The sequence below is a fragment of the Aquarana catesbeiana genome, linkage group LG02 (assembly GCF_042186555.1).
Source record: "Aquarana catesbeiana isolate 2022-GZ linkage group LG02, ASM4218655v1, whole genome shotgun sequence".
Taxonomy (NCBI): domain Eukaryota; kingdom Metazoa; phylum Chordata; class Amphibia; order Anura; family Ranidae; genus Aquarana; species Aquarana catesbeiana.
The window spans coordinates 30,065,829-30,176,265 of NC_133325.1; the positions used below are offsets into that span (position 1 = coordinate 30,065,829).

The 110,437-nt window shown below is 44.7% G+C and overlaps 1 protein-coding gene across 3 annotated transcripts; it reads left to right on the forward strand.

Annotated features, from left to right (window-relative positions):
• The first annotated feature begins 6,430 nt into the window (after positions 1-6,430).
• Positions 6,431-108,847, forward strand: LOC141126755 (ecto-ADP-ribosyltransferase 5-like). Of its 3 annotated transcripts, XM_073612732.1 has the most exons (6): positions 6,460-6,493; positions 13,690-13,752; positions 22,874-23,092; positions 50,657-51,332; positions 67,017-67,049; positions 107,718-108,847. In XM_073612732.1, the coding sequence occupies exons 4-6, from the start codon at positions 50,657-50,659 to the stop codon at positions 107,735-107,737; spliced, it is 729 nt and encodes a 242-aa protein (XP_073468833.1). In that variant the 5' UTR covers positions 6,460-6,493; positions 13,690-13,752; positions 22,874-23,092; the 3' UTR covers positions 107,738-108,847. The 3 variants fall into 3 exon arrangements, with proteins under 3 accessions (XP_073468831.1, XP_073468833.1, XP_073468832.1); XM_073612730.1 differs by lacking the exon at positions 22,874-23,092 and having other exon boundaries at positions 6,431-6,493; XM_073612731.1 differs by lacking the exons at positions 6,460-6,493; positions 22,874-23,092 and adding an exon at positions 8,351-9,413.
• Positions 108,848-110,437: the final 1,590 nt, after the last annotated feature.

A 110,437-nucleotide genomic window follows, 5' to 3' on the forward strand; every position in this document is an offset into this window, starting at 1 on the left:
ATTACCTATTTGGGCATAAAAATAGGCAAGGAACCTTCCTCTCTATACTATCTCAACTATCCTCCCCTAATCTCTAAAATTGTGGGCGAATTGGAGGCTTGGTCTGACCTGCCGTTATCACTCTTTGGAAGATGTGCGCTTTTCAAAATGGTCAGCTTTGCCCGCCTCTTATACCCCCTACAAACTTTACCTTTGCTATTAAAACATGAAGATATACAGATTCTAAATAAGGCAATTACAAACTTTTTATGGAAAAAGGGTAAACCAAGAATAGCTTTGACCAAACTTTTTCTCCTGAAGAGTGAGGGCAGAGCCAATCTCCCAAACATTAGAGTGTATAACCTAGCATGTTTACTGAGAACAGGATTGGACTGGAGCTTACAATCGTCTAAATACTCCAACTATGATCTAGAGTCAGCCATGGTGCGTCCATTAAATTTAGCCCCCCTCCTGCATAGCTCGCTACAGAAAACTCCAAGGCATATCAAACAAAATTTGCTTCTCAGAGACGTGATAATTGCCAGGAGGGAGGTGAATTTTCTTCCAATCCAAGGCAACCCAATGTTCCCACTTGGACTCCAATACGAACCATTCCGCAAATGGAGGGATAAAGGGCTAACCAATGCATATTACCTCTACCAGGGTGCGAACAATACACTCAAACCATTCCCACTCATTGCAGAAGAATTCAGTCTACCTTCTCACCACTTTCTGCATATTATGCTGCAATACACGGATTTCATCCACAAAACTTGCCCGAAGAAAATCGTAAGATTCCAACCCTCATTCATGGATAAGCTAATTGCAGAAAATTGTCACTCTATATCAGACATATATCGCACTTTAAACGGGAAATCGAGAAACCCTTGCACAGCACCTCTATGCCATCCTGGTTAACGGATCTTCCGGGTCAAGCAGACATAGCCAACATTCTAATGGGCTACAAGATAACCAGAAGCATTACTCCATGCGAATCCTGGAGGGGAACTCAGTTCAAACTAATGCATAGGGCCTACTACCCATTTTCAATGTCTCATCCCTCCATCATGGGACCTACCTGCCCATGGTGCTCAATTCACAAACCATCTCTACTTCACCGCCTCTGGCTTTGTCCACAGATAGACACTTACCGGTCTACAATCCTCCAGTTCATACAAAGAGTTACTACCTTCCTACCTGAAAAGGACCCTATGCTTTTATTGTTCGGTTTCCTGCCACACAGAAAAGATCTCCCAGTGACTTCTAACGTAATTCCACAAGGTCATCATTAATGGATACTTCTCACGCTGCTTATAGCGCGCAAAAACATCATTGGATATCTACTGCACTTGCAACCTTTTCCGAAACAATATGAAATCTCAAAGCCCTGCTTTGCCAAGAAAGATTGGATACAGCGACACATCGTATACAGTCCAATAAAATATTTGATAAGAGATGGTCATCCTTCACCGAATATTGCCTGTCATCTTCAGAAAAAAAAAAATTTACTAGAAACCATCCCCCTTCTCATTCATCGAAAAGGGTCAAAGACCTAGTAATAACCACCTTCATACTTAACCATATTCACCCTCCTACTACTCCAAATGTCTGGGGACATCGCACCAAACCCCGGCCCTCCCACACCCAATTCCCAACGCCAAGATTGGCCATCTACCTCCTCCCACAGTAGTCGTAACTTCAACCTTCTCATCCCAAATCCCCTGATTCCACAAGTCGGCCCCCCTCTTTCATGTGCCCTCTGGAATGCCCGCTCAATCTTCAACAAACTAGATTCTGTCAATGACCTTTTTCTCTCCAAATCCCTTGATCTATTTGCTATATCCAAAACCTGGCTCCAGGAATTCGACACTACATCTCCAGCTGCCCTGTCCCTTAGTGGTCTCCTCTGGACTCACTCCACCAGACCCAGTGGACGAAAAGGAGGTGGTGTCGGACTTCTTCTCTCCCCACAATGCACCTTCCAGGTACTTCCCACACCTCCCTCTCTTTCCCCCTGCTCTTTCGAAATGCACTGCATTCATCTTTTCTCTCCAGCTTGTGTGAGGGTCGCAGTCATTTATCGGCCTCCTGGACCAGTGTCACGCTTTCTGGATGACTTCTCTGCATGGCTACCCTATTTTCTCTCATCCGAAGTGCCTGCCATCATCCTAGGTGACTTTAACATTCCAATCAATGTTAATAGTGCTACCACTTCTAAACTACTCAACCTAACTTCCTCTTTTAACCTAACACAATGGACACAAACCACCACTCACTCCAACATCAACACTCTCAACCTCGTATTCTCCCATTGCTGAACTCCCTGCAATCTCTCTAACACCCCCTTTCCTCTCTCTGATCACAACCTTATATGTAATGCGTGTACACACGGTCGGACTTTTCAGCAACAAAAGTCCGACAGCCTGTCCGACATACTTTCGACTGACTTATGGCCGACTTCTGACGGACTTTCTAACGAATAGACTTGCCTATAAACGATCTCACAAAAGTCTGACAGATGCGTACGTGATGACGTGCACCGGACTAAAATAAGGAACTTGATAGCCAGTAGCCAATAGCTGCCCTAGCGTCGTTTTTTGTCCGTCGGACTAGCATACAGATGAGCGGATTTCTGGGTCCAGCGGAGTTACGGCGTAAAGATTTGAAGCACGTTCCAAATCTAAAGTCTGTCAGACTGGAAAAGTCTGCTGAAGGTCCGATGAAGCCCACACATGATCGGATTGTCCGCCGGACTCGGTCTGTCGGACCATTCCGGTCGAAAAGTCTGACCGTGTGTACGCTGCATAACACATACTCCTTGTCTCCTACCTCCCATGCTGCCAACCCACAAACCACTACCCGTAGGAACCTTCGCAACCTCAACCCTTCCCTTCTTCACTCTGCTACTGATGGCCTTTATGACAAAATCGCACCCCTGTCCTGCCCAGACCTGCCCAGACCACTTCCATCTACAACACCACATTGTCATCCTCCCTAGACCTACTTGCTCCTCTTTCTACACGCAGAACCAGGCCCCATCTGCCACAACCCTGGCAAACAGACGACACCAGAAGTCTCAAGAGACATAGCCGTGCTCTTGAGCGAGCATTGCGTAAATCTAGATCTCTGCAAGACTTTACCCTCTGCAAATCTACCCTTCTTAAATACAACTCCTGCCTCCACACTGCTAAACAAACCTATTACAACACTCTCATCAAAACCCTCTCATCCAAACCTTGTCAACTCTTTTCTACCCTTAATTCCTTACTTCAGCCCCCACTGCACCCACCCACCAACTTGCTTACCGCTCAACAGATTTCCAACCATTTCAATAGCAAAATTGACACAATTCACAAGGAGATATCCAGCATTCAAATTCCTCCCCTACCCAACATATCAGGTCCAACACCAAACTCAATAGTCCCCTCCTTTTGCCCAGTTACCACAGATGAAGTTGATAAACTCCTCTCCATGGCCCACCTCGCTATCTGTCCCCTCTCAATTACTGTGCCCACCTTCCCACTCTATCCTCAACTCCCTAACCCACATTTTCAACCTCTCCCTCTCCTCCGACTGGCACCTTTCCTTCCCCGCTCAAACATGCACTGGTTACCCCCATGCTCAAAAAACCCTCACAAGACCCCACCTGTTTGAATAACTTAAGACCCATCTCCCTGCTCTCGTTTGCCTCCAAGCTCATCGAATGCCTTGTCCATGACCAAATGAGTCACTACCTCATGGACAACAACCTTCTCGGCCCCCTGCAGTCTGGCTTCTGCCCACAACATTCTACTGAAACTGCCCTACTAAAACTCACCAATGACCTACTAACTACTAAAACCAATGGCCACTACTCCATACTTTTAGACCTCTCTGCTGCCTTTGACACAGTTGACCACCTGCTCCTCCTCAGCAAATTACACTCCCTTGGCCTCCGTGATTCTGCATTATCCTGGTTCTCCTCCTACCTGTCTCAGCGCACTTTCAGTGTCACTTACAACTCCATCTTCTCCCCTTCCTCTTTCTGTTGGGGTACCCCAAGGCTCTGTCCTTGAGCCTCTCCTATTCTCACTCTATACCTCTTCCCTGAGCCAGTTGATAACCTCCCATGGCTTCCAATACCACCTCTATGCCGATGACACCCAGATCTATCTCTCCACTCCTTAACTCACCCCCTCGATCTCCTCACGGATCTCAAACTTACTGAATGACATATCGGTATGGATGTCACACCACTTTCTCAAACCTAATCTTTCTAAAACTGAGCTTGTTATATTTCTTCCTTCACGGTCCCCCCCTGTGACTTCATTATTATCAGCAATACAACCATTGGTCCCTCCACACATGCCAGGGTCCTGGGTGTAATCCTTGACTCTGACCTCTCCTTCAGCCCCCATATCCAATCACTGGCTAAATCCTGCCGCCTTAACCTCCGCAACATCTCCAGAATTCGACCCTTCCTGACTAATGACACCACAAAGCAACTTATTCACTCCTTGATTATTTCCTACCTTGACTACTGCAACTCTCTCCTTAATGGCCTACCCTTCAGCAGGCTACCCCCCCTTCAGTCTATTATGAATGCTGCTGCTAGACTAATACACCTCACTAATCGATCCGTGACTGCCGCCCCTCTCTGCCAATCTCTTTACTGGCTTCCTCTACCCCACCGTGTAAAATTCAAAATGCTAACCATAACATACAAGGCCATTTACAACATCGCCCCCATCTACATCACCAACCTCATCTGCAGATATCGCCCAAATCGTCCCCTCCGCTCCTCCCAGGACCTCCTGCTCTCTAGCTCCCTTGTTACCTCCTCCCATGCTCGCCTTCAGGACTTCTCCAGAGCCTCTCCCATCCTTTGGAATTCCCTGCCCCAGTATGTCCGATCAGCCCCTACCCTGTCCACCTTTAGGAGATCCCTGAAAACTCATTTATTCAGGGAGGCCTATCCCACACCCACATAACAACTGTCCCCGAGCCACCTCTATCAAATCATTCTCTGCAGCTATTACCTTTTGTACCACCACCTCCTCCCTTTAGAATGTATTCTCTATGAGCAGGGCCCAACTGTACCTTTTGTATTGAACTGTACTGTAATTGTTGTCTCCCTATTCATTGTAAAGTGCTGCGTAAACTGTTGATGCTATATAAATCACATATAACAATAATAATAATGGTTGACCTCCCATCTGATGGTGCCTTCATCCTTCCATGTTCAACGCCACTTTGCAGAGCAAGCAGCTTGACACCAATGATCTTTTATATGTCGTTTAAGGTGGCGTTCTGAAGAGGTTATTCTTACCATGGGCCACCAATGTAAGGGGGCACTCTTCACACTTACCATTACTGTTATGCCCCGTACACACGGTCGGTCTTTGTTCGGACATTCCGACAACAAAATCCTAGGATTTTTTCCGACGGATGTTGGCTCAAACTTGTCTTGCATACACACGGTCACACAAAGTTGTCGGAAAATCTGATCGTTCTGAACGCAGTGATGTAAAACACGTACGTTGGGACTATAAACGGGGCAGTGGCCAATAGATTTCATCTCTTTATTTATTCTGAGCATGCGCGGCACTTTGTCCGTCGGATTTGTGTACACACGATCGGAATTTCCGACAACGGATTTTGTTGTCGGAAAATTTTATATCCTGCTCTCAAACTTTGTGTGTCGGAAAATCCGATGGAAAATGTATGATGGAGCCTACACACGGTCGGAATTTCCGACAACAAGGTCCTATCACACATTTTCCGTCGGAAAATCCGACCGTGTGTACGGGGCATAAGAGTGTCTTTCTGACCATAACTGTAAAGAAGATAATCCCACCACTGACCACCAGTGTAAAGGGGGGTGTACTTTTCCCACTGACCACTACTGTAAAGGGGGCAGTCTAAAGACCACTGTAAAAGAAGCATTCTTCCCACTGACCACCACTATAAAGGAAGTATTCTTTCCATTGACCGCACTATAAGAGGGGAATTCTTGCTCATGGGTTCCATGAGACCAGAAAATTGTTTTAAGGGTCTCTCTGAGTAAAAAAGGTTGGAAAAGTTTGCCTTAGAGGGTCCAGGATTTACATGATTGTGTAATTCCTAAGAATTCTAAGCAACCATTCCGGTAAGTAATTGGTGACTTTGATTTTTGAACAAAGATGGCACCATCCTGCTGGAGTAAAAAAAAAGAAGCCAACAAAGGCATTGTCAAGGGAGTACTGTGACAGGTAAAACATACTGGAAAGTTTTACACGGAAATATAATTCAATTTGCCACATATCTCTAAGGCTGGTATTACTATATGTCTTATTTAAACACACTGATTAATGCACTCTGAGAAATCTAAATGTGTGCTACAAAAGGAAGAAAGTCACAGAGGTATAAGGACAAACTGATAAAAGGTTAATAATCATTGTTAATAATGATAAATAAAACTGAAAGTATTGCCATTCTGTATATATATATATATATCTTACAGGAGGCATATTGGGCACACAAGACCTGCAGACAGGTAAGAATCAACTTCACCTTATTCCTCTCCTCATCCTAAAGAATCTTTATCTACAATGGAAATATTTTGTTCTCAGCAATGTCAGCCTTTTTGTCTTATAGGCTAGGTTCAAATCCTTTGCATGTGCGGTTCAGTGAGGCACCATTTTACAAAAGGGGTACATTTTTATGTCACATGGTATTTGTGCAGCAATTTTTCAAATGCAATTTTACACACTAACGCAAAAATACACTTTAATTAACTTAAATGCACACAAACACAATATACCATATATACTCGAGTATAAGTCGATCCGAGTATAAGTCGAGGCCCTAATTTACCACAAAAAAATGGGAAAAACTTAGTGACCCGAGTATAAGACGAGGGTGAGAAATGCACAGCTACTGTAAGTGGAAACAATGCCCATTTGCAGCCTCACTGTGCCCATTTGCATGCCTCACTGTGCCCATTTGCAGCCATAGGTCCCCCGAACTTCAAACTGGTTAAGGGTTCCTAGATGCCCCCCTAGCTGCAGCCAAAATTTTGGGTCTCTGAACCCAAAGGGTCCCTAAATGACATTGCTGCAGATGGACACAGTTGACTGACTTTGGATCCCCGTATCTCGGGGCCACTTAGTGCTAGGAGCCCCATATTTGGTGTGCAAACCCAGTGGAACTAGCACCATAAAATATCCAATCGGTTCAGAAAATGTCAAGCACTTCTGCAGCAGAGAATGACATTTTCTGAACCGGCTTTGGGGCCCCGTATCTCGGGGCCACTTGGTGCTAGGAACCCCAGCTTTGGATATGTTATGGCACCAGTTCCACTGGGTTTGCACACCAAATTTGGGGTTCCTAGCACCTGAGATACGAGGCCCCAAAGTCGGACTGGAAAATTTTTTGCTGCAGAAAATTGCTTAACTCGAGTATAAGTCGAGGGGGGCACTTTCAGCACAAAAAAATGTGCTGAAAAACTCGACTTATACTCAAGTATATACGGTAATACCCAATTTTTTGATAAAATATGGTGCTGCACCCAGTAAATAGCTACCAAACATGGCATACTTTAAAATTGCGCACGTTTGTGAAAGGGCGCCAAACTTTGGTATTTAAAAATCACCATAGGCAACGCTTTATAAGCCTTTACATGTTACCTGTTTAGAGTTACAGAGGAGTTACAGAGGAGGCCTAGTGCTAGAATTGTTGCTCTTACTCTGACGTTCATGGCAATACATATGAGTATGAGACCAAGGCGTGCGTTGCCTTTGTACACGAGCATGGGGAGACGGGGATGCTTTTTTATTTATTTATTTTATTGACAGATGTTTTTGTGCACTTGTACATTGTGGCAGATGTTGATCGTCCACCGGCAGACACTGACAGATGTTGACGTTGCAATGGGACATTATTGCAGATGTTTTTGTGCACTGGTACACTGTGACAGATATTAATGTGACACTGGTACAGTGTGAGAGATGTTTTGTGTACTGGTACAGTATTGATGTGACATTGGTACACTGTAACAGATGTTTTATGCACTGGTACAGTTGTTGATGGGACACTGGTACACTGTGATAAATATTGATGGGACACTGGTACACTGTGACAGATGTTTTTTGTGCACTGGTACAGATGTTGATGGTACATTTGGACAAGGACAGATGGTGCTTTGTGTATTGTGTGGGATAGCTGCACTGACTGATCTGTGTGTAGCTGAACAGTAAAATCATCAGTTACACAGAGCTGTCACAGAGGCTACAGTACCCCCCCCCTGAACTGAGCTCTCACTGAGCTCAGCGAGTTGAGCTGACACAGAGACACGTGTCTATGTTTATATTGTGTGATGGTTGATTGGCTGAGGGCCAATCATAGCGCCCATGTCCCGATCTATAATGTGCTGTGTCTAAGGGATACAGCCATCACAGAATTGCGCCGCTGCACCACCTCGGTTCTGATAGGATGTATGCGTACATCCAGTCACAGCGGCAAAATTCCCGCCCAGCCGCCTATGTACAGTGGCCGGGTGGGAAGCGGTTAAAGTGCATCTAAAGCCAAACCTTTTGTTGTTGTTGTTGTGGAAGGATGGAGTGTGGAAGGGTTAGACCCTCTAGTTGAGGAAAGTAGAAGACCTGTAAGGTTAGCCTATTGGTATTGCTATCTTTTCTCTGTGTTCTGGTGACCATTGTCATTGCAACTGAGAGTGAAGGAAATTAAAAAAAATAAATTAATGTAGCCGCCCAAGAGTGTGGCTTCAAAATCATCACTAGATGGTATAGAACTCCCACCCTATTACATAAATTTTCTTCCCAGATTTCTGATAGATGTTGGAGATGCAAACAAGAGGAAGGCTTGATGCTACATATTTGGTGGTCTTGCCCTCTAATTCAGAGTTTCTGGAAAACAGTACATGAAACCACTACCTCAATCACTTCAGAAAACCTAAGATTTAATCCAGCACAATACCTTCTACATTACAACTCGATCCCCAAAAAACAATATCTGAAAACGTTATCTATGTTTATGATAAGTGCAGCAAGACACTGTATTCCCTGTCACTGGCATTCGAACATCATCCCATCAAAAAAAAAAAAAAAAAAAAAGAATGATTCTGGAGAATAAACAACATAGAAAGATTAGAAGAACTCATAAGCATATCACAGGAAAAAATAACCAATTTTGCTTCAACATGGTACAACTGGATAGAATTTAAAAAGTCCCAGGCCTATAAAGCAGTTATTATTAATAACTGAATCCAAATATTGTAAATAAACCTCATAGGAATGCTGAAGAAATTAATACAACAATCACACTTTAATCACTGTACCCACCCCTCCCCTATATATATATCTCCTAGATTTCCCTTAGCCAAGATGGCAGCGGCAGCACCCAAGAGCCGGTTGAAAAATCGGCTCCGGTAAAGACACCGCTGGATTTGTGGACAGGTAAGAGTCCTAATATTAAAAGTCAGCAGCTACAGTATTTTTCTGAAGGAGCCTGGAGCTCCACTGTAAGCCTTGGGTTTTTTACAGCATGTCTAAAGTCTCATTCACACTAGCGGTTGGGGGTGTGTTAAAACCCCACGGTTGAGCAGTGGTTTTACCGCCCCCTTCCAACTGCTACCGCCTTAGCTGCAGAGGCAGTGGCCAGGGGTGTACACATGCCGTAGCCGCAATACTTTGCTTCGCAGTCACGGCAGGAATGATACCCTATGTTGCTTTATACCCCTGCCAAGTGAACTGGGCTTTGCACTATTGCTAGTTCAAGGGTTAAAGCAGGTTTGGCTGCCTGTCAAATGCTCTCTGAAAAGTGATCCAAATGTATATATATATATATATTTTTTTTTTCTCCCCAATGTGTTTCTCTCCATGTTCATAACTAACACATCCATATAGAAATGTTTGAATAATTGCTAAATATATGCATAAAATCAACATCTTGATTATACCTATAATCATATTGTTACCATAATCAAATGTAAATTGTACTACAACCCCACTGTTATTCTAAATATGCATACGTATCTATGACAATATTATGTTGTATTATGTTTTTTTTCTGTTCAATCAATAAAAACTTTGTGAGACAAAAAAAAAATGAGCTGTTCCCATAATAAGGGAAATTTTCCATTGGGAGCATTGACCATTGACTATGGGGGGAATTTTCCTCATTTCAAGGAGTTGTTCACATTAGCCGTTGGGGGGTGCAAAATCCTGCACTTTTACCTTTGGCTAACCTCTACCTCTCGACCAGTGGTGTACACATGCTGTAGCCGTGATGCTTTTCTTTATGGTCGTGGCAGGAATTATACCCCCTGTCACTTTAGGCTGGTGCTACATTACCTATTCAAGTAAATAGGGCCACTCTGCAAGCTCCCCACAACTGCATGCAATACACAAGTTACTGTGGCAATCAAGGGGCTAAAGCTGGTGGTAATGAGGCTTCCTCACAATGCCTCCTTACTGCCTGTCAAATGCTCTTTGAAGAACGATCCAAACACGGATTACTCTTCAGAGACTAAGGTTTATGTAAAGGAGCCATAAGAGAGATTTCCATTCACTGCGACAGGAAGTGAAAGGAAATCTCTCCAGTGGAACACACTGGGCTGGCAGTACCCCCTTATCGGTGACCCCGCACAGCATGCATGTCTAATGAGAAACACAGAGACTGTACATAGATTACTGAAAGCTATTTGTAGAGTAAAGGGGTTTCAAATAGTAACACTCATTAAAAAGTGTTCCTTTATTCCCATATCTAAAAATAAACATTTCCCTCCATACCTAAGGAAATAAAATTAGGAATAACATGTAGGAGGAAAGATATATTTTGAGTGTATCTAAACCCAAAACCAAAAATAAATAGCATTGCAGCTTAGATCCTTAGATGTGGTAGCTGCATTTGTTTTTTATTTTTGAACATTTTTTCTTTTATTTTAACCTGATAATCCTGCCATTAACTCACTTCCTGTACTAGGGTGACAACCATATTGAGCAGCGTAGGGCATGGAATGTATTAGGACTGCATAACACCCTCCTCTCCTCTACATAACAGTGGGAGGTGGTTTGTAGTCCACAGAGCTAGCAGGGAACAATGCTAAATGATAACAGTCCAGAGACAGAGAGTACAGGAAGTACTAGAAGTATTGTGGCAGGATGAATAAGTTACCTGTTGAACAGATACTGTATAAAAAAAAAAAAAAACACATTTAATGGTATATTTACCAAACCAACAGGAAGCCAATAAGAATAATGTATCAGTAGAATCTACAGTACATTCACTTTAAGTAATGTGTTTAATCTTGAAAGCAGAGACATTTATAAATCACTGTTTACTAAGGATGAGCTCCGGTGTGTTCGCACAGCCCATGTGCAGAGCCCGCCAGGAAGTCTGCAGCCGTGCATCGGGACAATGTCTCACTGCCTGTGATTAGCGCAGCACAGTGCCAACTTCCTGGCGGGCTCTGCACGTGGGCTTTGCGAACACGCCAGAGCTCATCCTTACTGTTTTCATATGCATTCAATACATGCATTTGTATTCACGTGTGGGCACGGTGGCGAGGATGCTTATAATATTTTTATTTTATTTTTTTTTAATTTATTTTACACCAAATGTTTTACATTTTTATTTTTATTTTTTTCATTTAACTTTATTGTTTTCTCCTAACAAGCTCCTATGAGATAGAATTGGGCAGTTGACCAGTCCTCTCAATGGAAACATAAGGGGCCTATTGGACACCGAATGTCTATCCTGCCCTCTGCTTCAGTTGACTAAGCACACGAGCATAGGTGTGCACAGTAGGGATCAACCAATATAATTTTTTTGGTGCCGATACAATACTGATATTTCGGCAACCTCTCAGTCCGATAGCCAATATTGTCTGCCGATATTCTGTACATTAAAAAAAAAAAAAATTAGGTTTTTTTTTTATCACTGTTATTGTACTTTTTTTTTTTAAATATTGTCACATAACTTGTGACAGTAATAGGCAGTGACAGGTCCTCTCTATGGAGGGATGGGGGCTATAAGACCCCAAACCCCTCCTCTGTATTTGAAAGTATTCAAAACGTCAAGATCAGCGTTTTTGAATACTTTCTATTTTTTAAAACTGTCTCTTTAAGGCCCCATTCACAATAACGCGTTTTTTGATGCATTTTGCATTTTGCAGAAATGCACGGGAATTTTTTAACATGGGTTCCTATGGAACATGTTCACATCAATGCTTTTTTGTATCTCCGCGTTTTTGGAAAGGGTCGGGGACTTTTTCTCATGCAAAATGCAGCGTTTTGCATGTAATGGTTTTCAATGGACAAGCATCAAAAACGCAAGTGCACCTTTTTTGCAGCGTTTTTGATGCGTTTTTGGTGCGTTTTTGCCGTTTTTTTTTTTATTTTTTTATTTATTTTTTTTTTTGAAATTTTTTTGTAAGACTGTAAAAAAAAATGAAAAAAAAAAAAAAAAAACGCAAAACGCAAATCGCGGCAAAAACGCGGCAAAAACGCCGCTAAAACGCGGCAAAAACGCGGCTCAAAAACGCGGCAAGCATGAAAAAAAAACCTCCAAAAACGCTCAAAAGCAACATGCATAGGTGTGAATCGAGCCTTAAGATGCCAGTAATCGGGGAAGTGATGTCATGACATCGCTTCTGGGTTACTAGATCGGAGACCCGAACAAAGCATCGGCTTTGTTCGGGACTTCGGCCAGCTGGCAGAAGTGCCGGCTGGTTGCTCGGGCCTCCCGGTGGGATGGGAGAACCCGGGCGATCGGCAGAAGGGAGCGCGGGGGGGATGTCCCTTCCCTCCATTTGTAATAACAGCCGAGAGGCTGCTGAGACACATTCCTAAACCTTGTGGACGGCCTTCCCAGAAGAGTTGAAGGTGTTATAGCTGCAAAGGACCCACTCAGTATTTAACCCTCTGGACTAAGACTGGATGCCATTAAAGTGCATGTGCATGTAAAGGGCAGGCGTCCCAATACTTTTGGTAATATAGTTTATCTGTGTGTGCGCTGGTGTATATATACTGACGTGTTGGTAGAGCAGTGGATGGTGTCAGTAGTTTTTACTTGTACTATTTTTTTTATTATGGAGCTTTGATGAAATATTAGGGGTTTAAAAAGGGGGAATCTATGTCACACAGGGTGATTAGGGTGTGCCCAGGCACACCTAGCACTCCCTGTGAGTACGCCTATACACAGGAGATTTCTATCCAGCACTGAACCGGAACTACTGAACACTTCCAGTTCACATTTCTAATGTCATCCTGACATTAGTTTTTGTAGTCCCAGGCTCCATGGGGAGCAGGGAAGCCCAGGGACCACAGAGGTTAGTACTGGGATTTTTTGCATTTTTTTCCCCAATCTAAGTGCTGCTGATCTTCTCTGGGCTCTCTCAATCACTTTCTGTCAACAGGCACCTGCTCCCACATCAGCTGCATTGTTCTGGACTGGATTCCTGGTGGTGACAAAGATGGACCATGCCTCAGCCCAGTCTCCACCATGGGTGCATGTGACAGGGTGACAATGCAGGAGTAATTTTGGGAGACAGTTGTCACCCCATAGGAGGAAGTGGCTGAACAAGGACCTTTATGACAGGATCACAAAGATATTTTAATAAGAAATACAGATTTTAAAAGATTGAAAATGCCTTTTGAAATTACCTTAACATGTCAAAGCTTATATGAGGTTTTGGTGATTTGGTTTACATCTACATTATTGTCTTTACAGATAAAGATGCTGCTGGCATGGGAAAAAACACTGTGCATTTTGCACCTGTTCATATCTATACAGGTAAACCTTATACCCCAAAATGTTTAGTCCTTTCTTATAAATGTATACATTATTACACATGGGGTCAGGTCACAGAGATTGGAGGCCTGGTGGCTGGAGGGTGAAGGAATATTACATAACACTGAACCACCAACGGAAAAAAGAACTGCTTTTCATGATCTAACGCTAGCGTGATGGCCTTCAATAATCACTAGAGAAGAGCTTGGGTGTCCTCTAAGCCCATCTCTAACCAAACTCAGAACTCCAAACGTGCAATTTTTGTACACAAATGAGTTGCGGGTCAACAAATGACACAGTCCGCAGTTCATTAGACTACAATATTTATTTATTTTTTTTTTAATTTATTTCAGGTACTTATATAGCACCGTCAATTTACGCAGCGCTTTACATATACATTGTACATTCACATCATTCCCTACCCTCAAGGAGCTTACAATCTAAGGTCCCTAACTCACATTCATACATACTAGGGACAATTTAGACAGGATCCAATTAACCTACCAATAAAGCAGAAGTTTGGAGTTTGGGTAAGAGATGAGTTCAGAGCAGGACTAAACTCTTCTAATTACCACTATACTATTCTTCAGCTCACCAGCAACTATATTGTGCATGAATAAGGCACACATACTTGGTATTAGAGTCCCAGGCACATTCATCACAGGGAGTGATTCTGGCCTCTGGATGTTAATCATGATCACTTTATTTAAGGTTTTGTAGTTTTACTGCACATATGAATGGAGAACAGGAAGAAGGGTGAAGGAAGCACAGGGTAACTATGGGCTTTTACTAAAAACCAGTGCACCCAGAACGAAGATGCCAAAAGGTGCCCCCCTCCAATGTAAGAGCATTATGTGTCAGCAAAACTTCCCTCCCTCCCCCCTGTAAAAAAATTGAGCAATAATCTGCATACTTACACCTAAACATAAATTCCCTTTGCAAGCCAAAATTCTTGCAAAACAAAAAATTACCCCCCCCCCGCTGAAATCTCGAACTCAGCACAAATATTTGCCCCCCATTGCCCCTCCCAGCTAATATCCCCCCCCCATCCCCCCTCCTAAAAGAAATCTTATGCCACTGCCGCTCCCCAAATGCCTCCTCCCAGCACAAGACCTTTTCTCCTCCCCCCTGAATACTTCCTTCTTGCACATACCCCCCCCAAACCCCCCTCATAGAAACAATCTGCTTCTCCTCAAATACTTCCACCCAGTGCAGTGCTCCAATGTCTCAAACACACAGACCTCAGATGCAGCGTGGCAGTGTTTGTGGGATGTCTTTCCTCCCAGGTTCCTCCTCATCTTGACACGTCACCATCCACTCCTTGTCGTGGCCCTGTTCAAAACGCAGTCCTTGATTTTCTGAATATCTTTCTACACTTTCTGGATCCCTCTTCACAGGGCTATGCTCCTTTCTAGTGGTATCTTACTTTTAGTACTCAAGGTAGGACAGCAACGGAAAGGTTATAGTGCTACTTTCCCACTCATCCAGTCACTTACCACCTCCTTTGTAGAGGACAACTGCAGTCTCCTTCCTCTAGGCCTTAGTAGAACTTTATGGCAGCCAGTATCTTCAAGGGTTCCTCCAGATCCTTAGGCCCAAAGGCCTGGGAACAAATCAAGGGTTACAATTGCACAGGGCAAAAACCAACGAGGGAAGATCCTAGGTTGGCAAGGACAAAACCGGGACAGACTTCCTTCGGGGACAGTGTCCTCAATCTGGGGACTGTCCCCAGAGGAAGTCTGTCCCCGGTTTTGTCCCCGCTTTGCAGGGCCAGGACATCTGGTCACCCTAGTTTATATTTGCCTGTGCTGTGAAATGTCGATCCAGTGCGGCGGTGCACATCCCCACCCTCCGTTAAGTCCCAATGTATTATACAGAGCGGGGATCTCCTGCCAGACGAAGTCCCGCCTCTGTTGGATCATGGTGAGATTATTATCTAATGTTTGAAACTACTGCTATCTAAGAAGTAAATCTATGTGGTGATGGGATATTAAAGTCTTTGTGTTTTGAAGAGCACTGAAGTTGTCTTATTTTTGATTCACCCAATTCCCTCGAAGAGCACAGAAGTTTTTAAAATACTTGGTTCACTTAGTTCTATTTTTCACTTTGAGTCATTTCATCAATTTTTTTTATTCATTTTTATGCACTTGCTTTTGCAGGAGTGGACTTTATGTCCTTACATTTTTGTAATGTGTATTTTTGCACTGTGAATATTCTTATAGATTAGCGCACCTGTTTCTTTTAATTAAATACTAATTACCCTCAGCCGAGAGCAACAAAGCAGTGTAAATACACCCTATAATATATCTAAACATAAGTACAGATGAGAAAATGAAATAAAAAGTAGCGCATAAATGGTGCCAAAAGTCTTCAATCAAAAAAAAAACAACTGAAAAAAACAAATGTCCACAAATAATAAACATAACAGTGAAAAAACTTGTAAGTCTCTCAGTATAAGTGAATAAAATCCTGTCGGTGAGTGGGAAACAAATGACATGGAATGTCCCACTGAAAACCATGCGTGGATGCAGGGAGACAGAAGTTAAAACGCAGGTGAATCAGCCAACCATCCCCAAGTTGTATCTCTCAACAACATGCGACTTGGTAAAGATGGTGTGTAAGAAACTCTTACCAGATATGATGGACTCCCTTGTCAGCGACAGGGAGTCACTCGAGCGGGTTGCCTCTCAGGGCCAGTGAACAGACATCACAGCTCTGCGAACCTTCTGGGTCAAACTCTGCGCGGATCTCCCGGGGTCGCCAGGTGGGTCCTCCCAAAGGATGGCCAAGGTGCGGATCAGAGGGAACAATGTGTCACGTACAAAGGCTGGAGTGAAGGCTGGTTGAATCTCTGAGTAAGTATGTGGAGAAAAAATAAACATTTTTATTGCTAAAAACGCCAGATAACAATAAAATGTGATCACAGAGTATAAAATCAAAAATGGGCAACAAGGGAGGCGCATGCGCGGCGCGAACCGAGGAGGAAGCAAGGGCTGAGAGCTCCGTGAGCCGCGGAGACTAACGGCACTTCCCCGGGGCGATCAACACACACAATCTACCTAACTTTCCCCCGCACCCCCGGCGGAACACTCAGCGCATGACGGGCACCAGAAATCGCCGTGAAAAACCGGCCCAAAGATCCCTAACGACATACTTGCTGAGAGAGAAGGAGAGAAGCATGCAGGCCCAAGATGGCGCCCGAAAGACACAGACTCCTGCAGCGGCTCCCTCACCACCGCACTCCCAGGGAGACAGTGAGTACTCATTTCAACTTACTAAAGCTGATCTGGATGAGAGCCTGACGCTAATGTATGACAAGATCGCCCAGAAATTTCAATCTGAGCTCCACAAGTCTACCAACACGCTGTCCCTGGAGATTGCGGCCCTGGGTAGCAGAACTGATTTACTTGAGACAAAACACGATGAGCTCTCCTTAGTGTATTCTGACCTTAGGAAGGAACATGAGTCCCTATCTGAAACGGTCCTGCAGCTACAAGCCCACATTGAGGACCTAGACAATAGAAACCGCCGCAACAATCTCAGGGTACGCGGAGTGCCTGAGTCTGTCACAGATCTACTACCCACAATACAAAAGATTTTCCAATCCCTCTTACCAAACTCCCCACTTTCAGCCTTCTCCTGCGATAGGATCCACAGGGCCCTTCGCCCCCCCCCTCCCCCAGAAAAAACACCAAGAGACATAGTACTCTGTCTTAAGGACTTCCTGATCAAAGAGGAAATACTTAGAGCCTCGCGGAACAGCCCAAGTATTCGTCTGGAAGGTACCCAGATTCAAATCTACCCTGACATCTCCCCTACCACCCTGGATAAACGCAGAAGGATGAAGGAAGTTACTTCGGTTCTCCAGGCTGCCAGTATTCGCTATCGCTGGGGTTTCCCATTCAAGCTCCAGGTGCCCCACAACGGCACAACATACACCGTAACCTCACCAATGGAGGGAAAGGAATTGCTTGTGAAGTTGGGCCTCCAGGATGCGGCTTCCTTGCCCAGACTACCCTCCACTCCACGTCACTCAGCTATTTGGGTGACCCCTCCACCTAGAAGAGACCGCCGCGATCAACGCCGTGACTGACATCGAGGCACACTTTTTTCCCTTTTTTTTTTTTTTTTTTCTTCCCCTACCCCTGTTTTTCTCTTTGTCTCTCAATCCCACCAGGGTATCGAGAATGGAACATCTCCCGTCATGCTTAGAGAACATTGGACTCTCCCGGCTCACTACGGACTCCCGGATGCATCCGCATGATTGTCCCCACACTCCTTATTAATGAGAACTGACTGGCTTCTCGTCTGGTTAGTGATGTCGAAGCTGGTTGATTCCCCACAGGTAAATTCCTCAGCAGAATATATGTCTGCACGGATGACACGAACATTACCGCTCAGAGTGTCGGACCCTAAGGTCCGAATAGACATTTTTTTTTGGGTCCATGGGATGTTTTTCCCCATGACCCCCCGGAGCTTTGTTTGGCCTTTTTTGGGCCTAGTTTTCAGGCCTCTAGTTTTTCTATTTCTCTGTGGTTATGATTATATGTTTTTATTTTCTTTTTATGTTTTTCAAATCTACTGGCTTTACTTTAGTGATGTATGTGCTACCAACTCAGGGGTTCGATACGTGCAGCCTCATTGGACTGTACGTCTAAGATATGCAATGCCTCTGAGGAGGCCGGGTTGTTGTATGATGGCTCCCTCTTGGCCTGGACCCCTTACTGACCCTAGCGAATTTACTATAAATAACCATGGGTATTAATATAATTTCCCATAACGTTAAAGGTTTTAATACCCCACAGAAGAGAAGAAAAGCATTTAAAATGTATAAATCTCTTGGGGCGGATATAATTTTGCTCCAGGAGACTCACTTCTCTAGAGATAATCACCCATCACACTTTGACAAATCCTTTAATCAAAGCTATTTCACCACTCATGGGTCCAGGTCTAGAGGGGCGGCCATCTTTATCAAAAATTCTGTGATGTTTCAGGCTCAAAAGATTTATAAAGATCCCAACAGTCGTTTCGTGATAGCTCAGGGTACCATTCAAAACAAACTTCTAACTATAGCCTCAGTGTATGCCCCAAACACCTCACAGGCAACATTTTTCAAGGAATTCTTCCTAACATTAGATAAGTTCCACTCCCCTCATATACTAATCGGAGGGGACTTTAACTTGGTTGCCCACTCAGGACTTGATAGAAGCCGAACATGTCCAACGTCCCAGGCCTTTCCCAAATCCCTTCAACACTCCCTAAAATCCTCCCAACTTATAGATATATGGAGAGCCCACAATGTCGGCTCTAGGGAATATACGTTCTACTCCCACCCCCATGACAGTTACTCACGTTTAGATTATATTTTTGGCACCCCCTCTCTGACAATGAACTCAACTACTGCTAACATTCATGTGTGCCCATGGTCGGATCACCACCTTGTATCCACCCATATCTCATGCTTGGGCCTCCCACATATAGCCAGGTCCTGGCGCCTCAATGACACACTACTCACAGATCCTGTGATTGTGGCTCAGTTGGAGGAACGTCTCAACGAATATTTCAGGCTCAATAATGTAGAGAACATTTCCCCTACCTCTCTGTGGGCAGCCCATAAGGCTGTGATGAGGGGCCATCTTATAGAGATTTCCACGACCCAAAAAAGACAGAAACAACAAGACACCCACAAACTTACCTTAGAACTGGAACAACTTTATCATAGACACACACAGACCCCTACACAGGAATTGCTCCTTCAAATCACAGAAAAAAGAAGGGCTCTAGATGATATACTATCAGATCAGATAGAAAAGTCTCTTAGATGGTCTAAAGCCCGCTTCCTTCTTTACAGTAACTCTGCTTCCACGCTGTTTGCGCGAAAGCTTAAACAATCTACCCAACCGACCCATCTCTATAAACTAAAGGATCGCCATGGCAACCTAACCTCTCATCCAAAACATGTTCTGCAGATCTTCTCCACCTTCTACCAAAAACTGTTTTCTGGCCCAGACTCCTCACGCCCTCCACCTGTGCAATCATGGCTGGATTCCCTCTCGCTCCCTCGACTTTCAGAGGAGCAATTGGACATCCTAAATGCCCCTTGCTCGTCGGAGGAGGTGGCCTCTATTATCTCCTCTCTCAAACCCTCTAAAGCCCCAGGCCCGGATGGCTTCTCTCCTGTTTATTACAAAAAGTTCGCTGAATCCCTACTCCCCACACTCACAAATATGTTTAATCAAATACTCAAAGGACAATGTTTCCCTGAGGAAATGCTATTGGCCAACATGTCCCTTATTCCCAAGCCTGGCAAAGATCATACCCTACCCCAAAATTTCCGCCCCATTTCGGTTATTAATAACGATCTCAAAATATTCGGGAGGATCCTGGCTGACAGATTGGCCAAAGTTATTACAACCTTGATATCGCCCGATCAAACCGGATTTATCCCATCGAGACAGATTACAGATAATATATGTTTGGCCACTAATATTTTGCAGGACGCCCATATGAATTCTAACTCAGTATTGCTTTTAAGTTTAGATATAAACAAAGCATTTGATAGTGTCCTCTGGACATATTTGGATACAGTGTTGGCCAGATTTGGGTTTAGTGGGGCATTTTTACATGGCTTTAAGGCCCTTTACCATAACCCAAAAACCCGAATTAAACTTCCAGGATGCTACTCAGATTATTTCTCTCTGGGGTGTGGCACTAGACAGGGGTGTCCTTTATCCCCGCTTCTGTTCGCGTTGGCTATGGAGCCCCTGTCTGGATCCATCTCTAATGACCCAAACATCAGGGGCTACAGTAAGGGAGATCAGGAATTTAAACTTAGCCTGTACGCAGATGATGTACTACTGTTCATCTCAGACCCCTTACTTTCCCTCCCTAACCTTATGTCCTCCCTTGACTCTTTCCATAAACTATCAGGCCTGAGCGTTAACCCCTCCAAATGTTCGGCTCTACCAATTCACCTTCCGCAACCCCTATTGACCACCCTTACAGAAAAATTTAAATTCTCATGGAACCATATCTCTCTACAATACCTAGGAGTTAAATTGGCCCCCTCTTTAAAACAGTTATACTCATTGAACTACCCTCCAGCTTTTTCCAATGTCAAATACCTGTTAAATCAATGGTCCTCCTATCACATATCATTCCTGGGGAGAATCCAAGCAGTAAAAATGAATATCCTCCCTAAACTCCTATTTCTCTTCAGATCCCTACCTCTATATGTCTCGCGATCAATTCTTCAGAAGGTTCAGATAGACCTGCTCAGATTTATATGGCAGAACAAAAAGCCGCGAGTGGGACGGGCACTGATGTATAGAGCCCAGGGGAGGGGGGGTCTGGGTTGCCCGGATCTATGGAAATACTTCCTGGCATCTCGGCTTACCCAAATGGCACAGTGGCATTCCTTCCCGACCCCGGTGCCATGGCTACAATTTGAGCGGATCTCAATAACTCCATACTACCTCCCTGGCCTTCTCTGGTCCCGTTCAGTCTCTCCTAAAGATATTACCCCATTGAACAATATTGTTGGTCAATCACTTTATCTATGGTCCCTTTACTGTAAAAAGTTCAGGTTGCATTCTGACGTCCCCCTCTTGTCCTCTTTTTTGGGAGAACCCTCTTTTCCCCCAGCTTTTTCCTCCAATCTGCCATATCTTAGATGGATTGCATTGGGCTTGGTGGACCTCGCTTCTCTGCTACAGAACGCCTCTTTCTGCTCCTACACCCACTTGCAGCAGACCTATGGGATGGGTAGATCCGAGTTCCACCAATACTTGCAAATTCGACACTTCTACTCGACTCTTTTGAGGGGTGGGGTGGAGATGTCGAAAACCCCTTTTGAACATCTGTGTGGAGAGGCGGCGAGAGATAGGGGGACAATCTCCGTACTTTATCGATACCTCAATGACTACAACGCCCCTCGAAAGTCGTTGGCGATGGTGGCTTGGGAGATGGAGTTGGCCCAAGAGATCCCTGATGGAGATTGGCAAGACATGCTAGATAACATGCACAAATGTACACGTTCTATGTCAATAAAGGAAACAGTGCTTAAGCTTCACACTAGATGGTACTACACTCCAGAGCGTCTTCATAGAATATATCCCCTGGTCGATGGCACATGTTTCAGAGGATGCCAGGACGGGGGAACGCTGTTGCATACGTTCTGGAGTTGTAAAGCCTTGGACACTGTTTGGCACAAAACTACATCCCTCATCAGACTTCTCTCCGGAATATCACTTACCTTGACATGTCAGATGTGTTTACTATTTGCGGAGCTTCCAGGTGTTCCCCACCCCTTACAAAAATTAATCCACACACTCTTCAGTGCAATTCAATGGGCAATAGCATTGAACTGGAAACGCCCCCAGGTATCCTGGTCACAGGTGATTTCTCGCATGGAGTCTATCAGGTCTATGGAGAGAATACATCATACTCTCCTAGATTCCATGCCTATATTTGACCGAAAATGGAACATCTGGACAGCTCATCTATTGAGCAACAGACTGGAGGATCCCTCTGATGCTTCAGCTGACCCTCTATAAAATGAGGGTTAGCTTTAATTGTTGAGAACACACTGAAGGGACACCCTAGGGCCTTCACAACATATTAGATCCTTACAAAAATAGGCACATTGTGTCTTACTCCCTGACTGTAAACCTATTTTATTAGAAGTATACATAGATCACAATTGTATGATTTCGGTTTTCCCATTTCTTCATTACTTGTATGTCTTTTTATTTTCCTTTTTATTTTATTATTTTACTACTATTGTTTTATGGGCTCACTTTGTACGCTTGTATGAGCTATGATCTGCACTGTGTGTGATACTTCATTTATCTGTTAAATGCTTCCGTACCATTATGATTCATGTCTCTACAGTGCCTGTACACCCAAATGTTATATTTTCCTACAATAAAAACGTTTGAAAACAAAAAATGGGCAACAAGGAGGATGCTTGGGCGCTTCCAGCATCCTCCTTGTTGCCCATTTTTGATTTTATACTCTGTGATCACATTTTATTGTTATCTGGCGTTTTTAGCAATAAAAATCCTATTTTTGCTCATCTACACTATGTGGAGCTTGTTTATTTTTTCTCCACATACTTACTCAGAGATTCAACCAGCCTTCACTCCAGCCTTTGTACGTGACGCATTGTTCCCTCTGATCCGCACCTTGGCCATCCTTTGGGAGGACCCACCTGGCGACCCCGGGAGATCCGCGCAGAGTTTGACCCAGAAGGTTCGCAGAGCTGTGATGTCTGTTCACTGGCCCTGAGAGGCAACCCGCTCGAGTGACTCCCTGTCGCTGACAAGGGAGTCCATCATATCTGGTAAGAGTTTCTTACACACCACCTTTACCAAGTCGCATGTTGTTGAGAGATACAACTTGGGGATGATTGGCTGATTCACCTGCGTTTTAACTTCTGTCTCCCTGCATCCACGCATGGTCTTCAGTGGGACATTCCATGTCATTTGTTTCCCACTCACCGACAGGATTTTATTCACTTATACTGAGAGACTTACAAGTTTTTTCACTGTTATGTTTATTATTTGTGGACATTTGTTTTTTTCAGTAGTTTTTTTTTGATTGAAGACTTTTGGCACCATTTATGCGCTACTTTTTATTTCATTTTCACATGTTTCTTTGGTTGTTGTCACCTTGTAAGTAGCTGCTCCGCACCATATATTTTTTCAATTTAGCGCAGTGTACACTTTTATTATATAAGTACAGATGAAACTGGGCCCCACCCACATCCGAGGGTGACACCGCTTTTCCGTAACAAACCTAAAAAAAACATACTTAGCAATTCCTATCAATATTTGCATAATGTAAATGATGGCTAACTCAGGCTGGCACTCTCTCACGCCACCTGGTGGTCAGCATATCCAGTCCATTATTAAATTTTAAGTGAGAACTTACCCCTTTTGCCACAGCTTATTCTACCTAACTGACTAAAAACCTAAGTAGTTTTGGAGCCCCAAAGTCCATCAATCCTTCACTCAGGGTGGAGCAACATTTCCCAACAGTTTCCATTCTTCATAGGATAAACTCCGGGGACAGAGTGCATGGCTGTAGTCAAATAGCAATTGGCCATGTGATGGTGCAAGGGACCACACTTCCTGAAAGCGAAGTCCATTCATAGATCCCCTTGCATGTGAAATCTCAGCCTGTCGACACAACAGCCGGGGACTGAGAAAAGATTTCCTCCTTGGTGGAAGAAACCAACACGCTGAACATCACATCAACATGTTACTTTTCAGGTGGAAGGACACTGGCGATTCCAGAACACTTGCCAGTATGACTCAAGTAGGCACTCCATGCAACTGCCGGCAGAACACAGTCCCAGCAGTACAGCCAAACAGCAGTGTCCCCACTAACAACATTTCTGTGAAGAAGGTGGAGTTGCTCCCAGCATAGGGTCCTGACTACACAGAACACACATTTGTAATCCATATGGTTTTGATGAATGTGTACAGTTCAACAACATTCTACCAATAGTACTTGGGATCCAGTAACCGTAGGATTTCCCCTCTTGTGTTCACAGTGGTAATATGATACCAAATGTCTTTCTTATTAGGCCTGCGGATGACAACAGAATCGGGATTGATTTGATGACCATAGTCCCAGGTTTGTAGAACCAAAGTCAATCTTTCAGCCATTCTGGGTGACAACTTGTTAAACTTCAGGTGTAGAGGAATTTTAAGAAAGCTCCGCACGGCCTCATGCACCCACTGTGTTCTCTCTTCCTTAATCTCCTCCTCTAGTTGAGCGGGTATATATGGATACAAGTAGCCATACTCCTCAGCCTCTTTCTTGATAACTACGCACTGTGATTTAGACAACCAGGGCAGTGTTCTAGGGTCTCCATACCCAGTTAAGACTCGTGCATCCGGTGCACGTTGGATTGGATAGCCAGCAATGACATCGGGTTTGCAATCAAACTTAGTCACGTAGGTTGGTTTGGTTGGCACAGCTTTAGGGACCCATTTTACTCAGCGATCCTCCTCAAAGGATTTAGTAATACACATAGTTTGAGCTGGCAGACAGTTCAATCTTAATGCTGGCAGCTGGCCCAGAAGGAATTTCATCCTTCTCCAGGTCACATAATTGCTCCTCTTCACTATCACTCCACTTTCAAGTCCATGACAACTTGTCTGAAAACAATTCAGAGATCACATCGGAGGAGATATCCGAATCGGAAATAGTGGAGCACTCTTCGACCGGGAGTAGGTTGCTCTTGGAGCTAGTAGCGACTGGTGCAACAACCTTGTCTCCCCCACTGGCCACAGGTACTACCGCCCTCACTGGAACACTACTTTTACCCGTATCATGCTTACTGACTCTGGCGTCTTTTTCCCTGGTGGTACCATCATCACGGAGCGCAGGTGGGCCCGTCCATGGCCTTGAGGGATAACCAGAGCGTGGGGCCCAGGAGCAGCCACAGAGATGAGAGGAGCAGCTTCTCGCACAAGCTGGGTGATAGCAGGGGCACTCTCCATGCTGTTCCCAGCCAGGACAGAGACATTCTTGTCCCAATCCGCTTGTAGGGCCCACGGAGGTTGGGCTGGCCAGTCTACCTCAAGCACAGGTTCCCTGCAGCATCCACAGACAATCCAAGGCCGCAGGTGTGTGGCCAAGCTGGAACACTTCACGCAAATCAGTCCCAAAGCCTCATAGCCTCCAGCCGTATACAGGGCAAGACTACCCTTAGGTGTATACCGCACTCTGGTGTCGGTCAGGATACCCTTGGACCCGCTCAGGCCAGGGACAACACCCAGAACATACACCTTCCAATCTGCCATCGTACTTCCAAACTGTGCCATCTTCTCCACCCAACAACCAGGCACATGCGGCAGTACTTTCTTATCCTCCTCTGCAGAGCAGTAGCTCCTCCCCCTGCCTGAGGATTGGTCCACACGCTCTCTGGAAACTTCAGCGCCCACCATTCCTTCTGTGCGGTGCACCAAAACTTTATAGGAGTCAATTTTAACCCTTGCAGTGCTGACATAAAGTGTCAAAAGACCAGGCTGACACTCTCCCATAAGCAATGAGACATGTTGGTTCTTTCCCACATTGTTGGTATGCACAATAACACAGTCTATACAAAGAAAAGATTTTACTTGCCACCTTCCCACAGAGCCAGATGAAATCCTGATGTAAGCTGTAGCCAGTTGCTATTGGCTACTGCTGCAGGATTAATGCATTTGCCCCACTTTGGGCGCCAAATGTAGCAAGGTCCTGCACCTCCAAAGACCTAGTGGTGACCTCCAGAGTCAGGAATAGCTGACATCCGTCTTTGTAGATATTTGTACTTAACTATTGGTAACACAAAATAGTTCTTTTCACACTATACAGTCTCTCACTGTAGATCTTCACTCACTGAGCTCCTAGTCTCTCATTAGACTCTCAGACCCAATCGCCTTTGGGCCCCTTGAGCTCTTCCACTTCCATAACTCAGTATCTTCCCTTAAGCGTCACCCCTGCTGACCCACTAGGTCCCTGGCTCGGCACCCACTGATGCTCCTTAAGTGTCACCTTTGCTGTCCCGCTGGGTCCCTGGCTTGGCACTTGCTAAAGTTTTCCCACTTCTTCACCGTCCCCGACTGGTGAGAATACTGCTCTGGTACTTGCTCCAGCTTACTCACAGTGGTCTTCCCCACTACCTCCGACCTCAAATGGTTCCCCGTCCGGCTGAACCGTTATGCTTGGTTGGACTCCAATCCTGCAGTCCCAACCCTGCACTGCTTTTCTTGCTTCTGGATAGGCCCTCAGACAGCCTAGCAGCCAGATGTCCCTGAGATAGGCCTCAGGATTCTGGCCCAGCAGCCTGGGGCAGCATAACACACGTCCACCCAGACAGCCATCCAGGTGGCACAGAACCCCGATCACCTGACTCCACCCAAATAAATAGGCTCTCCCAGCAGGCCAAGGGGCTTAAAGAAACCCCTGCCCATTTCCTGAAACACCCCATCCGTTCATAACTGGACCTTGCTAAGCCCTTGTCTATCTAATGTCACCAACATAACGCCACCTAGTGACAGAAGAGAGAAGGTGTAGCAAGTCTAGAACTAGAGAGGAATCAGTGGATCTACTAACAATTAACTAGGGCAACTACTGCCTGGCAAACTAAATTTATTAGCAACCCTGCCTAAATACCAGGGTGCTACAATACATTTTGGTGCTGCAAAATAAAAAAAAATCATGCTGGCACCTATTTGCGTGTTTCACAAGCATAGAACAGTTTATTTTAAAAAAACTGTGACGTGTGAGAACATGCACAAAAGCATGTGCGCTCGGATGCACCTCCTGGTGTGAACGAGCCCTCAGATGGGTTTGCCCTGGGATTGTGCACAGTTCTTAGGTGTGCCTTAACTGAAAAAAGGTTGAAAAACACTGGTTTAGAGATGAAGAGTCTTGTAGTATCTTGATTATAGAGTACAGAGGAAGGAGAGCCGAGAAGGTTCATATAACGGAAAATTGAATATCAAATACCGCAATTTTCCTTTTCTGATGAGCTCCATGTCAGCCTATCACTGGGTATACCCCGCCCATACCCCTACACATTTATAAATTTGACTCCCTCCCTCGGGCCAGCGTTCCATAACTCGATTTCTGCACCTGGGTGGGAGTCTGTGCTGACATGGAGCTAGTCAGGAAAGGAAAATTGTGGTAAGTATTTGATATTAAATTATCTGTTTTCCTGACAGCTCCATGCCAGCCTACCACTGGGAATTAGCTAGTTCACCAGGGTGGGATAATGCGGAAACAAAATAGGGTTAATTATGGCCTAACGAGATAACCGTCTTGCCAAAATTAACAGTTGTCAAAAATGAAGGATCTATGTGATAATGAGAAAAAAAGGTGTGTATGGATGACCACATTGCCACCTTGCATATTAACTCGATTGAGACTCTACAGGCTGTTGTCCAGGAGGTTGAGACGCTTCTTGCGCAGTGCGCCGTTATTCATTCAATCCAAGAAACAATCACTCTGCTTGAAGCTCTGGCCTCCTTGCGTGAACCTCAAAGTCGGGGTAGTATGGATATAAGTTTTCAGTGTCTCCCTGAATCCAAAAGACCAACTTTTTGTTCATCTTCCAGATGAAAAGTAGGCAACATGATTTCTTGACCTAAATGGAATCTTGAGGCCACTTTTGGAATAGAATCCAGCATTGGGAGCAGAATAACTATCTGCCAGGAAGGACTTATAGGGTTCCTAATACTCTAGATCTGCCAACTCAGAAAGCAGTCTAGCTGAGGCTACTGCTACTAGGAAAGCTGTCTTTAAAGCAAAGTTCCACCCATGTTTTCTACTCTGCATCATCCTCTTCGATCCAGCAAGTTAGAACAACATTGGCTTTTTTTTTTAACCACCTCAATACAGGGCACTTTCACCCCCTTCCTGCCCAAGCCATTTTTCAGTTTTCAGCGCTGTCGCACTTTGAATGACAATTGCGCGGTCATGTTACACTGTACCCTAATGAAATTTTTATAATTTTTTCCCCACAAATAGAGCTTTCTTTTGGTGGTATTTGATCACCTCTGCGGTTTTTATTTATTGCGCTATAAACAAAAGAAGAGGGACAATTTTGAAAAAACACAATATTTTTTACTTTTTGCTATAATAAATATCCAATTTTTTTTTTTTTTTTTAACAAATTTTTTCCTAAGTTTAGGCCGATACGTATTCTTCTACATATTTTTGGTAAAAAAAAATTGCGCTAAGCGTATATTGATTGGTTTGCGCAAAAGTTATAGCGTCTACAAAATAGGGGATAGATTTATAGCATTTTTATTATTTATTTATTTTTTACTAGTAATGGCGGCGATCTGCAATTTTTATTGTGACTGCGATATTGCGGCGGACATATCGGACACTTTTGACACATTTTTGGGACCATTCACATTTATACAGCGATCAATGCTATAAAATTGCATTGATTACTGTGTAAATGTGACTGGCAGGGAAGGGTTAACACTAGGGGGCGCTCGAGGGGTTGATGTATTACCTAAGGAGGTGATTCTAACTGTGGGGGGAGGGGACTGACTGGGGGAGGTGACCGATCGCTGTCCCTATGTACAAGGGACACGCCATCGGTCTCCTCTCCTCTCTGACAGGACGTGGATCTGTGTTTACATGCACAGATCCACGCTCCTGCTCTGTTACCCGGCAATCGCGGGTGCCCGGCGGACATCGCGGCCGCCGGGCACGCGCACCGGGTCCCGAGCGACGCAGCGGGCACGCGCGCGCGCCGGCGGCGGCGCGCGCGCGCCCCCTAGTGGCTCGGAAGGCGAGGACGTCATATGACGTCCTCCCAGAACAATAGAAGCCTCGTCCAGCCGTCATATGACGGTGGGCGGTGGCTTAGCGGTTAAAGCTTTCTTTTGCGTGTACACACGATCGGACTTTACGGCATACTTGGTCCGGCGTACCGGATTTCGTCGGACAATTCGATTGTGTGTGGGCTCCAGCGGACTTTGTTTTCTCAAAAGTTTGACGGACTTAGATTTGAAACATGTTTCAAATCTGTCCGACGGACTCGAGTCCGGTCGAAAAGTCCGCTAGTCTGTATGCTAGTCCGACGGACAAAAACCGACGCTAGGGCAGCTATTAGCTACTGGCTATGAACTTCCTTGTTTTAGTCCGGTCGTACGTCATCACGTACGAATCCGTCGGACTTTGGTTGATTGTGTGTAGGCAAATCCGTTCATTCAGAAAGTCTGTCGTAAAGTCCGTCGAAAAGTACCGTACCGTACCGTGTGTACGCGGCATTTACCTTCTTTTCAGGGTGTATTATTTTTTCTTCCTGTACAGGGCGCTGTGGCAATGTATACTGTATCCTGTGGTGCCCTGGCTCCTGGGAGATGTGTGTCATCATTCCCAGGAGTCAACAATGGGGCGGGACCTTTCTCCGATGCCGCCGCTGTGATGGCAACCGGAGATACATAGGTTTTATGCAAATGCATGAGATCTGAAGGTGCATGCTGGGTAACCAGCAGCACCTTATCCCGAACGACTACACTAGAGGGCTTCACATGCACACAATTAAGATGGGAGTGCACAGCCAAAGAATTATAAAGGTTTGTTTTATAAAAAAATACTGTTTTATTACAGTGACTTTGCATATAGTTAGCTTTTTAAAAAGTGATAAAAACAACCCAGCTCTCTCTTTTTTTATATAAATAATAATAGCGGAAACTCGATCCTGGGTTTTTGGAGCAGACAGGTAGTTGAGTATTATTGTGAGGTTCAATGCCTATGAGGTGAGGGGGGAAAAGAAAGGAATGCCAGCCTGAGAGAGGGAGTCAAATTTTTGAGTTAGGTCCTTTAAGTGGGGGTATGGGCTGAGCATACCCAGTGATAGGCTGACATGGAGCTGTGGAAAAGTAAAAAAAAAAAAAAAACTTGTAATGAAGAGCTGAGAAGGTTCTTGTAGGTACCTTGATTATTATTATTATTATACAGGATTTATATAGCGCCAACAGTTTACGCAGCGCTTTACAATATAAAAGGGAGACAATACAGTTATAATACAATAAAATACAAAAGGATTAAGAGGGCCCTGCTCAGAAGAGTTTACAATCTAATAATCTAGACATGTGCAGAATTAAAAAAAATTGTTTAGTTTCGGATGGATTTGTTAAGCTAAACACTTAATTTAGTTACATTCATTATGTTAGAATAATTTGTTTTCTTAATTTGTTTAGTTTTCATTTAGTTTTTTTGTTTGATTCAATTCAAATTTTTTGTCCACATTCAATTTGAGTTTGATTTGAACCAAAATCTATTCAAATTGAATATCTGAAAATGAATTAGGTACTACTTGTTTATAGACTTTTTAAATACTGTATTTGTGATTTTATCAGATAAAAATACATTTTTACAACATGAAAGCCTCCATTATGGGCCCAATAGAATATGTAACATGAAATTATAGGTAAGTTATCATCATTATATCACATGTCTGAAAAATTAAACTAAACAGACATTAGATGGCGCTGCAAATCCTCATACCCCCACTAAAAATACAATACAGTGGCAGCTGGTGCTCCTTTTTGGTGGGGGTTGCAAACAAATACACCCCCCCCACCCCGGATGGTCAGAACTTCCACCCCCCCAGTCGCTCGCTTGTCCGTCCGCCCACCAGCCCCGCACTTACCCCATCTAGGTCGCAGGCAGCTTTGGATCCTCCTCCTCAGCGGCTTCATGGCAGCTTACCCTGTGTCTCCTCCTCCATGGTGGCTTTCTCCTTGGCTAATATGGTCGCTTCTCCATGGGTGACGATTGGAAGGTGAATGTATAACAAGATTTTTTTTTCTGTAGCAAGAGAACCATGAGATATGTGTGGAGGTGTCATTAACCATTTCAGCTCTGCATGCCGATCATCATAGATGTGAGGAATTGAGTTTTAGTGAGTCATTGAGTTCCCATTGAGGGAGTGGTGGTCACGAGCACTGCATGAAGAAGGAAATTATTTGAATATATGGGGACACTATGGGCGATTCATAATACGCACTGCTGTGGAAGATTTTTTGGACTTTCATGTGCTTCTGCTTTTTACTCTCTTATAAAAGGTTGTTAATTGGGTATAGTTTAATCTAATTGTATTCATATTGGAGGTATGAGGATTTTCAGCGCCACCTAATGTCTATTTATTTGATCTTTTTTTTTCAGACACTGATTTAATTTACTTGATTTTTAAAGGGACAGCAGCACTACACATTATTTTTGTTTAATATTAATTTTTTGTGTCTAATACAGTATTTACACATAGTAATTGTTTTTTTTTTTAAACATTATCTTTTTACACACTTGAGGCTGGGTTCACACTGTTATGCGGAGCGGCTCACAGCAGGGATCTGGCGCATCCCCATTCACCGTTTCAGGTCCGAATTTATGGCTGAATTCGGACCTGAAATGGATAATAGAGACCTGGCGACAATCTCCTGCTATGCCAATTTGGGAAACCCACATCCAATTCGCACTAGTGTGAACCCAGCCTAAGTGTTGCACAGTGCAGGTACTGTGTTATTCAGGCTTATAATATAATTTATCATCATTAGAATTGTTTAAAATTGTTGAACTACAAGAGTATCAACATGTGCTGGACCCCCAAACAGCTTGATGCCATTCATGACATACCACTAAATTCTTCTATTGGAAATTATGGTGACAACTTTATGCATTGTATAAAAATGTAATTACTATTACTAACAATTAACAATTACAAGAATGTTATGCCTTCACTTGTGCACATCATCCACTGCTGCCAGAATAGGGTTGGGGGGGGGACAAGGAGCATTAAAATAAGTATGCTATACATATACAATTCCATTTAATAATATCCTTTGAGTTACATACTGGAAATGGTAATGATTGGATATGAACTGTACAATAGGTTCCTATTTAATATGTGGTGCTATTTATGTACAGTAGATCCATTCCACTGCATGCAAAAATACAAAATTCCTATACCTTAAGTCTAGGTTCACGTCTATGTGGTTGTGATTGATGCGTTTTTCAAGCACGTTCTGCAGTGCATTTTGTGTTTTTAAACCCGTGTTTTTTCATGCATTTTTCATGAATTTTGCATTTTTTTCCCCCTTTAAAAACACTGTATATAGCTGGTTGCTAAGGCACAAGCTGGGAAGTCAGCCGCTGTGTCCTTAACAACCAATGAGTCATCAGCTGCCAACTGGGTTCCCTGCTGAATGTAAAAAAAAAATATTTGCTGGCTAAAAAAAATTGTGAAAAAAATGCCATGGGGTCCACCCCCCCCCCCCCAAATCCACACCAGGCCCTTCAGGTCTGGTATGGATTTGGAGGGGAACCCCATGCCAAAATTAAATTTAAAAAAGGCACCGGACCCCCCCATCCATACAAGACCCTTATCTGAGCATACAGGCCGGCTTATCAGAATCTGAAAGCCCTCTTTAACAAGGAGGCCCCCAGATCCCACCCCCCCATGTGAATGAGTATGTGGTTTATTGTATCAAAAAAATTCACCAAAAAAGTGTCCCCAAAAAAAAAAAAAAGCAAATAGTTTTTGACAATTCCTTTATTAACCACTTGCAGCCCGCCATATAGCAAAATGACGTCGGCAAAGTGGTTGCGATATCCTGACCTAACGTCATCAGGATATCAAGCTGACAGACGCGAGTAGAGGAGAGCCGATTGGCTACTTATCCTGACAGTAGGGGTCTGTGCTGATTGTTTATCAGCGCAGCCCCCCCTCGGATGTCCGCCCGGGACCATCAGGATGTAGCCAGGACCACCAGGAATTGCCACCACATTGGACCACCAGGTATGCCACCCTAGACCAGCAGGGAAATGCCAGGCAGTGCCCAGGCAGCTGCCAATCAGTGCCAATGAAAAATGCCTGCCAGTGCCACCAGTGATGCCTATCAGTGAAATCTACCAGTTCCAGCCATCAGTGCCCATCAGTGCCGCTTTTCAGTGCCCATCAGTGCCCAGCAGTGCCGTCTATCAGTGCTACCCATAATTACCCATCAGTGAAGCCTTTCAGTGCCCATCAGTGTCACCTATCAGTGCCCATCAGTGCCCACCAGTGCCACCTATGAGTGCCCATCAGTGCCGCCTATCAGTGCCACATCATCAGTGCCATCTCATTGGTGCCACATCATCAGTGCAGCCTTATCAGTGCCCATCAGTGCAGCTTATCAGTGCCCATCAGTGAAGGAGAAAACTTACTTATTTACAAAATTTTATAACAAAAACAAAGAAAGCATTTTTTTTTCAAAATGTTCTGTTTTTTTTATTCGTTTAGCAAAAAATAAAAAACGCAGAGGTGATAAAATACCACCAAAATTATAAAAATTTAATTTGGGTACAGTATAGAATGACCGCGCAATTGTCATTTAAAAAGTGACAGTGCTGAAAGCTGAAAATTGGCCTGGGCAGGAAGGTGTATTGAAGTGGTTAAAAATAAAAAATAATGTCCCCCGATGTAGATTTTTTTTTTTCGAAAGAATCTGTTGAAGAAATAGACATACAGATGAATATCGTGACCAACGGGAGAAACCCAGCGTTGCCCAAGATGGTACATTTTTAACATAGGTAGAAGACATAAAGCATGAAACCGGTGACAGTAACTAGTAAACCACAATACAGAACTAGATGGATCATTCTGATAACAAGAAAACTACATTGTGAGGGGGGGGGGAGCTAGGAGGGGAGAGAAGGAAGGAGAGAAAGAAAATTAAGGAAGGGGAGGGGGGGCAACCTGCAACACTTTTACTAAGGTGTATAATTAGAAAAAAACTAGTTTGTCAAGCAAAGGTAGAGAGTTGATCCTGTAAGTCAGATATTTGCTGGTTAAGAGTGCAACAGTCACGAAAACATACCCGGTAGGAGTTTGGGGGGTATAGAGAGTGAAATAAAGCTCAGGGAGTGACATTGTTGTCCTTTTGCGACAGGAGGTTCTTGTAGTAAATGAAAGGGCTATAAAGAGACTTGGGTGACTCTGGGTGTATTGTTGCGTTCATAAAAGCCACCCATTGTGAGAAGAAGCGCTGCTTTGAGACCGGGTGGTTGAAATCCGTGGTCATTTTTTTGCTTGTGGAGTTGCAGCAGTAGCTCTTGTTTGACGAGTGATATTGTTGGACAGGATGGAGAAGTCCAATTTTTTAGAATTGCTCTCCTTGCCGCAAAGAGGCTGATGAGGATCCACTCTTTATGATAATGATCAGCATTGGAAGACCAAGTCAGAAGTTGTTTGTCCCAGTAACCAAAGATCAGAAGCAGGGGGTCTTTAGGGAGATGCAGCAGGGTAATACCCTGTATGAAGGATATGATTTGTTCCCAGAAAGAGGAGATGAATGAACATGACCAGAAGCGGTGTGTTAAAGTAGGTTTTGGTTGGTTGCAGAGAGGGCAAAGGAAAGACTGGGGGTTGCTTTTGTCCATGAGTAAGGGTATAAAAGCGCGGTGCAGTATTTTCCTCTGAGTTTCCCTCCAGGATACACAAGGTATCAATTGGAGTACTTTCTTGTATCCCTGCAACAGTTTGTCAATCAGCTCTGAATCAGGAAAGTCTTTGCCCCAGTGCACAACAGTGGAGGATGTGATGGAAGGGGTGATCCTGCATAGCAGAAGTTTGTAAATGCCGGAGATGGTATTGGAACCTGTATGTAGCAATCTGTCTGTGATGGATGATTGAAATCTTTTGTCTCCCCCCCTACAAGAGGAGCGGATAAGGTTGACACATTGCCAGAAGTAGAATATGTGAGAATTTGGTAGAGCGAACTTCCAAGCTATGTCTGAGAATGCATGTGGTAGACCTGTATACATATCACAGGGGGAGGAAACATTTTTGAGACCGTTCCTTGACCATAAAGTGTAGATTTGGTGGTCCATACCCTGAGAAAAGCTCGAGTTTCCTTGGATAGGTGAGTTCCCGGATAAGAAAGGGGATAATTTTTCACGTTTTCGTACTGCTCTCCATGCGATGACTGTGTCACGTAGGAGAAGGTTATGTTGTAACTCTGGACGTACAGATTTCCATTGGCAGTGTAGTAAAGCCACCAAAGAGTAGGTGTGAGCCATTGCGGATTCGAGAGGAAAGTTGGAGATCAAGATGCCTGTTGTATCCAGTCTAGGCCTATTCTTAATAAACAAGCTAGGTTATAAATTCTAATATTTGGTAAACCAATGCCTCCCCTGGCCCTGGGGAGATGTAGCTTAGTCAGTGCTATGCATGGCCTCTTTTGTCTCCAGATACATTTGGAGGTGGCTTTATTCAAAAGCTGGATGTCTCTATGTTTTAAGAGTAAAGGTATGGTTTGGAGTGGGTAGAGGAGCCGTGCGAAACTAACCATTTTAAACAAATGTCATCTCCCCAGGAGCGAGAGAGGCAGATCCATCCAGTTTTCCAGTTCTTGGATGATTTTGTTTATTAGAGGTGGATAGTTTAAGATATACAGAGAAGGGATTTTACCAATCTTAACACCCAGATAGGTAATGTGAGATTTGGCTATGGTGAAGGGTGAGAGGGATGCCCAGGGAGGGTTGGAGATGGGGCCTAAAGGGAGAATTTCTTTTTTATTGTAATTGATACGTAGACCCAAGCATAGTCTAAAGTCATCAAAGATTTGTTTAATGGTGAACATGTCGGAGGTGGGTTTGCCTGTGAATATGAGTATTTCATCTGCAAAAAGAGCTGATCTCAGCTCATGTTCACCTAAGTGGATTCCATGCAAAGATGCCTCAGTATTTAGGAATCTAGAAAGGGGTTCCAGTGCCAAGTTGAAAAGTAAAGGTGATAAGGGGCAGCCTTGCCTCGTTCCTTTAAATAGCCGGAATTCTTCAGAGAGGAGACCTGCTACGAGATGATTGAATGGACCCGTGAGGCCCAGCCTTGACAGGACTAAAGAGAGCCAGTCGAAGCTGATGTTGTCAAAAGCTTTCTCCGCGTCCAGAGTGATAATGGCAAGATCCCCCTCCCGGTGTTTTATTGCATGATCTAAAACCAGCAGTACCTTGCGGATGTTTAGCAAAGCCGTTCTCCTTTTTACAAATCCTGACTTCGCTGGATGGATTAAGGAAGGGATGATATTGGCAAGTCTGGTGGCAATTATTTTTGAAAGGATCTTGACATCCAAATTTAATAGGGAGATAGGTCTGTATGAACCCGGGTCTAGAGGGTCTTTCCATTTTTTCGAGATTAATTTTTAATTTTATAATTGCTTGGTTACAGAAGGTAGGTACTGCCCACCTTTTCAAATGTCATTGTAGACGTTGAGGAGGACGGGTTCAAAGGTCTTGTGGAGAGTCTTGTAAAACTCCCCTGAGAAACCATCGGGACCTGGGGCTTTGCCAAGGGCAAGTTGGTTTATAGCAGTAAAAATTTCCGAGGTGGATATTGGCTAATTAAGAGTCTCTAGCTGGGATGGAGTGACTGATGGCAATTTAATCTTGTCAAGGAATTTATGGGCTAAGCTGTGGTCTATGGGGTCCGGTCAGGGCCACCATCAGGGGGGTACAGCCGATACACATGTACCGGGCCCGAGTGTCTGCAGGGGCCCGGGGCTCGGTGGCAACCAGGAAGTGTGCAGGAGAGAGGAGCCGAAGGAGATATAGTGCAGGTCTGCAGCAGAGATGCGGTCGTAGGCTAAGCATAGTAAGCTGGCACGGCTGGGACTCGGGAGATGGTATGAGGGAGGGACTTAACAGCCTTTCAGTTGCTCATTGACTGAGGAGGCAGCAGGAGGCGGGCTGCTCCACCTCCTGCTGCCTCCTTAGCCAATAGGTACACAGAGTGCAGTGTCCATCACTGAAGAGCCTTGTGCTTCCTGTCTTGGTGGAAGGGGCAAAATTCCTCTGTAAAGAAGCTGCTGCAGAGATCGAGGTAAGTGAAAAAAAAAAAAGTGTTTTTTCCTGAAGCTGCTAGAAGACATGTACAGTGCGCAGCCTGTGCTCCACTGTTAATATCAATCACTGTATTGCCAGCCCTATTGCTGTCCTTTTGGCAGAGTGAAGGTGAAAGTAACATTACACATGTGCAGCATAAGTGTCAGCTTATGTCACCATGTTAAAAGGACAGCACTATGGGTAGCATTACAGTGATTGTTATTAGTCCAGGTTCACTAAACTAGCCAATGCTCTGAAAAGCAATCCATGCGGATTGCTTTTCAGGCCCCTTTCACATGAGTGGTCCGATCGGGTCCTCCTGTCCGTTTTTTAGGCAACCTGATCGGACCACCCATTGTTCTCTATGGATCGGCAGATTTAAATGGAAATGTATCCATTTACACCTGCCTGCCTCTGATCTGGCAAAAAGAAAAGATGGAAGGGCCCCCATTTCCCTCCATCTGGCCGGAACAGAGGGCAGTTGGGTGTAAACAGACAGCATGAGCAGACACAGGTCTGTCAGTTGCCCGCTCAGCTCAGCAAGGGATCCACGGACAGATCCCCTGCTGAGAAAAACTGGATCGGCCCTTGTGAAGATTGCAGCTAGAATGCAGATAAGGCTGGCCATAGATGGTTTGAATTCTGTTTAGCAGAGACTGGCTGAGATTCAAACTATGTATGGACATGCTGAATGTACCCAAGTTAATCGATCGATCAACTTGAGTATGACCAGCCTGTCAGATTTTACCTACAATTATCGCTAGCAGCTCTTGTAGTCATTAGCAATAATTACTGTGTTCTCCTGGCAGGGGCGGTTTTCCCACCCCACATTGGGAGAATAGAATGGCTCCACAGCAGGGGTTCCCCCATCAACATTTTATATGTGTATATATATATATATATATATATATATATATATATATATATAATCAATATAATTTGGACATTATAAGGCAACAATTGCAAGCTATTTACCCACAGTGAAATCCCCCCACTTCCTGTTCTGGTGACACTAAGACAGGAAGTGAGGGGAAATCTCATGCAATGATATTTTTTTTTCCGTTTTGGCTAAATTATGGAAGAGTTAAAACCACATTCTTTTTTTTTACCATCTGTGTCCCATTGTGAGGTCACGTAGGTGCAACAGTTAGTGAGAGAGAAATGCCCTTGGAGACAGTTGCCACCAGAACTGGAGTCCCAGGATGAGGAGAAGGGACTGGAGGAGGAGGAGGATGTGGGATGAAGGAGAAGGGACTGGAGGAGGAGGAGGATGTGGGATGAAGGAGAAGGGACTGGAGGAGGAGGAGGATGTGGGATGAAGGAGAAGGGACTGGAGGAGGAGGACGATGTGGTGACGAAGAGAAGGGACTGGAGGAAGAGGAGGATGTGGGATGAATGAGAAGGGACTGGACGAGGAGGAGGATGTGGGATGAAGGAGAAGGGACTGGAGGAAGAGGAGGATGTGGGATGAAGGAGATGGGACTAGAGGAGGAGGAGAAGGACATGTGATCAGGTAGATGAGACTGAAAGAGGAGGATATGGGATGGGACTTGGGGGGACTGCCAGTGGGCGGGCCCTGGGGAATGTTGATGGTCAGGTCTGGGGGTGAGGGGGGGGGGGCAGGCCTAAAACTGTGTAAGGGGCCCCAAAATTTCTGATGACGGCCCTGGGTCCAGTGCATAAAGGGAGGAGTAAAATAATTGCATGAGTCTATTGACTTCTTGTGGTGTCTTTTTGATGGTGCCAGATGGGTCCTGTAGGGTTGTGATATGCATGGGTTTGTATGGACCTTTGCACAATCTAGCCAGGAGCTTACCTGATTTATTACCAAATCTGTATAGATTTGCGTTGGCATGAGCTCGTTTAGTCAGTTCTAAAATGTCCGCCCAGGTGTCAAAGTAATTTTTGGCTTTGCAACAAACCCCTATTTTCGGGAGAGTCTTGGGCAGAGAGGGCTAGTTGAGCTTGATTAAGGTGGGAGCTTGCTGACTTGTAATGAGATAGGGTATTTTTCTTATAGGAAGCAGCATAGCATATGACTCTCCCCCTTAGATAAGCTTTTCCAGCATCCCAGTAAAGATTGGAGTTATCAGAGTGGGAGGAGTTGGCAGATGCAACTCCCTCCAAGCCTTATCCATGTATGCCTGAAAGTCAGCATTATTGTGGAGATATGATGGGAAGTGCCACAGTCGAGGGTTGGATTTAGAAATCATATCGTTCATGGAAATTGATACTGGGGCATGATCTGATATAGCTATCTCGTGGATCTCAGTCTCCGAGATCAGATGAATCACATTATCAGTGCCGAAAATGTAGTCAATTCTAGTAAACACCTTGTGAGGGATAGAGTAGAAGGTGTATTCTCTGTCCACCGGGTGGAAGAGCCGCCATAAATCAGTAAAGTGAAGGGAGTCCATGGTGGAGGCAAGAGGGGTTTGGTCTGGGTTTGTTACTGTCTTCGGTGATTGTTTAGGGGAGGATCTGTCCTCCGTCATGTGTAAGGTGGAGTTAAAGTCACCTCCGACAATGTGGGGAGTGAGGGGGAGTTGCATGAGGCTGATGGATAGGTCTCCAAGAAACTGTTTCCCAGGGTTATTGGGTGCGTAAACGTTTGAGATCACAAGATTCCTGTCTCCTATTTGAACATGAATCATGAGGAATCTCCATTGGTTATCCGCATCGCTCGTAATTACTTTGCATGAAAGATTTTTATAGATCAGGATGATGACCCCTGCTTTGTGGCCAACCACATCAGATCCTAACACAGATCCCACCCATTTGCATGCGGTGGTAGTCAGAGTGTATCAGATGGGTTTCCTGAAGCAGGGCTATATCAGTTTTGAGTCTCTTAAGATGTCTTAATATCTTGAATCTCTTAAAGGGTGGTCCCTTTACATTCCATGGGGTAATTCTCATGGGGGGGTGTGTAGCGTGTGGAGATTAGGGATGGGCTATCTGTTCAAGTCGAACATGAGTTTGACTCGAACATTGGCTGTTTACCCGTTTGCCGAACAACGAACAATTTGTGGTGTTTGCAGCAAATTCAAAAAGCCACAGAACACCCTTTAAAATTCTATGGGAGAAATCTAAAGTGCTAATTTTAAAGGTTAATATGCAAGTTATTGTCATAAAAAGTGTTTGGGGACCTGGGTCCTGCCCCAGGGGACATGTATCAATACAAAAAAAGTTTTAAAAACGGCCATTTTTTCGGGAGCAGTGATTTTAATAATGCTTAAAGTGAAACAATAAAAGTGAATTATTCCTTTAAATTTTGTACCTGGGGGTGTCTATAGTATGCCTGTAAAGTAGCGCATGTTTCCCGTGTTTATAACAGTCTGAGAGAAAAATGACATTTCTAAAGGAAAATTGAATTGTCGGTCCCGGCAATACACATAAAAGTTATTGAAAGTCATTAAAATTTTTTAAAAAAATGGCGTGGGGTTCCCCCAAAAATCTACACCAGACCTTATCCGAGCATGCAACCTGGCAGGCTGCAGGAAAAGAGGGGGGGACGAGAGAGCGCCCCCCCCTCCTGAACCGTACCAAGCCACATGCCCTCAACATGGGGAGGATGTCCCCATGTTGATGGGAACAAAGGCCTCATTCTCACAACCCTTGCCCGGTGGTTGTGGGGGCCTGCGAGCAGGGGGCTTATCGGAATCTGGAAGCCCCCTTTGACAAAGGGGACACCCAGATCCTGGCCCCCCCTATGTGAATTGGTAAGGGGTACATTGTACCCCTACCATTTCACAAAAGAAAATGTCAAAATGTTAAAAAACCACAGGAGACGGCTTGGGACAAGTCCTTTATTAAAAATAAAAAATAAAAAAGAGATTGCAGCGATGTAATCCAATAAATCCACGCTTCTACTCCAGCGATGTAATCCAATTCTCGATCTCCAGCGATGGATGATCTCCAGCGAGGAACACGCACAGGGTCCTGCCTCCACCGGAGGCACCCCGCCAATGACACGGCGCTAGCTTGACAGCTCTTATGTAGCTCTTAAGTTTAGTGTATAGTAGCAAGTTATATGCGTAATATAGGAATAATAAAAAAAAAAGAATAAACATAACTGAGGGGATGCGATAGTGGACACGGAGTAGTATCAAAGTCTAAACATAACTAGATATTACCAGAGTGTTGAAAGCATAAGCACCATATGCAAAGAGTCAGCGAGGATCCTAGCGATTGTGTGATCCGGAGGCGTATAGTGCTTACATGGACTGCATTGATCCAGGGGTCTGGGCATCGACGTTGCCTTGGATTGAAAGTTGGGTTGTGCATCTTGGTGTAGAGAATGCATGAACTTTTCTGCTTCTGATGGGTCTTGGAAGGAGAGTTGGTCTCCATTGGGTGCCTTGAGGCGAAGGGTAGCTGGGAAAGCCAGAGTGAATTTTAACTGTTGTTGGTGAGGCACTGAGCAGACGTGCTGGAAAGCTTTTCTTTTCTTGGAGACATTGATCAAATAGTCGGCGAAGATCCGAATTTTAATGCCATCAATTTGAAGGCTTCTGGCTTGTTGGTATTTCTGTAAAATGGCTGCTTTATCTGCGTAGTTCAGGTACTTGGCAATAATTGTACATGGAGAAGAACGTAGTTCAGGTACTTGGCAATAATTGTACATGGAGAAGAACGTACACCCCCAGGCGATGTGCTCATTCGACCGCACTTGGTTCAGGCAGACCTAGGGCTTCGGGAATGCGACAGGAGCAAAAATTTGCTTTCCTTTGCTGTGGCTTGTAATAATTCTGGCACTCCTACAAATTGCAGATTGCTGCATCTCGATCTGTTCTCCAGATCTTCCAATCTCTGTTAGAAATATTGATTTGTCTTATCCTGGGCTTCCTCAGTAGCCTCTGCCTTGTAGAGCTCTTCCTCATTGTCTGCTACAGAGGCTGAGATGGTGGGGGCTAAAATTGCAGCCACGGCTTGAGCAATGCGCTCACACTCACTAGTTTCCCGCTGATGTGATGGAGGGAGTGAGCCACCACTTACCTCCATGTCAGGCGCGTCCGCCACGCTGGAATGCAAGGCCGCATCTCGGGCCTCGATTTGGCAATGTGCCGGTGGTACTCGTGGGACGCTTTTTTCCACAAAGCGATCAGGGGATTAAGAGGAAGGTCTGTGGGCAGTCTGCTGTTGGCGATGGGTGTCAGGGCCGGCTTTATAGGCAGAAGAATGGACCGGGTAGCGGGAGCTGAGGAGAATTACTGCTTCTCCATGCGGCGCTGGAACCGGAAGTCCGATGTAGATTTAATGTCAATCACGACGCCTGCTGCACCGTTAAACCTGAAGAAAAAAACAGCACTCGTCAAAGGCTAACCGCTGACTGTCCTCTGTCTGACAGATCTTAAATAGGTAAGGGGTGGGGCCACCCAGTGACATCACATGGTGGCTCCTCCCCCTTGTGACATCACGGACCCAGCATGCAATAATGCCTGAAAAATGCAAATCAACCACAACCGCATAGATGTGAACCTAGACCCTTTCCAAAAACACACTGAAAACGGAAAATTGTATACTCACCTTTCCGTAATTTTCCTTTCCTGTCGCATCTCATGGCAGCATACACTTATGGGTTGTGGCTCCGCCCCCGCAACCTGATAGGACCGCGTAGCTATTAAAGTCTGAGAGAGCCCCTGCCCCAGCATTCTCCATGTATATATACCTCACCTCAGATGGGTGGGCATTTGTATGCTGCCATGAGATGCGACAGGAAAGGAAAATTACGGAAAGGTGGGTATACAATTTTCCGTTTTCCTGTCGCATCATGGCAGCATACACCTATGGGGAATAACTCGCAAACTGGGTGGGTATGAGCAAAAGATAAGTTTTATTTAGAAGGTATTGAGGAGTTAGCCTGAATAATTGCTCTCCCAAATTCTACCGTGGACAATCTAGCGGAGTCCACTTTATAATGAGAAATAAAGGTGGTTTTTGAAGACCACGTGGCTGCTTTGCAGATGGTTTCGGCTGATACCCTGCAGTAGGCCAACCAGGAGGTCGCCATTGCCCTTGTGGAGTGTGCCCTTAAGCCCTCAGGTACTCGTGCGTTGTTAGATGCGTAAGCTCTCTTAATGATCTTCACCAACCATGCTGCGATGGTGCGAGAGGTTGCTGCTTGTCCTGTTCTGAAAACATGAGGAATGACTAGTAGGTCCTCTGTCTTCCTCAGATCGCTGGTTGCCAAGAGGTAGGCCTGGATATTAGTCTTTATGTCAAGCGGATGTGGATCACCCTGTTCTGTGAAGAGGGTGGGGAGACATAGCTCTTGGTTAAAGTGGAAAGATGATGACACCTTCGGGATGAAGCGATCCAATGGTTTTAAGACTACTTTGTCTGGATAGAACATTAGGTATGGTTCCCTAGCCTGTAAGGCCTGAATTTCCGATACCCTTTTAGCTGATGTAATTGCTATTAGGAAAGTGACTTTGAGAGTTAGGTCCCACAGGGAAACATTCTCTAACGGAAAAAATGGCTCATGGGATAAGGCTTCCAACACTACTGAAAGATCCCATGTCGGGAAGGAAGGTTTTCTAGGTGGCCTCAACTTTAGGCAAGCCTTCTGAAATTGGATGATGAGAGGTTCTTGAGCCCATTTCACTCCTGTCATAGCGGATAGGGCTGATACATGTACCTTCAGGGTACTAGACCTAAGACCTTTATCTAGACCTAGCTGGAGAAACTCGAGGATCTGAGCAACTGATGGAGATGCCGGGTTCCAGGATTGCCGTTGTGCGATTAAGAGAAAACTCTCCCAGATCCTTTTATAGGTTTTATTGGTCGTGGATTTTCTGGCCTGAAGGAGAATGTCTATCACTTTCTGGGAGCAACCTTGGACTAAGAACCTAGTCCTTTCAATCTCCATGCTGTTAGATGCAGCCTCTCCGGAAATGGGTGAAGGAGTTGCCCCTGCGACAGTATATCCGCTGTCATTGGGAGTGTCAATGGTTCTGCTGTGCTCAATTGGAGGAGCGCGTAAACCATGGTCGTCTCGGCCAAAATGGGAGGACTGCTAACACTGTGGCTTTCGACCTCTTGAGTCTGAGTAAGAATCTCAGTATGAGTGGAGTTGGCGGAAAGATGTACCCCAAACGGAAGTTCCAGTCGTGCTGTAGGCAATCCGTGCCTTCTGCCGATGGGAAAGGAATTCTGGCTAGATACCTCTGGCATTTCGTGTTGACCGGTGTTGCCGCCAGATCTATGTCCGGTATCCCCCAGGTTTGGGTTATGAGGGTAAAGGCTTGGTGACTTAAGGCCCACTCGTTGTTTGATACAAAGGTCCGACTTAGAGAGTCGGCTAGTTGATTTTGGACTCCTGGGACATACGTTGCCGTTAATCCCGACAGGTTCAGCTGTGCCCACTCGAAGACTGGACGGACTTCCTGCATCATGGAGCGACTCCTGGTGCTCCCCTGCCTGTTGATATAGGCAACTGCCACCCTGTTGTCCAATTTTAGCAAGACTTCTTTTCCCCTGAGGAGGGGGCTGAAGGCTAACAGAGCTTGGAATGCTGCTTTCATCTCCAATATATTTGAAACCACATTCTGTGTTTTGAATGTCCAAAGGCCCTGGACTGCGTGATGGCGGTAGTGTGTCCCACAGCCCTTCAGGCTGGCGTCTGAAGTGATTACTTCTTGAGGAAGAGGGACTATATGCCTGCATCTCTTCTGGTCTACCACCAGAGTGATTATTTTATTTCTTTCTGGATTATGATTGGCTGAGACAATGATACCCCGTTCCATTGTTTTAACAGTGATGCTTGCAGAGGTCTGGTGTTCCATTGGGCCCATTGTACCATTGGGATGGTTGCTGAGAATGACCCCAGTATGCTGAGGTACTCCCGGGCTGGTAGTGTGGTAGAGGCTAATAACTTTCTTGCCTTCTGAATGAGACTGGGAATTTTTTCCTGTGGAAGTTCTACCGTGTTGAGACGGGTGTCTAGTTCCGCCCCCAGGAATATCATTCTCTGAGTGGGCTGCAGATTGCTTTTCCCCCAGTTTATGATCCAGCCGAAGTTTTGTAGGGTGGTAACCAGAATGGATCGATGCAGTAGAAGGGAATCCTGATTGTCTGCTGGCAAAAGGATGTCGTCCAGGTAATGATGGACTCTCAATCCTTGTTCTCTTAGTAAGGCTATTACTGGCAGTAAGATTTTTGTGAATGTCCTTGGAGCAGTGGAGATCCCGAACGGGAGACTTCGGAATTGAAAATGATAAAGAGGCCTACCGCAAAGCGGAGAAACTTTTGGAATGAGATGTGAATGGGGACGTGCAGATAGGCGTCCTGTAAATCGACGGAAAGCATCCAATCCCCAATATTCATGGCCCGAAGAATTGACTGGAGGCTCTCCATTTTGAATGTCTCGACTAAGATTGAGCGATTGAGATTCTTTAGATCTAAGACAGGGCGGAGATCCCCTGATTTTTTCTTCACCAGAAACAACGGGGAGTAGAGTCCCGTTGACCTTTGGGATATTGGAACTTCCACTATGGCTTCCTTTTGTAACAGGTCTTGAACGTATCTTGTCAGTAGCATCCTTTTTTGGTCTCTGGTTACAAAGAATTGGTCTCTTGGAGCCCGTGTCTTGAATTTCCATTTGTGCCCGAACTGGACAGTGTCTATCGTCCATGGGTCCTTTAATGTATCCGCCCAGACCTGCTTGAAACTCATGAGTCTGGCCCCCACTGTAGCTGGTTGGGCGGACGCACCTTCAAAAAGACTTTTGTTCCCCTGTGGTAGGGGTCTTAGACTTTTGGAGCTTGAGGAATGATGATTGGGATTCTTCCAGTTCCTCCTATACTCTTTCCCAGGCCTGTAGGATCTTGCCTCTCTGTATTTATCTGGTAGATTTCTTCTAGAAACTGGTGGTCTCTGCTGTCTGGGCCTCCTATCTGAAGGAATGAGTCCCGATTTTCCTCTGGTGACTTTAGAAATAGCCGAGTCCAGTTTTTCTCCAAAGAGGTTTACGCCATCAAAGGGTATTTTACACCAGTTGGACTTTGAGGAGGGATATGCCGACCAGGGTTTTAACCAAAGCGCCCTTCTGGCCATTACTGAGCTTAACATTGCTCTTGAAGTGGTTTTAATTATATCCACAGAGGCTTCTGCGACAAAGTCGCCTGCGAGGCTAAGTTCTTGGAGGGCTGAGATAACTTTCTCTTGTTCCACTCCTTCTGACACCAGCTTCTCAGCCATCGTGGACCAGCTTGAGATAGCCTTGCCTACAGCAGCCAATGCTATTGCTGGCCTGCAAGCGCCACCTGCCGAGAGGTAGGTTCTCTTAAGATCCAGATCAATCTTTCTATCCAGGACATCTTTGAATGTGACTGAATCCTCTATTGGAAGTGTTACGTGCCTAGCGAGGCGCATTAGAGAGGAGTCGACCACTGGAGGAGATATTAGTGAGTTGACGTTAGGCTCTTTAAGTGGATAGAGTTTTGCTAATCTGTTGCTGAGACCAGATTTTTTCCCTGGCTTTTGCCACTCATCCTTAATTAGATCCTCAAGTTCATCAATGAACGGGAAGTTCTCTGGGTCTTTTTTAAGATTTGGAAAATATTTCCTCACTTTTTGAGGAGTTTCTTTTTCCTCCACCCAGTCGATCGCCTCCTTTACTGACTTCACGAATGGATCGATCAGTGAAAAGTCAAAGCCGGTGGATGCCTCTAGATCATCAGTGTCAGAGAGAGGGTCTGACGTCTTTGATGATGATGGAGCAGTGGATGAGGTATTTTGTATGGGTCTGCTGGCCTCTGGCCCTGCGACTTGTGGTGATGGTTCGTTTAGTTCCCTTGCCTCTGTTTCTCTGTCCTTAGTTGCCTCGATGAAGCACGTGCGACAGGCTAGTTTGTCTGGAAGTGCTGTAGCACTGCAAATCCAGCAGGAGTTCCCGGGTGGACGGGAAGACTGGGTGACAGGAGATTTCCTGCGCGCAGGGGATTTCTTGTGGTGGGAGCGACTATGCCTTGATCTTGATTGGCTTCTCCTGCGACTTGATCTGCTCCTCCTGCGACTTGAGCGGCTTCTGCGACTTGAGCGACTTCTGCCGCGCTCTGAGCGACTCTGCCTGTGGCTTGAGCGGCTCCTTCTTGAAGGCTCCCAACATCTTGAATGTGACGATCTGGAAGACCTGGTGGGGCTGTTCAATTTAAACAGCATTAGTGAGGGCTCTCTTTTTTTCGCTTTCTTCATACTTACCCATCATCCCCTCTTACCTAGTAGGCTGGCGATGGTCTACCTGGGCAACGGTCTCCATGAAAAGGTGATGAATCAACCTATAACATATAGGTGTCTTAGCATGCATGGGATAGCAGTTAGTAAGCAAGCAAAGAAAAAAACAGAGATCTTACCTGGGCGTGGAGATAGTAAGAGAGAGGCAGGGTAGTACAGCTGGGTAGAGTAGCAAAGAGATCCGGTCAAAATTCCTCCTTACAGGCTCAGGAGAGAAGAGACAAGAAAATGCTGACATTTACAGCATTTTCAAACTTGCCGCCATCGCGGCAGTGATGACGTCACGCTTGCGCATGCGCAGATGCGCTCCGAGGCCTCCGACGCCATTTTGGAAGCTGGAAAGTGGGATGCCCTGACTAGATACCGCTGTCTGCGCATGCGCGAAGAGCTGAGACACTCGGCGCTAGGCACAGAGAGCGGAGGGGAGACAAGCTGGAGCTATGGAGACAGACAGGAGGGGAAGTTACCCACAGGTGCACTGAGAGGAGCTGGAGACCGCTGCGATCCATAAACCTATTTAAGGTTTGTAATGCATAGTAACATACCCCTGAGACCATCAGAGTGGGGTTCCCTCCATTAAGCTCATTTAGAGGCTGTACAGGATAGGACTTCCACCCAGGAGAGGCTAGAACCTGGCTGGGGCAAATGCTGGTAAGGGATGCATGTTTCGGTCCTTGACAGGTGAGGAAAAAAAGAAGAATGCCGGGGCAGGGGCTCTCTCAGACTTTAATAGCTACGCGGTCCTATCAGGTTGCGGGGGCGGAGCCACAATCCATAGGTGTATGCTGCCATGATGCGACAGGAAAACCGCATAGATGTGAATGCGTACCATAGGAAACTGTAGTGCAATTCTGCAAACTGCAAAATGCACCAAAAATGCGCATAGGTTTGAACGTAGGGTCAATCCATCTTACTATGAAGTAGACATGAAGTAGACATGTGCAGAACCAAAAAAATTGTTTTGTTTTGTTTCGTTTCAATCCATTATTTACATAAATTTGTTTAGTTAAATTTTTTAATCTGTTTAATTCGTTTTCGGAAATTGTTCCGTTTATTCGTATTCAAATTGATTAAAATTTTCAAATTCAGATTGCTTCGAAAAGTTTTCGAATCAATTTTGAATATAATAGAATGGAAGAGAATAGAATAGAACAAAAAAAATAGAATTACATAGATTATAACCATCTTCTGAAATTCAAACAGAATAGAAAATAATAGAATTAAAAAAAAACAATATCCATTTTCCAAGAATCAATTTGAATTTGAATAGAATAGAAAAAACACACTAGTATAGAAAAAAACAGAATAAAATAGAATAGAATGAGTATAACCATCTTACTATTCTAATCTATTCTATTCTATTCTATTCAAATTTGAATTGATTCTATTAGAATTTTGGGAAATGGTTATATTCTTTCTATTCTATTATATTCTGTTGTTTTTTTTATTTTATTTTATTTTATTTCTCTATTTGTTTATTTTATTCTTTTCTTTCTATTATTTTATTTTCTATTCTATTCTTTTCTATTCAAATTTATTCTAGTCGAAATTCAAATTTCGGAAGATTGTTGTATTCTTTCTATTTTATTCCATTCTATTCTGTTGTTTTTTTATATACAATTCTATTATTTTCTATTCTATTTAACCACTTGCCGCCCACCATATAGCAGAATGATGGCGGCAAAGTGGTTTCAATATCCTGACTGGGCGTCATATAACGTCCTCAGGATATTAAGCCGCTGTACGCCCCCGGGGGTGCGCATCGCGGCAATCGTTGTTGTGGTGTGTCAGTCTGACACACCGCAACTCTGATCTAGGTAAAGAGTCTCTGACAGAGACTCTTTACCACGTGATCAGCCATGTCCAATCACAGCTGATAACAATGTAAATAGGAAGAGCCGGTGATCAGCGTTTCCTCACTCGTGTCTGACAGACTCGAGTAGAGGAGAGCCGATTGGCTGCTCTCCTGACGGGGGGGTCTGTGCTGATTGTTTATAAGCACAGCCCCCCCTCGGCTCCCGCCCAGGACCACCATCATGCCGCCCAGGACCACCAGGATGGCCATCCACACTGGACCACCAGGTATGCCCCCCTAGACCCCCAGGAAAATACTAATCTGTGCCCAGGTAGCTGCCAATCAATGCCCAGGCAGCTGCCAATCAGTGCCCACTCACAATGCCTACCACTGCCAGTGCCACCAGGGATGCCTATCAGTGCCTCATATCAGTGCCGCATATCAGTGACCATCAGTGCCACGTATCAATGCCCATCAGTGCCCATCAGCGCCGCCTATCAGTGTCCATCAGTGCCCATCAGTGTCGCCTATCAGTGCCCATCAGTGCCCACCAGTGCCACCCATGAGTGCCAATCAGTGCCACCCATCAGTGCCGCCTACCAGTGGCCATCAGTGTCGCATACAGTATCAGTGCCCATCGTCAGTGCCCGTCAGTGCCCGCTCATTGGTGCCACCTCATCGGTGCCACCTTATCAGTGCCTGTCAGTGCCGCCTTATCAGTGCCCATCAGTGAAAGAGAAAACATACTTATTTACAAAATTTTATAACAGAAACAAAAGCAAAACTTTTATTTTTTTCAAAATTTTCGCTCTTTTTTTATTTGTTTAGCAAAAAATAAAAACCACAGAGGTGATCAAATACCACCAAAAGAAATCTCTATTTGTGGGAACAAAATGATAAAAATTTAGTTTGGGTACAGTGATGGATGACCGCGCAATTGTCATTCAAACTGCGACAGCACTGAAAGCTGAAAATTGGTCTGGGCAGTAAGGTGTATAAGTGCCCTGTATTGAAGTGGTTGAATTCAAATTTTATTCTATTTGAATTTTGGGAAATGGTTATATTCTTTCTTTTCTATTCTATTATAGTCTATTCTATTCTTTTTTTTTTCTTATGTATTTAAATTTTTTCTATTTGGAATTAGAATTTCAGAAGATGGTTGTATTCTTTCTATGTTATTCTATTCTATTCTATTTGTTTCTATTATATTATATATATTATATTATAGTCTAGTCTATTCTGTTCTTTTACTTTCTATTTTATTTTGTTCTGTTTTACTCTATTATATTCTATTCTTTTATTTTCTGTTATATTCTTTTCTATTCTATTCTTTTTTTTTTTTTCTATTCTATTCCTTTATTTTCTATTCTATTTTATTCTCTTTGGAAATTTGAAAACTCTACGAATTTGAACACTATTTGAATTTCATCTGAATTTTTTTTTTTTTAGTTTTTTCGGATTCTTAATAAGTGTTTTTCCAAACAATTTTTTTCACAGATGAGCCATCAAGCGGTGGTTTTGGACATGATACCGAATACATTTGATGACCAGTACATTGGCTGTGCAAAAGAGATGGAGAGTGTGATGCCGAAAATTCTTGAGGAGGAACTGAAATACAACCAGCAGTTTGCAGAAATGTGGAAACTTGCAAGTCTGGCCTGGTATAAGAAACGTATACCCCTTCCAAGCAAGTTTGGCATAGCAGTTGTATTGTACACAATGGAAAAGCCATACCTTATACACAAAGAGCTGAATGCAAATGTCTCAAACATGGGAGTATCTAGAGATGTTTACATGAAAAATTTCCATTTTAAAGCTCTTCACTTTTACCTGACCCGAGCCTTACAGGTGCTGAGAACAGGCTGTGCCAACAAGACTCAGGTCTACAGAGGGACAAGGATCGGTGATGTAGATGTAGCTTTAAGAATGCGTTTTGGTCAGTTTGCATCTTCCTCTACCAATATAACAATTGCTGAAGGGTTTGGGAGGAACCCCTTTTTCAACATATTAACTTGCTATGGTGTGGACATAGCTGACTTATCAGAATATGAGGAACAAGAATATCTCATTCCCGTTGCAGAAACATTTAACATGGTAAACCAGAATGAAAACACGTATAAGTTGGAGAGCACCGGAAAACTCTGCAGCTATTTCAACTGTGCTTACTTAGGAGGTGAGGACCACATTTCACCGAACGTCTGTCTGTTCATGTGCCTTCTATTTTTCTAAATGGTTCCAAATCTGTGGCTGCTGAGCGGCAGAATAAAAATAGAAATGGGTGTGGTGGAGTGAACTAGGACAATACTTGTTTGCTCTGAAGGTGAAGCTAAAGATATTTTTTTTTTTCTGTTTTGGATGGAGCGGGGAAAGGCTAAAACCACCTCCAGGTTTTATTTGCTGGGCTTGTAGGAGAAGTATCACAGCCAGATTATTCGTTTTGGAGTCCAAGTGTATTTATTACATAAACATCCAAGTATACAAAACCAACATATCTTGGGGGCTGTAAAATATATAGATCTGGACAGGGCTGCTGTTAGAGATCACGGGGCCCCGTACAGTCTTCCTGCTGGGGCCCCATCCCCAAATTCTTACCTTACATTTTTTTAAAGGACTTTTTTTATTTATGTATTTATTTATTTTTTGTGATTGCTGGGGGCGATGCCCATGCACCCCCTATGGACGGGCTGTCACTGGATCTGACACAGAGCCATAGGGGACCTGCTATCCTGTGTTCATTTAAATAATGTCCATTAGCACACCATGGGGAGTCTGGGGACTGTATCTTTTATTCAGGCATGCTGGCTGTCACTGTGTGTCGCTTACCCGTGCATCGCCACCCGCTGCTGGGATTGCTGATCTGCGCCCTCTCGGTCACCTCACACAAGCCTCTCCCTCACTCCATGGCACCTGCTGAGGGAGCGGAGGCACAAAGAATCACTCTTCCAGGTAGGGCATAGCATAGGCAGTGGGAAGCCAGCCAGATCTATAACATGCAGCAGGACATGCGGCTGCACTTAATGTACCTACGCCTGAAAATGAAAAAAAAGTTCCTGCTCTGCTCCAGCCTCCTGGACCCCTCTATTGACCTTATGGGGCCCAGAGAAATTAAATTTGAGCCCTGGGTAATAAGTAGAAGTGGGAGTGTGGTCTACTAAAATCAATTTTTTATTGTATGCAGAAATGAACAATGAAGTTGCCCGGGCCCCCCTGTCTTGCTGATGTTGTCTGGGCCCGGTACAACAGGGCCGGCTGTATTGCCTTATCAGCGGCCCTGGATCTGGATACCGTGTTTCCCAGAAAATAAGACCTAACCTGAAAATAAGACCTTCTGTTATTTTGCAGGAGGTCTGCAATATAAGCCCTACCCCAAAAATAAGCCCTATTTTAAAATGCTTGTAAAATCCTTTAATCCACTCTATTACAGTATTATATTATGTACAATGTGTGTGTTTCTGTAATATTATTGTGCCAAATACCTTTGGTACAGCGTCGCTTGGTGCTCAGCTGACCTCCCGCTGCTCTTCTAGCTGTCAACGGGGGATCTGCCCCCCCTGCAGTGCTCGGAGTGGGAAAGAGAGCTCCAGTGGGTCACGGAAGTGCTGAACGGCGCTGTACAGAAGGTATTTAGCACAATTATATTACAGAAACACACACATTGTACATTATATAGTACTGTGATAGAGTAGATTAGAGGATTTTACAAGCATTTTAACTCAGTTCACACTGAGAATTCCTGACAGGCAGAAAAGGAGTGGGGGAGAGAAGACAGCACATTACATGGTAAGACCTACCCCGAAAATAAGCCCTACTATGTCTTTTGTTGCCAAAATTAATATAAGACACAGGCTTATTTTCGGGGAAACATGGTAGGAAGGAATGGATGCTGCAAGATGATTGGATTCAGAGGTAAAATAAATTAAGGTACAGTATAAACTGGGCTTCATAGTAGAGATCTTTACGATGAAGCTCAATCTTTGGATGAAATGTGTCAGAAAACGAGGTCCCAGGCAGAGTTTCATGTTTTCACACACCAAAGTAAACAAACTTGACACTGTAGCACTAGGCGGTTAGGCCCCTTTCACACTGCCATGACTTGAAAGTCGCGCAATTTTGCCCCGATTTTGCAGCTGTGATTTTGCTACAATTTTTGCTGTGATTTCAGGGAATGCCTGTGTAAACTTGAGGTAATGGACCTCAACTCGCATCAAAGTCAGACCAAAGTAGTACAGGGACTACTTTGAAGTCGGTGCGACTTGAAGTCGCACAAATATGAATGGTTATCATGGGGTATGACTTTGTCATGCAACTCTGATGTCCAAAGTTGCAGGAAAAGCCACACAAGTGTGAAAGGGGCCTTAACCCAAACAAATAAGAAGAACAGCAGTGCACAATCTGAGTGTAGTATGTTAAGAGAGTTATTGTGGTGAAAAGACAAATGGCAACTCACATGTAGACAGTTAAAATCAGGCTCATCACATAGTAAGGGCTTCCGATGGACAGTCTCACAACAGCAGGGAACCCCAGACCAACATAGGAGTATTGGGTGGATACACCTGCAGGACCAAGAGAACACACGGGGGGGGGATCAAACTAAGTGCAGCATTAATAGTACTGAGAAATACTTGTAAATTAACAACTCACGTGGAAAGAAGAAATAGCACTTTTTGTATGTAATCCATGAGCAGTCAGCTCATGCATTTGGAGAGCCTCTGGGATGGGGAAGTGGAAACCAACAAGATGGGGGAGAACTTCTTGTGGGATGCAGAGTAGACCGGAAGTGATGTCATCTGGATGTTGGGTGGAGTAGCTATGTATTTCAAGGGCGCCAAAGCCTCTTTCTCAAGCTAATCCACTTCTTCATCTAAGCTGTCATCCAGCCTAAAGTCTGAGTATTCCTATTCTCCTATTGCATTCGTCTGAGGTTCCCTGCTGTTGGGAGACTATCCCTTACTATGTGATGAGCCTGATTTTAACTATCACAATGTGAGCTGCCATTTGGCTTTTCATCACAATAAATCTGTTAACATACTACACTCAGATTGTGCACTGCTGTTCTTCTTTTCTCTTTGCCTAGAGATACTTCAGTCTCTTCAAAGCTGCTGCATCTGGTGCATTGAGATCAGTGGAAAGTTACCCTGAACAATCCAGTTGGACTCTATGAACTTTTTGCTGTTCTGCATAGATCTTTATGTACACACAACACTTGTTGCACCATATACCCCATTACTACTGTGCTGAGAACCCAAACAGCTGTGAAGGATGACCATTCTAATGTTGGGTCTCTATCCAAGGCTGGTGATAAGTGGTAAGCTATGCCAATGCTACCCTCTTCAGGCTGGGGAATCTTAAAAAAAAGCATACAGTATACTACATTATACTTCATATACAGCTTTGAAGCATGGGGGTTGGCCTCTGTGACTATTGTACATTGGTCCTTCCCCCCTCATATGGAAGGGGCTATAGATGGGTTCTTTATTTTAGAGGAGAGAAAATACACAGACTAGCTTTGCTCTGAAGAAAAGGGCTTATCCCTTGAAACGCGCCAGCTGGCAAATCTGATTGATGCCAGGGTTGTGGGAGTTTAATCTCTAACTTAGGACCACCTAGCCACTTTTTTTTAACACTGCTGTTCTAGCCTTCAGCTATTCTGAGCATGCACTTGCCTGGTTTTCATTCATTAACCAGTTCTGGACCAGCCGCCGCAGTTAGTTGTAGCTATACATTGCGCGTGCAGCCGCTGGGGGGGCATGTGCACGCCCCCTCGACGGCCGCGACGATTGGATTTGATCCAGGACCGGTCAATCCCCAGGCCCAGGCCTGCGAATGAAATCCTTCCCCTACATGTGTAAGTGTAAACACAGCAGGGGAAGTGATGTCATCTCTCCTCGTGGAAGTCTTTTCGTTCCAGAGAGAGGAGAGAAGACATCTCAGAGTAAGTACACCAACACTAAACTGACACCAGTTCACATAGATACACTTACCACCCCCCGATCACCCCCCCCCAGTTAACCCCTTCACCCCCTATCACTGTGTCACCCAGTGCAGTGTTCAAAATTTTTGTTGATCACTGTACTGATGTCATTGGTGACAAAAATCAGCGTTAGGGTACTTAGTGTAGACCCAGATAGGTCTAGGGACCCCCCTAACCCCCCTTAATAAAGGTTTAACCCCTTAATCACCCCCTGTCGCCAGTGATCAGTGTATTAGTGTCACGGGTGACGCTGATTAGCTAGTTTATTTTTTATAATGTCAGGGCATATATTACCTAAATAAAGATTTAACCCCCTGATCACACGGCGGGTGATATCAGTTAGGTTTTAGTGTCAGATAGGGTCTGCGTCACCCAAGGCAGCATCAGATTAGTGCCAGTAGCGCTAATACCCACGCACGCAGCATATACCTCCCTTAGTAGTATAGTGTCTGAACGGATCAATATCTGATCTAATCAGAACTATATTAGCGTCCCCAGCAGTTTAGGGTTCCCAAAAATGCAGTTAGCGGGATCAGCCCAAATACCTGCTAGCACCTGCATTTAGCCCCTCCGCCCAGCCCAGCCCAGCCCACCCAAGTGCAGTACAAATTGATCACTGTCACTTACAAAACACAACACACATAACTGCAGCATTCGCAGAGTCAGGCCTGATTCCTGCGATCGGTAACAGTTTTTTTTGTATTGTTTGAAGCAGTCGCTGAAAGTCAGGTGCTCTTTTTCCTGTGAGTCTCACTACTGTACCAGTAAATTTAGAGACCAAAATGTCAAATCGAAGGTACACTAGTGAAGAGGCCTACACATTTCTGAGCATGACAGATAGTGAAGAGGAAGTCACTCTTCTGTCAGATTCAGGCTCAGAATACGAACCATATAGACAGCAGTGGCACCCTGACAGATAGCTCTGACGACACAGTTGTGGTCCCTGCCAAGGTCAGGCATACCAGACTCCAAACTTCTTCTTCTGCTGTTGAGGTGCAAGAACCGCAGGGCTCTCGTATGGAGCAGAGAAGTACTAGCGCCACTATTCCTTCTGGTGAACTGGCAAGCACCAGCGGCCTAGTACACCCTGGTCGTACATCCAGCACTGCAGTAACACTTGGTGATGTGGCGAGTCCCATCAGTGCAGTTCAAGCTGGCAAAGTGGCAAGCACGAGTAGTGTCCCGCTGCCAACAAGAAGACAAAGACAGGCCCGTCGAGCCCATAGTGCCCTTCCTGCTGCATTTGCCAATCCTAATTGGGCGCCCACCACTTCTGCAGCATAGGTACTTCCCCCATTCACTGGCCAACCCGGAATTCAGGTGGAAACAGTTGATTTTACGTCACTTGATTTTTATTTGCTGTTTTTCATAGAAGATCTCTATAGATCTATCATGGACCAAAGCAATTTGTATGCTGGTCAATTTATCGCCGCTAATCCCCAGTTAACCCTTGCCAGAGATTGGAGACCTATTACGGTCTCCAAATTTAAGACCTTCCTGGGAACTATCCCTCCTCATGGGCATAACTAAAAAGAGTGAGTTGCGGTCACATTGATCTACTGACCCAATTCACCATATGCCCTTGTTCTCTGCCTCCATGACCAGGACACGATACGAGCAGATCTTGCGGTTCATGCACTTCAATCATAATGAACTCTGTCGTCCTCGGGGTGACCCTGGATACGATCGGCTCTACAAAATTCAGCCCCTCGTAAACCACTTCAACCAACAGTTTGCAGCCTTGCTTACTCCCGATCAAGTTGTCTGCATTGATGAGTCCCTGATTAAGTTTTCTGGCCGCTTGCCTTTCAAACAGTATCTTCCCAGCAAGCGTGCCAGATACGGGGTCAAGATGTATAAGCTCTGTGACAGGCAACAGGCTATACATATAATTTTATGGTTTACGAGGGAAAAAGTAGTCTTGTAGAGTCGGAGAACTGCCCAGATTACATAGGGAGCGCTATTAAGATTGTGTGGTACCACTTGTACATGGACAATTATTACACGAGCATGCCACTTTTTAGTCACATTTTTGATTATGGATTATGGCTTCCCCCAACTGCTTGTAGAATCCTCACTTAGATGGGGGAAGAGAGCCTGCTTGAAGTGTATTAATTTGTTAGCAGTGAAGTAGAGGGATTCACTGAATGTTTTCGTTCTGTCTTCCCTTCACGCAGATACGACAGTCCAAATTTCTACGGTGACTGGTGTTGTGGAGAAACCTCTCTGTGTCCACGAATACAACCTTAATATGGGAGGGGTGGACCTCAACGACCAGTTGTTGGCAAAAAAGTGTCTGTATACTTATTTCAATTGACTCTGCTGAACGCTTTTGTGCTATACAAAGCTTCAGGACGAACTGGATCCTTCCTCAAATTCCAGGAAGAGATCGTCACAGCCCTTCTGTTTCCAGACGGTGCTATGGACCACCTTCCCAACGCAAATGCAGTGAGCCGGCTGCATGAGAGGCATTTTCCGTATATCCTCCCTGGTACCCCTATCTAAAGAACACCCCAAAGAAGATGTTGTGTCTGCAGAAAATGGGGATTTAGGCGTGACACCCGCTTTTATTGTCCCTTCTGTCTTGACCAACCTGGTCTTTGCATCAGTGACTGTTTCAAACGCTACCACACACTAGCTTAGTATTAGCGTAGCGTACAGCACTACACAGTCCTAAGGCACATTAACACATGGCCATCACATTTTGAGAGACCCTAATCTGCAACATTCAGTTTACAGTTTTTATAAATGTGAAAAAAGTGAAAAAAACACACAAAAACACAAAAAAAATATAAAATAAAAAAGCCAAAAATAGTTGTGGTTTTATTTTTCTTCTCTCTCTCTATTGTTCTCTCTCTTATGCTCGCTCTCTACTGTCCGCTCTATTGTTCGCTCACTTTTGTTCTATATCTGTTGTTCTCTCTCTGTTTTATTTTTACTATGTTTTATTGTATTTGCTTTGCAGGTATGGTATGTTATACTGTAATGTTACTTTGTTTTATTGTTAACCATCATTTGCTTGGCAGGTACGCCAGTCAGCTGCAGCACAGGTTTATTTATTCTGACAGCAACAGCGTTTGCTCCCACGATACATAAAGCTGTGACTCCAGCGCTGTCGGAGGTGATTTCACCAACACTTTAAAAAAAAGAGCATATATGCCGAAGCATGGGGGCAGGGGTGGAGGAGCGATTTGCTCCTAACATTAGGGGCGGATTGCCCCCATTCTTCGGCATATATTTTTTAGGCACAGGTTGCAATGTTTTATTTTTACTATGTTTTATTGTATTTGCTTTGCAGGTATGGTATGCCTTACTGTTATACTGTAATGTTGCTTTGTTTTATTGTTATCATTTGCTCAGCAGGTATGCCATTCAGCTGCAGCACTGATTTATTTATCTTGACAGCAACAGCGTTTGCTCCCACGATACGCAAATCAGCGACTCCAGCACTGTGGGAGGTGATTTCACCACCACAGTTAAAAAAAAAATGGTGCATGTATGCCCATCATTAGAAGTGGGTGGATGAAGGGCGGTATTCTAATGGTGGGCATACCCACCGATCAATCTCTTTTTTTCGTTCAGCCCACAGGCTGCATGAAAAAAAGAACATTACAATGTATGCACAACAAGGACCAGCGACATACTGGTATTTTGCTGAACTTTAAGTGGTTATACCAGAATTATGTCTGCAGGTATAGGTATCATCTTGGTATCATTCTTTTCAGCCTGCAGTCAGCTTTCATGTAAAAGCAATCCTAGTGGCTAATTAGCCTCTAGACTGCTTTTACAAGCAGTGGGAGGGAATGCCCCCCATCCCACCATCTTCCATGGTTTTCTCTGGCTCTCCTGTCCCAACAGGGAATAAAAGAAAAATAACTTTTGCGCTAACCAAACAAATTTAAAAAATAAAATAAAATATTAGGTGCAGCTGCTAGTGTTAGTCAAAAAAATACAAAAGACCCTAATACAGTACATATATAGTGACAAGCGCACATCTTAACACAGTGTATTTTATACAGTGTGTGTAATCCTTAGTGGTTTGAACACTATAGGTGTGATATTGAATAAATATCCAAAATAATTTATGTGAAAAAACTTGTTTAAAGAAATTACTATAGTTCCTCTGTATATTAAATTAACGTGCTCCAAACACTATTGTGAAAATAAAATAAAATGAAATATATTAGTATAGTGACTCTGGCCACAATGTTGCTAAAGAAACTTTTTAGTCAGCAACAATGTAGCATCCACTCACTACTCAAAATAATATTGTCAACATCATATAGTGAAATATAGTGGTATAATACATCATCCACAATGTTGCAAAAAGGGACTTTTTGATCAGCAACAATGTAGTATTCACCCAACACCTCAGAAATAGTGCTAGAGAAAAAAACAGTCTCTCAGTGGGAACTTCTCCTCCCTGAATATCCTGTGTGAAAACTTAAACAATAAAAAATAAAAAATCAAAATATGTGATCAAGCTCAGTCCTCATAGAAACATATATTATGCTGATGATGAAACAAATCTTCCACTGGAATACAGCGATGATCTTCCCATTCAGAAATATAGTAGAAGAGGCTGCTTACCGGATCAGATGGATCTCTGGTTAGGGAGATCAAACAAGCTTGTTGCATTAGCCTGCCGGCTTCCTTGATTACCACCTGGATGTCAGTCGCTGAATCTTCATCCACTTAACTCATCCACTATTTTGATTTTTCCCGCCCACGGACGTCATATGACGTCCTGGGCTTTGGGTGGGTATATCTGAATGATGCCTGTAGTTACAGACATCATTCAGATATTGCCAGTTTCAGCCGGTGAATCTCTACACCATAGGAATGATAATAGTGGCCGTTCCACCGCTTGATCGTTCCTATGGGAGGCGAGAGGGGACATCCCCCCCTCCCGCCGCCCTCCGATGCTTGCTCCGACTCACCGTTATGATCGGTGAGGCGGAGAGTGGATCTGCCGGCGCCGGATGTAGATCATAGAGAGATGGTCGCCGGAGTCTCTATGATCATCGGAGGCCGGGCGCGATGTTATGACGTCACGCCCGGCCTCTCCATTAAAAAAAACGGCGCCGCTTCGGCTGGGAAGCGGTGATCGTTTTATTTATTTATTTTTTTATTTCAGGCTTCCCAGCCTAGTGGTGAGATATGGGGTCTTATTGACCCCATATATCACTATTAAGAGGACCTGTCATGTTATATTCCTATTACAAGGGATGTTTACATTCCTTGTAATAGGAATAAAAGTGATCAAAAATGTTTTTTTTTTTTTTTTTTTACAAAAGTGTCAAAATAAAAAAAACAAAATATAATTATCAATTAAAAAAAAAAAAAAAAATTAAAGCACCGCTGTCCCCGTGTGCTCGCATGCAGAAGCGAACGCATACGTAAGTCCCACCCACATATGAAAACGGTGTTCAAACCATACATGTGAGGTATCGCCGCGAACGTTGGAGCGAGAGCAATCATTTTGTCACTAGACCTCCTCTGTAACTCAAAACATGTAACCAGTAAAAAAATTTCAAGTGTCGCCTATGGGGATTTTTAAGTACCGAACATTGGCGCCATTCTACGAGCGTGTGCAATTTTGAAGCGTGACATGTTAGGTATCTATTTACTCGGCGTAACTTCATCTTTCACAATATGCAAAAACATTGGGCTAACTTTACCATTTTGTTTTTTTTTTAAAACACAAAACAGTTTTTTTTCCCCAAAAAAGCGTTCGAAAAATTCCTGCGCAAATACCGTGTGAGATAAAAAGTTGTAATAACCGCCATTGTATTCTCTAGGGTTTTTGCTAGGGTTCTATGTAATTTTCTAGCAAAAAAATTATGATTTTTACAGGAGGAGAGAAATGTCAGAATTGGCATGGTAAGGAAGTGGATATTCAGGGGGGAGAAGTTCCCACTGAGAGACTGTTTTTTTTTTCTCTAGCACTATTTCTGAGGTGTTGGGTGAATACTACATTGTTGCTGATCAAAAAGTCCCTTTTTGCAACATTATGGATGATGTATTATACCACTATATTTCACTATATGATGTTCACAATATTATTTTGAGTAGTGAGTGGATGCTACATTGTTGCTGACTAAAAAGTTTCTTTAGCAACATTGTGGCCGGTGTCACTATACTAATATATTTCTTTTTATTTTATTTTCACAATAGTGTTTGGACCACGTTAATTTAATATACAGAGGAACTATAGTAATTTCTTTAAACAAGTTTTTTTCACATAAATTATTTTGGATATTTATTCAATATCACACCTACAGTAGGTGACCGCGATATTGTGTCAATCTCGCCGCACTTCTCGGCGAGATTTGACACCTACGAGCCCCGTCGCAGGAGCCAGCGCCGAGATGGCTCACTCATCGGGAAAGGAAAACTTTGTTTTCCTTCCGCGATGAGTGACAGGCAGTGCTGACAGCTGTCTGGTATGAATCCTGAGGCGGGAACACCGCGCCAAATTTTAAATGAAAAAAACGGCGTGGGTTCCCCCCTCGGGGGCATACCAGGCCCTTAGGTCTGGCATGGATTGTAAGGGGAACCCACTATGCTGAAAAATCGGCGTGGGGGTCCCCCCCAAATCCATACCAGAACCTTATCCGAGCACGCAGCCCGGCCGGCCAGGAAAGGGGGTGGGGACGAGCGAGCGCCCCCCCACTCCTGAGCCGTACCAGGCCGCATGCCCTCAACATGGGGGGGTGGGTGCCTTGGGGGAGGGGAGGGCGCCCTGCGGGCCCCCCACCCCAAAGCACCTTGTCCCCATGTTGATGAGGACAAGGGCCTCTTCCCGACAACCCTGGCCGTTGGTTGTCGGGGTCTGCGGGCGGGGGGCTTATCGGAATCCGGGAGCCCCCCTTAATAAGGGGGCCCCCAGATCCCAGCCCCCCACCCTGTGTGAATGAGTTTGGGGTACATGGTACCCCTACCCATTCACCTAGGGAAAAGTGTCAGTATAAAAAAAACACAGTACACAGGTTTTAAGAATAATTTATTAGTCAGCTCCGGGGTCTTCTTCCAACTTCGGGGGGTCTCCTTCCGACTTCTCCCAGTGTTCGGCCTCTTCTCCCGGGCCCCGCCGCTATCTTCTTCCAGCTCTATTGCCAGCGTGGGGCCCGGTCTGCTGCCGCTGTCTTGCCGCCGCTGTCTCGCCGCCGCTGTCTTGTCGCCGCTGTCTCGCCGCTTCTTCTCTTCTTTTCTTCTTCCCCGATGTTGACACGACGCTCTCTCTGGCTCGAATGCTGTGTGCGAGCTGCGGAGCCATTTATATAGGCGGTAACCCCGCCCCCTTACGACGTCATGGTCCCAGCTAACGCAGGGACTCTGGCGTCATAAGGGGGCGTGACCCCAGAGTCCCTGCGCGTCCCAAGGCACCCACCCCCCCATGTTGAGGGCATGCAGCCTGGTACGGCTCAGGAGTGGGGGGGGGCGCTCGCTCGTCCCCACCCCCTTTCCTGGCCGGCCGGGCTGTGTGCTCGGATAAGGGTCTGGTATGGATTTGGGGGGGACCCCCACGCCGATTTTTCGGCATAGGGGGTTCCCCTTACAATCCATGCCAGACCTAAGGGCCTGGTATGCCCCAGCTGTCAGCACTGCCTGTCACTCATCGCGGAAGGAAAACAAAGTTTTCCTTTCCCGATGAGTGAGCCAGCGCAACATTCACAGTACCCTGTCGCCGAGAACCAGCGCAATGGTATCGCGCTGGAAACACTATCTCGAGGTCAGGTACTGTATAGTGTTCAAACCACTAAGGATTACACACACTGTATAAAATACACTGTGTTAGGATGCGTGCTTGTCACTATATATGTCCCAACAGGGAACCCGAGAATGCAGCCGGTGGTTCCTCCAGCTGACCATCAGAGACCAGAACAGCTCCAATCATCTCTATGGCCTAAGAAACCGGAAGCTACAAGCATTTCATGGCTTAGGTTTCACAGGATAAAAACAGCGCCATTGGGAAATTGGGAAAGCATTTTATCACACCGATCTTGGTGTGGTCAGATGCTTTGAGTGCAAAGGAGAGATCTAGAGTCTAATAGACCCCATTTTTTTCAAAAAAAGAGTACCTGTCACTAACTATTACTATCAGAAAGTTGTCACTAAATGATATATTGCTCAAACATGCCATGGGCATATGTGAAATTGCACCCCAAAATATATTCTGTTGCTTCTCCTGAGTATGGGAATACCACATGTGTGAGACTTTTTGGGAGCCTAACCGCATACAGGACCCCGAAAACCAATCACTACCTTCAGGCTTTCTAAGAAAATAGCTTGGGGTGTCTACTTTCCAAAATGCGGTCATTTGGGGGGGGGGGGGGGGTTGTGCTATCTTGGCATTGTATGGTCTTCGGAACTGTGATAGGTAGTGAGGAGTGAAATGAAAAAAAATTACGCCCTTAGGAAGCCTGAAGGCGGTGATTGGTTTTCGGGGTCCTGTACACGGCTAGGCTCCCAAAAAGTCTCACATGTGGTATCCCCGTACTCAGGAGAAGCAGCAGAATGTATTTTGGGGTGCAATTCCACAAATAACCATGGCATGTTTGAGCAATATATCATGTAGTGACAACTTTGAGCAAAAAAAAAAAAAAAAGTTTGTCATTTTCCACAACTTGTGGCAAAATATAAAATATTCCATGAAATCAACATGCCTCTCAGCAAATAGTTGTGGGTGTCTACTTTCCAAAATGGGGTCATTTGGGGTGGGGGGGGGTTGTGCTATCTGGGCATTTTATGGCCTTCGAAACTGTGATAGGTAGTGAGGAGTGAAATCATAAATTTACGCCCTTAGAAAGCCTGAAGGCGGTGATTGGGTTTTGGGGTCCTGTACGTGGCTAAGCTCCCAAAAAGTCTCACACATGTGGTATCCCCATATTTAGGAAAAGCAGCAGAATGTATTTTGGGGTGCAATCCCACATATAACCATGGCATGTGTGAGCAATATATCATTTAGTGACAACTTTGTGTAATTTTTTTTTTTTGTCATTTTTCAATCACTTGTGACAAAAAAATAAAATATTCAATGGGCTCAACAAGCCTCTCAGCAATTTCCTTTGGATGTCTATTTTCCAAAATAGGGTCACTTGGGGGGGGGGGGGGTTGTACTGCCCTGCCATTTTAGCACCTCAAGAAATGAGATAGTCAGTCTTAAACTAAAAGCTGCATAAATGCCAGAAAATGTACCCTAGTTTTTAGAAGCTATAACTTTTGCGCAAACCAATAAATATATGCTTATTGACATTTTTTTTTTACCAAAGACATGTGGCTGAATACATTTTGGCATAAATGTATGACTAAAATTGAGTTTATTGGATTTTTCTTTTAACATAAAGTAGAAAATATCATTTTTTTTCAATATTTTTGGGTTTTTACGTTTATATCGCAAAAAATAAAAATTGCAGAGGCAATCAAAGACCATCAAAAGAAAGCTCTATTTGTGGGAACAAAAGGTCGCAAATTTTGTTTGGGTACAACACTAGGCCTCTGCGCCCTTTTGTTTTATTTATAGAGCTTTATGTTTCTCAGGAACAATAAACTTACCTATGCTGGATTGTAATGTGCTACCAGCATTTTTTTATATTCATAAAAAATGCTTTAGCTGGTTTGTGCACCATTAGTGTGTTCTTCTCCTACATCCCCTACATCCCCCAACCTCAACTTCAAAGTTACCCTTTTGATGCCCTTTCATGTACTGTATGAGGTTTGCCAAAGCAAGGTCATTGCACTCTACATCACCGATTTTACTCCACACTGCCAAACTAAATTGTGTTTGGATCTACCTTTGCCCTACTCCTCCCAAGGTTTTTAGAAAGATTCAGCTTATCTGTTTTAGTGACCATTGTCACCAAGACAGAAAGTGGTGGGAAATCCAACACTTTACAGTTTTCACCAGCAAAGCTAGGACAAGGTCCTTTAGCACCCAACGCAAAAATGCCAAAATGCACTCCCCCATGGACTGAGAACATCCTCAACACCATAGGTTAAAGGTCCTGCCTTTTTTGCACCCCTCTCCTGTTGAAGTGCCCAAGGCAGCCACCTTTTGTGTCATCCCCTCGCCCTGGCCTATATCCCCAGAGAAGGAAAATAGTGAACATCTTGCAGTGGGGATACCTGTAAAAATCTGTATTTCACATCATTTTTGGGAGATTTCCTGTCACTCATGTGTTTCCATTAGAACAGCCTTTCTCAACCTTTTTAACATAAAGTAACTCTTTGAAATAACATTTTGGTTTAATGGAACCCTTGTTAATAATCAATATAGCTCACAGTATATTAGTGTGATGGTCAGTGGGAATATTGCTTCTTACAGTTTGCAGGCATTGGAAAGAATCCCCCTTATATATAGCTAAAAAGATAATTGGTGCCAGAAGTTGTTTCATGCTCAAGGATCCCCTAGCAACCTCTGGCAGAACCCTAGGGTTAAGAAAGACCACATTAAAATATTTAACAAATTTCAGTGTTGTGGCTATGGGGGTGTGCAATCAGGTGACACCCACCAGAGGGGTGACACCATCACGTACAGGGACATAGATAATGGGTGGTCAGGAGGGTTCAAACCCCTCCAGTGCGACCATCCACAGTGCCGCAGTCTGTCTCCTCCATGCACTGATACGCACTGCAGTAAGTGAGAATACCTTCCACTTTGCCAGCTGTCCTGCCCAGAACATGCCAAGCATGCAGCAAGGTGCCGGTGTCTTGCCGAGAAAGTTCCCTCGGCGGATAAGTTCCTCCCTGTACTGCGCAAGCGCTGCGCTTGCGCAGTACGAATGACCAGGAGCCGCCGAAAATAGCCGAAGATGAAAATCTTCAATCAGCTGTACACGGCGCCTGCGCCCTAGGTCCAGGCTGAAGCCCCACCATTCAAGTGGACCTAGAGGGGGAATAAAAAAGTGGCGAGCGAAGCGAGGCCGTGCCCGAAGCATGGCGAGCGAAGCGAGCCCGTGAGGGGCCCTCTTACAGGCGCCGTGTACAGCTGATTTCTTCTGTATTTCGCTTCAGTTATTTCTGCCGGCTCCTACTGCGCAGGCGAGGCGCCTGCGCAGTAGATGGGGGTCCTTATCCGCCGAGAGGGACTTTCTCGGCAGAACACCGGGCACTGGAACGGTCTCTGCATTCCAGCCCACAGCGATGAAAGGAACACTGTACTGTGGGAGGAGATATCTCTGCCCACAGTACAAGCAAAGTTTCAGCCTGGAGGGAGAGAGAGCAGCACGGGAACCTCTGATCAGGTAAATGATCAACAATTGGGCAGTGGAGGAGGCTAGGATTGAATGGCATTTAAATTTAACCCCCCTCCCCCATGACCACCAAGGCTGGCGGGAGGTGGGCTAACTTTCACTGTATGACCACAAATGCAGGATGGAGATGGGAAATAAGCAAGTTTAAACTTTGAGTTCTGTTATTTGTATATGAATTGTTATTAAAATATGCTAGTTGCTTGGTAGTTGTTAACAGCACTACTATTGAACATTATATGCACTGTTATATGGGGAAAAAAATATTGGGGGGGGGGACAACACCAGGCAACACCAAGCCTAGTGACACCACTGACAATTTCACCAAACTATGGCACCATTCTATTATGCTGTATTTATCTTTGTAATTTAACAGCATGGAGATGTTTTTGCATATATCGGGGAGGAGTTTGGGTCAGACTCAGCAGTAGTTACAATTGTACAAAATGGTCAGGAATCTGCAAACATACAAGGGTGATTTTTTTTTGTCTGAGGGTGGGATTTCAGTACATGGGGGCAGGGTTCTAAGTTAACCCAGTTTTACATTTTGGAGGGTTTGAAAACTACAGTGTGTGGATTTGGTTATGGTGTTTATTATTCTGTTTAATTAGTTTCTTATTTCATATTTAAACAGGTGAGAAGAGAGACAGCCCCGTGTGCAATTCTGGTAAGAGAACTGAAAATGTATTCATTGAGATATATAGGGTTATGTGCTTAGGAGGCAGATCAGTGTCCAGGCTGGCCAATCCTTCCCCTCAGAAGGGATCATGTGACCAGATGCCTAGGCATTAAGGGCACATTCACATTATGACACCGTGGGGTTGATTTTCTAAAACTCCAGTTTGTTCAATTAAGCTTTGACAAAAAAACTGGAAGCTGATTGGTTTCTATGCAGAGCTGCACCAGATTTTGCATTCTCCAGTTTTAACCACTTCAATACAGGGCACTTATACACCTTCCTGCCCAGACCAATTTTCAGCTTTCAGTGCTGTCGCAGTTTGAATGACAATTGCGCGGTCATCCATCACTGTACCCAAACTAAATTTTTATCATTTTGTTCCCACAAATAGAGCTTTCTTTTGGTGGTATTTGATCACCTCTGCAGTTTTTATTTTTTGCTAAACAAATAAAAAAAGACAGAAAATTTTGAAAAAAATAAAAGTTTTGCTTTTGTTTCTGTTAAAAAAAAATTGTAAATAAGTAAGTTTTCTCTTTCACTGATGGGCACTGATAGGCGGCACTGATACGTGGCACTGATGGGCACTGACACGTGGCACTGATATGAGGCACTGATAGGCATCCCTGGTGGCACTGGCAGTGGTAGGCATTGGAGTGGGCACTGATTGTCAGCTGCCTGGGCACAGATTGGCAGCTGCCTGGGCACATAGTGGTATTTCCCTGGGGGTCTAGGGGCATACCTGGTGGTCCAGTGTGGATGGCTTCCCTGGTGGTCCTGGGCGGCTTTTCTGGTGGTCCTGGGTGGGATCCGAGGGGGGGCTGTGCTGATAAACAATCAGCACAGACCCCCCCTGTCAGGAGAGCAGCCGATAGGCTCTCCTCTTCTCGCGTCTGTCAGACACGAGTGAGGAAAAGCCGATCACAGGCTCTTCCTATTTACATCTTGATCAGCCGTGATTGGACACAGCTGATCACGTGGTAAAGAGTCTCTGTCAGAGACTCTTTACCTAGAATGGTGTTGCAGGGTGTCAGACTGACACCCCGCAACAATGATCGCCGCAATTCGCATATCAAACGACTTTGCCGCCGTCATTTGGTAATAGGGCAGGCAGCAAGTGGTTAATAAATCAACCCCACTGTTTTGAGTGGACCTCGAGGATACCAACCAAGAATAAGACTTGCTGAGCTATACATTCAAAAACTCTGCATATTGCACTTTTCTTTCCCCACACATTTGTATACAATATGAGAACGTACTAGAGATGAATGTATTATTATCATTGTTACAGCAAGCAGAGACGTGTAAACAAGCTATAATTGGAAAGAATGAAACAGAAGTTGCAAAAAGCAAAAACTTCTAGGAAATACATTTCCTATTTTATTCTTTACTTTTTTGTTCTGAAATACATTTGGCTGAAACAAACTAGTATCAGAAAATCACCAGAAAAAGCAAATACTGTACACAAATGGGGAGAAGGATTCACTCCCCACTCAGAAGTGTTCTATATGAACTTTGCATATGGAAATAACTCAGTGTTCTCTGTACAGCACTGCAGAATATGTCAGAGCTATATAAATGTATAATAATAGTGTGTGACCATGGGGGACATTAAAGTGTAAAGTTTGTTTATTTAAAACAAAATCAAACAAACATACAGCTTTATTAACCTCTTGCTTAACCGCTTCCCGACCGGCGCACGCCGATGTACGTTGGCAGAGTGGCACGGCTGGGCAAATGGACATACCTGTACGTCCATTTGAATTTCCCGCCATGCCATTGCGTGCGCGCCGCCGGCCGGGAGCTCCATGAGTCGGGTCGCGGGTCTCGCGGACTCGATCGCCGCAGAGATACCCGCGATCGCCTCACGGAGCGGATGAACGGGGAGATGCCGTTGTAAACGGCATCTCCCCGTTCTGCCTAGTGACAAGTGTCACTCGATCTCTGCTCCCTGTCATCGGAGCAGAGATCAGTGACATCACCCACACAGCCCATCCCCCTACAGTTAGTAATCACTCCCCTAGGACACACTTAACCCCTCCCCGCCCCCTAGTGGTTAACCCCTTCACTGCCAGTGTCATTTACACAGTAATCAGTTCATTTTTAATCGCACTGATCGCTGTATAAATGACAATGGTCCCAAAAATGTGTCAAAAATGTCCGACATGTCCGCCATAACGTCGCAGTCACAATAAAAATCACTGATCACCGCCATTACTAGTAAAAAAAAAATATTAATAAAAATGCCATAAAACTAACCCCTATTTAGTAAATACTATAACGTTTGCGCAAACCAATTAATAAATGCTTATTGCGATTTTTTTTACCAAAAATATGTAGAAGAATACGATCGGCCTGAACTGAAGAAAAAAAAAAATTTTTACATATTTTTGGGGGATATTTATTATAGCAAAATGTAAAAATAATGTGTTTTTTTCAAAATTTTCGCTCTTATTTTGTTTATAGCGATCAAATACCACCAAAAGAAAGCTCTATTTGTGGGAAAAAAAGGACATCAATTTTGTTTGGGAGCCACGTCGCACGACCGCGCAATTGTCAGTTAAAGCGATGCAGTGCCGAATCGCAAAAAACGCTCTGGTCAGGAAGGGGGTAAATCCTTCCGGGGCTGAAGTGGTTAATGGGCAATAAAACCCCCCTCCTGCCCAGATCAATAATTGGGCTTCCCTACATGTGACCTATGTCTTTATCCACCCTGTCAGTACAACTTGCATCCTTAAACCCCTGCAAACCTCTGCACCCCAAACCTCCCCCATCCTCTCCACTCCAACCCTCCACCCCTTTAACTCTACCTGCCTCCTCTGCTCATCTTTGCACCCACCTTCCTTACCTTTATACATCCCCTCCTTGCTTAACTGTGTACCCAAACTGTGACTACCTCTGCGCACCCCACACTACCCACTCCCCCACCAATTTTCTTACCTTTGCAGAACAGGCTGATGTTAGGTTGATTGACTACAGTTGCAGACAGGACTTTCAAGCATGCCCCTTTATCTCCCCCAGTGGGCAGCATTCAGCAGAAGTGATTTTGGTTATGACCTCAGGGGGGGCGTGATATACATATGAATGTCGCTGGTCAGTGGACATTTACATATGAATGCAGCCATTATTTACATATCAATGCCGGTTACCTATATGTAAACACAGGGTCTGCAGGTGATTCATCTGTACACAACAATAGGGCAGAGCTGGTTGTGGGAGTTTCATCTCTAACTTAGGAGGACCACCTAGTCACTTGTATTGTTTTTTTTTTTCCAAAAAAGATTTTTATTGAAAGAAAAAGAAATCGGCATAACAGTATCATCATACAGTTGTACAAGAAGTGGGGAACAAAAAAATTCTTGCGATTGAGACAAATGTAACAGTGAATTGACTATAACAGAAAATCTCTTGTTGATGCTTTACAACATATGCACGGCAAGAGGGTTTAAACCAGGGGTCTCAAACTGGTGGCCCTGCAGCTGTTGCGGGACTACAAATCCCATCATGCCTCTGCCTGAGGGAGTCATGCTTGTGACTGTCAGCCTTGCAATGCCTCATGGGAATTGTAGTTTGGCAACAGCTGGAGGGCCACCAGTTTGAGACCCCTGGTTAAACTAATCAATTAACACACTAAAGTAACTGTCAAGAGGGTGATGTTGATTACAATGGTATAAAATATTTCTTCTATTTTTTTTTTTTCCCCCTTTTCCCAGTTGCTGTTATAACTACTGGGGGAAAATTTCCAGGTGAAGGTGTAGGGGTTTGTATGACAATTCAATCCACGTGTAAAGTAGAGATGTTGGTCGGGAACTCTGTTAGGACCCATACCGTACAAGGTGTTAAGATGGGTTGTGGGTGGATAATGAGAAACATATGAAAAAAAGGGGGGAGGGGGAGGGAGGGGTGACCTAAGGGACTTGAGGGGGGGGAATGGGAACACAGGGGGGAGATTAAGGGAGATAGAGGGGTGGTTGTCTCCTCGGTCTCCACCACTTGTAGTGTAGATGCGGTCTGGTGTTGCTTTATGGTGAAGTAGGTAAGGTTTGTCTGATCTCTAATCTCGGAGAATAGTACAGGGCTGACTTTGACGTGCGACCCCCCATACTCCTCCCTTGTTTAGGGGTGGGGGGTCCACGTCTTCTGGGGAGGAAGAAGAAGTATATGAGTGGTAAGGCTGAAAGGATTAAACAGTGTAGATAGTGGGTGGTGGGTGGTGATCTTAGGTGAGCAGGTTCAGATCTAAAATTATTTCATTTCATTTCATTTCATTAATGTCAGGTATCTGTCGGTTGACCGAAAATGAGTCCAGCATGCCCACGTCTTGGAGAATCTAGCTGGGGAGTCGCATGAGATGGAAATGAGTTCTTCCATTTCAGCTATTTTATTAATTTGTGTGAACCACTCTTGGATGGTCGGAGCATGAGACGTACCCCAGTGTCTAGGGATGCACATTTTCGCTGCATTCAGTAGGGGTAAGATCAGTGTCTTACGGTAGTATGAAGTAGACAAATCTGAGTGATGAAACAGGCATTGGGCTGGGGAGTGATCTAAGTTATAGGTTGATATTGATTCAGTGAGTTCTCGGACTTGCGTCCAGAATGGTTGAATAGCTGGGCATGACCACAAAATGTGTAACATTGTGCCCGGTTCATCACCACATCTCCAGCATTTATTGGGGAATGAAGGGCTGATTTTATTTAAGATGGCTGGGGTTTTGTACCATCGTGTCAGGGTCTTATAGTTATTTTCCTGAATGGACACGTTCAGGGAGCCTTTATGGGCAATCGAAAATATGTGTTCCCATTGGTCTTCTTCTAGTTCTGCTTGTAATTCTCTTTCCCAAGTTTTGCAAGCTTTCCCTTCTTTGGGGGAAGTTCCAGTAAATAGCATAGCATATATACTGGAGATTAAATGTTGTTGGGGATTAGATTGAGAGCATAGGTGCTCAAATGGAGTGAATAGTCGTGATATAGAAGAGTCGCGATTGACTCCATTTAAAAAATGTCGAATTTGAAAGTAAATCCAGAATGGTAAAGGGTCGCTGGTGATGGCGGGTGTTAGTGTGAGGCGGTCTAGAAAGGAGCCGTCGCGGAAAAATTGATGCGCCTGTATGTTGGGGAGTTGCCACTGACTTGCTAGGAATTGTGCGGACATACCCGGGGGGAAGGCAGGGTTCTGTCTTATAGGAGTTAAAGGGCCCGGGGAGGATGATATGTGTAGTTTTCGGCAAGCTTCCCTGAAACAGCCAAGGGTCGGGCCAATAAGAGGGTGTTCTTTGAGAGTGGAGGAAATATGTGTCGACGCCAGCCAGGGTGCGGATCCCAGAGGGAAGGGAGACAGTGATCCCTCCAGTCTGACCCAATCTTTGTGTTGGGTGTGTAGTGACCAGTCCACAATACGGGTAAGGTGGCAGGCCCAGTAATATTTTTTCAGATCTGGAAGACCAATGCCCCCCTTCGTCTTAGGTCGTGTTAGGAGATTGTATGCGATTCTCGGATGTTTTTGTTTCCATAGAAAATCTGTACAAAGTCTTCTATAGGACAGGAAGAATGATGGGGGAAGTTTAATGGGGATAGCTTGTAGAATATATAAAATGCGGGGAAGAATGTTCATTTTAATAATGGCCGCATGTCCAAACCAGGAAAACTGAGGTTTGTTCCAATTTTTGAGATCAGCAGAGATCGTTTTGAGAATGGGAAGATAGTTTTGTGCAAAGAGATCTGATAGGTTCGTTGTAAGGTAAATGCCAAGGTATTTAATTGCGTCGTGCAGCCATTGGAAGGGGAAATTAGTCTCACACTGTGTAACAGTCTCTTTTGGGATGGTGACATTGAGGGCGTGTGATATGGTGAAGTTTATTTTAAAATTGGAGATGCGCTGGAAGAGGTGGAAGTCTTTTAATAAGTTTGGAATAGAGGTGTGGGGCTCGCTAAGGGAAAGTAGGATGTCATCGGCAAAAGCTGCCAACTTATAAGTGTGGCCTGTTATGGGTATTCCTTTAATATTTTCATTTCTCCTGAGGCAATTCAGGAGAGGTTCAAGGGTTAGTACAAAGAGGATAGGGGAAAGTGGGCAACCTTGCCTCGTTCCATTGGTTATGGAGAAGGCGTTTGACAGATGTGCGTTAATCCAAACTCTGGCCGTGGGTGTCGTGTATAAAGACATAATTGAGTTGAACATGCGATTTTGGAGGCCTAGGCGTCGCAGCACTGCCCCCATGTAGTCCCATTCCAGTCTGTCAAATGCCTTCTCTGCATCCAATGATAGGAAAAAACCTTTATGTTTATTAGTTGTCCTCCAATGATGGAGATTTATGGCTTTAATGGTGTTATCCCTTGCTTCTCGGCCTGGAATAAAACCAACCTGGTCCTTATCTATCAGTGATGGTAATAGAGGAAGCAAGCGATTGGCTAGGATTTTTGCAAAGAGTTTTATGTCAACATTTAGTAGGGAAATCGGCCTATAGTTGTTTACTAGGGTCGTGTCTTTCCCTTCCTTTGGTATGACTGTAATGTGAGCTTCAAGGAGTCTGTGGAAGGGAAGCGTGGAGGAGGACAGGGAGTTAAAGGCTCTGAGAAAGGGACCAGTAAGTGTCTCTATGAAGGTTTTAAAATACACGGCTGTGAAGCCGTCTGGGCCAGGACTCTTCTTGGCTTTTAATTGTTTGATTGCATTTTTAAGTTCAGCTTCCGAAATGGGGAGTTCTAATTGGCGAGCATCTTCTCTGTCAATAGGTTTAGGACAATGTTCTTTTAGAAAGCTTTTAATAAGGGATCGCCTATCATTGTTATTAGATGAGCCGTCAGCTGTTGTGCCGAGGTTGTACAGCGTGGAATAGTACGCCTCGAATTGGGAGGCTATGTCTGGGGCTGTGACTTTCGATCTACCTTGGGAGTCGTTGATCGCATAAATGTTGGAACGAGCTTTGTTCTTCTGGATGGCTCGGGCTAAGTATTCTCCGCTCTTATTTCCAAATTCATAGAACAATTTCTGTTGCAGGATGAATTTACGTTTCGTTTTATGTGATAACTCTGTGAGTAGATGTTCTCTGGGTTGTGTGAGTTCTTGATATGTCTGCTGGGCCTGAGTCTGTTTGTGAGCTAGCTCTAGGGTTTTAATCTTCTGAATCAGGTTTGAAATACTGGCTTGGTGGGCTTTTTTCCGCAACGTTTTAAGGGCAATGAGTTTACCCCTTAAGACGCATTTGTGGGCCTCCCATTGTGTTAGTGGAGATGTGTCTCCGTTGTCATTGTCGATAAAGAAATTGTGTATGGCTTGTTTAATGTCTGCGATATCTCCTTCTGAGGTCAAAAGGGTAGAATCTAGGCGCCAGATTTTAGAAACATTCTGATGATCAGGGAAGGTCAGTGTCATTGTAATGGGGTGGTGGTCAGATAGGAGCATTGGTTCAATTGTCGCATGGGAAAGAAATGGAAGGTCTGGTTAGGAGAGGAAGAGGTAGTCAATTCTGGAATATCTGTCATGAGGGGCGGAGAAGAATGTGTAATCCTTGACATTTGGATGGAGAGTGCGCCAGGTATCATGTAAAAGCAAGTCGTTCAATTGTAGTTTGATTTGGCGTAGAGTTCTGTATGGCAGCGATGTGGAGCCTGAAGAGGTGTCTAAAATTGGGTACAGGGCTACATTAAAGTCTCCCCCGAGCACGGTTAGACCAACAGAGAAGCCTGATAAAAGTTGAGAGATCTGTCTAAAGAAGCTAGATTGTGCAGAGATAGGGCTGTAAATATTAGCCAAGGTTACAGGCCGGCCCTGTATCTTACCTTTTAAAAAGATATATCTGCCTTCCTTATCAATAAGTGAATCAGTGAGTTCCCAGGTTAGGTTTTTGGAGATCAGGATTGAAACTCCCTTAGTCTTTGCCTGTTGGTTGGTAGAGTGGTAGGAATGAGGGAACCAGTGATTTGTAAGCTTGGGAGTCTTATCTGCGTGGAAATGGGTTTCCTGGAGGAAGACTATGTTGGATTTTAGTTTGTGCATCATAGACAGAACTTGGCTGCGTTTTTCTGGGATATTGAGCCCTTTCACGTTTAGGGATGTCACTTTTAGCGTGTCGTGTTTGGTGGTAGGTGGTATGTGCGACATGCTTTAAAAGGATGGGTCTTTTGTCGGATTAGTCAATAGACCTCTTTGAGTGTGTTGGGGGGTGGTTCGTGGGGATTTTGTTGGTTCGGAAGGGATTGCGGTGGTGAAGTGGAGGTGGCGGAGACCGAGGGGGCAGTGGAGGGGGGGTGAGGGAGGTGGAGGAGGGCTCGAAAAAACTGGATGTGGCTAAGGAATGAGGAGGGAGAAACCGAGGGGGGAAAGGGGTCTATAAAGGGGAGGGGAAGCGGAGGGGAAAAAGATAAGAGGGAAGGAGAGAGAAAAAAGAAAAAAAACAAGATAGATATGTAAGGTCTAGGTGTTCCGGAGGTAAAGAGGGGTTCAGAGACCCCTCTTATAGGGTAGTACGTTGTCCGGTATAGGTCAACGGGAAAGATAGGTTCCCGTTGTGTGGAGAGGTGAAGGGTGCCGGTAGTAACGGGTTGGAAATAAAGTGTAATCCTCTGGTCCTCAGAGGGGTGTGGATGGTCAAGAAAGAAGAATGAGCCTATAAGTTATATTATTAGTCTTGGGGATTGTGGATTAAATGAGGGAGATCTTAAGTTTAAAGTAACGTCATTGCAAGAGACAGAATATTGAATAAGGTCTCTTGGGGCAGGAGAATGAATCCGCATAATTAGGGGAAGGCGGCCTTAGCCATTGTGGGAGTGTGGAGTGGACGTCTAGCTGTGAGTCACTCAGATGCTTAGCGAGACAAGCAAGGAATCATATATACAGTTTACCTTATAACATTAACCAGACTTTATATAGTTAGTATGTATCTCTTGCGTTATTTATGCTCGCCTCACTCTCAGAGTAGGCCTCCAACCTGTGCGACCAAATCCCACATGGTATAAGAACAGGTAGCCCGAGAGTCCACCATAAAGGTAGGCCAGCTTGACCCCCCTGTGTGTATGTTCGTCTAAAGGTCATAATATAGAAACTATTATCCAGGCAGGGTATGGGGGTCGCTCACACACGCCGGAGGTCCATCCGGGTTCTTTTGCTTGGTTGCCAAGGATAGACATTGTTTGTTGTGTTGAAATATTAATAAAGAAAAGAGAATAAAAAATAAAATGACATAGCATTACATGTTATGTAACCAGGCCTCAGGCGGCCCCACAAGGGGTCAGCCATTTAGTTGGTGAGGGATCTATCGAGTTCCAACATACATTTTAGGTCTTATATAACGAAAATTTGTGTAATAACAGAAACAATAATGGTACCAATACCCTCTAGCAGGGTTATTAGCCTCTTAACTCAACTGAAGATAACAGGATAACTTTCTACGTCAATATACATACAGGGTGGGCGAGTCCACACAGATTAATACTTTTACGAGGGTCATTAGGGTATGCAGGGTATATCTTGTTTGCCATCTTAGTGGATGTCAAGGCTTAGATACCCGTTAACCAGTTGGATAGTCGCTTGATAAGGTGAGGGGGGAGACTGAGCATATGAAGATCAGCTCTTAATGTTGGGGGGACATCAGCGGGGGGTTGGATATGTAGAGATTGGGTGGAATTAAGGGTGTAGCTTAGGTTCTGTGTGGAATCGCCCCTCCAGAGAGGAGTCTACATTAGTAACAAACAAGTGTGAGAACCGGTCTTTTTTCAAAGCGGTGCAAGTTAGAATAAGGGGATTCTGTCCTGGAAATACGACTTGTGTCTTTCACAGCAAGGAGTGATACTTGTCCAGGGAGGTTCAAGAAAGCCTATTTGGGAGTTAAATAAGGGGGGTGACAGGATGGGGAGGTGGAAAGAGAGTAAAGAGGGGGTTATTATTTGGGGAGCTATATAGCGGTCACAAATATTAGTCATCTTCATGCATGTTCATGTTATACTTGCGTGACCAATGTTCCGTTGCTTGAAGTCTGTCTGTGTAGTAAAAGTCACTGTTAGATGAGTCAGATGGGAGGGACTGGGCGTAGTAATGGGTTCGTAGATCTTGCGTTGAATTTGCTGTGTGAGAAGACGAGCAAGAAGAAGAGAGGTAGAGGGGTGGAGGATGTTTTTTGTAGGGTAGGCCAGTCTGTGGAACTAAGTGGTAAGCATCCGTCAGGAACTGGGTGAGGGAGAGGTGAGGAATTGTGTTGATCCTTTGAGTCAAAACATCTTGCTTCTGGCTTGTAGGAGATCCGTCTGTAAGTATTTGAGTGATCACAGTTTTGATTGACGTCTGTCTTGCATAGACCTTTATAGGGTAGCGGGTGAAAGGGCTTCAGGTGATCAATAGGAGATTGGGGTGGGTTACCCCGTTATTCAGGACCCCCGTGGCGGGGTCGTCTGTGGGCAGGAGAAGCTGTGGGGCTGTTGTCTGCGGGATTCCTGGGTCCTGTGGGCGTGTTGGTCCTAGGAGAGTTGGATCTGCGCCTTCTTATATGGAACTCATCGCGGACTGGGATGGCATCCATGGAGCTGGACCTTCTGAGTTGGGGAGGTCTGAGAGAGCGGTACCAGTCAGGCAGTTCAATGCAAGGTATATTCAGAATTTCACAGAATGTGGTGAGATCTTCAGGCACTCTCAGGTTAGCTGTTTGCCATTGTGCTGATGCTGAGAGGCAAAAAGGGAATTTCCAGCGGTATTGAATTCCATTTGTGCGTAATAGATCAAGGAGAGGGTGCAAGTCTCTTCTATTTTGTAGAGTGATAGGCGATAGATCTTGAAAGATTTTTATTTCTGAGCCTTGGCAAGCAAGATTGTGACGATCTCTGGCCCTGCGAAGGATTTCCTCTTTCAGTTTGAAATTAACTAGGCTGCATACTACATCTCTGGGAGGGTCGGTGTCTCTACCTCTGGGTCTGAGGGCCCTGTGTAAGCGTTCACATTCAATGGGGGTCTCAGGGGGTTACATAGTTACATAGTTACATAGTAGGTGAGGTTGAAAAAAGACACAAGTCCATCAAGTCCAACCTATGTGTGTGATTATGTGTCAGTATTGCATTGTATATCCCTGTATGTTGTGGTCATTCAGGTGCTTATCTAATAGTTTCTTGAAGCTATCAATGCTTCCCGCTGAGACCACCGCCTGTGGAAGGGAATTCCACATCCTTGCCGCTCTTACAGTAAAGAACCCTCTACGTAGTTTAAGGTTAAACCTCTTTTCTTCTAATTTTAATGAGTGGCCACGAGTCTTGGTAAACTCTCTTCTGCGAAAAAGTTTTATCCCTATTGTGGGGTCACCAGTCCGGTATTTGTAAATTGAAATCATATCCCCTCTCAAGCGTCTCTTCTCCAAAGAGAATAAGTTCAGTGCTCGCAACCTTTCCTCATAACTAAGATCCTCCAGACCCTTTATTAGCTTTGTTGCCCTTCTTTGTACTCGCTCCATTTCCAGTACATCCTTCCTGAGGACTGGTGCCCAGAACTGGACCGCATACTCTAGGTGCGGCCGGACCAGAGTCTTGTAGAGCGGGAGAATTATCGTTTTATCTCTGGAGTTGATCCCCCTTTTAATGCATGCCAATATTCTGTTTGCTTTGTTAGCAGCAGCTTGGCATTGCCTGCCATTGCTGAGCCTATCATCTACTAGGACCCCCAGGTCCTTTTCCATCCTAGATTCCCCCAGAGGTTCTCCCCCCAGTGTATAGATTGCATTCATATTTTTGACACCCATTTGCATTATTTTACATTTTTCTACATTGAACCTCATTTGCCATGTAGTCGCCCACCCCATTAATTTGTTCAGGTCTTTTTGCAAGGTTTCCACGTCCTGCGGAGAAGTTATTGCCCTGCTTAGCTTAGTATCGTCTGCAAATACAGAGATTGAACTGTTTATCCCATCCTCCAGATCGTTTATGAACAAATTAAATAGGATTGGTCCCAGCACAGAACCCTGGGGAACCCCACTACCCACCCCTGACCATTCTGAGTACTCCCCATTTATCACCACCCTCTGAACTCGCCCTTGTAGCCAGTTTTCAATCCATGTACTCACCCTATGGTCCATGCCAACGGACCTTATTTTGTACAGTAAACGTTTATGGGGAACTGTGTCAAATGCTTTTGCAAAATCCAGATACACCACGTCTACAGGCCTTCCTTTATCTAGATGGCAACTCACCTCCTCATAGAAGGTTAGTAGATTGGTTTGGCAAGAACGATTCTTCATGAATCCATGCTGATTACTGCTAATGATATCGTTCGTATTACTAAAATCCTGTATATAGTCCCTTATCATCCCCTCCAAGAGTTTACATACTATCGATGTTAGGCTAACTGGTCTGTAATTCCCAGGGATGTATTTTGGGCCCTTTTTAAATATAGGTGCTACATTGGCTTTTCTCCAATCAGCTGGTACCATTCCAGTCAGTAGACTATCTGTAAAAATTAGGAACAACGGTCTGGCAATCACTTGACTGAGTTCCCTAAGTACCCTCGGATGCAAGCCATCTGGTCCTGGTGATTTATTAATGTTAAGTTTCTCAAGTCTAATTTTAATTCCGTCCTCTGTTAACCATGGAGGTGCTTCCTGTGTTGTGTCATGAGGATAAACACTGCAGTTTTGGTTACTGAAGCCCCCCGATTCACTCGTGAAGACTGAGGAGAAGAATAAATTCAGTACCTTCGCCATCTCCCCATCTTTTGTAACCAGATGTCCTTCCTCATTCTTTATGGGGCCAATATGGTCTGTCCTCCCTTTTTTACTGTTTACATACTTAAATAATTTCTTGGGATTTTTTTTGCTCTCCTCCGCTATGTGTCTTTCATGTTCTATCTTAGCTGTCCTAATTGCACCTTTACATTTCCTGTTGCATTCTTTATAAAGTCTGAATGCTGAGGATGATCCCTCAACCTTGTATTTTTTGAAGGCCTTCTCCTTTGCTTTTATATGCATTTTTACATTGGAGTTAAGCCATCCAGGACTTTTGTTCGCTCTTTTAAATTTATTACCCAATGGGATACATTGGCTAATGGCCTTATTTAATATGCTCTTAAAGCAAACCCATCTCTCCTCCGTATTCTTTGTTCCTAATATTTTATCCCAGTTCATGCCTTTTAGCAAGGTTTGTAGTTTAGGGAAGTTGGCTCTTTTGAAATTCAGTGTCTTTGTATTGCCTTTATGTTTCCTATTTGTGTGATTTATACTGAAACTAATTGACCTGTGATCGCTATTACCTAAATTGCCCCGCATTTCCACATCCGTGATCAGGTCTGTATTGTTGGTAATCAGTAGATCCAGTAATGTTTTATTTCTAGTTGGTGCGTCTACCATCTGACCCATAAAATTGTCCTGCAAGACATTAAGGAACTGGCGAGCCTTAAATGAATGCGCAGTTCCCTCCGCCCAGTCTATGTCTGGATAATTAAAATCCCCCATTATGATAACACTTCCCATCCTTGCTGCTACTCCAATTTGTGATAGGAGATCCGTCTCCACTTCCTCCCTTAGGTTAGGGGGCCTATAGCATACTCCCAGTATTATTTTCCCCTTAGCTTTATCCCTTTGGAGCTCTACCCATAAGGATTCCACCTCCTCTCTAGCTCCCTCAGTGATGTCATCTCTCACATTCACTTGTACATTATTCTTGATATATAGGCATACCCCTCCCCCTTTTTTACCCTCTCTATCCTTGCGGTATAGGGTATACCCTTGAATGTTTGCCAGCCAATCATGAGAGCTGTTGAACCAGGTCTCTGAAATTCCCACAAAATCCAAATCCTCCTCGTACAACAGTATCTCTAGTTCACCCATCTTGTCCGCCATGCTCCTGGCATTGGTGAACATACCACATAGTTTAGACCGGTCGCATATTGTCTTCGTATTGGGTGTTTCGAGATTGCAACTAAGACTTGCTACTATACTCACCTTGTGTTTTTGTGCTTTGGTTAACCTACCACTAATGCCCCCAATACTACCCTCTGGAATATCTTCCGCACTGGCTATCTCTGCCTCTGGACCCTCCCCCCCATCGCCTAGTTTAAAAACCCCTCTAACTTTTTGGCCATCTTCCTTCCCAGCAGATCTGCACCCTCCTCATTTAGGTGCAGCCCGTCCCTTCTATAGTACCAGTTACCGACTGAGAAGTCGGTTTTAAAGCCAGTATTTTCTGTTTATGCACATTTGCAGAGACATTTATGTGTTTTAATTTCATTTATATGGACTTTTCCTTTATTCATGTTTTTGTCTTGATAAATCACACACATTTTTTATTAAGGTGTGTTGTGGAGAACCTTTACCACTTTTATGCGCTACATTTTTTTTTTTATTGGTGTATCTCTACAAAGAAAGATTCAGCTTATCTGTTTTAGTGATCATTGTCACCAAGACAGAAAGTGATGGGAAATACAACACTTTGCAGTTTTCACCAGCAAAGCTAAGACAAGGTCCTTTAGCACCCAATGCAAAAATGCACTCCCCCATGGACTGAGAACATCCTCATCACCATAGGTTGAAGGTCCTGCCTTTTTTGCACCCCTCTCCTGTTGAAGTGCCCAAGGCAGCCACCTTTTGTGTCATCCCCTCGCACTGGCTTATATGACCAGGGAAGGAAAATAGTGAACATCTTCCAGTGGGGATACCTGTAAAAATCTGTATTTCACATCATTTTTGGGAGATTTCTTGTCACTCCTGTTGTCCTGTTGTGTTTATCTTTAAATGTGTTTCCATTAGAACAGCCTTTCTCAACATTTTCAATGTAAAGTAACTCTTTGAAATAACATTTTGGTTTAATGGAACACTTGTTAATAATCAATATAGCTCACTGTATATTAGTGCGATGGTCAGTGGGAATATTGCTTCTTACAGTTTGCAGGCATTGGAAAGAATCCCCCTTGTATATAGCTAAAAAGATAATTGGTGCCAGAAGTTGTTTCATGCTCAAGGATCCCCTAGCAACCTCTGGTTAGGGATGAGCCGAACACCCCCCGGTTCGGTTCGCACCAGAACCCGCGAACGGACCGAAAGTTCGCACGAACGTTAGAACCCCATTGACGTCTATGGGACTCGAACGTTCGAAATCAAAAGTGCTCATTTTAAAGGCTAATTTGCATGGTATTGTCCTAAAAAGGGTTTGGGGACCCGGGTCCTACCCCAGGGGACATGTATCAATGCAAAAAAAACTTTTAAAAACGGCCGTTTTTTCGGGAGCAGTGATTTTAATGATGCTTAAAGTAAAAAAAAAAAAAGTGAAATATTCCTTTAAATATCGTACCTGAGGGGTGTCTATAGTATGCCTGTAAAGTGACGCGTGTTTCCCATGTTTAGAACAGTCCCTGCACCAAATGTCATTTTTAAAGGAAAAAATCTCATTTAAAACTGCTTGCGGGTTTAATGTCATGTCGGGTCATGGCAATATGGATGAAAATCAGTGAGACAAACGGCATGGGTACCCCCCAGTCCATTACCAGGCCCTTTGGGTCTTGTATGGATATTAAGGGGAACCCCGCACCCAAATTAAAATAAGGAAAGGTGTGGGGCCACCAGGCCCTATATACTCTGAACAGCAGTGCAAACAAGACAGGGACTGTAGGTTTGTTGTTAAGTAGAATCTGTTTGTAATTTTGAACATTTTTAACGTGTTTAGCTCCAGCCAAAAAATCTTTTCTAAGCTTTTTGGAAAACATAGGGAAGGGTTATCACCCCTGTGACATTTGTTTTGCTGTCTTTCCTCCTCTTCAGAAGATTTCACCTCACTTTTTTGTCCCAATGAAAAATGTTTTTTGAAAATTTGGGTTTTTTTGTGGAACAAGGATTGGAAAGCATCAGTGGAAAGGAGAAATTGTTTTCCCATATTAACTCTTACAGGAGATAACAGGAAGGGATCTAGCTGAACACTGTGAGCAGGACGCACTGCACTAAATGTAAATAGCAGGAACGGATCTAGCTGAACACTGTGAGCAGGACGCACTGCACTAAATGTAAATAGCAGGAACGGATCTAGCTGAACACTGTGAGCAGGACGCACTGCACTAAATGTAAATAGCAGGAACGGATCTAGCTGAACACTGTGAGCAGGACGCACTGCACTAAATGTAAATAGCAGGAACGGATCTAGCTGAACACTGTGAGCAGGACGCACTGCACTAAATGTAAATAACAGGAACGGATCTAGCTGAACACTGTGAGCAGGACGCACTGCACTAAATGTAAATAGCAGGAACGGATCTAGCTGAACACTGTGAGCAGGACGCACTGCACTAAATGTAAATAGCAGGAACGGATCTAGCTGAATACTGTGAGCAGGACGCACTGCACTAAATGTAAATTGCAGGAACGGATCTAGCTGAACACTGTGAGCAGGACGCACTGCACTAAATGTAAATAGTCTAGAAGATAACAGGAACGGATCTAGCTGAACACTGTGAGCAGGACGCACTGCACTAAATGTAAATAGCAGGAACGGATCTAGCTGAACACTGTGAGCAGGACGCACTGCATTAAATGTAAATAGCAGGAACGGATCTAGCTGAACACTGTGAGCAGGACGCACTGCATTAAATGTAAATAGTCTAGATAGAAGATAACAGGAACGGATCTAGCTAAACTGAATACAGTGTATATATATATATATGCAACACCTGGGATGCATATATATACACAATACACTGTAAGTGCAGCTAACTGACTGACTGTTCTGCCTAATCTATCTAACTCAAATCAAATGACACTGTCTCTCTCTCTCTCTATCTCTCAGCACACCGGAACACACACTACACAGGGCCGCCGTGCAGGCGGCCTTATATAGTGTGGGGTGTGTACTAAATCCCCTGAGCCATAATTGGCCAAAGCCACCCTGGCTTTGGCCAATTACAGCTCTCTCTACTGACGGCGCTGTGATTGGCCAAGCATGCGGGTCATAGTGCATGCTTGGCCAATCATCAGCCAGCAATGCACTGCGATGCCGCAGTGAATTATGGGCCGTGACGCGCCACACGAATTTAGCGCGAACGGCCCATAACGTTCGCAATTCGGCGAACGATCGAACAGCCGATGTTCGAGTCGAACATGGGTTCGACTCGAACACGAAGCTCATCCCTACCTCTGGTGGAACCCTAGGGTTAAGAAAGACTGAATTAAAATATTGAACAAATTTCAGTGGCGTGGCTATGGGGGTACGCACCCGGGTGACACCTACCAGAGGGGTGACACCATCACGTACAGGGGAGTAGATAATGGGTGGTCAGGAGGGTTCAAACCCCTCCAGTGCGACCATCCACAATGCCGCAGTCTGTCTCCTCCATGCACCTTCCACTTTGCCAGCTGTCCCGCAGCTATGTCCTTGGATCTGAGCCATGAGGACAGCAACAGTAATGTCTACCAACATCCCTTGTGCCCAGAACATGCCGAGAATGCAGCCAGATGCTGGACACTGGAACGATCTCTGCATTCCAGCGCACAGCAATGAAAGGAACACTGTACTGTATGAGGAGATATCTCTGCCCACAGTACAAGCAAAGTTGTAGCCTGGAGGGAGAGAGAGCAGCACGGGAACCTCTGATCAGGTAAGTGATCAACAATTGGGCAGTGGAAGAGGCTAGGATTAAATGGCATTTAAATTTAACCCCCCTCCCCCATGACCACCAAGGCTGGCAGGAGGTGGGTTAACTTTCACTGTATGACCACAAATGCAGATGGGGATGGGAAATAAGCTTTTAAACTTTGAGTTTTGTTATTTGTATATGATATTGTTATTCAAATATGCTATTTGCTTGGTAGTTGTCAACGGCACTTCTATTGACATTATATGCACTGTTATATGGGGGAAATTTTTTTTTTGGGGGGGGAACAGCACCAGGCGACACCAAGCCTAGTGATGCCACTGACAATTTCACCAAACTATGAAATGGTTGTATTATGCTGTATTTATCTTTGTAATTTAACAGAATGGTGATGTTTTTGCATATATCGGGGAGGAGTTTGGGTCAGTAGGAGTTACACTTACATGGGGGGCAGGGTTCTAAGTTAACCCAGTTTTACATTTTGGAGGGTTTGAAAACTACAGTGTGTGGGTTTGGTTATGGTGTTTTTGTATTATTATTCTGTTTAACCACTTGCCTACTGGGCACTTAAACCCTCCTCCTGCCCAGACCAATTTTCAGCTTTCGGTGCTCTCACACTTTGAATGACAATTACTCAGTCATGTAATACTGTATCCACATGAATTTTTTGTCCTTTTTTTCATACAAATAGAGCTTTCTTTTGGTGGTATTTGATCACCTCTTGGTTTTTTATTTTTTGCGCTATAATTAAAAAAAGACCGAAAATTTTGAAAAAAAACAAATTTTTCTTAGTTTCTGTGATAAAATTTTGCAAATTATGAATTTTTCTTCATAATTTTTGGCCACAATTTATACTGCTACATATCTTTGGTAAAATTAACCCAAATTAGTGGATATTATTTGGTCTTTGTGAAAGTTAGAGAGTCTACAAGCTATGGTGCAAATCATAAAAAATTGATCACACCTGAAGTACTGACGGCCTATCTCATTTCTTGCGACCCGAACAAGCCAGGAAAGTACAAATACCCCCCAAATGACCCCTTTTTTGAAAGTAGACATTCCATGGTATTCAGTAAGATGCATGGTGAGGTTTTTGATGATGTCATTTTTTCCCACAATTCTTTGCAAAATGAAGATTTGTTTTTTTTTTTTTTTTTCCCCCCACAAAATTGTCATTGTAATAGGTTATTTCTCTCACATGGCATGTGTATACCACAAATAACGCCCCAAAATACATTCTGCTACTCCTCCTGAGTATGGGAATACCACATGTGTGGGACTTTTTCACAGCCTGGCCACATAGAGAGACCCAACATGCAGGGAGCACCATCAGGTGTTCTAGGAGCATAAATTACACATCTAACTTGTTGAATACCTATTACACTTTTGAAGGCCCTGGAGCACCAGGACAATGACACGTGACACTGATGACAGATGGCACTGATATGTGGCACTGATGACACTGACGTGGCACTAATGACAGATGGCACTGATACGTGGCACTGATGACACTGACATGGCATTGATGACAGATGGCACTAATATGTGGCACTGATGACAGTGATGACAGATGGCACTAATACGTGGCACTGATGACATTTGGCACTAATACGTGGCACTGACAGATGGCACTAATACATGGCACTGATGACACGTGGCAGTGATGACAGATGGCACTAATATGTGGCATTAATGACACGTGACACTGATGACAGATGGCACTAATATGTGGCACTAATGACACGTGGCAGTGATGACAGATGGCACTAATACGTGGCACTGATGACACGTGGCACTGATGACAGATGGCACTAATACGTGGCACTGATGACAGATGGCACTAATACGTGGCACTGATGACAGATGCCACTGATACGTGGCACTGATGACAGATGGCACTAATATGTGGCACTGATGATGGATGGCAGTGGGGAGGGATGGCACTGGGGAGGGATGGCAGTGGGGAGGGATGGCAGTGGGGAGGGATGGCACTAGCGACAGAGGACAGTGGGGAGGGATCACAGATGACACTGACGACTTTTATTTCTGTTTTTTTTTTTGCACTCACCGCTGCAGCGGTTCGCTCTCCCTCCTCACACGCTGTCTCTGTGTGAGGAGGGAGAGCCGGTGATGAGAGATGATCTCATGTTTACATATGATATCCTCTCTCATTGGCACCGCCGATCGCACTGTAAACGACTGCTGTCATTGGCCATTTACAACGATCTGTGACTGGCTGTGTCCGAGGGACATGGCCAGCACAGAACTTCCGCGATGCGCGCCCGCGGGAGCGCGCATTGCGGAAGTAAACAGCTGGACGTCCAGGGACGGCCACCCGGCAGGTAGCGTCTGCGCTGCAGCCGTCTTTCGGCTATAGCGCGGGAGCGAAGTGGTTAATTTGTTTCTTATTTCATATTTATACAGGTGAGAAGATAGACAGCCCTGTGTCCAATTCTGGTAAGAGAACTGAAAATGTATTCATTGAGATATATAGGGTTATGTGCTTATGAGGCAGATCAGTGTCCAGGCTGGCCAATCCTTCCCCTCAGAAGGGATCATGTGACCAAATGCCTAGTCATTAAGGGCACATTTAAGGGCACATTCACATTATGACACCGTGGGGTTGATTTACCAAAACTTCAGTTTGTTCAATTAAGCTTTGACAAAAAGAAAAAAAAAAAACTGGAAGCTAATTGGTTTCTATGCAGAGCTGCACCAGATTTTGCATTCTCCAGTTTTAATAAATCAACCCCACTGTTTTGAGTGAACCTCGAGGATACCAACCAGCTTGAATAAGACTTGCTGAGCTATACTTCCAAAAACTCTGCATATTGCACTTTTCTTTCCCCACACATACAACATAAGAACGTACTATGTACGTGAATGTATTATTATCACGATCATTGTTACAGCAAGCAGAGAGGTGTAAACAAGCTATAAGGGGAAAAAATAGAACAGAAGTTACAAAAAGCAAATCATTTCTAGGAAATAAAATTCCTATTTTTTTAACTTGTTTGTTCTGAAATACATTTGGCTGAAACAAACTAGTATCAGAAAATCACCAGAAAAAGCAAATACTGTACACAAATGGGGAGAAGGATTCACTCCCCACTCAGAAGTGTTCTATATGAACTTTGCATATGGAAATAGCTCAGTGTTCTCTGTACAGCACTGCAGAATATGTCAGAGCTATATAAATGTATAATAATAATAGTGTGTGATTGTGGGGGGACATTAGAGTGTAAAGTTTGTTTATTAAAAAAAATCATACAAACATACAATTTATAAATAAAAACATATTTACATAAAAATAAATAACAACTAAACAAAAACAAGCGTGCTTCATAGCTCCCTGATTTGGAGGGACTGTCCCTGATTTGGAGCAATGTCCCTCTGTCCCTCTTTGCCCCTAATTTGTCCCTCATTTTGGTCTGATCCATATAGTTATATCTAAAATGCATGTTTTATCTTTCAAAATTGTTTCCCAGCGCTAAACCTTTCATCCAATTTCTAAATTGCTGCATTTGTAAATTTAAAAGCCAATATAAAGAAATAGGAATGGTAAAAAAAAAGTCCTTGTGGATTGCATTAACTTTTTTTGGTTAATCCTCCTTTAAGGGTGTGTGTCAGGGGGCGTGTCCTATGCCTACATTCGTTTGAAAGTAGGTGTCCCTCATTCCCATCTCAAAATGTTGGGAGGTATGGTGCTTACATCAGCAGCTTTCTGCCAAAATAACAGAAAGAAATATATTTTCTCAAGTCGTCTTCCAGGACGGCACCCTGAGAGATGACTGGTCCCAACTGACAGGAAACACAATCAACAAAAACCCCTGCCCCTCCCCGTGCTCCTTAGTTTTTTTATTGTGTTTCCCTACAGCGAAACTGTACTGTACCTTATCACAGCAGTAGCATCCCTTCTAGAAGGAGAGGAGGTCTCTTAAGAAGGGTTATGAGAGTTTTGATGATATCCTGTATCCCCGCGGTACCATGGGCTCAGCTCCATTCTAGGACTCTCCAGCAATTCCCCCTATCCTCCTGGGATGGGAAAAGAGGAACGCTAGACAACAGAGTTTCCTTTCCGGGGGGTGAGGAAGTCTCTGCAGTGGTGGCTCAATCCTCAGAGGTTGCCGGAGGGCCCCCTTTGAGCCCAACTCCAATCCCTCAGGTAACAACGGATGCAATCGCCTGGGGATGGGGGGCCCACCTGGGGGAAGTTTGAGCCCAGGGCGCCTGGAACCAGAGTCAGAGGAACGCTTCTTCCAACTTCCAGGAACTCTTGGCAGTCAGAGAGGCCTTAATGGTCTTTGAGGAAAGAATCAAGGGCAAGGAGGTTCAGATCCTTTCCGACAATGCAACCGCGGTGGCCTTCCTGAATCGTCAGGGAGGCACCAGATCTCGCTCTCTTCTGACCTTGGCTCTTGAACTCCTGGAGTGGGCAGAGCAGAGAGTCCCCTCTATCTCAGCAGTACATATAAAGGGGGCATACAATGTCAAAGCCGACTACCTCAGTTGGCAGCCGATTCACCTGGAGGAGTGGGAATTGAACCCTGAAGTGTTCTCCCTCATATGCCAGCACTTTGGCAGGCCAGAGATCAATCTCTTTGCCCACAGAGGGAACAGAAACGTGAAAAGATTCTTCTCACTCTTGAGAGAGAGGGGTTCAGAGGGGGTAGACGCGCTGGCCCAAGTTTGGGACTTCCGTTTGGCATATGCCTCCCCTCCTTGTATCTGATCCCAAGGATACTGCAGAAGCTGAGTCTCTCAGAGGGCAAACTGATTCTGATCGCCCCATGGTGGCCCAAGAGGACCTGGTACCCTTCCCTGGGAAATCAGTCCATATCTCCCCCTCAGAGGCTCCCAGAGTGGCAGGACCTTCTCCTTCAGGACCCAGTCTGCCACCCAGATCCTGGCTTCTTCAGGCTGACAGATTGGCTCTTGAAAAGGATAGCCTACAAAAAAGGGGGTGTTCTGAGCTAATAATCAACACCCTTCTTTTGAGTAGGAAGCTGGTTACCAGGCATACTTATGCCAAGGTCTGGGGAGTCTTCTTGCGCTGGTGCCAGGTGAAGGAGACCCAACAAGAGATCCCTGCGATTCTGGACTTTCTCAGGGATGGCCTGGATCAGGGTTTAGCAACTAAGACCCTTAGGGTCCAGGTCACAGCCTTGTCCTGTTTTTTGGACAGGAGGTTGGCTCTGGAACCCCTGATTAAAAGGTTTTTGTCAGCCAGAGATAGGTTGTCCCCAGTGCAGATGAGCAAATTTTCCACCCTAGGACCTTACTCTAGTCTTGGAAGCCCTAACCAGGGCACCGTTTGAGTCGTTAGCTCATATCCCTCTTAAGTTACTCACCCTAAAGACAGCCTTCCTGTTGCCGGTTACAACGGCCAGGAGGATAAGCGACATCCAGGCTCTGTCAATAAAAGAGCCCTTTTTTCTATTATTTGATGACAGGGTTGTGCTCAGGCAGGATCCCCTGTACCTCCCGAAGGTAGCCTCAAGGTTCCAGAGAACTCAAGAGATTGTCCTTCCTTCATTTTGTACCAATCCTTAGAATGAGAGAGAAAGTTCCTTTCATTGTTTAGATGTCAGACAATGTTTGTTGGCTTATTTGGATAGAGTAAAGGAGTTTAGAAGGTCAAGTCACATAGTAGTTAGTTTTTTTGGCCAGCAAGCATCTAAAGCAGCCATAGCAAGATGGTTCAAACTGACCATTACCTTAGCCTATAAGCAGGCTGATAGGGCAGTCCCGAATAATCTCAAGGCACATTCCGCTCGGTCTCTGGCGACCTCTTGAGCAGAAAGGGCTGGAGCATCGGTGGAGCAGAAATGCAGAGCAGCCACAAGCCAGAGCACCTTCCTGAGACACTACAGGGTGGAGTTGCCATCACCTCAGGATCTGGCGTTTGATAGGAAGGTCCTACAAGCTGTTGTCCCGCCCTAAGTTAGGCCTGAGCTACTTGCTCTTCTCTCAGGGTGCTGTCCTGGTAGACGACTTGAGAAAAAGATCAGTTACACTTACCGGTAACAGTGTTTCTGGGAAGTCTTCTAGGACGGCAGGCCTAATTATCACCCGGTCTTTTGGTATGTTGGTTTTGTATAGAGATTTGAGGTGTTTTACTCTTGTGCACTGGTGTGGGTCAATACTTTTTTTTACAACTGAGGAGCACAGGGAGGAGCGGGGGTTTTAACCACTTTGTTGATTGTGTTTCCTGTCAGGTGGGACCAGTCATCTCTCAGGGTGCCGTCCTGGAAGACTTCCCAGAAACACCTTTACCGGTAATATGAAAACTAAAGGCTAAAAGAGTGGACTTTAAAGGCACACAGGAAGACCATCTAAAAATGATTAGATTAGTTTATTGGATACAAAATTAGTTAAGTGAAAAAGTTATTACATGTAAATGCATATAAAAATTCATGAAACTGATATTATATACCCCACACATAAACTCTGACACCACTTAATACGATAGAGAAATACAATGATACATCCAAAAGAGTGGAAATTAGAATTTCTGTGGTATTGTCCAAATAATGATGTAAGTAAAAAGGACTGTGGGTCAGGATGTGGATCCGGGCACAAATATTCTTTTATTCGCTCGACATGCACGTAGAGGTACGCTTCTTCAGGAGCATAGAAAGTTCTATTAAATATATATGAAGAAACAACAAATAACTATACAGTTTATTACCATACAAAAAACGTAATGATAAGTAATCAACAGGGAATACACCGAGATGTATATTTTTTCACTTTGTGTTTGATGATTACATTGAAGCTCTGTGTCCTTTTCTTTGTTTTTACCCCTGTTTTTTGCTTTTGGCACTAGAATAACCTTTTTGAATACAAGCAACTCCTTGTCATCATATAGTCTGCTTAGCTTATATATACCAAATACAGGGGGTCCCCGGGTTACAAACAAGATAGGGACTTTAGGTTTGTTCTTAAGTTGAATCTGTTTGTAAGTCGAAACAGGTAAATTTTTTAAGTGTAGCTCCAGCCAAAAAATACATTTTTAAGTTTTGTAGATAGCATAGGGAAGGGTTATCACCCCTGTAACATTTGTTTTGCTGTCTGTGCCCCTGTTCAGAAGATTTCACCTCACTTTCTGTCCCAATGACAATTGGATTTTGAAAATTTGGGGTTATTAGGGAAATAAGGATAGGTGATAAAGCATCAGTGGAGACACCTTTTTCCCATATTAACTCTTACAGGAGTGAATTTCCCTTCCTAGGGGTAGATTTCATCTCACTTCCTGTTGTCTCCTTCCGTTTGTAAGTAGGAGTCGTTTGTAAGTCGGATGTTTGTAAGTAGGGGACCCCCTGTAGCACTATTGAGCATTATTCTCTTGGGGTCATACTGGTCTCCACTGTTCCCTAATATGTTTGATGCTATTCATGTTCACTTTAACTATTCTACCTGTGAACACTATTGATTTCTTTTTTGTTCCCTAGACTTAAATATACACCTCGGTGTATTATAGCTGCTCAATTTACCACATTTATTTTAGCGACTGCTAGACTTGTCTAACGAACTCCAAAACCGTTATACTAATACATTTTCATTTACTGCAATTATTACATTATTCTACAATTTTGTGCCCAAGCTGCTTAGCTTTGCTTCCTGTCTCCAGGTGGCCAATCCAAGTATGGGGAGGTTGTTTGCGATCAGTTGACCTAGCCAGAGCACCATTTTGTATTCCCTGTTGATTACTTATCATTAAGTTTTTTATATGTTAAAAAAATGTGTAGTTTTTTGTTGTTTCTTTATATATATTTAATAGAACTTTCTATGCGCCTGAAGAAGCGTACCTCTACGTGCAACATGTAGAGCGAATAAAATAATATTTGTGCCTGTATCCACATCCTGACCCACAGTCCTTTTTACTTACATCCTTATTTGGACAATACCAAGGGAATTCTCATTTCCGCTCTTTTGGATGTATCATTTTATTTCTCTATCGTATTAACCTCCTTGGCGGTAATCCCGAGCGTGACTCGGGTCTGACTTTTTCTGTCAGGAGCGGTAACCCCGAGTCACGCTCGGGGTAACATTGCAGAGCATCCAGCGGAGCCCTTACCTTCTCCTGGATTCCAGCGATGCCCTCCAGTGTCCTCGGCTTGTCTCCGCTGTGATCGCCAGCGCGATCACAGCATCTCACTTCCTAGTTCCGTTCCCTGCGAGCAGCAGCGGCGCACGGGAGCGGAACTAGGCGGGAAATTCAAAAGTTCAAAAGTTCAAACACAAAACACACATATAAAAAGAGGTGATACAGTGTAATCTGAGAGGATTACATTGTATCATCTCAGATCTCACTGATACAGTGCCCCTTGCCCCAGTGCCCATTGCCAATAAAATATTGAGAAGATGGAATCCAAAAAGCGCCATTTCGCTACAAAATCGCCTTTGGAGCAGTTGAATGACAGCGACAGCGACAGCGACATGGAGTTGCTCCCAGAACTCAGCGATAGCGAGTCGTGGGGAGATTTGTCGTCTGACACTGAGATGACAAGTGACAGCGATGACAGCGGTGATGATCCTGCACCTGACATCAGCGATGTGCGCACTTGGTGCCCTATTGAGTGCGATACGGACCAGGTAGCGCCCCCAAGATTTCCCTTCACTGGATCACCTGGGATGAAGGTCGAAGTTGAGCGTGGCAACCCTCTGGCATACCTGCAATTATTTCTCACAGAGGAGGTAATTGAAAAAATTGTCATAGAGACAAATCGATACCAACAGCAGCAATCCGCTACGCTGCATGCCAGGTTTTCCCGAAGCAGAAGGTGGGAACCGGTGACTAAAGAGGACATCTGGCTGTTTCTCGGACTCATTATTCTTCAGGGGGTGGTGGGGAAACCACGCCAGAAATGGTACTGGACCACCAACAAGTTATTGGCCACTCCGTTTTTTGGTACTGTGATGTCCTAATACCGTTTTTCCCTCATCATGAAATATTTTCACTTCACTAACAATGAAGAGTTTGATGAGGGCACGCATCCTGCGCCCAAGCTAAAAAAAATCTGGGAGGTATGCCAAATTATTGGGAACAATTTCCAGCGGGCCTACGTGCCAGAAAGGGACGTCAGCGTGGATGAGAGTTTGATGGCTTACAAAGGACGCCTAAGCTGGATCCAGTATATTGCATCCAAAAGAGCGCGGTTTGGCATCAAATCATACATGCTCTGCGAGTCATCCACTGGGTACATATGGAACTCGGTCATTTACACCGGTAAAGGCACGAAGTTCAACCCCAGGTACAGCAATTATGGGATGGCCACATCATCTGTCCTTACACTGCTGGAGCCATTACTGAACCAGGGATATTGTGTCACCATGGACAATTTCTATACGTCGCCGGAACTGTTTGAGGTTTTGATCCAAAACAAGACGGATGCCTATGGTACAGTTAGGCCTAACAGACGTGACATGCCATCAATGTTTGGAAAAAAAAAACTAAAACCCGGAGAAATGGTTGCCTGGCAGAAGGGTAAGATGATGGCAATACGTTGGCGAGACAAGAAGGACGTGTGTCTCACGAGCACTGTGCACAATACCTCCACTGCCACGGTCCACACAAAAAGTGGGAAAGATGTGCTGAAGCCGCAAGTCGTCATAGACTATAATTGCACTATGGGAGGTGTCGACCGAGCCGATCAGGCAATGACCTTTTACCCGACTATGCGGAAACAACAGAAAAAATATTATAAAAAGATTTTCAGGCATCTTCTGGAACAATGCCTTTGGAACGCTTACATCTTGTACCGAGCAGGGAGTGACAGGCCTCTTGTTCATTCAGATTTTATCTGGAAGGTGGCTGAGCAGATTTTTGCCAAACACCAGATGCCATCAGTTGATGCGAACAGACCTGGACGACGTGCTGTTGGTGTTGCCAACCCAGAACGCCTAACAGGTCGGCACTTTATGGACTACATACCGCCAACCGCAAAAAAGGCAGCACCTACCAGGATGTGTGTGGTTTGCTGTTCACACAGAGATGACAAGGGAAAAAAAATCCGAAAAGAAAGCAGGTTCTTTTGTCCGGATTGTGACGTGGGACTGTGTGCTGTACCTTGCTTTAAAATTTATCACACTCAGGATGTTTACTGAATTTTCTTTGTCTGACAAATTTCTTTAGTTTGTATTACATTATTGAATAAAATTATATTATTTAAAAATTTAAAATCATGATTTTGTGTTTCAAACTTTATCACATCTGGGATGTCTACTAGAGTCTTGTTTGGTCAGGTTTAAGTAAGTAATTACTAAGAATTGCAGGCCTATAATACATAGCATCAAATTTCCATGCAAAATAATTGTACCGCTTTCAGCACAAAATTCCAGACAGAATCATACCGCCAGGGAGGTTAAGTGGTGTCAGAGTTTATGTGTGAGGTATATAATATCAGTTTCATGAATTTTTATATGCATTTATATGTAATAACTTTTTCACTTAACTAATTTTGTATCCAATAAACTAATCTAATCATTTTTAGACGGCCTACCTGTGTGCCTTTGAAGTCCACTCTTTTAGCCTTTAGTTTTCATATGTCCATTATTAGGACATTGGCACACTGCTACTTGTGTACCCACAGTGTCACCCTGTGAAAGTACACTAAAAATCTGAAAACAACAAAAAAGAGACTACAAACCCTGAACCTCAACTTAAACACAATCCAGGCTAAGAAACATTTTAAGATTTAACTGTTTTAAAGGCTTTAGATACACGCTTCTTAGCTTTCTCACCCTCCTCTCTACTCAGAGACCCTACACTAGAGATGCACATCTTCACTGGTCTCGCGATTCGATTACGATTATCTGGTCAACGATTCGATACGATTTGATTCCGCAGTGTAGGGATGAGCTTCGTGTTCGAGTCGAACCCATGTTCGACTCGAACATCGGCTGTTCGCCCGTTCGCCGAATTGCGAACGATATGGGCCGTTCGCGCTAAATTCGTGTGGCGCGTCACGGCCCATAATTCACTGCGGCATCGCAGTGCATTGCTGGCTGATGATTGGCCAAGCATGCACTATGACCCGCATGCTTGGCCAATCACAGCGCCGTCAGTAGAGAGAGCTGTAATTGGCCAAAGCCAGGGTGGCTTTGGCCAATTATGGCTCAGGGGATTTAGTACACACCCCACACTATATAAGGCCGCCTGCACGGCGGCCCTGTGTAGTGTGTGTTCCGGTGTGCTGAGAGATAGAGAGAGAGAGAGACAGTGTCATTTGATTTGAGTTAGATAGATTAGGCAGAACAGTCAGTCAGTTAGCTGCACTTACAGTGTATTGTGTATATATATGCATCCCAGGTGTTGCATATATATATATATACACTGTATTCAGTTTAGCTAGATCCGTTCCTGTTATCTTCTATCTAGACTATTTACATTTAATGCAGTGCGTCCTGCTCACAGTGTTCAGCTAGATCCGTTCCTGCTATTTACATTTAGTGCAGTGCGTCCTGCTCACAGTGTTCAGCTAGATCCGTTCCTGTTATCTTCTAGACTATTTACATTTAGTGCAGTGCGTCCTGCTCACAGTGTTCAGCTAGATCCGTTCCTGCAATTTACATTTAGTGCAGTGCGTCCTGCTCACAGTGTTCAGCTAGATCCGTTCCTGCTATTTACATTTAGTGCAGTGCGTCCTGCTCACAGTGTTCAGCTAGATCCGTTCCTGCTATTTACATTTAGTGCAGTGCGTCCTGCTCACAGTGTTCAGCTAGATCCGTTCCTGTTATTTACATTTAGTGCAGTGCGTCCTGCTCACAGTGTTCAGCTAGATCCGTTCCTGCTATTTACATTTAGTGCAGTGCGTCCTGCTCACAGTGTTCAGCTAGATCCGTTCCTGCTATTTACATTTAGTGCAGTGCGTCCTGCTCACAGTGTTCAGCTAGATCCGTTCCTGCTATTTACATTTAGTGCAGTGCGTCCTGCTCACAGTGTTCAGCTAGATCCGTTCCTGTTCTCTTCTAGACTATTTACATTTAGTGCAGTGCGTCCTGCTCACAGTGTTCAGCTAGATCCGTTCCTGCTATTTACATTTAGTGCAGTGCGTCCTGCTCACAGTGTTCAGCTAGATCCGTTCCTGTTATCTTCTAGACTATTTACATTTAGTGCAGTGCGTCCTGCTCACAGTGTTCAGCTATATCCGTTCCTGTTATTTACATTTAGTGCAGTGCGTCCTGCTCACAGTGTTCAGCTAGATCCGTTCCTGCTATTTACATTTAGTGCAGTGCGTCCTGCTCACAGTGTTCAGCTAGAGCCGTTCCTGCTATTTACATTTAGTGCAGTGCGTCCTGCTCACAGTGTTCAGCTAGATCCGTTCCTGTTATCTTCTAGACTATTTACATTTAGTGCAGTGCGTCCTGCTCACAGTGTTCAGCTAGATCCGTTCCTGTTATCTTCTAGACTATTTACATTTAGTGCAGTGCGTCCTGCTCACAGTGTTCAGCTAGATCCGTTCCTGCTATTTACATTTAGTGCAGTGCGTCCTGCTCACAGTGTTCAGCTAGATCTGTTCCTGTTATCTTCTAGACTATTTACATTTAGTGCAGTGCGTCCTGCTCACAGTGTTCAGCTAGATCCGTTCCTGTTATCTTCTAGACTATTTACATTTAGTGCAGTGCGTCCTGCTCACAGTGTTCAGCTAGATCCGTTCCTGTTATCTTCTAGACTATTTACATTTAGTACAGTGCGTCCTGCTCACAGTGTTCAGCTAGATCCGTTCCTGTTATCTTCCTACTGACAGGCAGGCTTGTCTGGTTACAGTATATAAAGCTACCTGAAGAAAATTACAGGTGTTCTATTTGATCCTATTAGTACCACGGTCAGGCAGCTAGACTATTTACATTTAGTACAGTGCGTCCTGCTCACAGTGTTCAGTTAGATCCGTTCCTGTTATCTTCCTACTGACAGGCAGGCTTGTCTGGTTACAGTATATAAAGCTACCTGAAGAAAATTACAGGTGTTCTATTTGATCCTATTAGTACCACGGTCAGGCAGCTAGACTATTTACATTTAGTACAATGCGTCCTGCTCACAGTGTACAGCTAGATCCGTTCCTGTTATCTTCCTACTGACAGGCAGGCTTGTCTGGTTACAGTATATAAAGCTACCTGAAGAAAATTACAGGTGTTCTATTTGATCCTATTAGTACCACGGTCAGGCAGCTAGACTATTTACATTTAGTACAGTGCGTCCTGCTCACAGTGTTCAGCTAGATCCGTTCCTGTTATCTTCCTACTGACAGGCAGGCTTGTCTGGTTACAGTATATAAAGCTACCTGAAGAAAATTACAGGTGTTCTATTTGATCCTATTAGTACCACGGTCAGGCAGCTAGACTATTTACATTTAGTACAGTGCGTCCTGCTCACAGTGTTCAGCTAGATCCGTTCCTGTTATCTTCCTACTGATAGGCAGGCTTGTCTGGTTACAGTATATAAAGCTACCTGAAGAAAATTACAGGTGTTCTATCCCAGCTTAGTGCAGCTACAGGCCATTAGTATGTCTGGAAGGCCAAGAAGGAGAGGCAGACAATCACAAGCCAATAAGAGAGGGCAAGCAGGCTCTGTGTCTAGTGCTGGTCGTGGAGACGGTGCATCCTCATCAGCACGTGGCCATGGGACACGCTTGGCCTTTTTTTCGGCAGCTGGCCGTGTTGAGCCGCAACATGCGGAAGACTTGGTCGAGTGGATGACCAAGCCGTCCTCATCCTCCTCATCCTCTCTCACCCATGCCCAGGGTGCTTTGTCTGGCAAAGCAGCGGCCTCTTCCCTCAGCTCAATGTCATCAGTGACTCCTTCCCTAGCTCCACCATGTCCTCATGAGAATTCCCTCGAACTGTTTGACCACAGTGTTGGGTACATGCTCCAGGAGGATGCCCAGCGTTTGGAAGGCTCTGATGACGATACTGAGCTCGATGAAGGCAGTAACATGAGCACGGACAGAGGGGGTGCCCAAGAAGGACAGCAATCTGGCAGTCATGCTCCCCCTGCTGCAGCATACTGCCAGGTTTGCTCCAGTGATGAGGAGGGAGGGGATGATGAGGTCACTGACTCAACGTGGGTGCCTGATAGGAGAGAGGAGGAGGAGGAGGAGGAGGAGGAGGCGGCGGCACATCACCAACGAGGCAGGATGCCCTCCAGGGGCCAGCCTAAGGGCAGCACATTGACTGCATCACACCCCAAAGCTCCACATGTGCAGGGCGCTGCAGTCTCTGCGCGTTATTCAAAAAGTTCTTTGGTGTGGGCCTTTTTTGAGACGAGTGCATCAGATCGCACCGCTGCTATTTGCAACATATGTCTCAAGCGTATCTCGCGTGGCCAAAACATCTCCCGCTTGGGTACCACATGCTTGACCAGACATATGTTGACCTGCCATGCAGTTCGTTGGCAAGCGTATCTAAAAGACCCACACCAAAGAACAAAGAGGATCTCTCCTTGCTTCTCATCAGCTGAGATTTCCAACCCCACTAGACCTTCAGTCCTCTCTGAGACCTGCAGTGAGAGGAATGAAGGTGTAGAATTAGGTGTGTCACAGCCAAGTACTTGTGGGCAATCTGCTTTTGGTACACCGACGTCAGATTGTACCAGGCAAATTTCCCTGCCCCAGCTGCTGCACCGCCGAAAGAAGTTTGCTCCCAGCCATCCACATGCCCAGCGGTTGAATGCTAGCTTGGCAAAATTGCTAGCACTTCAACTGCTGCCTTTTCAGTTGGTAGACTCTGCCCCCTTCCGTGAGTTTGTGGAATGTGCGGTTCCTCAGTGGCAGGTACCCAAACGCCACTTTTTCTCACGGAAGGCGATTCCGGCTCTCTACCGGCATGTGGAAGGCAATGTCCATGCCTCGCTGGACAGGGCGGTCAGCGGTAAGGTGCATATTACCGCTGACTCATGGTCCAGCAGGCATGGACAGGGACATTACCTAAGTTTCACGGCGCATTGGGTGACTCTGCTGGCAGCTGGGAAGGATGCAGGACAAGGTGCAGTAGTGTTGGAGGTTGTTCCGCCACCACGCCTCCAAAATGCTGATTGTGACACACCTCTCTCCTCCACCCCCTCCTCTTCTTCTTCCTCCATGGCCTCTTCCTCGGAACCAGCGGTGCTCCGTAGGCGTTCAAGCTACGCAAGTACGCAGGCCAAAAGATGCCATGCGGTGCTTGAGCTGGTGTGCTTGGGGGACAGGAGCCACACTGGGGCAGAGGTTCTGTCAGCTCTGCAGGGGCAGGTTCAGAGGTGGTTGACGCCACGCCAACTTAAGGCAGGAATGGTGGTTTGCGACAATGGCACCAACCTCCTCTCTGCCCTCCGACAGGGACAAATGACCCATGTGCCCTGTTTGGCTCACGTCCTTAACTTGGTGGTGCAGCGGTTCTTGGGCAGGTACCCGGGCTTACAGGATGTCCTGAGGCAGGCCAGGAAAGTCTGTGTGCATTTCCGCCGGTCATATAATGCCAGTGCTCGGCTGACGGACCTCCAAAAGGAGTTTAACCTGCCCAAGAACCGCCTAATCTGTGACATGCCCACCAGGTGGAACTCAACGTTGGCCATGCTGCAGCGGCTGCACACGCAGCAGAGGGCCATCAATGAGTACCTGTGCGACTATGGCACCAGGACAGGGTCAGGGGAGCTTGTTTTTTTTTCCCCACGCCAGTGGGCCATGATCAGGGATGCATGCACTGTCCTGTCACCATTCGAGGAGGCCACGAGGATGGTGAGCAGTGACAGTGCATGCATCAGTGACACTGTCCCCCTTGTCCACCTGTTGGAGCACACGCTGCGTGGAATAATGGACAGGGCACTTGAGGCAGAACAGAGGCAGGAAGAGGAGGACTTCCTTAGCTCTCAAGGCCCCCTTTATCCAGACAGTGTTCCTGCGTGCCCGCCGATCACACAGGAAGAGGACGAGGAGGAAGAGGAGGAGGAGGAAGATTGTGTCAGTATGGAGGTGGAGCCTGGCACTCAGCATCAGCAGCAGTCTTTAAGGGATCAGTCCCAAGAAACACATGGACTTGTACGTGGCTGGGAGGAGGTGGCTGCGGACCATGTCGTTCTTAGTGACCCAGAGGACTCCGGACCGAATGCCTCAGCAAACCTACGCTGCATGGCCTCCCTGATCCTGCAAAGCCTGCGTAAGGATCCTCGTATTCGTGGTATCAAGGAGAAGGACCAATACTGGCTGGCAACCCTCCTTGATCCACGTTACAAGGGTAAGGTTGCGGACCTTATCTTGCCATCGCAGAGGGAGCAGAGGATGAAACATCTTCGGGAGGCCTTGCAGAAAGGTCTGTGCAACGCGTTCCCAGAGACTGGGAGGTTACAAACTCCTGTTTCTGGACAACGTGTTGCTGAGGCTTCGGTCAGTCAAAGAAGGAGCGGTGGAGAAGGTGGCCGTCTGACCGATGCGTTCAGACAATTTTTTGGTCCGCAGCCCCAAGGTATGATCGGTTCCAGCAACCATCGCCAGCGTCTGTTTTACATGGTGCAGGAATACCTAGGGGCAAGATCAGACTTGGACACCTTTCCCACCGAAAATCCTCTGGGTTACTGGGTCTTGAGGATGGATCACTGGCCAGAACTTGCACAGTATGCAATTGAGCTACTGGCCTGTCCTGCATCCAGCGTTCTTTCGGAACGCACATTCAGTGCTGCTGGAGGCGTGGTAACCGATCACAGGGTGCGTCTGTCCACCGACTCGGTCGATCGGCTGACCTTCATAAAAATGAATGAGTCTTGGATCACCACCAGCTACCAAGCACCTGATGCTGATGTAACCGAATAATTTTTTTTGAAATCTCAGATCCCTTCAAAGACTGCCTATGCTGATGCTGAGTGACTATCCCTGAGTAATTATCCTCTTCCTCCTCAATCATCACGCTGATAGCTTGTAAGAACATTTTTGGTTCTGGGCGCCACCACCAGTGCCTAAGGCACAATTTTTCAGCCCCTGTTTAACAGGGGCGTGTAATTACAATTTTTGATGTAATACTTTGCAGCAGGGCTCGTTCCTGCATTCCAACTAGAGTGTCTGTGAGGGGTTGCAGTGTTGTGGCACCAGCACCAGTGCCTAAGGCCCAATTTTTCTGCCCCTGTCTAACAGGGGCGTGTAATTACAATTTTTGATGCAATACTTTGCAGCAGGGCTCGTTCCTGCGTTCCAACTAGAGTGTCTGTGAGGGGTTGCAGTGTTGTGGCACCAGCACCAGTGCCTAAGGCCCAATTTTTCTGCCCCTGTCTAACAGGGGCGTGTAATTACAATTTTTGATGCAATACTTTGCAGCAGGGCTCGTTCCTGCGTTCCAACTAGAGTGTCTGTGAGGGGTTGCAGTGTTGTGGCACCAGCACCAGTGCCTAAGGCCCAATTTTTCTGCCCCTGTCTAACAGGGGCGTGTAATTACAATTTTTGAAGCAATACTTTGCAGCAGGGCTCGTTCCTGCGTTCCAACTAGAGTGTCTGTGAGGGGTTGCAGTGTTGTGGCACCAGCACCAGTGCCTAAGGCCTAATTTTTCAGCTCCTGTTCAACAGGGGCATGTAATTACAATTCTTGATCTAATATTTCACAGCAGGGCCCTGTGAGGGCTTACAGTGTTGTGGCCACAGCAACACCTAAGGCCCAAATTTCTGCTGAGTATATAGGGCAGGACCCTACTTTCAAACATCTAACTTACAAACGACTCCTACTTGCAAACGGAAGGAGACAACAGGAAGTGAGATGAAATCTACCCCTAGGAAGGGAAATTCTCTCCTGTAAGAGTTAATATGGGAAAACAATTTCTCCTTTCCACTGATGCTTTCCAATCCTTGTTCCACAAAAAAACCCAAATTTTCAAAAAACATTTTTCATTGGGACAAAAAAGTGAGGTGAAATCTTCTGAAGAGGAGGAAAGACAGCAAAACAAATGTCACAGGGGTGATAACCCTTCCCTATGTTTTCCAAAAAGCTTAGAAAAGATTTTTTGGCTGGAGCTAAACACGTTAAAAATGTTCAAAATTACAAACAGATTCTACTTAACAACAAACCTACAGTCCCTGTCTTGTTTGCACCGCCTGTATACTGCTGTTCAGAGTATATAGGGCCTGGTGGCCCCACACCTTTCCTTATTTTAATTTGGGTGCGGGGTTCCCCTTAATATCCATACAAGACCCAAAGGGCCTGGTAATGGACTGGGGGGTACCCATGCCGTTTGTCTCACTGATTTTCATCCATATTGCCATGACCCGACATGACATTAAACCCGCAAGCAGTTTTAAATGAGATTTTTTCCTTTAAAAATGACATTTGGTGCAGGGACTGTTCTAAACATGGGAAACACGCGTCACTTTACAGGCATACAATAGACACCCCCCAGGTACGATATTTAAAGGAATATTTCACTTTTTTTTTTTTACTTTAAGCATCATTAAAATCACTGCTCCCGAAAAAACAGCCGTTTTTAAAAGTTTTTTTTTGCATTGATACATGTCCCCTGGGGTAGGACCCGGGTCCCCAAACCCTTTTTAGGACAATACCATGCAAATTAGCCTTTAAAATGAGCACTTTTGATTTCGAACGTTCGAGTCCCATAGACGTCAATGGGGTTCTAACGTTCGTGCAAACTTTCGGTCCGTTCGCGGGTTCTGGTGCGAACCGAACCGGGGGGTGTTCGGCTCATCCCTACCGCAGTGCATCACGATTACTGACAATGGTTTCCATCAAAAAATTCAAGCATTTAGAAGAACTCCATTTGTTTTATTTTATCTGCTTTAAAAAAAAAAAAAAAAGAGGCCACTCCCTGCATATAGCATGACAAGGACATGGAAGAGTCCAGGATATTAGGGAGGGGTATGAACTGAAGGATGGGACAATTCATGAATAAGAAAGGAAGGATGGAAGAGTCTGGGGATGGAGGAATCCATGGATAGAGAATTGAAGGCTGGAGGCATCTGGAGATAAGAACTGAAGGGTGGAAAAGGATGGGGATGGAGATGAAGAAATCCATAGATAGGAACAGAAGGATGGAAGAGTGTGGGGATGGAGGTGGAGGAATCCATGGATAGGAACTGAAGGATAGAAGAGGTTGGGGATGGAGATGGAGGAATCTATAGATAGGAACAGAAGGATGGAAGAGTCTGGGGATGGAGATGGAGGAATCCATGGATAGGAACAGAAGGATGGAAGAGTTCAAAGATAAACATGGTGGTGGCGAGGGGGGGACTGAAGAATGGAAGAATCAAAGGGAGGAATGTTAAGATGGTCATCATGGAGTCCTGCAGGGTACATGCAGGGTTGGGGGTGTGGCAGAGGAGAGAATGTAGGGTTTAGGCGGCCACATCGCTGGTTCCTGGGACAGGTGAGTGCCTTTTTATTAAAAGTCAGCAGATACACTTTTTGCAGCTGCTGACTTTAGACCCCTTTCACACTGAGGCATTTTTCAGGCGCTAAAGGGCTAAAAATAGTGCCTGTAAAGAGTCTGAAAAACGACTTTCCCTGCCACCCCAATGTGAAAGCCCATGTGCTTTCACACTGGGGCGCTGCGCTGGCAGGACGTTAAAAAGAGTCCTGCAAGCAGCATCTTTGAGGCCTTGAATTAAAAATCCAGTGCACTACAGGGTACAGGCTTCACATAGGAGGAAAACACACTGCTGCTGGGAGGTCAGGAGGGATAGAATACACAGCTGACAAACAGCCCTGTGAAGTTCATTTTACTGGCCCCATGCTAAGAGCTTCCCTGGGCTTCCCTGTTTGCATATTCCAGCACACTAGGAGTTAACACAGTGGAATATACAAATGGGGAAGCCCAAGGAAACTGGAGCGTGTACGAGGTGTATGTAAAGAACAAACTCATATGTACTCTACTTACTGCTGTTAAAATAACTTTGTCTAAATAATTCCTGTGTTACAATCCATTAAATGCCCCACTGTATGTGCTTTTTTAAAAAATATGTATCAACATACTGCATTTTTCAGAGTGTCCATGCACTCATGTGACAACCCGGCCCGCCTCTCTCCTCTCTCCTCTCACGTCTCTCATCCCGGCTGACGTCACGGGGCATTCTCAGCCCCGCTCGTTGACTGTAGCTATCAGATCAGAAGAGAGGCAGGCTGGGCAGTCACATGAGCGGCATGGACAATCTGAAGTGCGGTATATAGCAATATATTTTATAAAAAGCAGATACAGTGAAGCACCTAATGTACTATAAGACGGGATTCATTAAGACAAAGTTATTTTAACACCTATAGAGTACACTCGGAGAGCTTTCCCAGGAGGGGCAGGGCAAGTCAGGATGACGTCATTCGCCAATCCATTATGTCGGTCACAGCATTGATGCCACGATCGGGGACACCCAAATCGTGATGCATCGATGCTGCGATTAATTGCAGCACCCCTACCCTACACATTTTAATATTCTCTGTGATTCCTCCTCCATAGAAGTCACCGAGCAGATGAACCTTCACCCCCCACCTCAGAAAACACCTCAAACGTATTTGATACCTCCACCCTCACCGTTTCCAAAACCCCCACATTAACCCCTCTCTCCACATCATTCACCCCAACTTCCACACCATTCACCTTGCATTCTGCACCAGCCACCCTCATTCCCTTCCCACCTCCCCCTCGACGATCATCCAATCCATTACTCACTCCACCCCTCGGTGTCTGCCGATCTCCAGCTGCACTTCTGCCACGCCGAGGAGGAGGGGTTGGCACCACCATACATGCATATCAAGCACGCTCCACTGCCTTCACTGCACTAGGAGAAACAATAGGTGCAGACACAGACTTGACAACCACACTTTCTGACACTGAATGGGGAACCACAGACTGGGGGGACACTGACACCACAAACGGCCTCACAGACACAGATTCTGATGGGACAGAGACACTAGGATCTCCTGGTACAATCTCTGCCAACCCAGACTCTTCAATATCCAGGTGGAAGAATTCCTCCACTTACTCAAGCTTATTGTGCAAAGCCTTAGGGCACGGGCAATAAGGATGACCAACCTTATCACATAAGTTACATTTACTGATGTTACAGTCCCTTGCCAGATGCCCCAGTTCCTGACACAAAGAACACTTCTGTTCTGGTTGGCAGGAAGACAAGATCACTCTGTTTATCTCTGACAGAATGGCGGTCTGCCGCTGTTCTAGCTCTGTGGGGAGCAATGGCGGGTGGCCGGCGGACATTGCTTCCCAGCTGGACCCGCTGATTGGCTCCTCCTCTGGCCAATCAGCGTTCACGCTTTTGCTGGCCATTGCACAAAATGGCGTACAGGTATTTTCTGGCAGTGCCCTTTCCGAGACTAGACTCTGGACCCACCCCTGGTCTGAGGGCCTATCCAGAAGTGAGAGAGCAGCGCAGGGTTGGGATTGCAGCTTGCAGTCCAACCAGAAGTGAAGGTTCTGCTGGCTGGAGAACCTGTCGTGGTCGGAGGTAGAGGGGAAGCTGTCGCCACTGAGGGACCATCCACCTTATTACCAGGGACCACTGAGAGCAACTGAAGCAAGTACCGGAGCAGTATTCTGACCAACCGGGGACGGTGAAGAATTGGGAAACTTCAGCAGGTGTTAAAGCGTAGGTCCGCCCACCGCTGCAAAAATTTAAAAGCCAGCAGCTGCACATACTTCAGCTGCTGACTTTTAATAATTGGACACTTACCTGTCCTGGAGTCCAGCGATGTCGACATAGTTGATGCTTCCATCAGCTGTTGGGTGCATGCTGCCTCCATTGCGTGTAAGGTAACCCGGCAGTGTAGCCTTACAGCTTCACGCCGGGAAACCTACTGCGCATGCGCAAGGCTCTGGTCCTCTCTCCTATTGGCCGGGGAAGGAGGAGGAGGGAGCCCCAGCGATGACGCAAATATCTGAGGCTGAGGCTCCAGGAAGTGAGGAGAGCATACCTGTGAAAGACAGGTATCCTGTCCCCTCTCCCCCCTGAAAGGTGCCAAATGTGGCACCTCAGGGGGGGGGGGGGAGTACAACGAGTAGAAGTTCCACTTTTAGGTGGAACACTGCTTTAAGCTAGGGACCCAGCCAGCGGATGTGACGCTTGCAGAGCAGCCTTGTGTGCCAAGCCATTGCAGGCCAGTGGGGTGAAGCTTAAGAAGTATCTGGAGTGTCAAGCTAGGGACCCAGCAGAGAAGAGGGGGTGTCATTTGAGGAAGATACTGAGAGTGAAGTTTGGAGGAGCTCAGGAGATCCAGTGTCAGTGAATCAGTTAGTCTAGTGAGAGATACTGGGAGCTCAGTGGAGTGAAGACCTTCAAGGAGTAAAAGTCAAATAAGTGAAGGAGTTCATCCTAACTTGTGTTAGAAACTGTTATAAGACTGTTGCCATAGGAGACAGCACTCCTACACATGCAGATGTGGTGTCCTGCTGGATGCCTTTCCCTGCATGGCTGTCTACCTATAGAAGTCTTCGAGTCGGCTAATTAGCATTGCAACCACCTAAGGGTGTCCTGGCCCTAACCCTCTCTCCCACAGTTCTGTTCAAGAGAAAATAAATCTCTTTGCATTGAAGAAGTGTCTGGCGCCCATATGTCTATCTTTTTTTTTTTTCAAATATAAAGTTTATTTAGGCATAGGAAAGGGCCTTGCCCCAGAATAACAACAAAAACAAATAACAAATCTATTAATTGAGGACGCAGCCTCACACAGCATCAAAACTAGAAATGTATCCACCTTTACTATCCATGCATAGACAATTATATTCTGAAGAGCTATGTAAACATTTTTTCAACATTGCTGTGGTCCTCATAAATGTCTGGGTACCCCTCTCCTTCCGTCCCATATGTCTATCTTACATTACACCCACAATGCCTTGCAACCCACTCTATACAGAGGGATGTCAGCTGCCCCTGGCTCTGGAGGTTCTCATTAGACTAAAGGAGGCCTGGGATCTTGCTACATGTGTGACTGTGGGGAGGACATTAGAGTGTAAGCTCCTTTGAAACAGAGACTAATGTGACTGGCTCAGTGTTCTCTGTACAGCACTGCAGTATATGTTAGAGCTATATAACAGTATTTTTATAATAATAGTGTTTAACTATGAACACCATTATATTAATGAACACAAATATAAACAGGCAGGTAATTATAAATTAATTAATTATTATGATCATATCTCATCTTCAGGTTCGGCAGGATTTCTGTAATCTGGGCCCAGGACTCCCCTCATCATTACCGGATTGACTATTATACTTTATCTAAAGTTTGACATCTTTTTCTGAGGTCACCTCATGCTAATGTATCTCAATACTGTGTGAACTCCACTATCATCATCCCATCTTGATAAATATGCTGATATGGTGCCTTTGTGAAACTCCATCCAAAATCTCAGTTCTGGTTTTGTATGGAGCTGGGAAGGGTCATGACCTCTGTTGGGTTTTTGTTGATTTTTTCCCACACTTACTACTCTGGCAACAGGGGGTCAGAGGGATAGGAATCAATCAAATACAGGAGGAAAACAAAATAAAACACTTTGGAATTGATTTACAAAAACTGGAAAGTGCAAAATCTGGTGCAGCTCTGCATAGAAACCAATCAGCTTCCTTTTTTTTCTGTCAAAGCTTAATTGAACAAGCTGATGTTTCTATGCAGAGCTGCACCAGATTTTGCACTCTCCGGGTTTACTAAACCAAGCTCTTTGTTATTAGATTGTGGATTGTATGTCTTCCCATCCCTGTGACTTCTGCCCCCCCCCCCACGCACACACACACACACACACTTCTCTTATACAGTCATTTTATTTTGTATTATTTAATCTTAATTACTTGTGATCATGATCAGCATACAAAGTTTTTACTTGTCATTTATATTCATCCATAGTCTATATTAAATTATTAGAAATGTGATTTTATACTTTCCATTTCATACATTATTAACTCAATAAAAAATGTAATTTAATTACATTTAAAACATTAAATGTATTATTATTGTATGCGTATTATTCATTATTTCATACATTATAACTGTTAACATTATTATTTTAACATTGTCATTGGATATGATTGACAAAATGATTTCCATTTTTACCATCAATAATATTTACAATGTAATATCTTTTTATTGCTAATATGACCCTACTGGTATTTGATTTTATTTCTTTATTTTTATAATTGTGTATTGTAATAATGTGTGTAAGATTTTTTTTTTTTTTTTTTATCTATTTTTTCTATGTAGTATCCTAGCCTTGATGAAGGGGCAGAGCTACAGCCCCCAAAAGGCATTGACTTTGTAAATTTATCTTTGGAATAAACTTTTACCTGGACTTTAATATTATGGTGTGGTCATCATTCCTAGATGTGTTCAGCAATAAAACCACCAGCAGATGTTTGAACTTATCACACTCTACCAAATAAATAAATAAATAACATATTTTGACTGGATTTGGGCTATATAGTGTAAATTCACTTTTCGGGAAGATTTTCAGAAAATTCCCCAATACAATTACAGACCTTCACCATAAAGTTGCCATAAATACAGAAGTAATAATCAATGTGCTGCGCTAGATATAACTATCAAATTATATAATAATATAGTCCAAAGTGTAAATTTTTTTTTCAAAAAAGATTTTATTAAATTTTACAGATGTATAAAGTATACGTGACATACATCTCATGCAGTAAGTGTACAACAGTTGCGAGCATATCTATAAATGCCATAGTAATCTTCACGTTGGAGCTGAACAATAAATCAATTCCCGTCAATGCACATGAAGTTTAGAAGTAACTAGGATTCCTCGAGCTGTAGCGAAAATTAAAAGATAATAAAATGGTTCTAAAGGGTGGAATCATGAGAAAAGCAACAGTCACATCGAGAATGTCATGGGCATTTCCCGGTTCCATTCACCCCTAATGGGACCACTACTGTGAATGGGTCGGGAACTGAAGACGGTAAGTAGAGTGGGATCAACCGCTAAAACGAGATGTGTATGGAAATGCAGATCCACTGAGTGACCTGGTTTGTAGCTGACAGGTATCAGGGAAGGCAGGAAGACATTGTTGGAATATGTCTGTGAGAAGGTGTGAGTATGTCTCAGAATGAAGTTGGAAATGGGTAAGAGAAAGGGACAGGAGGTAGGGTAGGCGGCACAGCGGAGGTTGGGTTTCAGGGTGTCAGGGCATATGTGCTTAAAGTGGTGTCTGTGAGGAAGTGGTAGGGGGGATAATGGTGGAGGGGGGTTGACGGAAGTGGAGCCAGCATGCCCAGGTGGTGTTAAATTTGTCAGTGTTATCATTGGCTTGGCTAATAATTTTTTCCATCTCGGCTATTTTATCTACCCTCCGGAACCAGTCTGAGATTGTGGGGGGTGTCGTATTCCTCCAGAAAGCAGGGATGCAGAGGTTGGCTGCATTGACTAAATGTATGGTGAGTGACTTTTTGTAGGATCTTGTTGAGACTGAGGTGTGGTGGAGTAAGTATCTTGCAGGGGTGAAGGTGTGTGTGTACGAGGATATTTGAGTGATCAGCCGGTGGATTTCCTTCCAAAACGGCTGTATGAGATCGCATTCCCACCATATGTGCAGTAGGTTGCCCTTGGAGGAGCCACACCTCCAACAGGTTGGGGGGACGGCTGGACAGAAGTGATGGACCCTGTCAGGTGTTCTATACCAATGAGAGAACAGTTTATACCTGTTCTCTTGTGTGGAAACGCTCATGGACCCCTTGTGCATGATAGTGAAAATGGAATCCCATTCCTGTGCGGAAAGGTCTAGTGCCAGATCTGTCTCCCATTGTTGAACTAGCTTGTCTTGTTTGAGGTTATGTTGAGAGAACAGGAGGGAGTATGTGGTGGCTATCAAGTGATCTTGGGGATCTGTATCGGAGCATAGGAGTTCCAGCGGGGTGCGATC

What these genes read in the sequence shown, in the direction of transcription:
- LOC141126755 (XM_073612730.1), top strand. Translation starts at nt 13,696, where the DNA reads ATGCTGCTGGCATGGGAAAAAACACTGTGCATTTTGCACCTGTTCATA. An exon ending in ACCTGTTCATATCTATACAG is followed by an intron (nt 13,753 to 50,656) that starts GTAAACCTTATA and finishes TTTTTTTCACAG; the next exon opens with ATGAGCCATCAAGCGGTGGT. An exon ending in CAACTGTGCTTACTTAGGAG is followed by an intron (nt 51,333 to 67,016) that starts GTGAGGACCACA and finishes ATATTTAAACAG; the next exon opens with GTGAGAAGAGAGACAGCCCC.